The 101,309-nt window shown below is 53.8% G+C and overlaps 2 protein-coding genes across 5 annotated transcripts; one reads left to right on the forward strand and one right to left on the reverse strand.

Annotated features, from left to right (window-relative positions):
- Window positions 1-4,033: 4,033 nt before the first annotated feature.
- On the forward strand, window positions 4,034-78,169 carry kmt2ca (lysine (K)-specific methyltransferase 2Ca). The gene is given in 65 exon segments (XM_039754155.1): window positions 4,034-4,789; window positions 24,328-24,492; window positions 32,144-32,244; window positions 33,526-33,637; window positions 33,985-34,164; window positions 34,649-34,764; window positions 34,895-35,001; window positions 35,145-35,307; window positions 35,438-35,609; window positions 35,898-36,012; window positions 37,877-38,052; window positions 42,142-42,275; window positions 42,410-42,517; window positions 42,638-43,230; window positions 43,853-43,972; window positions 44,186-44,302; window positions 48,161-48,262; window positions 48,345-48,449; window positions 49,844-50,025; window positions 50,112-50,276; window positions 50,508-50,617; window positions 50,840-50,908; window positions 50,989-51,201; window positions 53,803-53,931; window positions 54,100-54,219; window positions 54,302-54,432; window positions 54,890-55,082; window positions 55,162-55,266; window positions 55,423-55,470; window positions 55,629-55,766; window positions 58,857-58,889; window positions 58,983-59,102; window positions 59,228-59,366; window positions 63,814-64,025; window positions 64,144-64,217; window positions 64,381-64,569; window positions 64,655-64,941; window positions 64,943-66,485; window positions 67,031-67,326; window positions 67,439-68,688; window positions 68,914-69,022; window positions 69,343-69,418; window positions 69,493-69,556; window positions 70,186-70,418; window positions 70,501-70,618; window positions 70,621-71,864; window positions 71,914-72,123; window positions 72,371-72,535; window positions 72,616-72,757; window positions 72,849-72,996; window positions 73,075-73,259; window positions 73,357-73,484; window positions 73,602-73,815; window positions 73,897-74,030; window positions 74,116-74,193; window positions 74,279-74,435; window positions 74,438-75,118; window positions 75,121-75,384; window positions 75,463-75,599; window positions 75,681-75,823; window positions 75,917-76,085; window positions 76,169-76,285; window positions 76,366-76,439; window positions 76,516-76,624; window positions 76,726-78,169. Coding segments are annotated over 64 exon segments (13,623 nt in total). The 5' UTR covers window positions 4,034-4,789; window position 24,328; the 3' UTR covers window positions 76,819-78,169.
- On the reverse strand, window positions 78,070-86,697 carry galnt11 (UDP-N-acetyl-alpha-D-galactosamine:polypeptide N-acetylgalactosaminyltransferase 11 (GalNAc-T11)). 4 transcript variants are annotated; one of them, XM_039754068.1, is made up of 12 exons: window positions 86,024-86,697; window positions 82,298-82,594; window positions 80,621-80,744; window positions 80,280-80,446; window positions 80,035-80,160; window positions 79,700-79,949; window positions 79,503-79,620; window positions 79,252-79,404; window positions 78,954-79,172; window positions 78,766-78,870; window positions 78,563-78,700; window positions 78,070-78,474 (listed from the first exon to the last, which is right to left on the reverse strand). In XM_039754068.1, the coding sequence occupies exons 2-12, from the start codon at window positions 82,554-82,556 to the stop codon at window positions 78,346-78,348; spliced, it is 1,788 nt and encodes a 595-aa protein (XP_039610002.1). In that variant the 5' UTR covers window positions 82,557-82,594; window positions 86,024-86,697; the 3' UTR covers window positions 78,070-78,345. The 4 variants fall into 4 exon arrangements, with proteins under 4 accessions (XP_039610002.1, XP_039610000.1, XP_039609999.1 ...); XM_039754066.1 differs by having other exon boundaries at window positions 78,070-78,477; window positions 86,045-86,692; XM_039754065.1 differs by having other exon boundaries at window positions 78,070-78,477; window positions 86,024-86,691.
- Window positions 86,698-101,309: the final 14,612 nt, after the last annotated feature.

Consider the following 101,309-nt stretch of genomic DNA (forward strand, 5'->3'; position numbering starts at 1 on the left):
CTAAAATGCGACACAGACGTCCAGTGCCACTTGGTTTAAAAATCCTTGGAGGGGCCTGCAAGTCACTGGCGACTGCTCAGTGATTTGCCTTCTGCGTCCGTAGGCAGCATTCACAACGTAACAGAGAGGGGGCTCAGAAATACGGGCACAAGTCAAAGAAAAGCCTTTCAGGTCTCCTTCCACCGTCCCCTCGGGTTCAGCTGCCCAGCCAAGTGAGTGGCACCAAGTGGTCCTGCACTCCAGCACCACGAGACACATCACTGTCATGCTGGAGAGACCACCTTAGTCAAGCTGTTCAAGAGGACACTGCCCCCTATTGACAATGCAGCCTCGGCACACTACAGCCCGGCTCCTGCCCTGCCCTGTTGCAGTTCCCACCGGACCCCCTTTTGGGGTCAAGCAGTGGTTCCCAAACTCAGTCCTGCCCACCACACTACTTGGTCGCTTATTCCAAGTGTCTGTCGTTCTTTGTGTAAAGAAAAACTTCCTGATGTTTGTGTGAAATTCAAGTATTTTAGTATTTACAGCCCCCACCGTCTCGACCCACTGGACTAACTCCTCTTCATCATTTTAAACCCTTCAGTCAGGGCTCCTCTTCATCACTGTGAAGGCTCAGCTCTTTTAATCTTCACTCATCCCCTGCAGCCCCCCGTAATCAGCCTCGTCGCTCTCCTCTGGACCTTCTCTAGTGCTGCTATGTCCTTATGGAGACCCAAACTGCCCCCCGTACTCCAGATGAGGCCTCACCAGTGTGTTATAAAGCTGAGCAGACCCTCCTGTGACTTGTACTCCACACGTCAAGGCGCTATATGACCTGACACTCTGCTAGCCTTCTTAATGGCTTGTCTGCCAGTTGAGAGTCCACTACGACCCCTAAATCCTCCTCATAAGGTGGACTCTCAATTTTCAGACCCCCATTGTGTATTCAGACCTCACATTTTTTACTTCCTGTGTGTAATTCTTTACATTTACTGACATTAAACTTCATCTGCCACAAGTCTGTCCAAGTCCTTCTGTGATGATATAACGGATTCCAAATGATCTGCTAATCCACCTACCTTGGTATCATCTGCCAACTTCACCAGCTTGTTCTTTATATTCCTATCTAAAACATTTCTAGATATTAAAAATAGCAGCGGCCCCCTCACTGCCCCCTGCTGGTCACCACTCTTAACATCGGCCAGTTGTCCTCACACCATTGCTCTTCCTGGGTCTGAGCCAATTCTGCACCCATCTACACCCTGAACTGCCACTTCTTTTAGTTTGATGCCCACCTTCTCAGGTGGCACCTCAGCTCATCTGCTCCACTCTGGTCTCCTTTTGTTCCTCCTCATTGAATTCCAGCCTGTTAGTAAAACTCGACCTCCCTCTTCTGACGCCACGCTGACTGTCCTGTCCTGTCCTTGCCAGGTGTCATTCCATCTTCTCCTTAATAATTCCTTCCATTAATGTTCCTCCTTACTGGCCTGTAGTTGCTTGGCTCTGCCCGCTCACCCTTTTTATATAACGGGATGATGTTTGCCATTTCCAGTCCTTCAGAATCTCCTCGGTGCTCAGTGACTTCTTATAAATGTGTGCACTCGCTGACCTCCTTAAGATCTCGGTGGTAAATCTCATCTGGTCCTGGTGATTTCAGCCTATTTAATCTCAGCAGCTCGTCTCGCTCTACAATTTCCAAATCCCTCCTTAGCTCACATGTGAAGACCTCAGAAATATACAAGTTTACAGGGTCTGCTATTCACGCTCTTTATCTTTTAATCCCCCTTTACTATTCCTGAGCACTGCTAGAATACTCGGAGCCATCTTACATGGCATGTGGTCACAGCAGCGGGTCTGACAAACGACTGGCATCTGACTGACAGAACTGGGGAATCCAACAAGTAGAGAGACCCTGAGTTCACATGTTGCTGTGATTACAAGCTTCTTGGTGACAAAGCAGGACTGACACCATGAAACAAATACAAAGGAGAACAATGAAGAAATGATACCAGGGTTCCTCACAACAGAGAAAGGATGACTGTGTTAACGTCCTTGGCATTAACTCCAAGCACGAGGGCAGCTAAATCATGTTTTAGTTAAACCGGAGCAGGGTGGCGTGGAGTGGCACGCTTTGTACAGTCAGCGTTGAGTGACAGGACTTCGCTGCCGTGGCGTGATGAAGTAACATCGGGCCTCTCTCTGTAAAACATCACACATACTGTATTTCTGTGCATTCTGCCACATCCTTCTACGAAGAACACAGCGGCAAACGAGAAGCCGTAAAGGCCGTTTTAGAGCAAACTGAAACCGAAGCTTGGCTTGAACCAAGCGACAGTGATGCCAATGTGAATCGGTCACCAGGCTTGACACGGAAAGAGACCCTGGCGTTTGATACAGCACTGCACGACCAAAGCACCGTGACATGCCAGGTGAATTTGGTCACATGAAGTTTCACTGTGGTGTCAAAAAGGCAAACTAATCGTGATCGGGTTCAAAGACAAGCTAGACGTTCGCCCCCTAAGCAGTGTTCACAGTGCGGCAACTGTCAACATTTGTATTGGGGGGGCGTGGAAGTCATGAAATCTCGCACAGTCGTGCAGGTCAGGCGCTGACATTCTACCCTCTCGTGTGCAAGCAACGGAAAAAAATACAAGTGTGCAAAGAAAGACGCGTGTAACGATGTCAGGCTGTGAGTAGGCGGCCGCCTTACACTTGTCACCCAGATCAGCACCGCAGTGGACACTCGGCAGACACTTCCTCCTGTGGACTTTATCCAGTCTAATCGATTTAGGTGATCTTTGAGTATTTACACGTTTCCGCTACACAGAACAACTTTACATTTTCTGCCTCTTTTATTCCAGGGGTGAACGCTACGGAGGTTAACAAAGGCCTTCCCATTTTAATGCCAGCTTAAAGAGCTGCGGTTTTAGGAGCTCCGCTTTATCTGCCATTTAATTTCTGCAAGCCAAGGGATGTCTGATGAGCAGCAGCTTCGTTAAAATGAAAGCCCCGTGCGAAGCGGCACGTAACTGGGGGATACAGAAAATGAATAACCTAGGAGAGGCCCGCTTTAGGCCTGGTGAGCCAACTGGGATGGGAATAGCTGAGCTTGGCAAGGACGTCGTCAAGGCGCACAACAAACTGGAAGAGGGGGGCAGAGGTGGCACCTTTAGCATCTTAAAAATAGAAAAGGAGGAAACAAATTCAAACCTAAAATTTAGAGAGGCCTCAAACGTGAGCCAAGCCTGACAAAGTCCTACCGTCAGTGACCTGCAGAGATTCTCCAGGTAGCACTTCAGTTCCTGCCATCTTGTTCGCCCTCCTTCCTCTTCAGCATCTCCAAAGATATCCGACGAGCCGCTTCGGGCTTTCACTCGGACCCTGGGAGTGAACCGGAGCTAACGAAACGTGGCATCGTGTACGCAGTCGCTCGGACCGACCCGGTGCTGGACCTTTAATTTCGTATCTGGTGCCACCATCTCACGGGCAAAAGGCTCCATGTTAGCGACTGCTGCGGTATCGTCGCCGTCCTTACACCGACACAGGAATAAGAAATTAAACCGGAAGGACTCTTCCCGAGGCACGTCAACGCTTTCAGGACCAACCGTGTGTAAAACAACAAGAAAGAAACGCGCGCGGGGACACCAAACAGAGCGCCACGCCACTTGTGCGACTCGTGCGCGCTCACAGGTTGTCACTCATAGGGCGGACGGGCAGGCAGGCAGGCAGGCACACGCGCTCAAGCCGAAAGGGCGCATGCGCCAGAGTTGAGCGGCGAATCCGCTCCAGTTCCCGCTCAGCTTTTTTTTCTCTCCACCTCACCATTGGGCCAATGTTAAAAAAAAAGTCCTCTCACCTGGCTACTGCGCCTGCGTATCCCTCCGCCGGGTCAGCAAGTCCCTATCTCTTTAAACTGGTCGAGGGTTAGAGCGCCAGGCGCCACAGCCGCTTCTTTTCTCGAAGCCCTTCAACACCCCGACTTTGAATCTCCGTGTCGTTCCTTGTCGCGGTCTGTGTGGCCCCCGAGGCCAGGGAGAACTACTTTTTCGGCGGCTTGTTGACAAGCAGTGCGTCGGTCTCCCTCAAACATGGCCACCATGATGGAGCGAAGGCGACAACTTTAAAATTTACCTTTTCAAAAAGAAAAAAAGCGTCGCGTCTGCGACAAGGAAAGACGCTCGCAGCCGACACGACGCCGGCGCGTGTTTGTTTGCTTGTTTTCCTCGCCGTGTGAAGTTTCACTTGGGCCGAGAGCTTCGCTTTAAGTTGACGGAGCGCCGAAGAGCGAACGGCGGCGGCCAGAGGATTGCATCCATGTCGTCAGCGCTCCTCGTTTTGTTTGTGCTTTAAGCGTCTTCGTCGTGGAAGTTAACAAACTATCCGGGGAAATGGATCTGTTTAACGAAGTGTTCATCGAAGACTAATCCGTACTCTTGGAATATCTTGTGCTTTTTTTTTCTTTTTCTTCCTTACTTGCTGCCATTTACTCCGAGAGGAAGAAAGAAACGCGATCGGATCCGATTAAAGGGAAGCGGCAGAGTGGCCTCGCGGTTTGGAGCCCGGCTTCGCACTTGGATTGCGGGAATTCCGCCTAAAACGGTGCCTTTGGGAATACAGTTTGCTGTGTTTGCGACGCTTTTCAGAATTCATTTTTGTGGCAGCGATTGGGGAGTCAACACCCAAACCCCCCCTTCCCACCTCGGCTGCCCAGCACTCCTCCATCCCAAATTGCAGATCAAATCGGGTTGTGTTCCGCGGACGACAGTAAAGGTCATGAAGGAAACAATTCCAGGCTTTTAGGGCTGAAAAGGTAAGACGCCACCGCGAAAGGACTTCTTTGATCTGTTGCTTAATTGGCTTTTGTCGATCACTTTCGTTTTGGGTTAAAGTCCTCTGATCTTCCAAAGGAAGGCGTCACGTTCAGTGTGTGTGTGTGTGTGTCACACTGCGTCGGGGGGCTTGTCGTGGAACAAACGGCGAGCCCACTTTACATGGTGGGGCCGCTTACATAACCATGATCCTGCACGGGGAAAGAAAGAAGGAAGGAAGGGAGGGAGGGAGAGACGGACCCCAATGGCCATGTTGAGAACCCAACTTGACTGTCGCTTACGTGCCCTGATGCGTTTGGAATGAACCCCCGTGTCGGCTAAGCTCACAACTTGTCCTTTTTTAGATCCACGCACATTTGTTCCTCCACGGCTGCACTTGACTGCCACTTTGAACGCGGTAGAAGCCCACCCCCCCTTCACTCTTTGACAATCACCTGTAACGGCAGAGCTTGTGTTTAGCAGCCCCCGGGATTGCCGACCGAGTCCGGTGGGGGTTGGGGGGAGATGATGGCGGCTATGATGACACTGGACTTTACACCTCAAAGTTGTGTGATCGAGAGAGTCACCGGAGCCGCCGCCTGTGCTCCAGTGACTCGAAATGATGGTCACTCATCTCTCGATCTCTACAGGTCGGCCGGCCGGTCGGTCGGTCAGACACACAAGACACACGTAGACCTCCAACCGGCGTTCCCTCGACTTCCGCAGGCCGGTTCCACGGACCTCGTTTGGTTTCGAAGAACTAATCGGGCCACACCTATGAAAGTAGACCTGCTTCTGTGCCAGGGCGTCTGTCCTCACGGCCCCGATGTCGCCGTCATTGTCTTAGCGATGAGGCGCTCGCTGTCACGTGCACTTCAAGTTTATCAGCCATGCCTGGCCCCCGGTACCGACACGTAGGCTCGTTCAGCCGAATGCAAGTCTCTCTCTCTCTCTGTGTGTGTGTGTGTGTGTGTGTGTGTGTATATATGTGTGTGTGTGTGCGTGAGCGCGCCCAGCTTCACCCCCACCCCGCGACAAGTCTATTCGGATCACTGGGTTGCTTCTCGCAGCGACTTTCCTCTTTCGTATTCGCACGGGCTGTCCAGCGGGGTGGGGCTGCCAGGTGCGCGCCGCCCGACTTCCAGTTTTTGCAGCTTTTTAGATCCCCTGCAAACGGGGTCTCGTATTGTCGCGTGTGTAAGGCGCTTTTTCTCGTGTTCGTCCCCGAAGCGGGTGGGTGGCTCAGTGGCGGCGGTGCAGTGGTCTGTGAGTAGTGCGCGTGCACGTGCGCGCGTGCACTGCTCTAGCAGGTAGGGAGGGCCGAAGTGTCAAGGCCCGCGAGGCGACGGCGAGTTGCTGGGACAGGGAGAAGGAGCGGGGCGTCACTAGCAGCTGCCAGTTCGACTTGGCTCGTCACACGGAGCTTGTGACGTTGCATCCAAATCGGGAGCGCAAATGTTTTATCAGTAGGAAAAAAAAAAAAGAGTGGACATACATGGCGAACCCTGATACGGCCCGGCCATTCCATTCCCTGTGCCAGGAACGTGTCAGCTGTGCATCAGAAGAGCTGCGTCCAAACTCACGGGATCGCTACGGAGATCGACACCTGCCCAGTGCTGGGGGTGTTGGCATGGGAGGCTTCTGCAAGAGGAAAGGTGGAAAACTTTATAATGTGTCAGCGGCTTTGTCGCTTTTCTGACAGCACAGCCCCGGAAAGGAGGCGACATCAGGAGGGCGAGTGGCAGACACACAGCCTTCACGGGGAGAGGCGGCGGGACGCGAGTGCTTACCGCGGGAGCACCTGCTTTCTTTCAGTAGCGGACGGCGAGTTTGGACTTTCTCTTCTTTTTCCGTCGCATTCTTTCTTGTTTTGTGTGTTTCTGCCTCCCCGCGCGCTCTCCTACTGTGTCCGAGGGCCTCAGCGCAGTCTTTGGTTACTCGGCACGGAGTGAAGCTGCAGCCACGTCTCTTGATGTGTGCGGCTCGGCTCGGCTCGCCTCGGCTGTCGCTGGCCAATGAGCGCTGGGCTCCCCCGCGTCACGCGACCCGGTCGTGAACGCGCTCCGCTGGGCTGGCGTGTGCGGCTCGTGGGGCACAAGCAGTTCATACACTTGAGGTGGTGCCACCCTGATTATTTTTACGTGTCGGCTCCTCCGATGGCGAGTAGTCTGAAATTGAAAAGGACGACCGCACAGCGGAGGAGAGGATGGAGAAGTGAACGCTAACTAATGGCAGCTTTCAAATTCGGCATTGCTGGCACTTTATTCATGTTGTGTGCCACCTGTTACTTTGGTATTGTAGTATCATTTGCACAATTCCCATTGCACTGGCAGCAGCTTGTGATTGCATTATTTGTGCAGTGTGTACGTGAATGTTTGTCTTTAACTTGTTATAATTCAGATCAGTGAAGTAGACAGACAGATAGGAAAGGCACAATATCTCCGTCCATCTATCTGTTATTATATAGTGCCTTTCACATCTTTCTATCTCTCTGCCTATCTGATGTAGGAGGACAGATCATCTAGAAGCAGGTGTATTTCTTTCTTTCTTTCTTTCTTTCTTTCTTAATAAGGCCGTGTTTTATGTGGCCCACTGACGTGTCGGGCGCTTGTGCAGTTTAATCTGTAATTGCAAATCCATTCCTGTTTCAAACGGCATTAACAAAGTCAAGTCCAGAGACGATTACATGAAGCTGTAAATGGCAGGAGTTTTCGGGGTTCTTTGATTTCCTTGTCACACGAGGTTGGACTCTTGCCGTTGTGAGGTGGTTGTTTGCGTCAGCAGACACAGGACACGTTGGCTTCTTAATGACGCTCACAGCAAAGTGACATCTGACAGGAGAGTCCACGTCGTTTCATCCGTAATTGTTTTCCACATCGAGCCTTCATTTATGGAGAAAGTCATCATGGCTTTTCACAAGAAAACTCCGTTGTAGTAATTCTAGATGTAGTTGGGTTCCTGCTGAAACGATCAGATCCGCCAGGTCACTTGCATCCAATAACAGACGGAATTGAAAATGACAAACAGAAAGATAGCGACAGGGTGGGTTAAAACAGACAGAATATTTCACACGACGTTGGCACTGCTAATGGTTACGTGATCCACACGAACATTTCTGGATCTTTTTTGTTATCTCCTTATTAAAAAGGCCCAGTCCTGGATCATAGTGTGGGTTTGTGAAGCGACCGTCGTCCTTGATTTGCTGACGTCGTGTGTCTCTGGCATCAGTTGAGGTGATTGATGCCAGTCTGCCTGATCTGAGGCGCACCTCAGCTGCACGTTTGCTGTTTACCGATGGCAGGCCGGGCACCACGAGGTCCTTGTCCACGCTAAGCAGTTGGACTTCATGGAGGACACACGTGCTCATTGTTATTTAGGGCCTTTCCTACATTTTCTTGTTGCTCGGTCCAGACGTAGACGTAGACGGCGCGGGTGGACTTGCAGTTCTCTGCCTCAGAAAGTCGGATCTCATTTCTTGGGTCTTTCAGCATTCGGAGTAAGTAAGTTGGCACTCCGTTTGGTTTCAATGGATGCCGACGTGCCTACTTGATGATGTCCGGGAGCGGTGCGCGTCGGTCCGTGTTGGTGTGACCGATTGTTATGGACGCCGACCTCGAGGACCAATGCTGTGCTCCTCCTCAAAGGTGTGGCTGTCCAGGCCGGTGACAACAGCCGGTGACCGCTGCCATTTAGGGCTTTGAGACGAAGACGCTTGTGAATTTTGACATCGGTCCAAAGTCTCCAGTGCCGCGATGGTCTTTTGGTAAGTTCACGTTCCGTGGAGGTGGTCAGGCTTGAGAATCCATGCTGTGCCCACCGTAAACTTCTTAGTTACACAGAAATGAATTCTTTTAGGATTTCCTGGGAAAAAAAAAAGCATCGTCTCCATAAGTGACGAAACGCTGGCTGTGGCACAAGTCCAGAGTCATCCCTCGAAACAGACTGACGTGATGCCCCCCTGCCCGTAACTGTGAGTGTCACCTTCTTGTCTTTGTACCCGCGGCCCCTTGGTCACACGAGTAGCCCACTCTGCCCTCCTTCAGTTGCCACTACACTAATATATTTGCTGTTGTTTCATTAGGGGGGCATCTTGTGCCAAGCCATGTGAGAGAGCGCCCCTGATGTTGGAATGAGTATGCAGGAGGGGGCATTCTGTCACCATTGTAGATTGTGGCCTGCGACTGAAGTGAACACGCTGGCCAGGGTCTGTGCGGTGGATGTGTGTGTTTTAAGTGAATGGCAGTTGTATGAAATTGGCACACACACCCCATCATCATCCCCCTTCCGTACAGCAGCCTGGCACTGTAGGCACTGGCGCTGCTCACACTTGGGTTTGCCTAGCAAGTCGGTGCCTTCAGTCATACACACTGGTGACAGGCTGGCTTTTCAGGGACTACATGTGTGAGTGTGCCCAGCGTCACTTGCCATACCCTCGCCCTAGAGACAGTGCTCTGAGCCCCCTGCTGTGACACAGCTGGCAGCAGTCGCAGCACCATAGCTTGGTCACCTGCGATGGTTACAGAGGAGTCACACTGCCCCTCTATGGCTAGTCGTACAGATTTTAAAGTCTGTGCCCGCTGACAGTGCAGCGAGAATCTCGTTTTCGGTGGCCTGCTGACCGAGTTTGAATTGGGGGGGTGCAGTGGAGACTTGTGGGTAATAAATCGAGAGAGGTGGTTGCAGGACGAAAGGCAAAGTCACAAGCAGCCACGTGGTCCGGTGCCCCGGGCTTGGCTTGCCAGTATCTGGGTGGTCTTGCGGCTTCAGGCCATGTAAGTGGTGCAGATGGGCAGGAGCCGATCTCTTGGTGAGGAGCGGCAGGTTTTACTGTCTAAGCCCCCCTGGCTGCCCACATTTCCAGTTTAGTCCACGTGACACTGAGGTGGCAACTGGCCAGAGGTCTACCTTCAGACCCCATCTGCACTAATGCCACTGCAGGGCACTGACAGGTTTACCCGGCTGTGGATGGTCGGGTCACTTACGTTGCCTTGGGCACCATGCCACACACGCTACCTAGTGTGACGTTTGCATGTCTGCTGCAGGTGGTCTGGAGGCCCTGCTTATCAGCCCGAGTTCTTGATGAAGTCCCACCAGCTCTTCACGTGTGGCGCTGCGTGTGACAGCAACGGCCTTAGTGTCTCGAGTCGAGCAGCGCATTTGACGCAGCAGTCGGCGGCCCGGGCAGCTCAGTATAGAGGCCACCGGGTAAGGGGGGGCGTGCAAGTATAGAGACCACCGGGTCGGGGGTCGTGCGAGTATAGAGACCACTGGATCAAGGGGGGGGCATACGAGTATAGAGACCACCGGGTCGGGGGGCGTGCGAGTATAGAGACCACCGGGTCGGGGGGCGTGCGAGTATAGAGACCACCGGATCAAGGGGGTCGTGCGAGTATAGAGACCACCGGGTCGGGGGGGCATGCGAGTATGGAGACCGTTGATCGGTCCACTTGCACGTGGCAGCAGTACCCTTGGCGGACCCCCTCCTGTTCTGATGGTGGACCCTGGTGTGGTTCCTCCTTTCCTGACGTCTCTTCAGGCTGCTGTTGAACACGAGGGTTTCTGTTGGAATGTTTCGCCAGGCGTGGATTTATCGGTGGTCTTGAGCCGTGCTGCCTGCCCTCTTCTTCACTCGCCCTCCATATTAAAAGATGGCACACGAGTGCTGACTTGGGAGGTGAGCTGCCTGTGGTTACCAGCCTGATGGCGTTTCACTCCATTTAGACTTCGTTTTAAAATGAAGCTGAAAAGACCCCTCGTCACGGTGCTCAGAGGCGCGAACCGCAAGTGGGTCAGTTTGTGCCTGTCATCGTCCCTTTGTGAAGCAGCTGGCCAGTGGCTGCACCCCCTGATAGGCCCATTCGGGCAGCCACACGTCTCCTGCAGATTAGGCCACAGCAGATGATAACCTCGCAGTGGCTTGTGCCCAGCTTCCTGCAGTTAACTCTGTGTTGCCAGGCCAAAGGTTGACTGGCATACATGGCCTTGTCTAGGGCATATGAGGCCGTTTTACATGTGGCACCGCAGAATTGGCAAGAGCCTCTTGATGTCTGTGTTGAAAAGCCCCCCTCCCCCCTTGGTTTGAAAGGTGCCATGCAGGATGAACGTCAGTTGGCCAGAATGCTGCTCCTGGCGCTGCCAGCAGAGGCTCGTCTTCAGTTCGCTCCTCTGGTTTGTGGTGTAGCAGTTTGCATTTCACAGAATTCACAACTCGTTTCTGCACCGAGGTCTGCAGCTCTCACAGTTAGCGGGCGGGCAGGCGGGCGGACGGGCGCGTCCCTCTGGTGACGTCTTTGGATGTCTGCTGGTTCACTGGCTGCTCAAACCAGAAAGTCTTCCTGTTTTAACTCTGAGAGTCCTGTGATGGCACATAAACGGTTCAGGTGCTGTACTGACTGCGTTAGAAGTGAGGCGCTGAGCGGCGGGCACTGAGTAGTGGGCACTGAGCGGCGCGTCTTAGGCCAAGTAGAGATCATGGAGTTAAACTTACGACTGACCTGACATACCAACACACACTTCCCATCGATGCCCACTGCCTGCATTGTGCTGGGGTGGACTGGGACTGAAGCTCCCAAATGAAAAGAATTCCGTTGGTGTTTATGGAAGTGCAGGAGACACGGTGGGCTGCTGTTGGGAACGACGGCAAACAAACAGAAAACGACTTCAAAACCTCCGTGATGGGCAGTGTGGCACAGCGGGCAAGGCTTTGGCTTTGGGACCCTGAGGGTTCAGTGTGACCCCCCCGAGCAGGTCACCTGTGCTGCTTGTGTAAAAGACCTGGAAGCGATTGGACCTCCAATGTTGTAAGTCGCTTTGGATAAAAGTCCAGGCTGGTGGTGTTGTGGGGGGGTGAAGCCCAACGCAGCTAGCAGCGGGTGCAAGGCGGGAACACACCCTGGACAAGGACCCGGTCCACCGCATGGCACACACTCACTCACCCAGCATGCATGTCTGTGGGCGAAGGAAGGAAACCCACAGAGACACGGGGAGAACTTCCAGCAGGGCGGTCCAGGGACTCGCATACCCACTGTGCCAGTCCGCCTCCTCGTTGATTGGTCCACGTATCACATACCCAGTGATACCCAGTCGGTCCCCTCTTTAGTGACATCAGTCTGGTGATTGTAACCCAGAATTGTGCAGCGGGTGACTTGGCGCTGTAGGTGGTCCGCTGTGTCTTTTGACTTCACTAAAGTGGTCCTGCACTGCTTTTTCCGTATTGCTTGTGATTTCTCGTTTTTGGTTAACAGACGTGGGGTCTCTGAACTCGTTTGTTTGTCAGAAGTCACTTTGATTCTTCTGAAAAGGTCAAATGTCATTTCGTGCCTTTTGTGTGGGCTCCTAAAAATGACTTCCCAGCCTCTGCTGGCATCATTGGGGGCAAAGCAGGAATTATCTGACAGCATGTCTGGCACTGGGCACCCGCTCGTTTTCCATTGGCCATTTCTGGTGGTCCTCTTCACTGAGGTCCCTCGGCGGCAGCTTCACCTCGACTTGCCGTTCTTGCCCGACGACCGCTAAACCAGGCGGTGGCTCACTCTTTGTGACTTTCTTCCAGTAAGGTTGATTGGCAGTGAAATTGTCCTTTGAGAGCCCACAACGCCAACATTTTTAGACTCGTGAGGAGGAACCTCCTTGCAGATCTGAAGGAAACGGGGCACCCAAACCCATGTCCTGGCACCACCCTTGGGTATTAATGGAGGCCACTATGGTGCAGGATTAGGTCAGGGTTTTCATGCCAGCACTGCTGTTTGTGATCTGCGGGTATCCTCCTGCCATCAAATTGGCGACAGACTGGCAAGGGTCTGTAGCTGACCAGGTGACCCTTCCGCAGTGACCAGGCACTCAGTAGGCGAACCGCATCCTGTAAGCGTAGGCTGACCGTGTGCTGTCCCAAGGCTGAAACCGGACCACCGTGGCAGATGTGAAGCGACATTTTGGAGGTTGATGTTTCACTCGCCGACACACCCGAGTTTGATGAGCTGGCTCGTCGCCCACACCTTGGGCTGGTAGGGCTGTGTGACATCTTAAGCGTTCACGATGAACAGAACCATCGTCTGGGGGGGCACAGATAACGAGCGACTCTGCCTCCGTGCCGCGGGAAACGTCTGCGCGTGGTGTCGCGTTTAAATTCACTGCCAGTCCGTCACACACGTGAGCGCCTTCAGAGCCCACTTGAACTGGCAGACCTGCCAAGTTGCAAAAAAATGGACTTGTGTGACAAGAGTGAGAGAAACCACAGGCCAGTGCCCGCGCTGCTGCCAGTTCGACACTGCAGGACATGCTGATGACACCGCCGTCCCTCGGCCACAGTAGCTCACATGCCGCTGGCTCCAAAATCGAGTGACTGATGGCATCCTAGTGGGCCGAAGAAGAAATGACTGCTCAAGTTTGGTGCTTTGAGGGAGCCAATCGCAGATTTGTATACAGATGACATCATCGACCAGCGTGTCGCCACGTCACCCGGACCCCCACCTAAATGCCTCCTTTATGTGGCATTTTGTCTTGAAATAAATAGAAAAAGCGTTGGACTTGTTGGGCTTTTTATGACATCTGAACTGTAAAATGTGCCGAAGATTAAAAGTACAAAGTGCAGAACGCGTGAAGAAGAAGAAGAAGAGGAGTGAGTGATGCCAACAGGCTGTGTGCCACGCTGATGTGGCTAACGTGAAGCAGCTGATGGGCTTGAGAAGAGCGACTGGTGCGAGTGGCCTGAAGTCACAGTCACTTTGTCGTCACTCACAAGACTCGTGTTTGCACTGATGCATCCATGCAGTTGCCCGAGTGACCCTTGGCACTATCGCTGTTGGCACTTACAGCCCGCGTGATGCTCAGCCGAACGCTAAGGACGTTCAGATCATTTTGAGTTGAGTGTAGGGTAGGGTGCCTTAGCACCCATTTGAAGTTGAGCGTGATGTGCCAGCTCCTGGCGTATTGGACGCTGGCGTTGCTCGACTTTCCATGTGAAGATGGTTTCCTCGCTAAAGTTTCGACGCCTCTGGCTGATAAGTTGAGGACCTTCACCTTGAAACGGCCGCGTCCCCTGTCGTGGTAAGTGAAGATTCAGTTTCTAGTAAACCTGAAAACGAGAACCAAAACATGTGAGATTAGTTGAAATGGAGGGGTGAGGGTACTGGGTGGGCAGGCGGGCATGTTGAAAAGAGGCCTGAAATGTGAAGGTAGCTGAAGATCAGTGCCAGGGGGGCACCTCGCTAGCTGGAGTGGCGTCTGCTCCATAACAGAGGTAAGAAGATGAAGACGTCATTTTGGGTTCACTTTAAAGTGAAAACGTCCAAGCGATGAAGTTGTGCTGCCATCGGAGTGGACGTGGGGACAGCTGGCAGTGGGGCTTCTCCTCTTGTGAGTGGCCCTGGTGGTCCCGGTGCGGCGAGGTGCGATTTGTCAAACTAACGTAACTGAGGGCTTCATGTCTTCCACGGCATCGGACGAAGAGTTGAGTGTAGCGCAACCACGGAATCTCGGGGACGTGACCTGGCAGTGGGTCACAACTGGTGACATCATCTGCCTTTCCTTTTTGTCATTGGTCATTTCTTCTTTGGCCTCTTTGCATGGCAGGGTGACTTGCAGAGCCTTTCATGTTTTCTCGCTTTAATGGCCCCCCGTATGGGTGACGCGGGGCCGCATTGGGAGTTCAGAGCCAGTGGGCATTGCCCGTGGTCTTGTGTCCCTCGCGTTTGTGGACGCTGTGGTGTGCTGCGTTAAAACGACAGGTGGTGGCGTCGTGTGGGGATTTCTGATTGGCTTATGAGAGGCGGCCTTTCGTGATCCTAATAACGCAGGGCACCGTGTGCAGTGATACCCGTCGCCCACCCTGTATCGGAGTGTCTGTAGCCGTGCTGATCGCCCTGGTGGCCGTCCTCACCCTTCTGTTTCTGTTGTCCCAGAATAGTGCCACGCGATTTTCCGCGCAGGTCCTGTTACTCCAGCAAGGGCCCCAATCGGCAGACGACTTGTCCGAACTGCCATTGCACTCTGCCAAGCTGGTGGAGGGTCTGACGGTGCCAGCCGGGTGATTTTGGGGCTCCAGCGTTTCTTCTGGCTCTTTGGGATGCCCGTGGGTTTGGGCAGAGCCCTGCTTATGCTGGCAGGTGACATCCAGGGTGGCTGCTTCTCTTTGTGGTGCCCTGACTGGTGCGTCACCCACAGACAGATGTCACCTGTTTGGGGATTTCTTTGTATGCCGAGTTTGTTCCCTTCCGTCCGGCGTTTCACGTGGCTAATGAATCGGAAGGAGTCGGGAGTTGAAGAGCCGCTAGCGCTGGTCCCGCTGTCGGGACGAATGTTGTCACTCGGGTCTCTGTGGGTGTCGCTTAGCATTCCATTTCTGTATTTAGTTTGTGGTGGTCCGGGACCCCCCATTCAGCCCGACTGAGGAGCGTCGATTGGCGTTGTCTGAGCATACAGGAGCGGATTAGCCCACGCGGGGGTCTTTCACTGCCCAGTGTACGCGGAAATGGTGGGGCTACTAGGGAAGGGACTGGCACCTGCGGGCACTTTGGGATGCGTGAAGATGTTCCTAAAGTAGGAAAGCGGGAGAAATGGACGCCAAGATTGGAGAGAAGCGAGACCCGGAGGCTTCCGTTCTAAGTGATCCGGTTTTGGACACTGGGGTGGACTCCGCACTCCCCCAGGGTTTGTCTCCTCATATGTTGTCACATGCTGAGAGAGGGATGGCCGGACACCTCACAACACAATGGTCTTCTCGTACGTACTTCATAATTAAAGGCCTACAGTGTTTCAAATGGACGCCTTCTCTCTAAAATACTAGAAAGTCAGTGCCAGTCAGTGCCAGTCACACCTCACGTGGTACAATTCATGTGAGAAATTCCAGTCTGGTCAGAGTGCAGAAACGGCACTAAGGTGACATTCTGATGTCCTCTGATGAGGGAACTCCACTGTGATGATGGTGTTGGACTTCACTGGCCGTTGGATTTGACTGCACAGGTAGAGGATGACGTTGGGCTCACCGGTAGTGACTGCGCTCGACTGGTTTAGGTCGGATTTCTCAAGTCGATACAGAAGTGTGCTGACGGGACTCCATCATTACACAGAAGGTGTCCTGCAGGGCTCAGGACTGGGACTGTCACTGTTGTCACTTTCCAGGCGTCCACTGGGGTCTCTCATCACGTTAACATCACTCGTACGCAGATGACGACAGCCAGTTCTGCCTTCTTGTACATCAAATGAAGTTTCTCCGATGTTGTCTTTAAAGGAGTGGGTGGATGAGAACGACATTGAGATGTTGATTATTGGAGGGAGTGACGCTGACCACCACGATATTCTGTCATCGTTTAACTCAGTTGGGGTCCCCATTAATTTCACTCAATCAGCCCACAATCTCAGAGTTCTCTTCGACTCTAGCGGGTCATTTAATGCGCACGTCATGAAGTTGTTGTCCAATTCCGGTTTCTTCCATCTTACAAATGTTGGGAAATGAAGGCGTTTTCTAAATAAGTGGAATTCTGAGAAACAAATTCCTGCCTTTCTCTCTAGTAGGACTGACGACTGCAATGCGGTGTTCACTGGATGTTCAAACTGGTCTTTCTTCAGCCACCAGTTAATCTAAGAATTATTACAAGAAGTAGAAAATACGAACACATCACCGCAGTCCTCACGTCCTCACACTGGCGCCCAGTTAAGTTGAGGGCAGATTTCAAAATCCTCCTGTTAACATATAAAGCCTTAAATGGCGGAGGTCCGGCTTACTGGTCTGAACTTGACTTACAAACCTGAGCGCACATGAAGATCTCAAGATGCCAGTTGGTCTGCTTATGAGGATTAATAAAATAACAGTGGGGGGGTCGAGCTTTTAGTTACAGGACCCCTAAACTGTGTGGTGGTCTGCCTGCCCGCCCCTTCGGTCTCAGCTTTTAAATCTCACGACTTCAGTTCAGCACACCCTGACTAGAGCTGCTGAAGATCCGTGCAGACTGTCATGAGCACTAAAACTGAAGTCACCTGACCGTTCGAATTTGTCACTCACCCTCGCCTGTTCTGCTTCTCTTCTCGGTCCTCACAGGTGCCACTTGGTGCCACGGCCCACCTGCCACGTTGTTTTGCCCGCCTGAGGTAAAGTCGTCCCTGATGGAGGATCACAGGAATCATGGGGTCCTTTCATCGGATTGGCTGTCTCCGCTGTGGAATGGCCAATGGGGGGAGGCAGCTTGATGGCCGAGGTCTCCAGGACTCTAAACAAATCCAAGTCATATTATGGGATATCGTCTGCTGTTCATTTCTACGCCGTACTTGTAATATTTTTATACTGTCTGTTCTGTCCTGTGTATTGTCTTGTGTTGTATTGACCCCCCTTTCTCTTTTTGACGCCCACTGCATGCCCAGCCTACCTGGTAAGGGGTCTCTCTTTGAACTGCCTTTCCGGAGGTTTCTTCCATTTCCTCATATTCTTAAGAGAGTCAAGGCTGGGGGGCTGTCAAGAGGTGGGGCCTACTGTGCCCACTGCGGCATTTCTTGTGAGATTTTGGGCTACACAAAAATAAACGGTATGGTATTGTATATGTGGGCACCGTCCTGCTTGTGCCAATCAGTAGACCCCACAATACCTGATGTCATGGGACTGAATGGACAGGACGCTTAAACCACAGCAAACAACCTAAAAATGTCCATGGAAACCAAACCGGAATGGTCTCGTTAAGTGACCGCTCCATTCAGATCGATAAGCCACACCCACCACATTTCCAGGGATTTCATTGGCAGTTTGTGAACCTGCTCAGGGGGTCCGACCTTCACAAATAATAAAAAGTGAAATCACAAGCAGACCCTCGAAGACAAATTGAAATAAAATGAGACGGGTGGAGAATGTGCCATGCTGGCTGGCTGGCCCCCTAGCCCACCGTCGAGCAGTCAGTTTTGCCAGCCAGTTCACCATAAACAATTAACCCTTTACACCCACAGGTTTGGAGAAGTGGCTGGCATTCAGAGGGTACAAGATCAAAAGAGAAGACCCTTGTCCAGTTGGCAGAGCATTAGATGACCCCATGAGCATGGCATGCTTTGAAGCAGAAACCTTTAAGGAGGGTCTTAGGAGAGAGATGCGGGCAGTGGTCTCTCGTGTGTCTTGGATGGCACAGTCACCTTTCCTGCCTGCCAGCCCGTTGGGTCTTGTGGGTTTGCTGCAGCGCATCCTGGCACTCCATGCCAAGCGTACTTCGGTCAAGGTGGTCCCTTCTTACTTGGATGTGAATTAAAGTTGCCTCAGTCGGCTGATTCTGTAAAGTAGCGCCAAGGCCATCCGCGTGGCGCCCTCGGGGGTCAGTCTGGGCAGCTGCCCTCGTGGCTTTGTTCTGAGGCCGTCCACAGTGTGCCGTTCAGTGCAGTTAATGCACCCCTGATTACGGGGTCCCCAGTTAACATTTTTGACCTGGCAGGTAGCGAGAGGCCACTGTGCCAGTGCATTTGTTCACATTAGTCACTCTTGAACATTTTTCAAAGGATGCCAAGTGAAGCTGTTTCTTCAGTGCCCCCCTTATTCATGATGCCATGGATCTTACCGTGATCCTCTGGGTCCGCTAGTGGCTCTCTACGCCGGGGGGTCTTCTGTCCCATGCCAATTCTCACTGTGGCTATGAACCTCTCTTCTTATGGCAGACATTACAGTTTTGCCAGTGTCACTGTGCCAGTCCTGCCACTTCATTCTTATCCTTGTCACTCGTGCTGGTCTTGCTCAATAAGGCTTGTGTTGATGATTGGTAGCACCAGAGATGCCATGAAACACGGAGGTCCTCCATCAAGATGGCCGTGGCCCTGGTCTGTCTTTGCCAACACCCCACCTCTCCTCTCCTGTGCTGTAATCCTCATTTGTTTGGTGACTTGGCGACTCATTTGTGCTGCCCGCTGGTCGGATTTGATGAGCACACGAAGGTCTTTTGAAGGAGCCGCGCGAAGCTTTACGGTGCTTGTGCCCTTTGACACTCTGGCGCAGGCCTTGGCAGATGTGGTCGGTGGCGCGTTTATCGTTCAAGCGTTCGGTGTGTGGCCAGCATCTCCCCCTCCGTCTTTACGTGTAATCGATGTCACCAACATTTCCCTTTGCCCTTTGATGGTGAGGACCTTTGGCTCTCGCCGCGGGCAGCGACTCTTCACACACCTTCTCCTTGAGTGAGCCCAGGTTTTCTAGTCTGGTGCCGTTGCCAGGGCTGCTGATGACAGTTATGTCACGCGCAGCGTAGCGGACCCTGGTGCAGACTGGCCCCGTCGTTATGGCCATTGACGCTTTTAAAAGTCCATACGTGTGTCACTGCTGGCAAAAGCACATGGCGGGGGGCTCTGTTGGCACAAATCGTCCCGTCTTTTTTAAGTTTACATTTAAAATGGTTGGCTGAGTTGCCCACTCTCTGCCAGCTTGCTGCACCCGCGGATGATGGGCTCCTCTAGCGAACACAATGCCATGAAGTGCCCTGTGCAATGGCCAACAATTCAGACATTGGGGTCTCCGCCGGTGACGTGTAAGCTGAAATGTGCCCTGGTGGCCACGTCTTCAAACACCTGTGACGGGCTGACAGCCGTCCCGAGTGCACATCGTACACAAACGGCGAGACATGCGCCAAGCGGCCACCCCATGGTCCCTACTTGACTGGCACTTTGACTTTGTAAAGCGAGCGAGGAGGCGAGACGTGCCAACCTGACTGGCACATTCGGTGTCGAGAGGTGAAGGTAAAGGGGGAAAAAAAAAAAACAAGAAAAACTTAAGAAATATGGACAAGCGGGTAAGCAGTGGCACGGATTTGATTACTGCGTGGTGATGACGACGATGGTCCGATGGCAGTCGCACGTTTTTTACATCCTGAAGCATTAGACGCGGTGTTCTCGTCGAGGGTCCGCAGAGCATTTTGATCTGGAAAAGAAGACGGAGGTCAAGTCCAGCATCGGGCAGTGCCTGCTGCACTCTGGGACGAGTCGGGATCAGAACGGCCGCTTATGGACCTGTACGCGAAGGGGGCCTGCCATGGTGGCGATGCCTACTCAGGCCAGTTATGAGGGCACACTCGAGGCTCGCCCGCCCGCAGTGTGGCGCGGTCACGAGGCTGCTTGACGTCGAGCCTTCGCTGTCTTGATGTTTTTTGAGCTGGTGAGACCCAAACAGAAGAGAATCTCACCTTGCGGCTGGCCGAGTGCGGACGGGCACGTAGGCGCTTAAGGTGGTCAGCGCGAAGGTCAAGGGTCGCAAGTGCGGCTGTGTTTGTGGTTTTCTGAAGGAGACGTCAGCTGTTGCTGGTTTGTCAGCCTGGCAGAGAGCTCCACGATGGTGGCAGTGCCCGGCTTTCTGTCTGTGGAGTTTGCACATCCTCCCCTGGGCATTGTGTGGGTCTGCCAGGTTCCTCCTCCTTCCTCTCCAAGCCCTGGGCTAAGGGCCTCGTTTGTGTTGTGTGCCAGGGCTGGGTGCTTCCCATATAAACATACAGTACGTGTGTGTGCCAGCGCAGGGCAGGTGTGCGTGGAGACTGGCATTTTGTCACCTGGCCATTTTGTGATTGAGTTGGGTGGCACACCGTATGTTGTCAAAGGCAGTCGTGTACTGTAAGGGTCCGAGTCCCTTTGACTTGTGCCCTTCGTGTTTGTGTCAGGTGACCCGCGCCCTAAACGGCTGTACTGTAGAGCGCGGGGGGGGGCAGCTGGGGGCCGCGGCTCAGCAGATGCCCTGAACTTGCACTTTTATGACATCTTGAGCTGTAAGAGGGGTGCCAAGGAGAGGTTGAGGGGAGTGAGAGGAGGCTGAGGGCAGACAGACAGACAGACAGAGACCCTCGGGAGTCACATGGGTGGTCACGCGGGCCAGCGAGCCTGACGTGTATCAGGAGGAAACGCATCGAGCCATTGTTAAGGAGAAGATCGGGCAGCTCACGCCTGGCACAGGGCATGGCACAGTAACGTCAGACTGAGGGAGGTGGCCATCGGGGGGGCAGTGTGTGTGTGTGTGTGTGTGTGTGTAGTCGAGTACAAAACTGGCGTAAACAAAAGCAAGCAAAGGCTTCCGGGGTGAGGAGCTTCATCAGCATTAGGAGGTGATGTTAAAATGGTGTCCAGCAGGGGTCAGTGCTGTGCAGGAGGCGGGGCTTGAAACCCGAAAAATCGATCAGAAAGTCCGAGCCCGACTTCCTCCGATGTCGGACACGTTGAATTTTGTTGCCAACTTCTTTCACCACTTCGACAACCAGCTTCATATTTTCTTCTGATCGTAGATAACGGGATGCTCTTACGATAAAGACGGACGAGGGTGTGAGACACAAGAAACACAAAGTTGTGCAAACGTCGCTCCGGTATTAAACTCTGTGAGGGCATCTGGGCACAATACATGGAGAACAGAGGCCGTGTGCTTCGTGGCGACTCTCTCTGGGCATCAGCATATCGGAATCTCGTGGACCAGTCGTGCGATTTATACGACCGACATTATAAAATAGCAGCAATGAAACCTTAAAGTCAAGGCCGACTTATCGTCAGGAGAACTTAAACGCGAGTAGATACGGTAATCTGTGAGCCAATCAATCGCCTTCGAGGTTTTAATTCCGTTCAGATTTTACTTCAGCGATGATTCCGGGTTTTTATTTTTTTATTTTTTCACCTTAAAGAGAAACACGGAAACACGAGAGGTTTGGGGAAGCAGCGTGTGGGCTGACGAAGGTTATGAGCTCCGTAGAGCCCTGAATGGGCGCGGGGTCCAGCAGCGGAGACCTTCCTTTAAATGACCTTTGACCCGACGATCCTGCATGACCAGATGTGTAGAAACTTTAGAACTAAACTGCAGGCCGCGGTCTTCATCGTTAGATTAACAAAGTGACCCTAAAAATACTAAAAGGAATAAACGTGTGCACAGGAATATTAATAACCGTAATCCGTAGAAGAAAGTCGTAATGACGAGCTCTCTAGACTTTGTGTACCGTAAATATCGGAAATAAGGCGGATTAGTAAAGGAGTCCATACGCTCGCACACGCTCACCGACGCACTCGCACACACTCAGCGACACGCTCGCACACACTCACCGACGCACTCGCCGCACACACTCGTCGACACGCTCGCTCGCGCTCTCTCAGAATCGGTGATGTCGTGTTGGCCGTCGCGCAGCGCGTGAACCCTGTGCCCGTTGATGGCGCCCTCACTGCTCTTCGTTTTCCCGATTCTCGAGGTGTGACTCTCCATGCAGGTCGCTATTCTTGCACGACGTGTACTCCTAATGATAAACGCCGTACAGATCCTGAGTTGTAAGCCGCAGGTGTGTCCGGTGCTCCCGAGTTCGTAATTCCAGATGGCTCTCCTTCTTTTCTTTTTCCGATTGAAAATCAAGGACAAACGAAAAGGTGCGACTTCACGAACGCAGCGCCGTTTGTCAAAGTGCACGGGGCGACTCCTCCGATTCCTTCTTGTCAGTTTGTTGCTCCACGATATTCCAGTCGTCTGGCTCAGTCATCGGAATTCTTCACGTTAACGCGACTAAATTAAAGCTGAAAGGTCGGACCTCGTACCGGACACGGCTTTTTAGTGAAAATCGGCCGAGTAGATGGTCGGCCGCTCGATGTGAGCGTCTCTAGTTGATGCCAAACCCGGTGGCAGGGCAGATAAGGGAGAGCCGTCCGAATGGTCACAGAGTCACTTGGGCACATTTGTGGCAGTTGTAATGTAAAGTCCGTAACTGTAATGTATTCCGCGCGGGAGGCCGACATGTCGGATTTTTAAACGCCGCGCGAGCGAGGACCAGAGAATCCCTGGCTACACCGACACAGTGGATAAGGAGGATGGCAGGTCATCTGGCACTGGCGATGTGTGGCACACATGTCACGAATGTCGTCTGGCCGTGGTTAGGTGTGCCCGCCATGTTGGCATAAAGAAAGTGCAGAGGAGTGGGAGCTGAGCTGTGAGATGGGGACAGAATGGGTGCCAACGAGGACACGATTTCACACCGATACAATCCAGTTTCTCTTTGTGGGCTTTAAGAGACCCTGCCTTGTGAGATGACTTTACCGGAGGCAGGCAGGTGGGCATTGGCACCAAGTGAGTACCCAGAAGAGGTGAGGGTCAGTCGCAGATTGTGACAACCCTGTTACTTATGTTTCGGTGCCAATGACAGTCTGCACAGTTGATCAGCAGCTCTAGTCAGGGTGTGCTAAACTGAAGTGGTGAGTCTTCAGCTGGCATTTGAAAGCGGAGAGCGAAGGGGCACCTCTGATGGTAGCGGGCCGACCACCCCGCAGTGTTAGGAAGCTCAGCAGGACTGGCGGCTCTCGACTTGGTGGCATTTTAAACCCTGTGGCGCAGTGGAGGAGCCGCTGCCACTCGGTAAGGAGGTCGTGGGTTCACATCCCGTGTCCTCCCTGCAAAGCACTTTGAGTGTGAGCAAGGCGCTATATAAAGATAAAGAATCGCTACTCTAGGAGGTCCCTGCCAGGCAGACTGCGCCCACTCGATGGCCTGTCCTCATCGCAATGTTTCTAGTGTTCCAGGGGCCCTCTAGTGGAGGTTGGCAGTATTGGCATGCCCACATCCTCTGAACCTCAGATCCTCAAAGTAGCAGGTGAGACTCGGTGTGCCATCCTTCGCCGTTACAGCCTTTGAACCTTGGCATGTGTGTAATGGCAGCACTGTCAGCTTTGTGTGCCACCTTCACCTGACATCTCAGCCCCCATACCCCGAGCTCTTTACATGGGATGGGGTGGCACACTTGTGCTCCCGTGTTGTGCCTTGTGAAAGGCGCTATATGCCTTTATACTCCTAAGGCTCAGGATGGCAGGTCAGGGGGTTCTTCTGTCAGTGCCCACCCTCGCAGCCCCCTGTGTGCCACCCTGACCAGAGTTCTCCAGGCATAGTGCCAGATCACCGGGCCAGAAGGGAGACGGAAGTGACCAGAAAGTCGTGACTGTGGCTCTTTAAATTTGTGCCTAGCAAGGCCAGCCAGCCTGAGCACTCTTGTTGCCATGGAGACCAGTAAATGTGCCCTTTATGTTGTAAATGACTGTTTAGTAGGCGCCCAGCTGAGGAGCCGGATGAGCGCCAGCCCAGGGGTGCCCGCTGGGATGCAGGTGCATTCTGGGCTGACATCCCTTGCCGGAGCGGCTCTGCTTCTCCCCTGATGCTTTGTCGGTGCCCGCATGTACGCTGGCAGTAGGGCAGCGCTCACTCCTCGGGTCTCCCGTTGGTGATCTTCAGTGGTCCCTCAAAGCTGCTTACTTCGGAGCCCACCCAAATGCAGTGGAATGGGATGCTCTGGCCATCTCTCGGACTGCAGGTGGGGACGTGAGAATCGAGGGGACATCGAGACCAAGCGAGACTTCAAGTTCAGAGCATATCAGCGGGGGGTCTTTGTGAGGGAGGGAGGGTAGCTGGCTGGCACGGTGTGGCCAAGTATGTCTGTTGTGCTTGTGACCAGATTTAAGGAAGGTGACGGTCCCAAAGAAGGCTGTCTGTGTTGGGCATGTGTGGGCTGGCATCTTTTAGGGTACCCTCACTGGGGGAGCTGTGGAAGGTGGCATGTTTTCTGCTAATAGACTCTCCTGTTTTCTTCACTTTGCCCCCCGACAGAATGTCATCAGAGGACAAGACTCTGGAGCCCTCTGACCACGGACCCTCACCAGCTCCAGGCAGCACAGCGGCCACCCCTGTGGGCAGCCCAGCCAACACAGACAAGCGGCCGAGAGGAAGGCCTCGCAAAGATGGCATCGCTGTACCACAGAAGACCCGAAAGAAGTAAGTTGGCGGGCCGGGCTCTTCTGGCTTTGCTCCAGTCCCGGGCATATCGGGATCTGCGTGCCCCTTGAGTGCGGGAAGGGCAGGTCAGTGTGGTTGTGGCCCCGGTGCCCCTCGTCTCTGTTTCCTCCGACTCCTGGCCTGCTAGCGCCCGGCCTTGGGGGGTCAGCATGGGGATGACCAAGCTAGGTGTCCAGCAGATAACGTGGGGATCACTGGGGGGGGGCTTTTAGTCTTCATTCGGGTGTTTGTGGCGTCTCCTCCATTCTGTGCCAACGAGCGAGCATTTCAAACGGTAAGAGGGTGACGTCCTGAACGTGGGGACGTCACACGCCTGGGCCGTTCGGCAAATGAACCACCTGCCGATTGGCAGATCCTCGTGCCCGCGCTGCCTGTGGCATCCCATGACGCTGACCCTGGCGTGCCGCCTGCTCGCCACTGCTAACGAGTCCTGGTCACTGCTTAGATGCCAGCAGAGCACCGACACTGGCAGGGGCCTCTGATCGTCTGAAGCGCGTCCGCCCCGTGACCTCATTGGCTGAGCAGTTGTGACCTTTCTGGGTGGCCTGTAGTGGCAGGAGGGAGGGCAGTGGCACCCTCTGAGGCTCGCAGCTGCCTCTGGGCCCAGGATCCGGGGCGTGACGCAGGCCGCAGAGAGTGCCAGGCAGAGAGGGGGGAGTTCAGTTCAGATCCGCGCCGCCTTTTGCGAGTCTCCCTCCCTGCTGGATCTACTTTAGGCAGCAGCCTGTCGGCGAGCGGGCAGGCGGGTGGTGGGGGGTGGGGGGGGCAGCAGGAGAAGTTGAGTGTGCGCTTCTTGGGATTTGTTTGATTGTGGAAGAGCAGCAGAAGGCGGCACAACAAAGCCCCATGAATTAAATATCAGCGCTTCACGGGCGGACCCGTCCCATATGGGGGGGGTGGCATCTGCCTGGCCTATGCCAGGGTCCGGGAGGCGAATGTTTATTTGTGACATATGGGAGTGGTGCCCTGAAAGCCACTGCAGACTTGACGGGCTCTTTGGTGTTTCACACGCGCTGGGTGGTGCCCCCCCTGGCCTGGAGGTCCAGAACGTTGTAACCCCTGCTTGGCCGCGCTTGTGTCTCCTTGTGCTGCCATTGTGGTACATAATGTGAGGTGCCCACCCTCGCGCGCCACAGGAGGCGCTCACTTTGAGTTGTGTCTGCGCACAGAGCTGCTGCTGGGCTTGCCACCCTTCTGAAGAGTGCCAGGCAAGCGTCGGACTTACAAAGGATGACGTCACCACGGACCCCCTGACTGCTCTGACGAAGAGCGCACGTCAAGTCTGGGAATGTGTGAGATATTATGGGATGGTCTCATTTCAAACTCTGTTGCGAGATCGATATGATCAGAGAGTCGCGGACCCCCGAGTCCGTCCCAGCTTCACGCAGCCCTCGTGGGTCACTCACTGGGCTTTGTCCCTGCTTAGCCTTGCGCTAACGATTCAGATGGGTCAAACCGCTAACCTCGCCCACCCTGGCTTAGCGTGACACGCCACATGACAGTAACCTCTGTCAGGGGGTCCTAACGCCCGCTCCCCCCCGAACACCGAAATGTTGAGGAGTGGGGGACGCCTGTCACCCCAGCTGTTGACGCCCTTGCCCACCCTTTTAATGCATGGTCTTGAATCGAGGGGCAGTCTGCTGTTGTCGTGTGTTGTAAGCTGGCCTGAGAAGTGGGGGCTGCGCCAGGGGGCCGTCGGGCATTTGGCTGATTGTGTGTTTTAATTGTGAAGGACGACACGGCGCCGCCTGCACACGTGTCACGTTTTGGTGGATTTAATGGCTTGAAGTACCCCATCGTTGCCCACCCTTCGGACTGCGTGTTTCTGTTAGCGCACGTCACAAATGGAGGCTCGCCACAGCAGTTGTTGGCACTGCCAGTCTGCAGTTTCCACCCACGACCGTCCTTTTTGTGGAGTTGTGGATGCTTGTAAGGTTTCAGCTGCGCCCCTGAACTGTACGGGGTGGTCTGAGGATGAACGGACACTCGGGCAGACATCTGTAGACGAGCCCACCACGGTCGGCGAGTGAATGTGACATCTCCGAGCGGGCCACCCACCGTGTTACCAAGCGTTTCATCTCGCTGACGATCTCGTACGACTTTGCCACCCGACTGGCCACATCCTCACCCCGCATACTGGTGCCGGTGACAGAGGCCTGTCCGTGTCTGCCCCGAGCACCGTGCCTGCCAGGCGTGACTTGAGTGGCACTCTGCAGTTGGCCCTCACATTTGACTTTGACTCGTTTCTACCGACACGCCGACAAAGTGTTATTGGGGTTTCAGCGTTGACTTGGTGGCCTCCCTAGCGACAGTAGTTGTGCGGGATGAATGCCACATTTCAGAGTGGCCCTTGGCTGGCATGAGCGCCCCCTACTTTTGGGCACTCGTCTTCAGATGCCAGGCCAGTCTGACTTGCCTGCCCTTCCTGCACCACTTCCTGACCACGGTCAGTTGAAAATTGGTCCCCATTTAAGTTTACCTGACTAAAGCTGGTTCCTGTGCCCGCTGCTTCTGAGGTTAGTGCCAGCTCTTTACAACCTTGCAGTGGAAAACACGGATTCCAAATGCAGAAGATGAATGCGTGAAAGGCCGAGGTCCTCAATAGCTCAGCATTCACTCGGAACAGCGAAGGAGTGCCAGGGTCGAGTGACGGTGTGCCAGTTTGTCTGACCGGTTTCTAATATCTAAATAAGCGACGTGCCAGCTGAATCTCACAGGCACGGCCAACACTACAGTTAAGTGTGCACCCACTAAACAGCAGGCAGTGCATTGGGTGTAGAAGGATTGTGCAGGAGTCCGTGGGCCATTGAAGCCTGGTGTCCCACCTAGATGGACCTTGGCCTGCCTGCCTGCCTGCCCCGCTCTGCCCTGCCAGTCTCCGCCATTTTGGTGCTATTTGTACAGTTGTAGGAAATGATTTAGACAAGTCGACTGGGTAACAAGCGTGTCATTCACACTCCCGCCAGCCGTGATGCCATCTTAGTGGAGTAAATGTCCACTGGGACTTGATCATCAGAACATCTTGGCAATGCTGGTGGGCTCTTTGTGGAGCCCCGTAAGCATTGGTACTGGCCAACTTGTTAGAGGGTCTTGCATAGGCGTTTGGCCGGGGTGCTTTGTGGTCACCTTGGGACTGACGGAGGGTCATCGGGTTGGGATTTGAAGGCGCCAGCTCCAGTGCCCGCTCAGTCACTGGCATCTTTGCTTCTGTCTCTGGAGTTACCTCAGAAGATTTCTGCACTGCGTCAATGAGGAGCTGCCAGCCTCCGCACCAGTCACGTGTCCTCTTCATTTGGGCTCGTGCTGGAAGAACGTTGAGCCTGAAGAGCCCACTCTACCCGGTCGCTGCCACCCAAACTTGCCAACAGAAAGAGCCGTAATGAAATGTCTCCACGTGCGCCGGCAGCTTTATGGAAGACCTGAACCGCTCGCTGCACGCCTCGTCTGTCCACTTGGCCACCCAGTCTGCCCGCGCTCCACTCAGGTTTGGAAGGTGCCGTGTGCTTCAGGAGTCTCAACGCCGTGGCTGGCCAGTCTGTCGTGGCCGAGTGCTTCTGAGGCATCGTGGGAATTTTGGCTCTAAATGCTGCTTCACGTTTCATAGGTTTAGCCTTCTTCTTCTTCGGCACCCTAAAGCTTCATGAGGTCCTGTGGGCTACCAGCTGTCTGCTACACACAGGCCTGGACCCACAGGAGATGGGCATGCCAGTTTGTCGTATCAGACGGGGAAACAGAAGCCGAAGAGGAAGAGAAGCCATATTTGTCTGACTTGTTCATCGTCTTCTACTAACGAGGGCAGGACCCCCAAACGTTTATGAATAAATGCCATCTGGAAGAACATTCGGACCCTCTGGAGATTTGGGGTGGGCACGGCCATTGTCCAAGTGGCTACCTTGGGGATCTGCGAGGTGGCCCTGCCCCGGGCCTGCAGTGGCTCTCATTTCACGGAGAGATTTTCATGTCGTCCTCGTCTTCACGCGAGTGCCGAGCAGCTGCCATTCGGCTCAGATCAGCGGACCCTTCACTCGCTGTTTGTTTTACCTCCCCGAGATCTCACAAACAAACAAACAAACAAACAAAGAAAGAAAGAAAGAAAGAAAGAAGCCGGCCACATCCCACAATCCTCTGCTCTCTGTGTCAGAGCCGTGCTGGTCCTTCTTGTAAGTCCTAAGGTTCAGGTTTTGAAAGTGACGGCCGCTTTTCAACTGGCAACTTGAACTGGCTTACCTTGGTCCATACGTGTGGCACGCCGGGCCCTCTGTCTCGATGGCATGCTGGCGCCAGTCTCATCGTAAACTGCTTGTGTTCTTCTGACTTCCCACAACTCGGGAGCTTCAGGCTGGGAGGCTGCGGAGTCACAACCGTCATGGCAGCCCAACCTCTGGAGGGCACCGGTGGAGCGAGCGAGCGAGTGTGTGTGTGTGAGCTTTCTTTCTTTATTTTTCTTTCTTTCTTTCTTTTTCTTTTTTTTTTTCTTTCTTTTTCTTTCTCTAGCTCTCTCAAGCTGCCCCTGCATGTGTGCAGTGGGGGTCTCCTCCTGATGCCCGCACTCGTCTCTCCCCGCGCTTTGCCTTGTCGACGTCATGTCAAGTGCAGCGTTGGCCAATGAAGGAGCTCCCGGTAGGGAGGCGGGTCTTCATTTGAAATGTGCCCGCTGCATTTCCACTGTGTGACAACATGGCATGTTTGGGCACGTGACTGGGTGACGCCAGCGGCGCGAGGCCTCCCGCTCACTCTTGTCCAGCACCGGTCACCACTCGTCAGTCCCGTCGTGTTGATGACATGAGGCTGATGGCTTTTCTTGGCCTTCACCACAAACTTCTCAGGCTCAGCAACTCAGCCGTTTGTCTTGTGCCCGGTGGCACCTTTGTGATTCCGTGTGTTTTTTTTCTCCTCCTCTTCCTCATTCATGAGTTTGGCCTGCTTTACCCGCACTCTTTGCCTCGGCCCGTGTACCTGATTGATCTTCGTCTCCTCTTTAGGCCGGCGCGTGTGGTCATGTGACCTCTGACGTGGTGCGCTGACCTCGGCCACGTGGTCTTCATCAGCTGTCTCCTCATTCCCTTTGCTCATCTCCATGTGTTGTCCAGTGTGGCGCTCGTCCGCCGGTTGTCGGCTCCCCGTTCATTTTTTCGTTTATTACGGGAGTTTCTTCATTTCCACCCCGCCAGGGCTTTACAGACTCCAGAGGAGAGCCACACTTGTCATTCTGTGGGCCACAAGTGACTCGATGTGACGTGGTCCTCGCTCAGAAGGTCACCACACTGTCGAATTCAACTGGAATCTTCAAGTCCAACCCTGACATTTTTTAGTTCAAAGCCCTGAAACTCTGAGGTTTAGTTTTTGTAAATCGGGAGGAGGAGGAGGAAGGGGGCGCTGCTGCCGTGGCGAGTCCTGAGCCCCCCTAAGCTGTGGTTGGGACCACCCACCATCCTGGTCAACTCTGACGGGGTTGGCTGCAGCCTGTGCTTGGACTTTCCACCCGCCATATCTTCCTTCTGTTTCTACCCAGATGCCCAATTCCTGCCCATCATTTCTACCCAGATGCCCAGTTCCTGCCCGTCGTTGCTCATGCGGCTTCTCTTGCTGCATCATTGGAAGTGTGGCTTTTCTTGATCTGTGGCTCGTGTCACATTTGTCCCCATCACTCATCTATCTAAGCTTTGGCCACAAACTCTCATCTGACCACAAGCGCAGGAGTGGCCATGTGTGCCAACTGCAGACTTGCTTTCTTTATGGGCAGTGGGTTCTTGTTAGTGGCACATTTAATTAAAGGACAGTGCCAGTCCGAGCTGAACTGCTGCTGCCACCGATAACCGATGAGGACGCACAGCAAGGGGTAGGTGCAGTAGTGCCCACGCTCAGATTTCAGATCTAAAGAAAAGTACAAACCGCGCAGTGAAAGAAAGAAAGAAAGAAAGAGAGAGATGGCGTAAAGTGGAGATCAAAGACAAACAAACGGTCCATTAAAACGTGAGACTGTCCTTAAAAATCAATCAATCAATCAATCAAGCGAGTCCCTTTCAAAATGGACGGCTTACCCAGCTTGAGTCTTACAGCGCAGAGAGACGTCAAACCCACGGGTGCAGCCGACCACCTTCTATGGTCCCACAGCTCCCAGCGTGGCTCCCCAGTCTGTACCCGGGCTCGGGTCTCTGCTGCCCATCTGAGCCTCGCCAACTCCCGCCGCCATGGCTGCCTCCTTCACCTCCGTCGTCGTTCTTCTTCCTTTCGTTTGTCCCCTTTCTCCCCCGTGAATGCCTCAGACGCGCGCCCTCACGTGTGGGTGTGTCTCGCCCCCTGCCCCGCCCCGCCCCGTTACCTCACGGCGATGGAGCCTCACGTGTTCTCCTTGTTGATGCAGACGGTGGTCCGAGCCGGGCGGGGTCCTCCATCGTGAGGATTGAGTGCAGGAGACCCTCTTTGTGTAAGCCTGGCGCGTCACAGGTCAGTGGAGAGTTGGGGGACTTTCTGGATTTCAAAGTCCACGGAGGTCACGGTGGGCCAGAGCTGCAGCATTTTGAAGAGCCAGTTACGATGACCATATTGGAAAGCCGCAGCGAGCCTAGAATGCGATGGCGCGGGCGGACGGATGGACATGCGCAGTCCGTGTGGTCGAAAACCGACGCCAGACGAGCTTGTGGTGCCTGCGGTGGCTTTGAGGGACGACCGCATGTCAAGATGGCCACGGCCGACGGTCGGAGTGAGCGCTCGGATCCGAATGAACCCCAGTGCCTTACAGGTCGTTGCCCCCGAAATCGCGCGCGAATAGACCCCTCCAGCGCTCCCGTCCTTGACGCCTGTATGGCGCACAGAGAGGCTTTGATTGGCAGCCCCCGCCGTGGTGCCAAGCGGGGCACACGGCCACACCTTTCATTTTTTGTCAGTTGTGTAATTGGCCTGTCATTGTCACTTACCAAGACTTGGGCAAAGATCCAGAAAATTGTAAAGGCGTACAAAGTTTTAGTATTTAAAAGTCAGATGCGCGAGTTTGGTGATTCCAACTGGCACGGTGTTGCCGTGGCATACCTGGTTGGACAAAGGAGCAGTGCTGGCTTGTTTTTAAGACAAAGCTCCTGCCCGGTGGTTTTAAGTGGCAGCCTGTCACGTGTCACCAGCAGGCGGGTGCTGAGCTGAAATGGAGCCGCTTTGTGCCTCCTCCGATGAGTCTCGTTTACAGACTGGCGGAGAGTTGTGAGGCCCTGGCATGCCGTCGTCGTCGCCATGCTGGTGCCAGTCTGAGGCCATTCCCCAGTTTCCGTTTCCTGTCGGTACCCCGAGTGATGTTTGTCTGTCTGTCCAATGAGACTTGAGGTGTGGCTCGTGGCATTGCCATCAGCCTCGTGGTTGCCATGGTTTCAGGCGGTGGTGTACAGTCTGCCCGGAGCTGCTGGCTCGCTATTGGCTGATGTCGGGGATTACGGGTGGGCCCCATAAAAGTTGGCTGAGCGTCCCACCTTGTGCTGACCTGAAGCAGGTGCCCTCGCTCCTCCATTGAGAGGGCAGCCGTGCCAGTGTGTAGCGCGTTTCTTCAGAGTCGGGTCCGCCATGCCGGAGTCACAACGATGGAGGTTTGAGGCGACGTGACACTCGCAGTAACCTCGATTTTCGCTTTTCCCTTTGGTCACAGGTGTCGCAGTCGAGGCAAGGCGGCTCTGGACGATGAAGACAGCATGGACAGCGTGGGACCAGCAGAAGCGGACCCCGTGCTGGAGCCGGCAGGCAAGTCAGGTGATTCTGTCCATTCGCAGCCCTCCGCAGTGGGCTTTGGCATCTTCCCGAGTTTGTTGTGTCGAGGTGCTGGCCGCTGCACACGTGGTACAAGCTTGCCACCTGCGACCAGGCGTGTGTGTGGGAGCGAGCGAGTGAGTGCTGCCCATCGGCTCCGTTGTCGGTGACAATTATTTAGTTGGGCGAGAGATTAAAGAGCGGTTGCTGCACGTTAAAAATCCCGAGGAGTCGCCATCTCCTCCTGGCGTCCCTGCCACGTTCCCTGTGTGTTTTAGGGTGCCCGTCTTCCTGAGGCATCCCTTTGTTTTGTGAAGGCTCATGGCACACAGACCTGGCTGCACGTGTAGTTAGGAGGCGGATATGCCAGCCAAGCTTCAGTGGGGTCACAGCCCACCACCTCGTGTCTGGTGGTCACCTCCTCAAGGGCCGTGTGCCACCTGTCCTTGTCATGTTCTGCTCTGTGCCTGCTGCTGGTGTCTGCGCTCCACACCTGTAAGCCGCCACCAGCACCAGCAGCGTCCCAGCATTCTCGGCGTCTTATTCGACGTTGTCAGGCCGCTGTCCTCTGCCTCGATTTGTGTCGATGACCGTGAAATGACAGGTGACTGTGCCATCCATCTTGGCTGTTCCACTTGACCCCGCTTGTCTGTGTCGGTGAATAGGATGGTGAAAGCCAAAGGACGCTGGCCGGGGCTGGCATCTCTAGACCTCCTGTTGTGCCCTCCCACGCACCCGCACAGCGCCTACCACTGTGTGCGCGCTGTCTGACGAGACGCCATTGGCAGAAGAGATGGCAGAGAGCCCACTGAGAGGTCCGAGTGCCGCACTGGACTTGCCCCGTAGCCACCTGGTCAGATCTGTTGACCGTTTTGCAGTCTTAAGCCTGCCATCTGCCGTGAAGGTCGGTGCTCCTCTGAACCCATGAGCCCTTTCAGTCATCGCCAACCTTGTACCAAAATACAGTTGCCTTGGCCTGAAGAGCGGTGGTGCCCGCCTGTGTGCCATCTTTTTCAGGTTGTGCTTATTGTCTTTCCTCCCTCACCTGCCCCACGCAGTTACATGTTTGTGTGAATGAGCACATGGTGGAGTACCCGTTCGTGTGGCAGACGCTAATGGCGTGCGTATCTGGGTTCTGTGCCCACTCTTGCCCACTCGTCCTCATGATTGACTGCCTGGATGCTGGTGGGCTCCTTTCTTCTGGCACATTTTGTATCAAGAGGAGATGGAGTGCAGTGCAGTGCCCGGCCCGGCCGCTAATCCCCTTCCTTCTTCCTCCCACAGACACACAAGCGCAGCCTGTGGACAGAATGCCCATCCCATGTGCCGAGAGGACCGAGGAGGAGCCTGTGCCGCCTCTGCCACTTGAGCCTGCCGGCGGAGAAATGGGAAGCAGGTAGGAGAGCCGAGGCTTGTGCTGAGTCAGAGTCGGCAAGGGGGAGGGTGGGGTGGGGTGGGGTGGCGGGGGGATGTGAATGACGGAGCAAAGCATGCTGGGAAACAGACAGCAGGATAAATGAGTCCTGCCAGGCCTCGCAGCCCCCTGGCAGCTTGCAGCGGGGAGGTGTCATTAATTTGGAACGTGGGGGAGGGGAGGTCGCAGACTGACTCCAGTCTGCCTCCTGAGGGGCTTCGAGAGGGGGCTCACTAGACTGGCATGGAATGAGGGTGGCGGGGTCCAGTAATATCTGTGTGGTGGCACTCGTCGTGCCTTTTTAATCTGTATGCCTCAACTGTTGGCAGCGAGCCGCTGTGTGCCTTCTGCTACTGTGGTGAGCGGAGTCTTCTGGGTCAGGGGGAACTGAAACGCTTCGGCCCCACTCCTGGTTACGCAGAGGGCACCCGGCCCAGGAGGGGGACAGCGCCGCAGAAGGAGGAAGATGGCGGCGGCAGCCTCGGGTGCAGAGCGAAGGAGCAGAGCAAGTAAGTGCGGGCAAGAGAGCAGGTGAGGAAGAGCCTCTTTTGGTTGGCCACTTTGTGTTGTGCCTGCCTGTGAGTAAAACTTGGGCACCTTCACGGCTGGCCAATCAGGCGTGTGAGCCGATGGCCACTTTAGGTCATTCAGGGTGCAGCCAAGCTGGCGCGGTGCCATGCTGGTGACATTTATGCCTCGTGGTGAGTGAGTGAGTGAGTGTACCCCCCACCATGGGGATTTGATGATGTCATGTGCGCCAAGTGCTCTCTTGGCCGGCGTCCAGGCAGCCGTGCATTGTTCACGCCGGCGCTCTGTGATTGGCTGCTGCTGCTGCCGGCTCTGCTTTGTGAGTCAGGGGAGCCCGCAGGGTGGGACTTGTTAAGGATGCTGGAGTGCGCTGGGGCTTCTGGGAGTTGAGTGGAGTCTTCTCTCTGTCCCCGTGTACGGTAGGCGTGTGTCCGATCGTAACGTTGTGCCCCTTGCTGCCCACAGCACTGTGCCGAGCACCGAGACACCTTTTGACGAGCAGACGGGCCTTTTTTTAGAAGAGTTCGGCCAGGTCGGCCTCCCAGATGACATTGACCTCTCGCACTTGTTCGAGCCCTCGGGTAAGGAGAGCCTTGGCGGTTTGTTGTCCCGCGAGTGGCACGGTGGCCCACTGGCCCCGCCACCGCCTTCCCTTTTTGTTCCTGTCTGTGTAGAGTTTTGGCATCCTTGTCCTTCTTCCTTTGTGCACAGGACACTGCTGGGCCCACCAGTCTTGTGCCGTCTGGTCACATGGAGTCTGCCAGCAGCAGGACCTTTTGCGTAATGTGGACAGAGCAGTCGACTCAGGGAGCACAAAGGTAAGAGCTGCCACGGGGAAAAGGCAAAGCGTCAAGCAGAGCTCCACTGCCGCCGCCGCCACCCGACTTCATCTGCCGTGCTCTCCATTTCTTAATGTTGAAGTGACGTTAGGCACTCTGTGCTCTCTGCTGTCCCCTCGCAGCACTGTACATACTGCAAGCGCCTTGGAGCCACCATCAGATGCTGTGAAGAGCTCTGCCATCGCTGGTACCACTACCCGTGTGCGGCCGCGGCAGGAACCTTTCAGGACATTCAGAGCCACTGTCTTCTCTGCCCGGAGCACATCGAGCAGGCTGTCGAAAAAGGCGAGTCCCGCTTGGCTCGGGCCTTGGTGGCCCAACTCGCCGGGTGCCTCGTGGTTTGGTTTTTTTTTTTTAGCAGTGCCACTTGGCCGTCGTAACGCTTGTGTTTTCTTTCCCGTCCTTCCTTCAACAGCACACGAGGGAGCCAACTGTGCTGTCTGTGACAGTGCAGGTGACCTACTGGACCAGCTCTTCTGCACCAGCTGTGGGCAGCATTACCATGGGTTATGTTTGGACATTGCAGTGACCCCTTTGAAGCGGGCAGGATGGCAGTGCCCCGACTGTAAGATCTGCCAGACGTGCAGGTAAGTTGAGGTGTAGCGTGAGGAGGAAGGATGTCTTTGGCACCAAAGGGTCGTGCGTTAGTGGCTCGTGATCTGTGCCTTGGCGTCGAGGGCGTTGGGTGATGGCAGGGCTGCAACTGAGTTAGGCAGGTGGCACCCTAGGACTGACTTACCCCCTTGTGGCAGCAGCTTGACAGGCCAAGGTGAATGTGCCTGCCGGCCGCTGCCGCAGCTGCTTGTCCTCTTCCAGACTGCGTGAGGGAGATCTGCTTGGGCGGCTCACGTGTTCCTTTGTTGCTTTTGTTTCAGAAACCCAGGAGAAGACAGCAAGATGCTAGTGTGTGACACGTGTGACAAGGGCTATCACACCTTCTGCTTGCAGCCTGTGATGGAGTCCATACCCACCAATGGTTGGAGATGTAAAGTGAGTCGCCCGCTGCGCTATAGCGGCTTCCAATAAAAAAGGCCCGCTTTGAAATCCGTATAGCCGTGGTTGGGGCGAGTGGCACCTGCACGTGTGGCTGCGCTCGTTCTCGATTACCTCAATGGCTTCCTGTGGCGCTGCGCGGATATGGGGATGGATATGGATACACAGTACAGGCCAAAGGTTTGGACCCACCTCCTCATTCAGTGTGGTTTCTTTCTTTTCATGACCATTTCCTGCACTCCATCACTCTCCTTCTTGGTCAGATAGCCCTTACACAGCCTGGAGGTGTCCTGTTGAAACATAAATGGCCGTCCAACTAACCGGACTTCTGCACAACACAACTGCTGGTCCCAACCCCAGTGATAAGGCAAGCAGTTCCACTAAATAACCTGATAAGGCGCACCTGTGAAGTGACAACCATCTCAGGTGACCGCCTGTTGAAGCTCATCGAGAGAATGCCAAGAGTGTGCAAAGGGGGGTGGCTCTTGTGAAGAAACTCGAATATAAAACGCGTTGTTTCAGTTATTTCACCTTTTTTTGTGAAGCACGAACTCCACGTGTGTTCATTCAGAGTGTTGATGCCTTCAGTCCTGAAAAGAAAGAAAACACATTGAATGAGGAGTTGGGTCCAAACGCGCGCAAGTGTATGTGTGTGTGTGTGCGCGAGAGTGTATGTGTGTGTGTGTGTGCGCGTATACGGGTCGACACCAGAGAAAAGGGGAAGACATGGAAGGATGGGGAGATAGTCGGAGGTGAAGAAAAAAGGAGCGTGTGGCGGTGGCACTCGAGGGGCAAGTCTGCCCCATGAATGTTCGGGGTGAGCCAGGCAGGTGCCCTCCCGAGGGATCTGAGGAGCGACTACGGGGGGAGAGCCGATCTCGACGTCTGCCAGTGACGTCCGTAGGGAAGGAAGCCAAGGCGGAGGCGGCTGGAGGAACGCGTTGCTGTTGGAGTTGTGGGTTCTATGGGTGAGCCGGGGAGGAAGATGATGTGCTAGGATCGTCAACAGTGAGACGCCATTGCAACCTCTGATTTTAATGGATGTATTTAACGGGATTGATTGATTGATTGATTGAAACTGATGCCCTGCACTTTTTGGCTGGACGCTGTTTTTGATTATTTAATAAAAGCACTTATGCACTTTTTTTTCGGAAATGTCCCCTGGCTTCATGTGAGATTTGTCCTCCCTTGTCGGCTCATCTCGGTGACATTACCCGACGGCATTGGGTGACAGATGGCACACTCGGCGATCGCTCTCCTGCTGTGTGGACGTGCGTGGCAGGCGGTCCATTCGTGGCTTGTGGATTCCTGCCAGAGGTGTGGTCGGGGCACCCGATCCCCCCGTTTGTGAAGTCCGGTCTGCTCCAAGAGTCGACACCCAGCAGCAGATTACGTGATGAGAACTGAAAACCTGGAATGGAACTGGTGGGCTTCCGTTCAAGGCAAAAAGGCCGAAAGGGGGGCCCCACGTCATTGGGGTCTTGGTGCGAGTCGCCGAGGGCCGGACGGGAATCGGAATCGGGTGCTCGGTAATGACGGCCATGTTGGCTGACCGATGGGTGCCCGAGAGCGACGGTGCATGTGGATCGCGCGGGTGGGCTGCCCACGATGCGGAGCGAGACCCTGCCCTTGAATTGGCGTCTCTGAGCCTCGTCTTTAGCAGCTAATCGGAAATTCACGCTTGGCTTAGAACTCCAGCGAAAACGAGTGGCAAATCTTAATGAGCCGCCTCTTTGTCTCGTAAGAAAGAATGAAGTCAGAAGTGTGGGGGCTGGGGGGTGCAGGGTGGCAGAACAGAGGGCTTAGTGTTCGAGGAGGGCTACTGTCTAACAGCGTGCCACTTTGTTTTCATTTCCCACAGAAGTGCAGAGTGTGCGAGCAATGTGGCACGCGGAGCAGCCCCCAGTGGCACCACAACTCCTTACTGTGTGACAACTGCTACCAGCAGACCGATGACAGCCTGGCCTGCCTTCTGTGTCGGAGGCCCGTCCACGTCGCCCTGCAGAAGGACATGATGTGCTGTCAGATGTGTAAAAGGTTGGTATGCCAGTCCGGGAAGCTCGGCAGGTTTCACAGTTTAGAGCCCTTGAGAGAGCAGCGCGCGGGTGGTTTGGGGCGTCTGCAGATGTGCCAGGGTAAGCACTCGGTCCCCTTGCACGTACGTCTGCCGAGTGTGATGGGGCGGCACCTTCGGCTCTGTTATCTGGACATGCCCAGTTTCATTGACTCCTCTCCTCTTTCTTGCTCTCTGTTGGTGGGCGCTGGGCACGTGCCACCTTTCACAAAACAATTAGTGGTGATCAGGCCATTCAGTTGCGTGTCGTCTTTTTCTGAAGGTTAAAGTGGCGACGGTGCCCCTGCCTAACGGCACCATGCCCTCCGTCTGTTTGCTGTGCCTTCTGTATTCCTGTCACGGCCCTCCTGCACTATGGAAGCTTAACCCTTAAACTGCCACATACTTTTTTTTTTGCCGCACTTTTTAAGGAAATGTCCCAGTTGACGTTTTAATAGAACACTTTGCGATGCTCTTTGCGTGAAATAATTACTGCAACTCGGATCAGTTTACTACTGGAGTAACATGTAGAAGGTGCGAGGGACGCCAGTGATGACATTCAGGAAATCACCGACTGCGCCAACTGCACGCGAGCACACACAGGCCAACGCTGAGGCTGGCTGGCTGGCAGGCAGGCAGGTCTGGTGCTGCCAGGGGGCGCCAGTGGTCACGAGCTGGCTGCTCAACGAACATACGGCACGGGCTGATCAGCTCCGGCGGTTTAAGGGTTAAGATGTCCCAAGCATGGCGTGTGTCAACGTGGGACGGGACAGGTTAAGCGCTCCGCTGACTTGTTGAGCATTTAGATGAGCTCGCCAGTCCTTCGAGTGGAGTTGTGAAGGTCCCTAAAGTCCTGCTCTCCACGGGTCTCTGCGTGAAGTTCACCCTTCACAGACACCCCGTGTTGTCGATGGCCTCATTTTAACGTCACCGTCTCGATCCGCTGCACTAATCAATTCCCTTCAGTCAGGTCTCGGCTCTTCTAATCTTTCCTTGTAACTCGTCCCCTGTAGCTCTGTAGCCCTGTAACTGCACCCAGGACTCCAGATGAGGCCTCACCAGTGCAGACTTGTACTCCACGCGTCAAGGCGCCATATAACCTGACACACTGGCTGGCAGTCGAGAGTCCACCACAACTCCCAAGTCCTTCTCGTAAGGCGTCCCCTCGGTCTCACAGCTCCTGCTGTGTAGTCACACGTCACGTTTCCACTTTACGTTTACTGACATTGAGCTTCACCATCCGCCAATGTGCCCGAGCTGGCATGCTGGAGACAGAGACTGCTTTCCGGTGTGACGCCTCTGACTTGAGTTTCTGTCACATGACAGTTGCCTTCCCCAAACCTGCCCAAAGCTAAAACGCAGAGCAGCCGCGCATCTGTAGCAGTAACCAGTCGACCAACGCTAAGCGTACTGGAGGCGGTTGTGCAGCGCAATGCCAGGCCTCGGCGTGTCCACAGATTGGCACCGGTGTGGCTAATCCACTAAAACGTGTCCAGACAAAGCGAGACGTTTCAGATGTCATTAATAAAGTTGGCTCCTGGTGCTTTGTGTCCGCCCCCATACCCCCCGCTTGCCTGTCCTGATCCCGATTGCTCTGCGCTTTCCAGGGGGGTATCAATCCATTGACTCGGAGGACTTCTCACGTATTATGGGCTGTCCGAGGCTGAGCCCCTGCTGCACGTGAGGGCCCCCCATTCCCTCAGTGGTACATTTTTAATGATGTCCCATGTTTGTAGCTCCAGGTGAGACTTTGGAGGTGGGCATGTGCCACACGCATACCCCAGCGGGCAGCTGTTTGTAGGTCTGAATGGGCAGCCTGTGCGAGGGGTTCACAAAGAGCTCAACTCTGAATGTTGCCGCCTGTGTATCTGTTTCTTGTGCCCTTCCTGCTGACTAACGGGCACGACGTTCTGCAAGACCCCCTGGGCGACGACGTCTCTTTAAGGTAAAAGTTGCAGTGGCCCAGCACCCTGAACCCTCGTCTCTGGAGCTTCTCCCAGTTTGAAGATTTCTAAAAGGTGAAGCTGTGCCAGTGCTGACCCCAGCTCTCCCCTGTTGTGACTGCTTGGCCATTTTCTTCCTTGTACCGCTGAAGGAGCCTCTCCTGGTCGTCTTTTGCTTTCTTGACCTCATTTTTTACAAGAGAGTTTTTGTCTGATTTGAGTTTCTTTTCCGTCGTCTCAGCCGAGTGCCCATCTTCGCAGTATTCTTACTCCTCCTCACTTTCGTTCACATTTTAGGTTGAACTTCTCAGCCGTGCCCACATTGAAAGTTTGTCCCGGTTTGGTTGAAATGAAATATTTTTGGCTTGTCCGTGTAATTGCTGTCCATTCTAAGTTTTGTAGTCCAGGTCATCCCAAGTACAGGGTGGTCCCAGCTTGTCTGGGGTCCCGTTGTGAGTCGTGGGTTTTAGTCACCAGACAGAAGCTGCTTGTTTTGAATCCTTTCTAGTGACGTTTGATCGTCTGAAGAGATCGGCGAAGGCGTCTCCGGCTAATCGCCTTGAACCTCTGAAAGGGCCCACGGGAGTGTCGTCTGCCGCTCTCGCGATACACGCCAAAGTCACTGCTGGGGTCGTCTGAGAAACGGCTGGCAGGACTGTCCAGAGTGACACGGTGTGCGGAGGGCCACCTTCGAGTAAACGTGGCACTTGACTCCAACTGCAGCAGGGAGGTCCGATACGGAGGAGGCCGTCAGAGCCGAGCCCACAAGTGGGTGAACGCTTGGAGTTTAGCGCAGACAAAGGAAGACTAATTGTACGCGCATGGTGGGTGTCCCGGGGTTTACATCGACGTAACATTCTCAGTCGGAAATCCAGGGATGTTAGGGTCCTACTGTTTGGTGCCAGTCCAAAACAACATGGCAGCAGGTGGAGAAGTGAAGGAGCTGCCCTGCTCTGGCGACCTCAAACGTCCCAGCAGTTCATCATCTGTCAGTTGGTGGGGCTCACGAGGTGCACCACGCCAGGCCTTGAGGGGTATCTGGTCAGCATTGACCTTATTGGCCTTATAGACAGATGACAAGAGGACCATTAAGATCAGGCCGTGATGGTCAAGAAGAAGTAGCAGAAAAACGAGAGAGACGTTCAAATGTCCAAGGTGGCCATTCTGCCCAAGGTCGGTCATTTCCAACCCGCTGTATCCTAACACAGGGTCACAGGGGGTCCTGCTGGAGCCAATCCCAGCCAGCGAAGGGCGCAAGGCAGGGTGCCAGCCCACCGCAGATTGTCTAAGGTGAATGTTCTTAATTCGTTTCTCTTAACTTCCAGGCCTGACACGATCGTACCTGACGATGTTGGTCTTGTGGACGGCCGAGACCCCCGCCTTCATTTTTGTCATCTCAGGGGGCTGCATGGCGCCTTGATCGGGGGGTAGTGGTGCAGAACGTCAAGCGCCGAGAATTGTGGGATTAGTAGAAGAATCTGATAATTCGGTACCCGTATAGCTTATTAGGAATCCAACTACGATTTTCAAACTGGCGCGGGGCCCCCGATTTTAGGTGGGTAGCAGCAGAAGGCCGCCTTTGTAAGCAGATGTGCGGAGTATTTATAAAGCGGACGACACTAAAACTGGTGATGTGCGCTCAGCTTCCCTCTGTCTGCCTGTCTGTCTGTCTTCGGTAGTCCTGTTAGGTGTGCGTGACGTCAACCCGGTCGACTAAAATCGGCGTCTTGTAAAGTCCTAAAAGTCAAACCTTTGCTGTATTCCTTGTCATTTGTCTCATATCGTATGCGACTACCCTGCAGTTGTTCACCCGCGTCTTGAGTTTGTTTCTAACGCCCTCGCCATATCCATCTTTGTCATTTATTTATTTATTTAATTTGAGAAATCAGAAGGTCTGCCAGACGCTGGATGATCAGAGGGGGCATCGGGCGGAGGTGGCTCACCTTGTGCTCCTTGATGGCAGCTTGTAGCTTGAAAAGGCGGCTGTGGCCCGGGGTCTCCAAAGTACACTCGGCACGACATTTATTTGTCAGGCATCCTCGCCGACGTGTTGTGAGCTCGACACGCTGATACGCCGATCTTTGAGCAGAGACGCTCCAAAAACGCCTTTTCTGTCCGACTTCTTCTCAGGTGGATCCATCTGGAATGTGAGAAGCCTGCCGAGGACGAGACGTTGGAGAGGGCGAGAGAGCATTACGTGTGTCCCCACTGTAAGGTGGCACCGCTGGAAGGCAGTAGTGAGCTGCAGGTGGCTGCACGAGTGGGTAAGTGGGCACTCATGCCAGTCTGCGCCCAGTCATCTGCCACTCCTAAGCTGTAGGTGGTCCGTGGAGCCCCCTAGAGCTCGGTGCTGTGCACTCTTCTCCTCAGAAACTCATCTTGTGTTTTGTTCCTTTAGACCAGAAAGAAAGTGAAAGTGCAAGTGAAGCCATTAAAGAGACGACAAGAGAAGCCACGAGCAGCGAGGAGGTGAAGGCCCAGTCGCCAGGAGGGTTGGCAGCGTCCCGTAAGTTTAGCATCTTGAGGCCCCGCCGTTGCTCTCCCGTCTTTCTTCCTTACTAGTCGGTTGGAAACATTTTATTTATTTATTTATTTATTTAATGTCATTTATATTTTTTACTCAAAGCCACTGATGTTGCACAAGACGAGGCGGCCATCCCTGAACGGACCTCACATGCCGCACTTCTGTCTGCAGAGCTTTGTGATCCCAAGGGGCAGGGGCAGGAAAGCGACAATCTGGCTGAGGCCCCCAGCCGCCAGTCACTGCAGCAGCAGGAGGAGGACGAGGAGGAGGAAGCGAGCGGTTTGCCTGAGGAAGGCCTGGCTGAAGGTAGCGGCGCTGCAGATGCAGCTGGTCCACTGCCCATGGATTTGTGTCCCCCCACGGAATTGAAGCCTCCCGACGCGGCTGTTGTGGAGGGGGGAGCTGAAGAAGAAGAAGAAGACGAGGAGGAGGAGGAGGAGGATGAGGAGGACGAGGAAGATGAGGATGATGAAGAGGTCTCTGAAATGGACAGTACCCCAGCGAGTGAGAGAAGCTTTTCAGAACTGAGCTCTCCAGCAGAGAAACCTTCTCCCAACAGCAAGTTGGTGGCACCTCCGGCAACACTTGGGCCCATTGTCCCACCTCCCTTCATCCCAGTCCCTCCTAAGATTGGTATGGGGAAACCAGCCATCACCAAGAGGAAGTTCTCTCCTGGCAGGCCAAGGATCAGACAGGTAGCCCACCACCCCTTTCATTCTGCCCTCCCCGTTACCATAGCAAGGCATTGGTAGCCCGAGTGTAGATGGGCGACGGCGCCAGGCCGGAAGATAACATCAGTTGGAGCGCAGCCTTTGTCCTCCCAGCCATCCTAACCTGACCTGACCCTGTTCCCACTGGGGACTGGTGCACAGTTCCTGTTTATGTAGTGCCAGTGCCCATCCCGACCCTCGGTCCCATGCCAGGAAGTGGTGGGCACAGACATTGTGAAAGCAGGCGAGTGAGTGGCCTGCCCACCCCAGTGCCCGCCTCCAGTTCTGCTGCATTTACTCACGAGCTTGTTTCCCATTTTCTGTTGCCTGTAGTTCTCGACACGCATGCCTACCCAGCATGCTCCATTCTGTGCCCCCGCCATCTTCAGCGCTCGCTCGCTCGCTTGTCCAGTGCCGATGCTCTGGTCATCTTGAGTTCTCCTTATGGTGGCCCCCTTGTTCCTTTGCACGGACTCGAGGGGCACTCCGGACCCCGCTGTCAGACGGCCGCTCCATGCTGCCTTTGTTGCTTTTGTTTTGCACGTACTTTTCATTTGCTGCCTTTTATCCATGTTTACTTTTATTTTTAAAACCCGCCATGTCACAGGGAGCTTGGAATACCCATAACCTTGTGAGTTCGCCTTTGTGGGCACCGGAGCGATGCGAGGGGTGGGACACCCCCAGGTCACGGCAGCCTTCGGCCAGCAACATGTGGAGCATCAAAGTGGTAAATGACTTGCATTACGTTGTGTGAATTGTGTTCCACATGTGGGCCGGGCAGCGAGCCAAACGGGTGGCTACTGCCCTGCCATCTTGCAGACCTTGCCGCAGGACTGGCTCTCATCTGCCGTGTCGGAGGGGCCGTGCATGCTGGCCTTACGCCCCGCAGCGGTGACCGTCCTATCCAGCCTTCTGAATTGACGTTGCACTTTCTTCACAGGGACGAGGCTCGGGGTTTCCTGGAAAGCGCAGGCCCAGGGGGGCTAACCTGTCTGGAAGAGGGGGACGAGGCCGGGCAAAGTTAAAGAACGGAATCGGCGCCATCCTGGCACCAGGGGTAATGTCTTGTTTCACATTTGTGTGTCTAACTACCTGGGTACGCCCGTGGCCAGGGGTCTTTTATCAGTGGCGACCTACGAAGAACAAAGCATTGTGGGTGTCGGCCCTCATTGTTTCTGCTCTAGCGTCCGACTTTAGAGTGGAGTAGCATGGCGTCCAAGTGCCGACATAAGTGCCACTGCCCCCTTAGGCACGTCCAGGGGCTAACCGTGTGCATCGCCAAGGAAATGAGGCGGCCTGAAGGGGCCATTTCAGATGAGACTTGACTAACCCTAAACTGGAGCTGCTGTTGGGTCGTCTTCACGCTCGGTCAGAGGGGAGCCGTGATTGGTGGGACTGTGACGTGCTGGCGTCCATTTTGTTGGCCGTTTCCTCCTTCTAGAAATGAGACTCGTCATTAGCCACTGACTTCGTCTGTGGATTTCAGTGAGGCCCCTCTGTGACACTTTTCACCCAACGTCAAGGAAAACGGGTGACGTGAGACTCTGGGAGATGCAGCTGATAGTTTGGAAGTTGGAGCGATGAAGGACTTGAAATTCAGTCAACATTAGAGAATTTCCGCCATCCCAGCCTCGTGTGGCCTGCTGCTGGCACCTTTGCAGTGACATGCCACCCGTGTCATCGGCGGAGCTGACGTCACACGCATACGTTCAGTTTCGATGTTGGCTGGTGATGTCACTTCTCAACGTGGGTAGACTTGGAGTGCTGATGTGCGCCCTCCTTCTGGGCGTTTATTTCAACATCTGCGCTGATGGGTGGTCTTCAGCTGGCGCTGCCAGCGTGAGGACCGTCTGGCTCATGGCGGACTGCGGTGTGTTGCCCGTCTAGCCATCGAATGGCCGACGTCCTCCCAGATTCTAACGCCTCTGGATGCGGAGCTTTCTTCTTCTTTCTTTTCCTGTTTGTTTCTTAATCTCACTTGGATCGTTACACTTCACTTTGCCTTCTCTTTCTCTCGGGCACCCCTGACCTTTGAACCTTAAGCTGTCGACCGAGACCACGATTAAGTCGTGACACGTCCGGCTCATGGTGGCCCTCAAATTGTCCTTCTTCACACAGGAGTTGCACACAAACAGAACGAAGGTGCAGGCAGGCAGCGTAGATACGGCATGGCGGGCATGGCGGGCATGGACTGAACCCCAGCAGCTTGTCCTCAAGCACGAAGCCAAGCGGTACGCTAAGTCACAGTGAGGCATGTTCTGCACACACACCCCTCAACTGAGGGACACTTAATACACACACGTGGGGGGACAAACGCTGGCACACCGCTCGCCAACCACAGTCACACGTGTCATGTGGCCAAGAAAAGCGAGCACCTCGGCCAAAACGCAGCAGCACTCTTACTAAACCCTGACAACCCCTCCATCGCCCCCAAATCATGACCCCCAGAGTCTCCGTGTGAGCGCCATGTCGGCACCTTCTCTCGAGTGCGTCATTGGTTGCTTTTCCCCGCTTTGTTGCCAGTCGCTTGGCACCGTCGTCCTACACCTGCTCGGCTTCTCGCCCCACGCTTGGCGGTAACTCTGGTTGTTCACGACACCGCTGTCCGCCTGCATGTCGCCATTGAGCATCGACAGCCAGCATTAGCCGCATTTTGAGTTAAGCGAATACAGAAAGTGCGGACGCGGTTTAAATTCAAATGATGTCGTGATGTCGAGCCATGGTAGGACAGGGTGCGCCCCGAGTTCTTTTCTAGAATGCGACTGAAACAATCCAACAGAAGACGCAGGTGGGCGCCGGACGTGTTTGATAAGCCGCTTAATATGCCCATCTTTGCCATGCCCTGGACTCTCTGTTGATATTCCCCCAGGACAAGGGGCCTACACATCCAAAAAAGTTTGAGTCGCCATTCATTTCAGGACCCCTTTGAATACCTGTGATGTTCTATAAATAGTGTGACCCACCGGGGTGCCTACAGCGGGCGCAGACTGGCTGAGACACAAGTTTGCCACACGGCACGTCCCTTCTCTTTGCCAGTCCTTTCATTCTACCCCAGGGAGTGCTCCGGGTGCCTCCTTACTGTTACCTGGAGTCCCTGCCAGGTGTGGTGGAAGTCCATTATGGGCTCTGCAGCTCCCCCTGGTGGCCCCCACAGAACCCAACCGAACTCCAACTCCCAGTGTGCCCCGCAGGAGTCTGTGGTTTCGCCCTCTAGCGTCCCAGGGGAGGTAATGCCTCGCAGACGCGCTCTCTCGCTCTCTCCCTCTCTCTCTCTCCCGTTCCTTCCATCCAGGTGGCATCCCGGCCGGGTAGAGGCCGAGGCCGCCCGTCACAAAGGTGCTAACATTGTGATGATACACGAGGTCAGGTTTGATTCTGGAGTTTGCTGCTTGTCCCCACTGTGTATACATAATGTCAGATGTTGTTTTATAGCTGGATGTCACAACTGTGTCATTAATGTCATTCCTGTTGCCAGAGGAGCTCCTCAAGTGTGTGCCAAGCTGCCTGATACTCAGCTTTGGACAAAAATGGCATGCTTGTAGCTCTTCAAACTGACATCTCCGATTCTGTTATTTGTGTCACAAACGCCTGCCAAGTGGGGACTTTAACAGAATTTAAAAACGGCCAAAGTCAGAATCCCCGATAAAAAAGAAAAGAAGCTTTCAGAGTTTGAGTGGGCAGGTGGCAAAAATGTGTGTGGTGGGCTTACTGGTCACAAACTAAGACCAGGATTTATTACAATAAAACAACGTAGTGCAGGTTGAAGTAACAAATGACACCCGCGGGCACGTGACCTCTGATTGTGCATTTTTGGATGACACCGGAAGTGTCGCAATATCAGGAGAACATGGAGTCGTCGCATTGTGTGGCCAGACGGGCCCAGCAAGATGGACACCACAAGGACTTCGGTGTCTTCACACTTACAAAGCTCTGAAATGTCACCGAAATACTAAAAGTACACACGACACGGCGAGAGTTCCGGCAGGAAGTCACCTGGCCGCCAACGCTGGGCGCGCTCCCACATTCCGTCGGCTTTTACTTTAAGACACGATGGCAAGCAGCAGCTCAGGGCTTGTTTTTGGACAGCGGGCATTCCAACGTCTCTGTGAAGCACTTTAGAGTGTGGATTAGGTTGGTTAGGGTTAGGGTCCTGCCCCTTTCCTTTGTCAGGTTGGTTATCTCTGTTGAAACAGTTTTTCATTTCGCCGACAGCTCTAACGTGTTGGCTGTGATGATAAGCGGGTACGGTTTCTTTCACTATCTTTATGTTGCCCATCAGGGTTGAGTTGAGGGACACCACCCCCCCAGGTCTGTGCGGTCCCCGGCTGTCTGTTTGTGGTGCTCTTTGGTTCGCTTTGCTGGGTTGTGACTTGAGGCCGGCCAGGTGGATGGGCATTGCCCTTTAGGTCCATCCTTTTTGACCCTTTTTCTTTGTGTTATTTTTGTTAATAAAATCCTCCTCTTTATTAATTAAGGGGGCCACCGAGACCCCCCTTCTTGTGAGAGATAATTTGAGATTTTTGCATTTGAAACTTCGTCTCCATTTCCATGTCTCCCAGTTTGGCAGGGTCAGGCCCCCTGGGGTGAGACCTGTTTTGTGGCAGGCCACTTAGGATTCTGGTGCGTATTTTGTGGGCCTTTTGGCCGCCGGTGTGCGTCTGCAGTCTTAAGAAAATGAAAGCACGTGGCCTGTCTTGATCAGCTGCCCTCCGTAGTAGATGGCACACAGTTGTCATTTGTGTTCCAGCATTAATGTCACCCCTGGCATCACTTTGGAGGCATCAGGCGAGACCTCCTTGCTTCACTTGAGATTTCAGGGGGCCAAGAATACGTGTGTTCTGCCAGCCTCCAGCTGGTCACAGTCATCGCGGTCCCCTCGACCCTCCTTCTTGAAGTCACTTGTCTCTTTTTGTAGGTGGGCCTGCTGGACTTGTCGTCGGTCAAGGACGAAGAAGAAAACTCGATGCACAACACAGTGGTGCTTTTCTCGAACAGCGACCGATTCACTCTGAAACAGGTGCGTGGGCAGAGCGCACTCCTGTGCCTGGCGGTACCAGCTGGCAGCGTCAAATGACAGGCGTCTCTCGTTCTGATTTTAGGACATGTGCGTGGTTTGTGGAAGTTTTGGCCGAGGTGTAGAGGGCCGCTTGCTGGCGTGTTCACAGTGTGGCCAGTGTTACCACCCGTACTGCGTCAGTATTAAGGTAAGTCCGACAGTCCCAGCTGCCCATTTGGTTTTGTAATGTATTTTATGGCGGGTAAGGCCTGCCAGTTATTGGTGTGGCATCACCGAGGTGTCTGTCATGTGACAGTTGGGCCAAGCTGAGCGTGCCTTGCTTCACCTGCAATGACAAATGGCACGCTTCTGTGTCTGTCTCATATCGGTGCCCTTTAAGAGAGGAGGTGTCTTGGCTAAGTTGCCAGTTCCAGGACCACCAGGAGCGTTTAGTTGAACAAACTAAGGTGGATTCCTCATCACACTGGAGCTTCTTCGCTCATCGCTCCTTCCACACCCCTGCTGCGTGTGTAGCGTACGCTCAGAGAGTGGCTTCTCCGCGTGCCCCCTTTCCACGCTACCCTCCGCGTGCAGGCGGCAGAAAGCTGAGGCCAGGAATGCCCTTCTGCCGAGTAACGTCTACACTTTTGTTTGTCTTTTGGCCCCCAGAGGCGCTGCTGGTGTCTTCGTTTTCGGGAGGAGTTGGCGTGGAGTTTAGACAGTGGTTAGCGGGAGGCAGACAGCCAGCCGACAGTGGCGCAGGTAGGAAGAGGAGTGGCGAGGCCAAGCTCAGTGTAGTGCAGGTACAGCTGGCAGCCTTCACTGGCTGTGGCCAGCAGCATTGGCAGACATTTCGGAGGACAAGGTTCAGGTGAGTGTGCCCATTCCTGCTGCCCCGGTGCGAGGCATCTGACACCGTGCACAAGTGGTAAACGACACACTGATGTATGCCGTGCCCCTGTAACTCACATGTCACCCTCCTGCAGAGACCACTCTTCACCGGTGGTCAACTGCTGGACTGACCGCTCTCACTGCGTAACCCATAAATGGAGAGCTGACTTGTGTGTGGCACCCTGCTTGTTCATGCCAGCAGCTCCGCTTTAGCACCGAAGGTGGAAACAGATGTGATATGAGGTGTAGAAACTGGAGAAATGGGCGACTTCTACCTGGGAAGAGCTGTCCCTACTCACCGCCTGGTGTCACCGCCTGGTGTCACCGTGAACCCGAGGTCCAAAATGGCTGTACAGACCAAAGGGCACTAACAAGAGTTTTGCGCTCACTTGAGTTGCTGCCAGTTTGTGCCGAGTATCCTCCCCCGACACAGAGGTATGGCTGGCACAGGCAGGTCATGGTTGTCACGCGTGTCTACTACGCCTACCGTGGCCTCGCAGCATAGCCTTTCTGTTTGCCCGATTTCATTGGCACGTGACAAGGCCTCTGAAGGTGACTTCAGGAGTGCTCAGGCCTTGACAGAGAGCCCACAGAAAGGGGCAACACGTGCCCACCTCATGAACTGAAAATGGTCGGGCCGAGCATGAGGGTGAAGTGTCATTGCTGGTGGCGATGGGCCCTCATGAGTCTGTCTGTCTGTCTGTCTCTCAGATCACCAAGGTAGTGCTGAGTAAAGGTTGGCGCTGCCTAGAATGCACGGTGTGCGAGGCTTGTGGCAAAGCCACAGACCCGGGGCGACTCCTGCTCTGCGATGACTGCGACATCAGCTACCACACTTACTGCCTGGAGCCTCCCCTGCAGACGGTGCCCAAGGGCGGCTGGAAGTGCAAATGGTGAGATGGCTGGGTGGTGGCGCTGGGCCGGGTGGTGCACCGCTGTCTGGCGGAAGGTTTGATTGTTAACCCTCTGGTCTTCACAGGTGCGTCTGCTGCACACACTGTGGTGCCACAACTCCGGGGCCAAGGTGCGAGTGGCAGAACAACTACACGCAATGTGCACCCTGTGCCAGCTTGGCCACCTGCCCCGTCTGTTGCCGCAATTATCGGGAGGATGAACTGATTGTGCAGTGCCAGCAGTGTAACAGGTGGGTAGTGTCTTGTGGCCGTGAGCGCCCAGCTCAGTTGCTCTCAAGCATTTTTGCCACCGGTCTGGGCTGGTGAACTGCGAATGCTGGCATTGCCTTTGTACCCCTGCCCAGAGCGACTCTCTCTAATGTGGAGCTGCACAGGCCATGCAGATGGACTTTCCAAATGTGACGACTCCTGCCCTGGGCAGAGCACCTTGGCTGACAGGCCTGTTTGTCTCGTTTCTTCAGATGGATTCATGCCTGCTGCGAGAACCTCAACAGTGAAGAAGAGCTGGAGGCTGTTGCTGACGTCAGCTTTGACTGCACTATGTGCCGAAATTTCAGTGTCCAGGCTCACGGTAAATGTTAAAGGTCATCTGTGTAACGGACATCACACCCTGGCAGCAGAAAGAGCAGGACGGTGTGGTGTTAACACCATGCAAAGCCAAGTGGGTCCTCTCATTCAGTATTCTTTGGCCCTGGCACTTCATCTCTTACAGCCTGTGGTGGCAAAGGGGTAGAGTAGATTGCCCTCTGACGTCACAGAAAGTGTGACGTGCTCTCTGGTCTTTGATCTACAGGGCCCATCCAAGAGATGATGGAGTCCTCGCTGACTGCCCAGATGGTTGCCAAACTGAAAGAACAGCAAGGTAAGTTGGAACATTGACGACATTTCATCCGGCCTGGTCACCGGTCACTGGTCTCTACTCAAAGACGTCCTCCTCTGTAGAGCTGTCTCGGACCTACACTCAGGATGGCGTGTGTTTGACCGAGTCGGGACTGACGCAGCTCCAGAGTCTGACGGCGGCGATGCCACGACGGAAACGGCCAAAGCCCAAGCTCAAGCTGAAGATCATAAACCAGAACAGCGTGGCGGTGTTGCAGACTCCTCCAGAGCTTCAGTCTGAGCACTCGAGAGATGGAGACGTGGACGATACCCGAGGTAGGCCTGGGGTTCTTCCTGGATTTTCCTAGTTTTGTGACGCTCGGCAAGTTGTGTGGGCAGCGGTGTGCCATCAGGTTTGCACAGGACGGATCGTGCCTTGTCCCTTTTGGTGTGTTGTCTTACACGTTGGTCCGTGACACACACACACATCGTTCTGTTGAGGGCCGAGGGCATCTGTTCTCCATTTAGGAGAAGACACGGGACTTCAAGCAATACGACCAGTGAATATGCAATGAAAGAGAAACCTGAAGCGCAGGGAATACACGCGCGTAGAAATAACAAGTCGGAATATGACGAGCGAGGCCAGGGTTAGGGTGGCTGGCACAGTGTGCTGCGTTGAGGGAGCCTGTGCAGCGACTGGGACTGCTGGCGCCACTGGATTTGAATCGGACAACCAGTCTGAGTGGGTGGACATTGAGGGCCGAGTGGAGAGACACACACACACACACCGCAGACATCAAGTGCATGAAAGTCTGATGACGCGATGAAAACGGTCACGGGGGGCAGGAGAAAAGCGATCTAGAAATGAAAAGGCTAACGCCAGGGCAGTGCGGCCTTTCCTCAAGACCTGACATGGCAGTGGGGGTCACTTGCGTCATCTCTCGCTTCATAAACTTCTCGGCCTTCCCAAGCGGTTACTTAACTTAACTTGGATGGGCTAGGTTAGGCCTTGGTGCAGTTTGAGGGTCTGGGTGGTCCAAGAGCAGACGTGTGACTTGGCGGGCCCCACTTGATCATCCCAGTGAAACCCGCTAAGTCACTGGAGTCCAGTTAGGAAGCTTTGGTGCAAATGAAAGTGACAAGAGGTGACCTGGAGAGGACACAGCAAGTCACCCCAAAAAGAGAATGGGGGGCACAGACAGTTGCTCTCTCCTTCTCCTACTTGACAGATTGTTCGCTTTTGTCCTTGTCACTACTGGCAGCTTGAGGTGGTACCTGCAGCCAGTTCAGGTTGCACGGGTGGTCCACTTCCTCCAGGATGGCACATCTACGCCTGCCGTCACAAGGGGGTCTCGGGAGCATGGAGGAGATGCCCGGAGACGGGCCGTTGCACACGGGATCGTTACTTTGACGCAGGTTTGTGCCCATTGCTACGTTCTGGTGCTTCTGGTGCCGTTGTGTTCTTTGGAAAGTAAAGATTAGCCGTGAGCGTCAGTGGGCCGAGTCCCTTGAAGTATTCGATCCGCCGCTCTGATGCTGATCCTTGAGATCCTAAAGTAGGCCATTAGGATGGCAGCTGACGAGAAGAATTCATGATGAATTACAGAATTCGGGTATTTTTTGGGTTCCTCTACATCGGGCTTAACTTTCAAGTTTGGGATTCTTCCGTCCGGCCGTTTTTAGCTCTCGGCCGACCTCGAGAAGCTGTGGCGCACGGACACACCCTCACCGTCGAGTTACCGATGCCTTCATTATCAACGTTGAGATCTGGAGCAGGAAGTTTCGACGAATGTGAAGCGGTCGACAGACGATGGGTTCTGGTGGAGGAGGATGCCAAGGCAGAATGATGACATTTGAAATTCCGTAGGAGCCTTCATGTTGGCCAGCAGATGGCAAGCATTGTCTGGTTAAATGGAAAATGAACGAGATTGGCGAGTTAACGTACCACAGGTGATCAGGTGGGAACGGCTTAAAGAAACCAAACTGAAAAAGTGATGCCCTCTTGATTGACTTTAACAGAGCGAAGCGTCAGGTGGCATTTACCTTGAAAATGAGCAAACTGTTCATGCCAATCACATGGCATGGTGACCGAGTGTACAGATGTGCAGCAGTGGTGGCCGAGGTGCACGTCAGCTGCTGTTGGATTGTCACTTTCCACAGTGTCGTCATGTCACAAGCATGACTTTGGATGACAAACTGAAGCTGAAGAGCCAAACTGGCAGCATTCTGAGGAGAGTGGTACTGCTCTTCCTGTGCCCTCGCCTTCGTTGGCAGCTCTGAACATGGCAGTCTCTCCTGGTAATTGGGTTTGTCTCAGAGTCTAAGTGGCTACCTCTGCAAAACAAACACACACGTTGCTTGCTCTTTGTGCCCATGTCAGTGCATCGTAGGTGACAACGCGTGTGACACTTTGTGGCGATTTTCTTTTTGTTCACACAAATGCTAACTCACGAAATTCCTGGTCTTGAATGGCAAAATTCTGGAGTCGGCGTTCCTGGAGTTCTTCACTCGTCTTTGTTCTTGCACGTCCTCAACCCGGTGTGTGTTCGGGAGGGTGGTGGTCGCTCCGACATTGTGTGCCATTTGCTAGCTTGCTGGGTTGTGCCAGTCACGGGACGTATCGGTCGTACCCATTCACGTTCAGATTGGTGTCGAGGGACGGTCCCTCCGACTCGGGTCGCACACAGCGCTCTGCCAGTCTTGTGGCTGGCAGTCCTTATTGTCCGTCTGTTTATACTGCGCCAGTCTGTACTCGTTTTTCCCCCCGTCTGTGCACCCGACTGAAAGCTTAGACATAAAGTCACCAGTCTGACCGCAGAGATGGCACTCATTTTCTCCAAACTACCTGCATGGGCCTAGAGAACACCCTCAGGCCAGGGCGCCATCATTGTTACCGCTTCCTGTTGCTGCTGCTTACTTTGTCCTCTCTGTAAACAGAAGGAGAGCTCGTGGACTGTGACGGAAAATCCGAGTCGAGCCCCGACAGAGAGCCTGCTGATGATGACGCTAAGGGCACAGAGGATGTTGATGGGGTCAAGAAGAGAAAGAGGAAGCCATACCGACCCGGTAGGGATGCTGATGAAGAGTAACGGGTCAGGTGGCAGTAGGCCGTGAAACGGAGCACTCGAGTGTAAAATGAGGACGAAGCCTCTGCCCGTTCCTCACCTACTGGTTCACTTTCCCAGTTATCCCCCATTCGTTTCGTTTAGCTCACCCCTCCTCTTGTGTCCTCAGGCATTGGGGGGTTTATGGTTCGCCAGAGGAGTCGCACTGGCCAGGGGAAGGCAAAGCGGCCGCTCTTCAGGAAGGACTCGTCTGGCTCGGTGTCTGAACAGCTAGTGGGGAAAGAAGAAGGTAGGGGACCAGTGAGTGACAAGTGGGCAGGTCGTACCCTGCAAACCGCCGCCTGACCCGCTGCACTTGTGTATCCTTCCAGCCTGGACCGAGACGCTGCCCAATATGCCTGGTGATGAACTGCTGCCCGGCTCAGAATGCCTAGAGAAGACAAAAAAGCGGTACCGTAAAAAGAAGAACAAACTGGAGGAGACATTCCCGGCCTATCTGCAGGTAGTTGGGCTGGTGGAGGCTTGGGTGGGCACACCTTTTCATCTCTGTTCTTTTGTGTCCGATTTCTGTTTCGTATCCCAGGACCCCCTGTCGTTGTTCTAGCGATGCGTTGGGTTTTGTTTCTGCTCCTCCTCCAAAGCCCTCCTGGCCTTTTCTTTCTCCTGTCGTCCTGATGGTTCCATAACCCTTTTGGCTCAGTTCAGCTCATCGTGATTGGCCTACCCTTGATCATCTTCCGTCTCTAACTCTCCCCTTCTTTCCTAACCCTAACCCTTCTCTTGAACCTCGGCCATCCCAGCTTTGGTTCTTTGCCCGTTCACCTTTGCCACCCCATCCCTTCTTTCTCTCGGTCCTGGATTTTGAATGCTTCAGGTCATGGACCTTATTAAAAAAAACACAATGAGATTCAACTGTGAAGCCATAGCTTCACGTTGGTGCCTCCTCTTCTTCACTGCAGGAAGCTTTCTTTGGTAAAGACTTGTTGGACACAAGTCGTCAAATCCGGTTGAGTCTGGATGCCTTGTCAGATGAGGATCCAACTCACATGGACAAGAAGATGGCAGGGGTCAATCCCAACTTCCTTGACCCCTCTTCAGACCCTCTACTGAGTTCTGCCACTACATCCGTTTCGGCAAGGCCGGTGTCCCAAGGTAAGTTCCCGTGGCTGTGCATGACTGCCTGGACATCGGTGACGGTACACGTGGATGTGACCTTGTGGTTTGTCTGCAGTGAATTCTGAGGAGCCCCTCGTTGACCTGTCCGAAGTGCTCACGACAGACGACGACCTCCTGGGAATCCTATCTGACGAGCTGTGCAAGCCCTCTGCGGATTCAGGTATGTGTACCGTCGCTGGCAGACCCTGCTTACCCATCTGGCATTCGGCTGTCCGCCCCTCGTGGACTGCTGTCCTGTTGCCCGCTTTGCTTCATTTGTTCTTTCTTTCTTTGCGTGCATTGTATTCATCCTTTTTATCTGGTTTGGGTCCCGTAGGTCTTGATTTATGCCCTTTCCAGGTTGGCAACTCGCCCTCCCCATTTGGTAAGACGGCATTCCAGGGTTTCGGCGTGTCTAGAGCTAGAGTGTCTAGAGTTGTTGCCCCCCGCTGCATGTCTCCAGTCTCATTTGCTGTCTGTCACCTGTGCCGCTGCCTCTCCAGCTCCTTTCCATGTCTCACTGCGCCTTTCCTCTCTCTTAAGCTGCTTTGGATATGGGCAGCGTCCCAGAAGAGCCCCAGCCTACAGCACAGCAGAGTGCCCAACGTGCCGTGCGGCCCCTGACTGACGAGCCTCTGGACGGTATTCTCAGCCCGGAGCTGGACAAGATGGTGACCGATGGTGAGTTGCGTCTTTGACATCACCACATGCCAGTGTCTTCTGTGGCCTGGCCTTCCGTGACTGTCACTTTCACTGCCCCAGTGTTTGTCCTAGATGCCACTCTGCTCCGCTTTGTGTGTTCTTTTATCCAGTCGTGTGACAAGCTGACGCTAACAGGTGATCAATTGTCACGACTTTAACTTGATGTTGCGCTCCTCCTTACTGGTGAAGGGGCAGACCTTTCAGAGCCGGAGGAGCGCAAGGCCGTTTATGTTGTCACTGCCGCGTCACCGTAACCGTCGGTGATTCCAGTTGACAACATGAACGGAGCTCCAAATCCACGGGTGTTTAGGGTGTAAAGTGAAGACATCAGCCGAGAATAAGCCCTGATTTCACTGTTGGTCCCACGTTTGAGGTCGAAGCAGCATTTTAGAGGGCACCCCGTCGCCAGAAAACCAAGCAAGTGCAAGTGGGCAGAGCAGCACAAGTTGGCCGACACGGGCGGTATTTTTTCTTTTTTTCCTGTTCTGTTGGCCAGCAGTCTCTTCACAGCGAGTCCCACTGGGCTCCTCGAGTCCAAACGTGCGTCAAGTGCAAAGAGCAACTGTCTGAGCGGAGCCAAAGGAGACGTCTGCCAGCTCCCGTACCCGACTGAACTTGTGACTGTGACGTGAGCTCGTGGCGACGCGGCGCGCGTCGGAGTTTCAGGGCTGCGTCTTCAGACAATTGGGAAATCCCACCAACGTAGCGTGGGTAATGCATGTCCGACTCGTCCTTGGGGGGGCACCAGGGGGCTCCGCACAGCACAAATTAGGGTTAGGGTTCAGGTAAACTCCATGCATCCAGCCTGCTTGGCCTGTGAACCATTTCTGTAAATCTGATCGGAGGTGGAGGAGTGCCAGGCTGGTGATCAGATGTGATCTGCGGCCATTTTCTTGAATTCTGCGGCCCCTCCACAGGTTACTGAGGCTCAGTAGGCCGTGTGGTAAGCGCAGGCATATAAAATCCAACGTCTGTCTGTCTGTCTCTGTCTGTCTGTCTGTCCGCTTTACATCGGGTATTCTTCTAGAATTTGCCTGAACATTCCAGTTGATGTGCGACTTCTCTCATCGCCCTAAGTATCGGGGTTTGCTTGCAGGATTGGGATATTCGCGCTAATCCGGGACACAGGCGGTTGGGCAGGACCCTCCTCGCTGTCCTGTTTCACCACTACGTGGGTATACGATAAAAGGAAGACGACCACCGCAGGCAGAATGTACCAGTAACTGCATGCCAAGCCAGTCAGCAGTGCGCCGAACCAGAAGGCTTCTGTCCGAGGGGTGCACATGGAGGCCGATCGAAACCATAAGCGTTGCAGTTACTGGGCATGTGATTGGTCAGTTCTTGTATGTTGGAAGTGCCCCTCGGTGGTTTTCTTTGGTCCTCTGTGTCCATTCAGTGATTCACCCCATTTGGCTGATGTTTTAAAGGCCACATTCCCTAAATTGACACGCGTGTCACTCGTAACTAAAGTGGTGACAGAGTGAGCAGGCGACGAGCCCCTCTTCAGGTCTCCCTGTGCCGCTTCAGTTTGTATTGCTTGGGAAATGCCAATGGCAGTTGGAGGATTTGGTGTCGGCTTTCACACGACCCAACTGACCGCCCTAGTGCTGGGACTCTGTGCCTTTTATTAATCGTGAAGACCAGCAGCTTGGCACCATGTGCTGGGGGCACTCAGGATGAAGCCAGGCTGTCTGGTCTGTGGGTGACCTATGACTGGAAGGTGGTGTTAAGAAGAGAAGTCATCTGGTCGGACTTCTAGGTCTAGCAGCGATCCCTGCAGCAGCACCGCCGCCATGAGTAATGTGACAAGTCTCCCAGAAGCCACTGCAGTTGGGTTTTGGACCTTGTGACAGTTGTGTCCGGAGCAGGACCTTCAGCCCAACAAGCTTGTCCATCCACTGCGACTGTCTACCTGCTCAAAGTCAATGCCCTGATTGCCCAGCGTAGCTTAGAGAGTGTTGTGCTGTGTGTGTGTGTGTCAAATGGCCAAGTTGGCCTCCAGAGTTAAAAGGTGACAGGACGTGACAGGACATGACAGGACGGGGCACCCGTCTGCAGCATCCCTCCCAATGAGTAACGTAAAGACAAGCAGTTGTCACACTGATTAAGGTGAAGCTTCATCGAGTGTGGAGGAAGACGATCTGTTTTCTAACGACATCTCCCCGTGGCACCGTGTAAAGTGAAAACGGAGACCTTCTGAGGGACACAACATCATCTGATACCACATCACAAACTGGTGTGCTCAGTAAAGCGGCATTTTCACGGAATGGCGTCATCAGAATTCTGACACTTGAGCATCGCCCATGGCTGGCATCGGCACGATGGCATGAAGAGGTGAGGCCCACTGCTCCTTCACGCACTTTAGAAGGTCAGACAGCCAGGCGGTCAGCAGGTTTGGCTTTAGAAGTGGACGTTAAGATGAAGGACTCTGGTCAGCACTCTTGATGTCTGCTGTGGGTCTGAGCGTTGTGATGCTGTGCTGTACGTCCGTGGCGTGCCAACCTCGTCTTCTCATCAGTCTGCACGTGCTGAACTCTCTGAATGGGACAGGCCTGTCAATCGGACGTGACCTTCAGGCGATGACGTCGGCCCACATTCCTCAGCCATGTATTGAAATGCTTGTTGGGCCCTTTTGGCGAGTGTGAGCGCCTCTCCTGTCGTTTGTTATCCGACCCGCTATATCCTAACTACAGGATCACTTGGTCTGCTGGAGCCAATCCCAGCCAGCACAGGGCGCAAGGCAGGAAACAAACCCCGGGCAGGACATGAAATACTCGCTTGGTCTCCGCTCAGGTTTGCTGTTCCGGTGGCTCAACTCGGTCTCTGCTTCGCTTCAGTTCTCAGCTCTCATTTTGAAACGCGTTCCTCACGTCGTCCGGGCGAATCCCGATCTGCTGAGAGCTCTCTCGACACGTCCCCTCATTTCCTGTTTCTGTGGTCTGCCAGCTCGTCGGGTTTCAGTCTGGCCACAGAGCAGTGACGTTGTCATCCGACCGTCACAAATGTGGGCACAGTGGTGGGCAGTACGTGTCTTTCGTTTCTTGACTTGCTGTGTCTCCTCCTTTTCAGGTGCAATTTTGAGCAAGCTCTACAAAATCCCAGGTACGTACCGGTGGCCTGTCCCTGTGCCGTGGGCATCGGAGCAGCGCCAAGGCCAGTGAGTCACGGGGGGCGGGGGCTTTGTGTCTCCAACAGAGCTTGAAGGCAAGGATGTTGAGGAGCTGTTCACTGCGGTGCTGAGCCCGACTGCCAGTCTGCACGCCCAGCCACCTCCTTCCACCCCACTGGCTCCTCCGCTGCCATTGCATGGCCAAGGTATGTCTGCGCTTGTTGTGGTCTTGGGGCGCTGCTCTGTGCCACCTCCTGGGTAACGCTGGGGGCCAGAGAGCGGAAGGAATGGCCAAGACGCAAGGCATCTGTCTCGTGCTTTTTCTTTTCAGGAGATGCTTTGTTCCCCAGAGCGCCTGACATGAACGGTCTGATTCCTCATTTCCCGGTGGCACCCATCAACCCGCCAGGGGCCTGCATTCCCAATAACTTTGCTCACATGCATCGGCTTCCTTACCCCGATTCTGGCAGGTAAGACGGGAATTGATAAGGGCGTCGTAAGACACGAGCCCCGTTGTGAAAGGGAGGCTGGTTTCCTTGTAACACGCCATGTTTCTACCACCCGTGGTGCCCACACATGTGAGAGGGGCTCTGTTTAGTAATGCGTCCTTCACGTAGAACTTTAAGAAAGTGCAGGTTTGAATCGCTGCCCAGGCACTGCCACTGTCGGCACAGGTCTCCTAAAGATGTGCAGGTCACTTTGGTTGTGTGCGTGTGCGCGCCCATAAGTGTGCCCTGTTACTGGCTCGGCCCTCTGCTTCCTCCTTTGTGTTTAGTGCTGCCGGATAGCCATTGGGTGCCCGGGACCTTGAGTGAGCGGATTAAAACGAGACAAAAGGATGGGCCGGGGGGAGAGGCCCTTGTTGATGTGGTGCCAGTTTTGACTTGTGGCTGTGAATGGAGGGCACCTTCCACTCCACGATGCATAACGGCGTGCGTAGAACTCGCACTCTAACGTGGCGTGCCGACAAAAGCGGAAATGTGCGTACGCACAAAAAAAAAAAAAATCCAGATGCATAAATCTGTGCGAACGCCAACTTTCACGTTCTTCCACTCTGTGAATCCCGGTCAGCGTGAAAAGTAACGCACGTGCACACGCCTGCTGCCCCGCCTCAACTCCTCCCAGAATTACACCTCTTTGAATATGCAAATCAACATAAATAGCCCTTAAGCTCCGCCTTCTGTGAAAAGGCGAAGACAAAAGTATGAGGGGCGAAAAAATAGAAGAATTTCAACAAATACCAAGTGAAGGCAAAAAAAAACGGAAACCAGAAAAGGAAGTTGATGGAGTGACACAGCGTGACGGAGAAACTGGAAAGCTCAAGTGATCAAAGTCGCCGTGAAAAGGGGAGTCGTTGCCCAGCGTCTGAGTGTCACATGACAGCTTATTAGGGTACAGAAAAGAAAATAGGGACACGGTGGGAAAAAGCACGAAATGTCAGCTTTAATCTCGAAGTCTCCACTTTATCACGTAGTTTATTTTGTCATTGAAGTAGAACCTCATAAACTTCATCTTAAAATCGTTTAATTAACCAGTTTCTCAAACCCCATCGTAACTAAAGTCGCACGTTAAATGCTTTGTTTTGTATTCGATCTTCTTTGTGCTCTGTGTGTGTCGATCACTACGTGCTTCCTAAACCGGCTCTCTTCCTCCGACAGGACTCAGAATCCACGCCATTGTGACATTCCAGCTCTCTGAATAACTAAATACTGAGATGTACACGTGATATCATTTCCATGATGATAGGAGTTATTAAACATGGGCACACGGTGGCGCCGTGATCGGTCACGTCTCACACAAGATGATTGCTGCGCCGTGCGCGACCTTCGATGAAATGCTTTACTGCAGCAGTCCTGGCTCTCTCAAGACGTACTCGCCTCCAATTCCTGTCCTTCCTTTTCTTTCTCCAAATGCCCAATCAGCTCTGTAATGGACGTTAAGCCGTCTGTAAGCTTAGAACGGATATTCTTCATAACGTTTCAGGAACATTGAAATATCTTCGTAGTGCGTGTTTAATGATTCTCTCCTTCCAGTGTTGCGCCAGTCCCAGTAGGCATACAGCGGAGTGCCAGCGGCTCACTAGCACTGTGGCACCGTGTAGTTCAAGTTTGTTCCTCTCTATAATGTAATAAACATATTTTGCTGCATTTCATCTTCAAATGACCTCGTCATCATCGGTGACTGCGCTCTTTATAAAGTGGCTCAGGGTGTGTCATATTAGAGCTGTAGTGCCAGTTTCCAGTCAGCTGATTGCATTAATAAGTACCAGCAGGTCTACCAGGAGCACCTGGTGGCTGACGGCGTGCGTTTTGAGCTCTTGAGATGAAACTGTTTGTGGCTCTGACGTGTTTGTCGTATGGCAGCAGTTCAAATAGACTGTGTGAATGGCGGTGCGCTCGATGCTGTATCCTGACGATCCGATCAGCTGCTGTGATTCCCGCTCGGATACAGTGACATTAATACTCGGAGTGGTGCAGTGATGGTATTTAGAATAGTTTGGCCATTCTGTGCCCATTATATTGTTACTGGTTAACTACAAGCAGATCATTAAACTAATCAGCAATATACAGTTCATGTGAGCGGATTTATAAAGCCGCGTCAGGGATGTGCATCTAAAAAAGAGAGAGAAACCGCACCGGGACAGCAGCACGGCTTTGACGCTGGGTGCCGCCAGTCTGCCAAACCGAGCGCAGAACTTGCGTACGCCAGGGTATGAGCTACTGTGGAAATGGGCACGGCTTTACGCCAAGTTTAGGTTTTGTACGTCACGATTTGAACGTGGAAACGGGCTTAGCCTACCATTTCTGTGCGTAGGCACCGCTTATACACGAGGCCCCTGCTCTCCCATCACGTGGTTGTTGTTTAAAGTGCCATGCGCGGTGGCGGTGGTGCGGAAGGACCGGCCGCGTTGTGCATCACGGCTACCTCGCCTTGCCCAGGTTGGTCACCACAAGTGTTTATGCATTCCAGTGCCAGTGGGCACACTGGAGTCCAGTTGACATCTGTACACTTGAGTCTGAGTGCTTGTAGCAGGTTAGGCACCCGGAGCACTTTGGCAACGTTTTAACAATCCCCCATTAAAAATCGTGGTGGGGTATCGAGCCGTTCCTGTCCTCTCTTCTCTTTTGACTCCCTGTGACGGCGCACCGTTCTGTCCCTCCCAACCCTCTGCCATCTTAACCTGCTTCTCCAGGGCGGGTTCGTGGGCAGCTGCCGCCTATCCCAGCGATCAGAAGGCACGAGGCACACTGCTTAGCTCCACTTAGCTTCCCCCGACATGACTGCCATTTCTTTCAGCCTTACATCGACTGTGGCAGTGTTGTCATCGTAACTGAGGGTGACAGACGGCACATACAGCGTTCACATTTCCCACAAGCCCGGTGATGTCTTTGAATGGCAAATGTAGAAGCTGGCATTGTAAGGAGCTGCGTTTTCCGTTGAACACACGCCGGCGTACGTTTAACACAAGTCCGCTTAGGGGAGTTTTCAGCCGTAGCAGATTCGAATGCCTGGCTTGCCGTCTGTTGGACGATGTTACTGTTTAAATCCCCGTGTGACGATGTGGGTTCTGGCTCCACACTCCCATTGCTATTTGGAAGCCTTAACGCCAACACCGTCGATAATGAAACCGAGTAAGCGTCCATCCACTGGCCAGCAAAACAAAACAGTGTTCATAAATAGTGCAGTAGTTTCAAAATTCAATAAAGAAATAATCCAATAAAAGGTGGAGGTTAAAACCAACAGAAAAAGACAATCCTTAAAAACGAGAGGTTAAAATCTTCTTTAGGGAGCAGTTCTTAAAACAACAAGTCCGCTGCTGCTTTTGTGGTAGCGTCTCACCTGCTTATCCCGTTTGGGCTTAGCAGCAGGCAAGACGTCCTCTGCAGCTGCCCTCCTCTTACACGCACACACACACACACACACACACACACACGCCAGACTGGAGACCTCCCGATCCCTGGCTTCGGTCTGGCACTCATCCCAGTCCCCGAGACTTAGTTTCCACCAATGGCCAGGACGCACACATTGGGGACCCCTCTGCGGCTCGTCGCTTTCCTCTGGGCACTCCCGCTACATGGTGGCTCAGCGGGAGCGACACCAACTCAAACGCCCGGGTGACGGCCTAACACCCAGCTTCCTCACAGCTGCCCTCGATCGCACGCTCACCACACGCACGCATCGCGTGTCTGTCTCTCCTGCACCGCCTGCTTCCTCGCTCCCTGTAACCTCCGTCCTCTCTTTTCCTTTCTTTTTTCCTCATCTCGTTCTTTTTTCCTCCTCTCCACAACCGACTCGCGCTTCTTTTTAAATGACGAGGGCCACAGCAGCTGCAGCATTGGCCACGGGACAATCACGAATGCGGGCAGTTCCTCACCTGTGCATTAGGTGAGAAACGCCCACCCTACGGATCGCCCCGCGGCCCACTATGGCCCAACGTCCCCTCGCTAAGCCGCGAGCGCGGCGATCATTTATTTAAATAGAATGGCCTTTGCTCAATGAGCTGTGGACCCGCCCCTATTCTGAGCTCCGCCTTGATGAGCGCCCTTCAAATTGTGCCCCCACTTTGCTGATGGCAGGTGCCCTTTGAGCTCGGCCTCGGGCCTGTGGGTCACTTTGGGTAACTTGTCAGGCCGGAGAGCTTGCCAGTCTAGACTGGCAGAATGAATGCCAGGCTGGTTCACAAGTGTCCTTCTTGTGAGTAACGCCAGAATTCAAGATCTTTAGAGCAGTAGGGGAGATGTGCTTGGGTGCTTTGTTGCCCGCAGCTTCCCAACGCAGGAGTACAAGTCTTCGGCCAGCTGGTCTGTTGGTGGGCACAGGTACCCGGCTGCCCTAAGTTCTTGGTTTTGTGAAAGTGAAGTTCGTCAGCTTGATTTGAATATTCCGTAATGCTGCTTTCTCTGCTTTGTGTCTCAGGGACAAAAAGCCTCCATTTAATCAGCTGGTCAGCGAGCCCATGAGCACTTGGACAACCCCTGCTGTGGCCGACGGAGAGACGGACAACATGTCCAATGCCCAGAGGAGCACGCTGAAATGGGAGAAGGAAGAGACGCTGGGCGACATGGCCACTGTGGCGCCAGTTCTGTACACCAACATCAACTACCCAAACCTTAAAGAGGAATTCCCAGGTAAGCCCACAGACCACAGCTCGCTGCCTGGCAGTGCCCTGCTGCCTAGTCTCGGAAGTCTGGCGCCATTTGTTACTTCACCTAAACTGTGTCTCTGCACCTCTCTGTTGCCGCTCAGAGTGGTCCACTCGAGTCAAGCAGATCGCCAAGCTCTGGAGAAAAGCCAGCTCCCAAGATAGAGCCCCTTACGTGGTGAGTGTGCTGTGCCAAGCAGGGGTATGTATGCATGTGCAGGTCTTGGAGGGCAGAATTTGGGGTTGCCTAGAAGCTGTGCCCCTGTGTGAAGTGTACGATTTGTTCAGCGCTGGGCACCATGCCGTTGCTCTTGACATTTCGTCTTTTATATCGCTGGCAGCAAAAGGCCAGAGACAACCGGGCAGCACTGCGCATCAACAAGGTCCAGCTGTCCAATGACTCCCTGAAGAGGCAGCACCAGCACCAGGAGCTCATCGATCCTGGCATGCACCTGGACTCGGAACTGCTCATTAAAGACCCCCAGAAGCACAAAGAATCGGAGCACGAGCAGGAGTGGAAGTTCAGACAGGTGGGTGAGCGGGTCGAGGGGCGACAATGTTCGTCTGTGGCGGGGCCGCCCCGTGCTGACTCTGCTGCTCTTTATGCTTCAACAGCAAATGAGGCAGAAGAGCAAACAGCAGGCGAAGATCGAAGCCACCCAGAAGCTGGAGCAGGTGAAGAGCGAGCAGCAGCAGCAACTTCAGCAGCAGCAGCAACAGCAGCAGCTGCCCACGGTGGGCAGCGAGACCCCCAGCGGTGGCCACCAGAGCCCTCTCACTCCGCAGCCAAACAACGGGAGCCTGTCGCCAGCCAAAGATGGCTTTGCCCACCCTCAGCTCTGCACCCCCCCCACGCCTGCCCCGCCCCCCGACGATGTTTTCCTGCGGCCCCAGGCTCCTCCCCACGCCCACCCGGGTGCCAGCCCAGGACTCCTTTTCTCGGCCCCCGTCGCCCCACATGTTTTCACCCGGCAACTCCTCCAGTTCGAGGCCCGCATCACCTTGGGATCCCTACGCCAAGATGGTGGGAACCCCGAGACCACCTGCTGCTGGGCCCGCCCCCCCAAGGCGGAGCTCTGTGGACTGCTGCACACCTCCGTCGGCTGCCGAAAGAGGCCGACCGTCCCCGGCCCACGACTCCTTTGGGTCGCCGACACCTTTAGGTGGCGACATGTACGCCAAGCCCCCCGACACCCCCAGACCAGCCGGGGCACCGATGAGGGGAGGTATTGGCGTCGAGATTGCCGGCGATGCGTCGAGCAGGAAATCGATGTACAACCGCATGCCTCAGCCCAGGATGATCCTGTCGGACCCCTACAGCCGCCCGCTGCTGGCCTCAATGCCGGGAAGCAACGAGTCTGGAAGCGACGCTCTGTTTAAAGCTCCTCGGCCCCCACTGGTGTCCCAGGACCCTTTGGGCCCCAGAAGTGACCTGTGTGGACCTCGGCCCTCGGTGGGGGAACAGTTTCCTCAGGCCCCCCGAGTCCTACGCCAGCCCCCGGGAGAGCCCTTTTCTCAGCCTCGAGCAGCACATGATCCTTATGCCCGCCCCCCTGGCACTCCGCGCCCCATTTCTGATTTGTATTCCCAGTCTCCGTCTGCTTCTAGGCCATCTTCCTTTGACCCATATGCTCAGATGCCACCCACATCCAGAGCACCCAGCATGCTTGCTGCTGACCCTTACTCGCAGCCACCCGGGACCCCCCGGCCAGTACAAAATGACCCTTACTCGCAGCCACCCGGGACCCCCCGACCAGTGCACAGTGACCCTTACTCGCAGCCACCCGGGACCCCCCGGCCAGTACAAAATGACCCTTACTCGCACCCACCCAGGACCCCCCGACCAGTGCACAGTGACCCTTACTCGCAGCTGCCTGGCACACCTCAGCCTCACCCGCCTCAAAGACCAGTGTTAGGGGACAGATTTAGCGAGTCTTCGGCCGGAGCCAGGAGCTTGGACCCTTACTCGCAGCCCCCTGGAACGCCCAGACCGGTGGCAGGCGAGCCCTACTCTCAACCTCCCCGAGCACCCCGTTCCTTGCCAAGTGACCCTTATGCCCAGCCCCCTGGGACCCCACGACCTGGTGCATGTGAGGCCTTCGCCAGGCCAGCAGCCACACGACCTGGGCTGGTACCAAATCATGATTCCTTCTTGGCAGCGGCCCAAAGCAGAGGGGTGGGCTCTCAAGACGGGTTCCCGCTGGCTCCAGACGCCTGTCCGCCAGCACTCAAAGTGCCCGGCAAGTGTGACGAGCCATTCTCAAACCACGACCCCTATGAGCAGCAGCCGATGACCCCTCGACCCCCTCCTCCTGGGCGCTTGCCCACAGACGCTGAACTGCCAGCTGCCAGCCAGGAGGGAAGTTTTGTTGCACCCTCCGCACAGAAGATGCCCCAGACGTCGAGTGAGACCCCGCCAGCCGAAAACGAAGAGAGGCTACGCCAGGTAGGCATGGCTCCGTGTAGTGTATAGGTGGCAAGGGTTGGGCAGCTTTAGTTTGTTGTGTTTGTGCGTGAGTGAGTGTGTGTGTTAATTGGTAGACATGCCGAGTGTGAGTGTGTGTGTATTGGTAGACATGCTGTGTGTGTGTGTGAGAGAGTGTGTGTGTATTGTGTGACATGTGTGTGTGTGTGAGAGAGAGAGTGTGTGTGTAGTGAGTGTGTGTGTGTGAGTGTGTGTGTGTGTAGACATGCCGTGTGTGAGTGCGTGTGTGTGTATTGGTAGACATGCCGAGTGTGAGTGCGTGTGTGAGTGGCGTGTGCGTGCGCGAAAGTGTGAGTGTGTGTATTGGTAGACATGCCGAGTGTGTGTGTGATAGAGAGAGTGTGTGTGTGAGTGTGTGTGTGTGTGAGTGTGTGTGTATTGTTAGACATGGCGTGTGTGTGTGTGTGTGAGAAAGTGAGTGTGTGTGCGAGTGGATTGGTAGACATGCCGGTTGTGTCTTTTTTTTTTTGGAGTCCATTCCCGATTCTCGCTCCGTTCCTTTCCAGCGACTCCGGGAGCTCATCCTCCGGCAGCAGCAGCACAAGATCGCCGTCCGCCAAGAGAAAGGACTTCCAGATGCAGCGATGCCCCTGGCACCCGGGACCCCTCACCACTGGCCACAAGACGACTCCAGTTGTCAGGAGGACCTCTTCAGCCGCCCTCCGCCCCCGTACCCTGGGACGATGAGAGGCCCCCCCCGGTTTCCGGGGTCATTCGCCGGCGATCAGAACGGCTCGTTTCCCGCAGAGGGTCACTTTGGTAGGCCCCCATATCCGGGAGACGTGAGGCCCCATGGAGCGAGGTGAGTCCCCCCCCGGCCTAACAACACGACCGACCGACCGGCTCGCTTGGTAAGGTGAGGTGGTGTCACTGTGACCATGTGGCTTACTCTGCCATCTTGTTCTCATTTGCAGGTTTGGGTACCCACCCGGACCGATGGCTGGACAGGAGCGATTCCTCGGCCCCCCTCTCCCCGTTCCCGGCCAGATGCTTGGCCTTCCGCAGCAGCTCAGGAGGTCCGTCTCCATGGATGCTTCTAGGCACACACTCCCGAAGCACTTCCCTCCTCAGGCCATTCAGATGGCACAGCACAACATCATGGGGCAGCCCTTCATAGAGCTGCGCCACCGGCCACCGGAGAGCAGGTTCCGCCTTCCCTTCGGGCCTCCCGTCATGGAACCTCCTCCGCGAGGCGGCTGTGCGCCGGAACAGCAGGTGGGCTTCCCGGGAAATGCGGCGATCGCTGGCCAGATGCCCCCAGCAGCCTCCCAGGTCCCGCCGGTGCGCTCTGCAAGTAATCCCGCTGGCGGCGAGCGACTCCGAGTGCCCATCCACCCTGGAGAGGACCTTCCCGTGGCCGCCCGCCATGTCGTCCCCGAAGAGAAACTGGAGGCAGACGATTCGGCCGTTAAAGACCTGGAAGATGTGGAAGTGAAAGACCTGGACGACGCCGACCTCGAAACTCTCAACCTGGAGGACGGCAAGGGGGACGATTTGGACCTGGAAGCCAATGATCTGCACCTGGACGATTTGCTGCAGTCCGGCAAGTTCGACATCATCGCTTACACGGACCCGGAGCTCAACTCGGAGGACAAGAAGGACATGTTTAACGAGGAGCTGGAGCTCAGCGACCACACGGAGGAGCGCACCGAGTCTGCGGGCGAGGGGCCCGGCGGGCCGTCCGACGTGAAGTCGGAATGCGTCGAGGAGCTCTGCTCTGAAGTGGCGCCCACCGATGACGGTGCGGGTTTGGTGGCCGCCGACTGCCGGGATGGCTCTGCAGAGCCCTCCGAAGACCTCCCCGATCTGCTGACGAAAGAGCCGGAGGACGGCACGGCCGGCGACGCCGCCTTGGGGCCATTGACGTCCCCACCTGTCCAAGTGGCCGATACGCCCGCCAGTCGCGGCACCACGGAGCAGGTGGCCGGCCACGAGGTGCAGCCCCAGTTCGTGTCGGCTCACGTGTTCGTGGAGCCCGGCCTGACGGGTCAGCCGCCGGCCGCCTTTCCTCCGCCGCCGAGCAAGGAGCGCCCCCTGCTGCTGGATGAGCAGCCATTGCTGCTGCAGGACCTGCTGGACCAGGAACGGCAGGAGCAGCAGCAGCAGCGGCAGATGCAGGCCATGATACGGCAGAGGTCGAGCGACTCCTTCTTCCCAAACATCGGTAAGTGCGCCGAAATGTGTGCATCTCTCGGGTAATGCCAGGCCAGGCCGGGGGCTGTGGGAGGGCACTGCACTTGAGGTGGCCCTGCTTATTCACGCAGTGTGGCACCACCTGTTGGTAAAACGTTGTCATTTCCAGCAGCTGTTCTGGCACAAATGTCATCAGCACAGTAGTGCAGTGGCACCTGGACCCCCAATCTAGAGGTGTAACTTTGATCTGTTTTAGATTTTGACGCTATTACGGACCCCATAATGAAGGCGAAGATGGTGGCCCTGAACGGAATCAATAAAGTTATGGTGCAGACCAACATGGTCATGCCGTCGATGATAAACAGGTGAGCCTCACGTTGGGTGGTTTGGGGGGGTCCCTCTTGACAGCCCTTCTGTTTCCTTCCTGCCATCTTACTACGTGCCGCTTAGTCCTGATGCCAGCTCGCACTGTCTCTGTATTTCCTGATCTTCTTGATGCCCGCGTCAATCAAAAGATAAAACATCGGGCATCACCTTTGTGAACGGCTCACTACTGGCACGAGCTGCCCATGTTTGCGCCCTTGCTGGGGGGCACCGGGTTAGCAGGCTGACTATCCGTGACATCACCCGTACTATGCCAGGTGTTTCATCAGCTACTCGTTTTTTGTTTTTTTTTTTCTTTGAGGTTCCCATTTGTGGGACAGCAGCCTGGAGGACATGGGGGCGACAGAGCTGTGATCCCCCCACAAGCTGTTGGACCGGTAAGTGTGTAACTGGCAAAGGTGCCACGTGTTCCAGTCTTTTGTAGTGAGATTTTTTTCATTTTGTCTTGCAGGATGGCAAGTTGGCACCACAGATGGCAAGACCCAATCCTCCAAGTTTTGGCCCCGGCTTTGTGGGTAAGCAGCACCACCGCCATATTGCATGCCACACTGTCCTGTATCAATCAATCAATCAATCAATCAATCAATCAATCAATCAACATTTATTTATATAGGACATATTCATACAATTAAAAATGTAGCTCAAAGTGCTTTACAAAATGAAGAATAGAAAAATAGAAGACACAATAAAAGATAAACATAAGTTAACATTAATTAACATAGAATAAGAGTCGGGTCCGATGGCCAGGGGGGACAGAAAAAACAAAAAAAAAACTCCATAGGCACATGGCACGTGTACAAATGGGTTTCCCGTCTTGCGGCCAGTGCCAGCCCCGCTTCAAATAGAGAGGAGATGCGACTGGACAGGCGGGCACTGTGGGGCGGCGTGGCAGCCTCTTCTCCTGGTACGCCTGGCCACTCCTTTGCCTCCCACTACTTGCTGGGTGTTGCCTGTGGGCACAGCGAGCTTGGCTTTGCCTTTTTATTAGGATTGCCGTCCCGACTTCTCCAGGTCATGTGGCGGTCCGCTGAGAGCTGGCGCCCTTTGACCTGCGGTCGCCGCTTTGCTCATAAGGGGACGTGGCATGACGCCCGCCGTCTGCTCCTTGAGTGTCCACTTGTAAGGCCTGTCGCTTGTCTTGCAGACGATGCCCAGAAGCACAAGTATGAAGAATGGCTGCAGGACACTCAGCAGCTGCTCCAGATGCAGCAGAAGTTTCTGGAAGAGCAGATTGGCGCGCACAGGAAGTCCAAAAAGGCCTTGTCGGCCAAACAGCGCACCGCCAGGAAAGCGGGCCGGGAATTCCCCGAGGAGGACGCCGAGCAGCTGAAGCACGTCACCGAGCAGCAGAGCCTGGTGCAGAAGCAGCTCGAACAGGTGAGTCCTGGGCACTGCCCGGGGGGGTGATGGTTGGAACATCGGAGGCCTTTCTCTTGACGAGCCTCGTTTTCCGCCACAGATCCGGAAGCAGCAGAAGGAGCACGGCGAGCTGATCGAGGAGTATCGGATCAAGCAGCAGCAGCACTGTGGCATGACGCCGTCGATGATGGGACCCCCGGGGCCGTCGATCAGCAGGCCGCCTTTCCCTTCCAGCCGCAGCAGCACGCCCCCCCTCCCAGAATGCCGGGATGGCCGCCGGTCAGGATGCAGTCTCAGATGCCTCAGCCGGTCCCAGCCACCGGTGCTCTGCCCGTGCCCGCCAATGGCGCCCCCCACGTCAAGTTCGACGACAACAACCCCTTCAGCGAAGGCTTCCAGGAGCGAGAGCGCAAAGAGCGGCTGCGGGAGCAGCAGGAGAGGCAGCGGGTCCAGCTTATGCAAGAGGTGGAGCGCCAGAGGGTCCTGCAGCAGCAGCTCGAGCTCGGGGGGCCGCAGATGACCAACCGGGCCTCCCTGTCCCACGTGCCCTTCTTCACGTCAGAGCTGCCCCAGGACTTCCTGCAACCCCAGAGGCCGCCGCCCGTGGGTCAGGTGTTTCCTCCGCAGCACGGCTTCATTGGCGCGCCACGCTTCATGCAGGTGGGCGAACGGCGGCCGTTTGCTCAAGAGGCGCACCCCACTGGGCCCACTTTTCATCCCATGAGCCACGCACTCCAGTGCCCTCCGAGGCCCCCGGCATTCGGGCCGGCCGCAGAGCCCGCCACGCTCCTCCCGCCAAACTATCCCGGATCCGGCCAGTCCCTCATCCAGCTCTACTCCAACATCATCCCCGAAGAGAAAGGGAAAAAGAAGAAGAAGAGGAGCCGCAAGAAGAAAAAGGAGGAGGAGGAAGAGGACGACGACGCCGAGTCCGTCCAGACCCCCTCCACCCCTCACTCGGACCCGGCATCCACGCCCACCCGCACCCTGTTGCCTCACGGCCAGGGCGAACGGGAGCCGCAGCCGGCCACCACTGGTCAGCCTCCGTCTGAGCTCGAGCGCCAGCTGTCCAGCAGCGGAGCGCCCACCTCCCTACCCCTGCCAGGTGCTCGCCAGGCCGCGGTGACCTTGGAAACGGACGAGCCGTCTAAGGTGCTGCGCAGAGTCAAGCTGGAGAAGGTGGAGTGCCAGGTGTCCGAGGAGCCGATGGATGAGCCCCCCGTGGGCCCGGTGAAGATGGAAGAAGCCAAAGACGGAGGGTCTTCACTGGAAAAGCCGGGTCTGGCGCTTGGTGCTGCCGCCGCCGCGGGGGCAAAGGTGGAGTCGGGGAACGAGCTGTTGAAGCACCTGCTGAAGAGCAAGAGCCTGGGCCAGCATCAGCGGTCCGAGGAGAGCGGCCACTCGGGACGGCGCCGTGGTGAGTACTTCATGTGCCGTTTCTGTGCACACCCGACACCCCCTAATGTGGGCAGCAGGGCCCGTCAATGCCTTTGTCATTTTGTTTGTGTTACAGCAAGCTGGGGAAGAGGCGATCGCGGGCACATTTGGGGTGGACGCCCCTCGGCCGCCACCCACCGAGCAGGACAAGAAGAAGCCGCGCAGCAAGCGAGTGCCCCGGACGGGTGACAAGTGCGTGTCGCGCTCAAAGAAGAGGAAGAAGGACGAGGAGGAGCGCCAGGCACTGTGCCCCAGCACGGATGCACTGATGAGCCAGCTGAAGCAGGTAAGGGGTGGGTGGGGGGTTTCGGCCACTTGACTGGTGACCTGTATGCCTGCTGCGTTCCCCCCTCCCTTTTGATGCCACCGTAACATCTGAAGCTTTCTGTTTGTTGTGTGGTGCTGAGGTGTCACCCACCCGTTACACGGCTGCACTCGGGTCCTAATCTGGGATCCTCGGGGGGGGTGTGGTAATGCGCTGTAAGCCCCCCCCCAATCTCTCTCTGTCTCCCCCAAAACCCCCCCCTGTTTAGCAACTTTCTCTGCTGCCACTAATGGAGCCCATCATCAGCGTCAACTTGGCCCACTTCTCTCCCTACGGCAGCGGGCGGCTGAATGGCGAGAGCCGCCTGACTGGCACCTTCGGCAGCGCGTCGCTGGACGGGGTCTCCGACTACTACTCTCAGCTGATTTACAAGGTAGGCTTGGCGCTGGGTGGCCGGCCCCTTGGCATCTCGCCGATCGGCTTCTGTTTGACATCTGCCTCCTCCTCTGACAGCAGAACAACCTGAGCAACCCCCCGACGCCTCCCGCCTCGCTGCCCCCCACACCACCTCCAGGGGTCCGGCAGAAACTGGTCAATGGCTTTGCCTCCACTGAAGAACTGGACAGTAAAGTGACCGTGATGTCTGGACGTGATGGTAAGGCCCTGGGAGCAGTAAACGCGGGCGGGGGTTGGCACCGTGCCGGGTCATCGCGAGGTACCCACTTGTGGACCCCTTTGTTTTTCAGTCAGCAGATGCCTGGGAGCCAAACCACTTCAGATGCCATTTCGGCCCGATGAGGACTTGCTGGCAAGAGCGATGGCTCACGGCCCAAAGATGGTGGACGTGCCCGCTTCTCTTCCAACTCCGCCCCACAATAACCAGGAGGAGCTCAGGTGGGTACTCGTGTGGCGCCTTTACGCTAGATGGCGCCCTCTTGTGGTAGAGTATTGTGGCATCCGTTTGCCTTCCAGATGCCATGAGGAGAAGGACTGCGAGGAGCCGGACCCCGTCGACAGCTTTGTGCCATCCTCGTCGCCCGAGAGTGTGGTGGGGATGGAAGTCAGCAGGTACCCCGACTTGTCTTTGGTGAAAGAAGAACCTCCGGACCCCGCAGCCTCCCCGGTTATCCCAATGCTGCCGAGCTCCTGTGGCAAAGGTAGGCACTGACTGGCCTGAAGGGTGGGGGAGGGGGTCGGGTAGAGAAAGCTGCCCAGCTGAGCGCGGTGCCACTTTGTCTTGTCTGATATCGACAGGCTCTGAGGTCCGAAATTGTGCTGTGAAGATGGAGCCCCTTTATGGCAGCCCCTTCACCTCCACACAGAGCTCCTCCAGGGACAGCTTGGTCTCCATCGCCATCACCCTGAACTCGGCGGCGGCAGAGGTAAGCACCCCATGATGCCCCCTCGGGTGACCCTGCAGGACTTTGTGCTTGCAACCGAGCTGGCAGGTAGCCACGTGAAGTGCCATCGGCGCCGCTTAAAATTTTTTTGTCTCGCAGAACATCAGTGGCGTCGTGGCAGCGGTGGCCGATTTCCTTCGAGTGAGCATCCCTAACAGCTACGAAGTGAGCTGTGCCCCCGAGCGGGCAGACGGGCCGGCATTGGGCAGCCTCAAGATGCAGCAGCAGCACCACCAGGCCTACGGCGCCAGAGCCCCCTGTGCCGCGGGGCCCAACAAGTTTGCGTCGCGAGCCTGCGGCTTTCATGTGCCAGGTGGGCTTTGCTCGAGACGAGGGGAGCCCCCCGCCCCTCCTCCGGCTCACACTTCTTTGCCACCTTTCGTCCCTTTTCCAGGCTCGCTTCTGAACACGCGCCACTCCGTGAGAGGGCATGGCGGCCCCAAGCCTCAGTGGTGCTGTCACTGCAAGGTGGTGGTCCTCGGGAATGGGGTGCGCAAGGCCATCAGGGACCTTCCCGGAAAACGAGAGGTAAGGGCAGCAGGCCATTTGCAGTCCCAGCAGTGATGCGGACCCCACTCCCACCCCCCCGGCTCACCTCGCCCCTCTTTTTCAGGAGAATTCGGAGGGCAGCCTGGTGTTCTGCAGCCACAACTGCATGGTGCTGTTCTCGCGAGGGAGCCCCGACTTGAAGGTACGTACGTACGATTTGGGAGGGGGGGGTTTGTGTGGACCCTCCGTGATGCCCTCGCGCTCACCCTCATCTTTGTCTGTCTCAGGATGCCACGCAGGTGTCCCCCGTTTGTTCTTTCAGGGAGCCCCTGGGCAAGGCGCCACACCCCTACAGCAACCACACCTCGGCTCTGGACGTCCACTGCCTGCCGCAGCTTCAGACCAAGGAGTCTCCGCCTCCGACTCCGCCCATCGCCTTCCCGCCGCCGCGTCCGAGGCCAAAGCCGACGAGCTGAAGGTGACGGTGAAGCTGAAGCCGCGACCGAGGACGGTGCCCCCGGGGCCGGACGAGGCCCGGCCCCTCGGCAAGAAGTGGAAGGGCGCGCGCTGGCGGAAGTGGAGTGTGCAGGTGGTCATCCCCAAAGGCCACTTCAAGCTGCCCGGCGAGAGCGACGTCGACGAGCTGCTCAAGAGGCTGTGCACCCCGCTGCGGCCCGAGCCCCTGCCCCGGGACCACCGCAAATGCTGCTTCTGCCACGAGGAGGGCGACGGCACCACCGACGGGCCCGCCCGGCTGCTCAACCTCGACCTGGACGTCTGGGTGCACCTCAACTGCGCCCTGTGGTCCACGGAGGTGTACGAGACGCAGGCGGGCGCGCTGATGAACGTGGAGCTGGCCCTGCGGCGTGGCCTGGCTGTCAAGTGCGTCTTCTGTCACAAGACGGGCGCCACGGGCGGCTGCCACCGCCTGCGCTGCACCAACATTTACCACTTCACGTGTGCCCTCAAGGCCCAGTGCATGTTCTTCAAGGACAAGACCATGCTGTGCCACATGCACAAGCCGCGGGGGCTGCACGAGCAGGAGCTGCGCTACTTCGCCGTCTTCCGCCGGGTCTACGTGCAGCGCGACGAGGTGCGCCAGATTGCCAGCATCGTGCAGCGGGGCGAGCGGACCACACCTTCCGCGTGGGCAGCCTCATCTTCCACTCGGTCGGCCAGCTGCTCCCCCAGCAGCTGCGGGCCTTCCACAGCGCCTGTGCCATCTTCCCGGTGGGCTACGAGGCCAGCCGCATCTACTGGAGCACCCGGCACAGCAATCGCCGCTGCCGCTACCTCTGCTCCATCGACGAGAAGGAGGGTCTGCCCGAGTTCAGCCTGCGGGTGGTGGAGCAGGGCTACGAGGACCTGCTGCTGACGGACACGACGCCCAAGGGTACGATGGGGAGGGGGTCCTCGGAGTGGGGGTGGGGCCGCTTGGCGCTTTTGCTGAGTTCTCCTCTCGTGCTTGCAGGCGTTTGGGACCAGGTCCTGCAGCGGGTGGCCGAGCTCCGGAGCCAGGTGGGCACGCTCAAGCTCTTCCCCGTCTACTTGAAAGGAGAGGACCTGTTTGGCCTGAGCGTGTCGGTGGTGACGAGGATCATTGAGTCGGTGAGTGAGGAGGAGGAGGAGCAGGGTGGGACTTGGGGGGTTGACCTTCTCACACAAACCTTTTGCCTTGATGTCTTTCAGCTGCCAGGGGTGGAGGCCTGTGACAAGTACACGTTCCGCTACGGGCGCAACCCTCTGATGGAGCTGCCCCTGGCCATCAACCCCACGGGCTGCGCGCGCTCTGAGTCCCGGGCCCCGTCCCATGTCAAGAGGTTCGTGTTAAGGTATTTTGTTTGATTTGCCCTTCCTCGACGGTGCCCCCCTGACCTGCTGCCGCCACCGGCTCAGCCTCCTCCCTCGCTTTGTGCCCCCCGTAGGCCTCACACGCTCAACAGCAGCGGCACCTCCAAGTCCTTTCAGAGCACCGTGACGGGCGAGCTCAACGCGCCGTACAGCAAGCAGTTCGTCCACTCCAAGTCCTCGCAGTACCGCAAGATGAAGGCCGAGTGGAAGTCCAACGTCTATCTGGCGCGCTCCCGCATCCAGGTTGGTGCCCGGGGGGGGTCTCTTGCTCAAAGCCCATCGTGCCCGCCACTTACCCCCTTAGCACGTCTTTGTATTGCCAACAGGGCCTGGGCCTGTACGCGGCGCGCGACATTGAGAAGCACACCATGGTCATCGAGTACATCGGGACCGTCATTCGGAACGAGGTGGCCAACCGCAAGGAGAAGCTCTACGAGTCTCAGGTAGGCTGGGGGTCCCGCCGGGTGGGCCCGAGCGACCCGCTGCTGGCGTCTCACGAGTGCCCCTTGTGTTTTCTCCACAGAATCGCGGGGTCTACATGTTCCGCATCGACAACGCCCACGTCATCGACGCCACGCTGACCGGAGGGCCGGCTAGGTGAGTCCTGGGGTGGGGGGAGCGAGTGGCCGCGTGTCTTTTTGTCGGCAGACTTCATCTTGGCGTCTCTCTCCAGGTACATCAACCACTCGTGTGCCCCCAACTGCGTGGCTGAAGGGGTGACCTTTGAAAAAGGCCAAAAAATTATCATCAGCTCCAACCGGCGGATTCAGAAAGGAGAGGAGGTGGGCATTGGCATAGTGCTGCGCGCACTTTTGTGTGACTCGCCAAGGTGGCACTCGGGGTGACGCCAGTCTCTTGTGACGTGTGTGTGTCTCTCTTTCAGCTTTGTTACGACTACAAGTTTGACTTTGAAGATGACCAGCACAAGATCCCGTGTCACTGTGGAGCGGTCAACTGCCGCAAGTGGATGAACTAGGGGGGCTCGCTCGTCGCCCCCTCCCGGTCCCGGGGCCCCACATCCTAAGAGCACTTTTTGGTTTTTTTGTCGTTTTTTGGGTGTTTTTGTTTTGGTTTTTTTTTTGGGTGGCACTACAGGGGAGGAGACGGGATGGCGTCGGGCGCTAATTGAATGTAGGAGAGAAATCACCAGCGAACCGGGCAGACGGGGAGTGCTGGACACACAGCCTTACTCACGCGATAAAGGGGCGGGCCCTCTTGAATCAAAACTCAGAAGCGTAGACACCACTGAACGAGGAATGTACCGTACGCACGCACGAACGCACGCACGAACGCACGACTTCCTTAGGAGTACAGCTAAGGGAACGCAACTTGCACTAAACTCTTTGAAATACTTGATTCCATGAGTCAGTCCAATGTAGAGTTTTCATTTCTGTATATTAAGAGAGAAATTTTTGTATTTATTATCGGAGAGGTGAATGAAGCTATTTTTAAAATGAAACCAGAAAGCCAAGCTGCTGCTGTGGCGGGCACATTTAGCGAAGCAAGCGTCTTGTTACATTTACGTGTACAAAGTGTAAATAGCAGAGAAGCCGATCGATCAATCGATTGATCGATCAATCGATTGATCGATCAATCGATTGATTGATATCCTTGACCAAATGCTACCTTACTTACCTGGCCGGCCGCTTTGTGGCTCTTCTCTCGTTGCTTTCTTTCCTTTTCCTTTTCCTTTGTGAAGCGCGGATTTTTGGGAGGTTTGCTGTGCCGAGTGGGACGGGCGGACGGAGAGACAACACGCTTGTAGTATTTGGTAGACTGGGGCTTGTGACGCGCGTGTCACCTGCTCACTTGGACTTGGAGCGACTCTGGCGGCCGCCGCCGCCTCACTTTTCCTTCTTTGTTTTCTTCTTCTTCCCGTACGATGAATTACTGTGAAGCGACTTTCAGGCCGTGTGGACGGCGGCTCACACGTGTGCTTGGACTCTTGATGTTTACACTTGCACTCGGCGGGCAGGCGGCCCCCCCGCTCTGGACAAGTCAGTCGTGTAAATAAAGATTTATTGCTGCACACGTCCACACAAAACTCTTTCTTGGGTATTTTTTTTTTTTTTTGGTCTCCTCTCGTATGAAATTCCAAACTCCTGCCAGTATTTGTCCTACAGGGTTTCCGTTTTTCTCTTTCTTTCTTTCTTTCTTTCTTTCTGTCTGTCGTGTACAATAGTCTCTGATCTAATGTTGACAACAAATGAAGCCTTTTTTTGTTTTGTTTTTTTGTTTTTTCCTGAAGTATCCAGAGTGTTATGAATTTTGGAATTTGTGGAAACAGATTTAGGAGCATTTACAAAAATAAAATATTTTACAAGTAACTGACCTTGTGGCTTTGACTTTTGCGTCACTTGTTTGTGACAGTGCCGCCTGCTGGCAGCTGGCATGAAGAATGCCAGACATTGGAAATCAACGGAGGTAGCCAGTAGTGATAAAAGCTTCATTTTTATTGATTGTTAAAATTGCTAACCGTCCGCCCCCGCCCGCCCTCCTCTGGTCACTCCACCAGCTGCCACTGCTGGGACAGAGAGCCGTCGCAGATCGCCATGGTGACGTAGCCTTTGCGGCTGCCCGGGTCAACGAGGGTCAAGCACTGCCCGACAGACACTTGGTAGAGGCGCCGGTTCTTCTGAAACAGACAAATGTCGACAGTCAGGGGGAGGCCGCCCACCGGGTGGGCCTGGCGCCGACGTGAGCCAAAACGGCCCCCTTACCCCAAAGGTCCACTGCTGCGAGCCCCCAGAACCGTGGCACTTCATCAGACGCGGCGGATCAGATGATCGAGTCTCCGACACGTCCAGACAGAGCAGGCCGGCCAAGACCAGCTGCTGCTCCTCGTCGTACGTCCACACCTGCAAGGCGACAGCATGGCAGTAAACCCGCGTCATGCCAACTAACCCCCCCCAGCCGCACCCACCTGATCGGCGTCCTCCGGGCCGCATTCTCTGGCCACCACCATCCCTCCCTTCTGAGTCGGACGGCCCTGTGCCACAAGGCATTTGTCGGCCAGCAGATTCTGGAGCTGAAACGCACCAAGTGTGGCTTATTAAAGGGGCACAGACGTCTAAAGGGGTGCCCGCCCCCAACCCAATCCGTCCACCTTACCCTTCCTTTCTGGAGGACCCTCGGCCTGCGGAGCCCCTTGTTAACAAACATGGGCTGCTGGGCTTTGCCATTGGGGGGCGCAGCCTGCATCTCGGGGTAGATGTGCTCCAGGTACCACTTGAAAGACTTGCAGTTGAGCCGTTTCCGCACAGCCAGACGTTCGCCGATGTCGCCGAAGCTCCGGTTCCTCAGCTCGGGACGCAAGGCGAAGTACTGCTCCTGTAGCGACAGATGCGCACTTCTACGTCACGGCTCCTCCGCTTGGTCACTCTGACCGTACGGAAAACGAGACGCCTACCTTGTACTCGTCCATCCAGACGTGAGCCAGCCGCAGGGAGTTGTGCGCCATGGTGTCCTGACCGCCCGGCGACCCGTAGGGACGTCGCTTACGAAAAATGTGCCCGACCCTGGAGCAGGGAAGGATGAGCAGTCTACCGCCACACATCCAAATCTGGAAGAGTGGCACAGGTGGATTGGGAGAGTGAACAAGCCAAGCAAACCCCCCGCGGCGTGCCCAGAGCTCTAAAGGCCATCTTTAAGGCCACTCACCCTGAAGGAGATTTCCAAGTTCTCTCCACCCCAGATGTCCATACCACCGTCGTACTGGCCCAGCTCGATGAAATACTTCCTGTTCATGGCAAACAGGCCGCCGGCCATCGTTGGAGATCTGCAAAAACCAGTGGCAGGTGTGAGACGGGAGGGGGTGAGGCTCGCCTCTAGAGGCGGTCCCCGCCACTCCACCGTACCTTATCGGTGCCACAGGCCCACCTGGGCCATTCAGCTCTGACAGGGGGACCGGATCCCACTTAAAGTGCAGGCCCCAGTTGAAGCCCCCCCTCACGATGGGCGAGGAGCTGTAGAGAAGCGTGTCGGCGCTGATGATGTCTATCACGGGACACACCACCGTCCGTCGGTCCTCCTGAATCGGAGCGAGCAGAGGCTGCAACCACATGTCATTGACCTCGCAGTGACTGTCCAGGAACACCAGCACGTCACCTTGGAATGACAGAGAAAGCCGAGCGTTAGCCACCCAGTCGTCATCCGCCAACGACCACCGGCACTGGCCAACGCCGAGTCCTACCGGTAGCATGCGACGCTCCGATCATCCTGCCCCTGATGAGTCCTTCTCGCTGCCCATTACGCACCAGCTTGACGTTTCTGGGCAGGCGCTTTGCCACGTAGGCGTCCAGCTCTGCTTTCAGGTCCTCTGTAGAGAAACGGAGGTCAGCGAGAGGCACCCTGGCATTGACTCCACAACACTTGGCCGGGCACTCACGACTTCAGTACTTCCCACGCATCCCCACAGGCCGCCAACCCCACACTTACCCAGGTCACTGCTGTCATCCACCAAAATGATCTCATGCAGCAGGTGGGCAGGAGTTCGGTCCAAGACGCTGTGCACGGTCCGCAGCAGGGCCGAGAAGGCCTCATTGTAGAAGCAGACGACGACGCTGGCCGAGGGCAGCCCCCCCGTGTACTTCATGTCCTTACACCTGCAACGAGGCGAGAAGAGCCGAGTGAGCACAGGGCCGCTCCTGCGCCCACCTGATGGGTGCCACCCGAGTAGGCAGCAGTCACAAGGTGGGTGAGGCAGACGGGAGGCGCCAATGGGACACTTTGAGTTTAGGAATGGAGAAAATGGCACGAGGCCTCTGGCAGGCACCTACTTGGGGTCCCGGGTGTCTGGCAGCTCCCGGTGGTAACCCAGGCGGTTGCTGATGAGCACGTTGAAGGCATGCTTGTGGTACCCCGTGTCTCTCACTTCCTGGTCCTGCTCATTAAATATCATACCTGTAAAGAACCAAGCCGCTGTCAGTGGGAGACCCTGTGCCCACCTGAACAGCAGTCCCTTCACTCCATCGCCAGGCCTCCGAGGCTTCAGTGCACACATTAACAACTTCAACATCCCGAAACCGCTAAAGGGGCACCAGTCCATTACATGGCACATTCTCACAGGCTCAATTCAGATCTGAGCTGTGCCCGTGGCACCAAGCATGGCCGCTGTCTTATATGCTTCATAGTGAACATGGGCTCACTGTGAAAAGCTGGAAGGGTTTTAGTTGGCACGTGCTGCCCTCTTCTGGGTGTCTATGGATCTGCATTGTCCAGCCAGAATGTGCCAGGAAGACTGGCAGGCCCTGGCCAGAAGGTCCTTCTAGCCTCCATTACCTATTGGAGCGTCTCCAGTGCCCACCTAGGCCTGACGCCAGGCTGCAGTAAGATATCGCGTATGACAGAAGGCTACCACTGGGTAACAAACCAGAGTGCGTGAACTCCCTCACGTCAAGTCACCTCCTGTGCCACACCCGACAGCGGAGACCAACGTGGATGAAGTCAAACAGGCCGGACTTTCTCTTTAGATGAGAACCAATTGGCATTCAGCTGGCGTGTTTTAAATTTCCACACACAAGGGGGTCTGATGGCTCGTGTGCTAAAACAGAAACTGAACGCACCTCAGCCATTAACCCGTCACTCAATGGCGGGCGGGCGGTTGGTAATGGGCAGCACAAACGAGAGGAGACCATTCAGTCCATCGAGCCCATTTGCTTAGCCGAGAGCTAAGCTGTCCCAAGATCTCATCCCGATTTCTCTTAAAGGTTGGCGAGGCTTCTGCCTTGGTAGTCTGTGGAGTTCCCAGACAGAAGGGAAGCCCACGTCTTGTGTTTAGAAAAGAGAAACTCTGGGCAGAGACTGCTGGTGAACCCGCTGCTGCGGCTCTGTCACAAAAACGGGCAAACTCGACTGTGCTGCAAGACCGGCCAGTGCTCGGCTGGTAAATGTGACACGGGCAGCGATTGCAATGTTTTCCACAACAAAAAGCTGTGTAATGCGACATCAGCTGAACGTCCAGCCTCGTCGGTGGGCTGGCAGGGCACTCGGAGTTTCCTCCACACTTACAGTGTGCGTTGCTCACAATGTGCCATCACCTGTAATGCTGTTAAAACGGCAGCTCCGGGGTCTGTCATTTGACTCGCTGCTCTCTGCCGTTAGATTTAATCTTAAAAACTGGACGTCCTTCACAAAGCCCAAGTGACGCTACTGGGACAGTAGAAAAAGAGGACTGCCCTGCCATCTTTCACTTTTGTTATCCATTTCTTTGCTTCTAAGTCTGTAATGCCGCTGACCATAGGCCTCGACTTCCCTTCCCAGAGGGCTGTGTTACTGCCACTGTTGTTTTCTGTGTGCCACCCTTCCCTTGCCAATCTCCTCGTGTCACTGAAATGGGATTATGAGCAGTGGTCGTGTCTGGCCAGATGTTTACCACGGGGCAGTGGTGGGCACTCTGCCACCCACAGGTCTGGGTGGGACAGACAGACAGACGGACAGACAGCAAGCACACCTACCCAGCTCCGGAGACAGCGCCCCCTTCTTCAGCCCGGCCTCGGGGTTGCGCACCGCGTCCTTGTTGGACTTGTGCCCTCGGCCAGCCAAGTGAGTGAAACGGGGCTGGAACTTCCTGGGAAAGTGGAGCGAAGAGCCGCCCCCCTGGAGGGGCACATGGCTGTCTTGGCTAACGTTGAAGTAAATGAACAGAAGCAGCGTCCAGGTCACCGACGTGAAGAGACACCCATAGCAGAAATAGCGCAGTGTAACGCTGCCCATGGTAGTCCTAGCATCGTCGGAGCTCCAGTCCCAGGTTCCTGGAGGCAAAGAAACAAGAAACCATTTTAGGCTTTCCAAACCAGCTCACCCTCCAAGAACGTCGGCTCTTACGGGCACGCCGCTCAGGCCCACTTCCTTCCAGACCCTCTCAATCACACGCTCTCTTGCGCGACGACGCTCATTCACGACGTTCTTGTTCACTTGTTACAAGCACAACTACGCCTTCGACTGCAAATGTTCTTTCAAATTCACTTCTCGGTTATCACGGAGAAAAGACACCAAAGCTGCGTCTGCCCGATGACGACGGTGACAGAAAGTGGCACCCTCATCACGCACAGCAAGAGGCACATTTGACAGCAGGAGCCCTGCGGCGTACACAGAAGGGGGCACAGGTGCCAAGTGCAATCTGCTCCTCGGTGGCACTTTTGCTCTTCTGCAGTTCAGCAGCAGCAGCAGTTTAAAAAGCCAACACCAAAATCTGCCCATGCAAAGCCCCTCTGACTCGTACCTCCAGCAGACCACCGCAGCACAACCAAAGAAGACAAGCGGCACCGAGAGGCCAAAGGAGGTAGCGGGCAACAACACGTGCGATCGCGACAGACAATCAGGCCGGAGCCCAGGTCTGTGTCCCCTCTCCTTGGGCCGTGCACAGAAGGCTGAAGAAGCCGCAGCGGAGTTGTCTCTTCAGAGGACGTCGTCTTCAGCTGTGAACGGGCCGGGCGCTCATTGCGCAGCCAAAGCCATTGCACTCTCTCTTCTTAAGGCTCGTCACGCTCTCTGCATGTTACTCATTTACTGAGCACGCCAGCAGATTTCAGGCAAAGGTTAACAGCCCAGATGGAAGATTAACTGTGCAGCGAGGGTGACATCGGGGCGGCACTGCAGTCAGCACGGGCGAGGGTCCGGGTCCCTCGTGGATTCTGCTGCCGCTCGCACAATCGCAGTACCGATGACTTCAAAGGTGCTCCTCGTCACGTGTCCTGCATTTGTGGAAAGACGGCTGCTTGTGCCCCCGTACCCTCACTGACCTCTATGCTTTCTGGCCACGAAGATGGCGTAAAGTTTCCACGGTAGCCCTTTGCTCGCCACTCAGGGAGACGTCAAAAGCAATACCCGCTCCTCTTGTTACCATCTGGTGGTGTGGTAGTAGGCTGAACTCGGGCCGTTACTGTTCTCCTACCTCAGATGGTGGGCCAGTCAAGAGTACTACTGCATTCTTGAAGTGACCCCAACTCTCCGTGGTCTTAGTCTTGGGGTCACCACCGCCTGTCGAGACATGACGTTTGGCTATGAAGAAGCCTCTGGGAGGTCCACGTTCAGGTACAACAGACAAGGACAGCCATGGTGAGAGTGCAAGAGACCACCCACCACCTCCTCCTGGGCAATCTACAGTAAGAGGCCGTCTAACACGACAACGCGACGTTGCCATCCATCGACTGCACTTCCATCTTCCAGGTTTACTTTAACATGCGGCGGCTCTGGTTTGTGTTGTGCTTTTCTTCAGTTTTTGCTGCCATTGGGCTGAAAACTGACCAAAGCAGTGATGGCCAGTGCAGGGGTCACTTTATGTGTACCAGTCAACCAGATCCACAACCGGACCGGCTGGCAGACTTCACGTGTGCCGTCACGCTCAACTGAAGTGAGGCTTCAGTCAGACACCGCGGTTACGGGAATCCTCCACCCAAAGTGGTGCCTACCTTCTGATATGCCACTTACCCCCATGTGTGTTTAATGATGACAAAGAAAAAAAAATTCTCTCACATTTTCATGGAGAATAAAGCAAAAAAAAAAAACAACAGCGGCTAATGCTGTACAATGACAAACAATACAAAAAGCACACATGGACAAAAAGAAATATAAATCTCATCCAAAACACATGGAAAAACTTGTTAAACACATCACTTCTGGAAAAATCAGCACACATTCACAAAGGAGTCTTCAGTTTTTAGAGTGAACACGTGCGCAAACCCCTTACTGGTCAGGAGTCTAGTCCTCAATTCAAAACAGTAAATCAAGTATTGACGTAGCGCTATCTTAATTAACAATGCGTGTGATGTACATGCTGTGAACAAGCGACATGTGGATTATGCGACACAAGTAATGGCAGATTTTTCCTTGGATGTTTTTCGATCATTAAAGCACCGGTTAAAAAAGGCATCTGATATACGCGAGTCTCATCCTGCCACACAGAAACAAGGTGACTAACTGGAGAGAAACCAGACTACCTACTGGCCATGGGATTAGAATCAGCAAACTGTGCGGTAAGGATGTCCGCCTGCCCGGCTGAAACCGAGGCTGCCAGCCTATCGCCATCCCAGGGTCAGTCGGGCACGCCTTCTGGACGACAGTGAGACTGCAGGGGCTTGAGGAGAGGCACCACATCCCATCAGGTTTGTTACAGTCTGGCAGCTGACACTCATCCAAACGGGCTGCAGGTGGCACGGCCGGGCACACTTTAACTCTCAGACTGCAAGGCCATGTCACGTGGTAGTCACTTATATGCCAGCTGAGCGGGTGTTTCACAGCCCATGAGTTCTGCCAGGCCGATTCGAGAACACACACTTGGACCACACAAGCTCTCCTCTGGCTTACACCAGCTTTTTACGGTCTGTGTGGAGGGCAGCTCAAGACATCAGTAGGAGACACAGTTAAAAACACACACACACACCCCTATAAACGGCCCAGCTGGAGCAGCGCTCGGCACAATCCAACACGACTCGTTTGTCTGGTCGCGTTAAGAGTTTTCGGTGGCGGGTGACACCAATGCCACCAACAGCGGCTAAAGGAGGTGGGATCTGCCGTGACGCCAGGCGGCGGCTACTCGTCCGCATAAGCCGACAAATGAGCTGCAAAGAGGTAGCAGAAGATTCATTTCTAAGCAGCCACATCTGAAGCAAGACATCCCAGCACTGATAATAAATAACTCGAGGGGACTCTCTGCCAATTTTCACACTCTGTTCTCAGGGCCGGATTCAGACTTGATAAGACCCTAAGCTATGTGAGACGTGCGGCATTGGGACAAATAATGCTGTAGTATATATGACAATTGCTCACTCGGACAATTTGTTTTGGCGGGGGCCCTAAGCTATAGCTTGTGTAGCTTATACGTAAATCCTGCACTGTCTGCTGTCTGTTCTATACACCGAAAGGCCTTCAGGGGGCGGTCGCCTCCAGCCTGTTCACTCAGCCCCCCCATGGCGCTTAAAGGGCATGCGCGTACAGCGTGACATGCACTCGGCGCCCCGCACTGGCACTACCCCTGGAGCCGAGGCAAAGGCCCGCGTATAGACATCTGCCAAGGTGCCGGCGCCTTGACAGTCATAAAAGTTGCTGTTTACCGTGCCTCTCCCGTCAAGCGACAAGCACAGGTCTCCGCGCTGCGAAAGCCACGAACGCCGTCCGAGAAGCGCGTCGTACGTTACGTATCGGCGTCAACACTCCATGCCCGACCCAAGCGCAGGACTTACACGCTGCTCCCCATTGCACACCTTACGCTCAGATAGCCGACAGACGCCGGACACAGGCGAGTCTTCGAAACGGCACTGCCGCCAACTGCGGACAGGAAGGTAAAGGGGCTGCGGAAAGATTGGCCAATCAGCGCGGTCATCGCACACGCGCTGTCCAATGATTGTGCAGAGGCGGGTCTCGGTGCTTCCGGTGTCGTGAGCCTGGCGTCTGCTTGTAAACAAGACGCGCGTTACGCCACCTAGAAAAGAAATAAAGAGAGAGCGCGTTATAAGCGAAGGTGGGGCGGGGAGAACACGACGTCTGCGTTGTTTCCGCCGAAAGCGCGAAGGGAAAGCTCCCGTGAATCGTCACGACTCAGGCCCACGAGGCGACCATCGGCGCGTGATGTCGCAAGGCCGAGTCTGCAGACACCGCCACTTCATTAATGGCCGACCCGGGCCCACAAGTGCGTAGTTCCGTGTCCGAGGTCGTCGGGTGCGACTCGTACATTTCGGTATCGTACAGCTCCGTTGAAAGTGCAGGTGTTACCGACCCCATCTTCCAGCCAGCACGCTAATATTCAGCTGTGCCCGCTACGTCTATACAGTCTGCCCCCGTTGCAACTCGTTTCTGCTCGGTGGTCCCTCTGAGAGCCGCCTGTGTGTTTCGGTAACTCGCGTGCTTGTTTCACCGACCGTCAAAAGCTGGCCCGTGGATAGGAACAAGAAAGAGAATATCGAGGAGCGGACCTGGCGATCGGCAGATACCTCGGCTACGGCACAAGGGCTCATAAAAATGGCTACAATTAAATACTAGTTGACGTAATTGCGAGGAAAGAAAAACCACCGTAAAATATACGAAATATAAATGAGGGATGTTACAGGAGGCACTTGATGTATAAATAATGTGGAAGTTACCAGAGTGTCTCACGACTAACTGCTGTGTAACGTGCTGCCTCAGGTTTTAGTTACAGCCAAACCCTTTTGTGTCCTGGAGGTTATCGTTCTGTTCCAAAAAATCGGCACATGATTTAAAAAAAAAAAAAAGTCTTGATCCACGGTGCTGATTGCGGGCTCGTCTTACGCTGCCTGTGCCACTCCTGAAGCAGGTGTACAGGGTACAGCAGGGGTGGCCAACTCTGACACCGGGGGTCCGCGGACGGTGGCTGCAGGATTTCCTTCCGGTTGCCTCCCTCATCAGTGACCAGTTTCTGCTGTCCACTGCCTTTGTTATTTCATTTCAAAGTCATTTTTTCCCTTAAGTGGCAGCCAAATAAAAACTTGAACTCAAACTCCAGTCTTGTTAATTTAGCTCACTCTATCATTCCATGGCTTGTTGCAGCTCTCGTTATGCCACAGCAGAAAGCACCATCAAAATGTCTTGTGGACCTGAGCAGATCAACGTTGCCGAGACCTTCACCTTTCTTTCTTTTCACAAACCCAGGTTAGCCGGTCATGTGTTGACTTGTTTTGTATCTCACTTGTAGCTGCTGAAATAACGCGTGTCTAAAGAAATCTCAGAGTCCAAAAGTTTATTTTGAAAATAGTTTGTGAAATTTAAAAGCAAATAATTCACACAAGATTGAAAGAAAAAATAGTTACACACGTAGAATAAAAGGCAAAAAAAAGAGAAAAATGTATCTTGTCTTAAACTTGGCTTTTCTTCAGAAACTTATTTATGTACTTAAAAGTTCTTTACTTTTTCTTCTCTACTTACAGATTCTTAGCTTCTTCTTCTGTATGCTTTAAGCGTATGGCGCAGCACGTGAATTAAGTGCTATTTATTTTCTTACATATTTACTTCACACACTCAAAAGGCCCGTAAGCCGATTGGCACATCGATATGTGCCCAGGCACGGTTTAAAACCAAATGCCTTCCATTCCTTACTCAAGGCAAAGCTGTCACTAACTGAAGATGACTGTTTTAGTCAAAACTGTTAGAAATGGCAGGACAATACCAACACAATTCTATTCCTGGGGGTTACAGGAACCTCCCATATTTTATGCATTATCATCTAGTAAAACATTCATGAATTTCATAGAACTACATCACTATTGTTTGACTTGTAATTAAGGAAGAAAGAAAAAAAATGGAGGCGTTTAAATCTTAAATAGCAAGTCAACTAAAATAAAGGGAGAAATAATTCATTAGTAGCAAAAACAGAATGTAAAATAAGAGAAAGATTAGAATGAAAACCTGCAGCCACTGCGGCCCTCCATGATTAGAGCTGGACGCCCCTGCTGTATGGCGTCTAGAATTGTCAGTGTCCGTCCGTCCAGCCAGCCATTTTGTGATCCGGAGGTTTGTGTCGAGCATTGCTGTGTTCGTCTCAATAAGTAGATTGTTGGGGCCAGCGCTGGACTGGAGGCCAGTTCATCCCTCACACTGGCTCACTTTGAAATCGCTAGTTTACGCTTCCTGGGGATGTGGGATTTGAATCCGGCTGGCAGTAAAATCATGAATGCGTTAAATACAATTCAGTGCATCTTCTCGGTTTGAAAAGAAGATGCAGAAATGTTCCAGTCACTAGGACAGGTGGTCCCACTTTGGATTGTTATCCGAGAGTCTGATTTTTAAGGGTTACCCTGACTTTGAAACCCAAGCTGTCACCTTTCCATTTAAAGGATACGTTTTGGTATTTGTCTACTCCGTTATTTCTCCATATTTATGGTGTATGTTGTCACATAAAATTGTGTTCTAAAGTTTTAGTACTGTGGTGTTGCACCGTGTCAGCCATTATGAATGAAGTGACAAGTCAAGTAAAAAAGTAAAACTAAAAAGATGACAGTATGCAGGCTATGGAGGCAACTCAGGCCTCGTGTTCAGGCGAGATGTTCGGGCCTGAGTTGCCTCCATAGCTCATTTTACTTGACTTTTCAGTAAAAGTTTTAAAAATACTTTGCCTGTTCTTGTAGCTTACAATGGAGCTCAAAGACACGCCGACGTCCAAATGTGATAGGAAAAGCCTTCCAAGTTGCCAGACACGTCCACTTTGGCAAAGCTTTCAGTTCGAAAACGGTTTTCCGCGTTGATGAGAGGAGGAAAGCGGAAGTGGCCATTTTATTAGCACAGGTCCTGTTTTCTTGAGCTGACTGATGATACGTTTCTTGCTTGTTTGTGTGCTTTCAGCGGCCACCGAGTGATGACATGACATTTATGTTGTGTTATTTTACAAAGGCCGTAAAGCGAGATGCACACAACAATAAACCTGAGCTGAGCTGAGCTGATGGCACTGCATTGTATCCTCTTTAATAAAACCCCTGTGTGCGTCCAGGTGTCCATGTGTGTGTGTCTTCTGGTGAAGTGCGCGGGCCACACGGCACGTGTTCAGTCTCTTCCTGTGCATTCCCTGTGTGTGCAGAGAGAGAGAGAGAGAGACACACAGGTGACAGACAGACAGACACACACACGAGAGAGACACACACACGCAGGCCCGCGAGAGAGACACACAGACAAAGAGGCGTGCGCTTAAGAGACACACAGGTGACAGACAGACACACGAGGTGACAGACAGACACACGCAGGCCCGCGAGAGAGACACACACAGGCACACGCGTGCATTGTTACAACAACCACATTTCTTTCTATAGCACATTTTCATACACACAGTAGCTCAAAGTGCTTCTTACTTTTCTGTGTTGTTTATTAAATTTCAGATTTTTCAAATGTTCTTTTTTTTTTCCCTGTATTTAAAACTCATTAAAAGGTGTTTTTAGCGAGCGGGTCGTAAGGCTATAGCGCGAACTCTTGCAGTGTTAGTTTTCTGTGTTGTTCAAGGTTTTTACATTTTGTTTACTATTACGCTGTGCATTCAATAGTTTAATTAACTATATTTGTGCTTAAAATCTTAAAAGAATCTATATTTACATACAGTTCATACGGTCTGGGACGGATTAATTGTATTTACATACAATCCTATGGGGGAAATGACTTTGGTTCCACTGTATTACTGTCCGCCAGAATTGCAGGCATTTTACGGAAATCCAAAGCAGTATTACTGAGAGAGGAAATGAAAGGCAGCACTCAATGCAGTGACGCATATTACAGCCACACTCGAGGTCCGTTGCCATTTAATATCGACTGTTCCTACTAATGTTTATGCACTACTGTTCTAGCGGCCGTTATTGTAACGGCCTTAATGTCTAGTTTTTAATAAAAGCCAAGTCATGTGACCTCCTAAAAGGCGGAGTTGTACGGTGGAAGGACTGGCGCGCTCCAAACCCATTATCGGTTTGCTTTTTTAATGCACAGTGAATTGCTGTTGCTAATGATCTGCTAATTAAAGATTCACTGACCCTGATGCCAGTCAGTTTGTAAGTCCATGCAGAGGCTGGCACAGTGAAGCCTTACAGCACGGGCCCAGAGCTTAGGAAACTCGCGCCTGACCCAGGAGCCCCAGTAGGTGTGTGTCCACCCTGACAGTTTCTGTTTTTTATGTACAATTATAATTCAAGCTGTTATAGCGAACGGGCACCGAGGGAGTCTGCTGCTCCGTCTACTTTTAGGCAGCTGCCATTTGTTGAGAATTATTTGGGTGCAATTAAGAGAGCAGAGTCTCCGGTCCACCGCTGTGTGTGTTGTGCTTGCAGTGCTCCCTCTGTGTGTGCGTGCGTCCCCGATTCTGGGATGCCATCCCAAACACGTGCAGGTCCCGTTACTTGGCGCAGTGTGTGCGAGTGAGTGTGCCCAGTTAAGCGGGTTCGGGGATGGCAAATGTGGCAATTTCAAATCAAGACAGTCTGTGAGATTAGAGCAGCACAAGGCCATCCGCTGCTGCCCGACTCTAAATGGGACCGTGGAGTGTGCCCTGGAGTGGCAGATCTTCACTTTCGGAGCTGCAGACTGTTCATTCTAAATTGAAATTATTTTGCTGCTCGCACAAATCGGGACGATCTGAATTTACAGGACTTTAATCACAGGCATTGCAAGCATCCCTCTGTAGTGCACCACTAACTTGTGCATCGGTGCCAGTCTGGAAATGGTAAAGAAGCAGAGACGCCAGCACAGAATCTGTTTGAATTCACTTCTGACCTGCACAAGGATGGACGCTGTAGGACTAGGAGTTTCGGCCTGAGAAAGGAAGGAGTGCGGAGGAACTTAAAAGACGAAACACGCCAATCAGAGTCGCTCACTGTCAGGACAGGATAGGCCATCAAATGTGCGTAGTGTCACGTGTGTGTTTTCGTATAAATACGGCTCGGCCGAGGGACCAAAGGTGGCACCAACAGTGGGGCGTCACAGACCGAGCGTAACGTAAGAATAACGCTGACCGCCAAACCACAACCTCCATCCCCTGGCACTTCTGATTCTCAGTAAGTTTTTTCAGACTTGCTTGACTTTCTGTTATATTTTCTTCTATTCTGTATTGTTCTATGTTAACAAGTGCCACGTTGCTTTTGTATTTTCTATCATCGAGGGTAACTGAAGTAGTAAAAGGGCACCAAGAATGGCTTAGATGGCTACGCTTTCAGCCACAGGGTTTATGAAGGCTATGGAGGTCGCTTCTCAATAAGTAGGCATCGTCTGGTTTGTAAGTGGCATAAAACCAAAGGAGCTGCACTTTAATGTGTGTTGTGTGGGCATCGGCATGTCTGGTAGTGCAGGTGACAGCAAGAGGGACTGGTAATTGGCACTACCTGAGACTTTGTCTGCATTTGTGTGTTAATCTCGATGAACGTTCCTGGTGAGTCTCACAAACTTCACGATGATACAAAGTGGCAACAGGGCACCTGAGGTACCTGAAAATCTTTGATATTTGCACACGCCAGCCTTACACCGTCGTTTGCTAGCCAGTATGGCGACTGGCACAGAGTCGCCTTGAGGCCCTGACGTCTGTGGAGGCCTGTCGTTACTTGTATATATTCTGGTCCGTGTCTCATGTTGTCTCACCATTACTGAATGTGGAGGTTGTGCCCACTTATTGCCATGTCTCTCAGTCTCACACCCCTGGCCTCTGTTCCTCCTGCTCGTGAGCTTTTGCCCCGACCTTCCCCCTGACTGTGGCCAATCAAACAGTTGGCAGTGTGTCTACAGACCTTTGGTCCAGAGTGCTTTCCGGTGGGCACAGAGACCACTGCACCCCCCCAGCCTTTTGTAGCAGGCCTTTCCAACCCTTCTTAGCTTTGCTTTGTGTGACCACTGATGTTGAGCATCCCTGGCATCTTTTGGGGCTGTTGCTAGCCGAGATACTTAGTGGCACTGTCAGCGTCTTTTCATTCTCGCATTGGCATCATGCCACAACCACTGCTGATGTCCACTTTCTCAATCACGGTGCCTTGCTGGGTCCTGCTTTTCTTCTGTGCCACCACCATTTGTAGCGGGCAGAAATGGGGATTCTGTGCAGCGTAAATCAAAGCGGAGAAAAAAGTCACACGTTGAGTACAAAAATAATAATAACAATTCATTCCATTTATATAGCGCTTTTCTCGATACTCAAAGCGCTGCCCACACAGGGAGGAACTGGGAAGCGAACCCACAATCTTCCACAGTCTCCTTACAGCAAAGCAGCAGCAGCAGCAGCACTACCACTGCGCCACCTGTGAGGACAAAAATCATCTGCTTTAACAGCAGGTACAGCAAGAACACAAATATCAGACCCTCCCGTCCGTCACGATGGGTGCCCCTTCTGAAATGAGGTTGCCAGCCTTCTTTTGGTCCCTGGGGGCAGTGTAAAACTGGCAGGGCATTGGCGGGGCGAGAGAGCAGCCTGTCCGAGGTGGAGACGAGTGTCTTGACTGCACCGGGATGCTCGTTGCTGACAGGTGCCATGCTAGAGGTGCACACTCCATGCCTACACGCCGAAACGTGAAACCCAGCTGGACAGCAATGGCAGCCTAGGCTGCAGGGCGCTTTATTTACCAATCTCTGCCAGGGCACAGCTCCTGCACGGGTTCAAGGACAGAAGTGGCGCTGCATGCGTCTCTGCAGTGACAGAAACGTTGCGCTCGGTGTTTTTTAAATCTGTCTGTGGTTTTGCTCAAACACGAACGTTCGCCCAAACGACCGTGCAGCCTGCAGACGTTACGATTCCCATTGAATTGGGAACCCCAGTAAGTCGGTAAATGAGCTCACCAGCAGTTTGGCCTCATTTGTTGCAGACATTTCTGCCGGTCAAACACAGCAGTTAAAGTTCAGAACGTTCTGTACAGCACGGCTGAGCAAACACTGCAGACTGAGTGCCAGGCAGCATTTGGTGATAACTGGTGCCAGGCTGCCAAGGCAGTAGACTTGTCTTACTGGCAGTTTGCCCACTCACTTTGATGCCATTGCCATCTCCATCAATCCTGTTGTGTAACTGACACAGTGAGTTGACCAAAGCCTTGAGGGACTGTGTCAGAATGCAGGCCTGGCAGTGCCCGCTCATTACCAGACAACTTCCCACCTTTTTGCATAAATGTCTCGATGCCAGCCTGCTGAAGATTCTAAGGAATAAAAAAAACAAAAAACAGCAGACCCCTAAAGCTGAGGAGTGCCGTGCTTGCTGGCAGAGGGGGTGCCCCAGTGGTCTCCGCTGCTGGCGAGCCGTGCGTATGGCACCTCAGTGCGTCAGTCACTTGTATGGAACTAAAAGTACTTGACGTGAATCGTAAGCCGCTACCAACCCTGCTGTATTCTGTTTGTCTTCTCGGTGCCACTGCTCTGCTGCCAGGCTGCTGAGGTACTGGGAGCTCTGGAGTCCATGGATGGCCCAGCACAGACCTTACCGTAGCAGGACCACAGGTGGTCTCACTGACCCCGGACCTCCAGGGATTGCAGCTGCTTGAGTTTCTGTGTTCCTCTCCTCCGTTGTCAGCAGTTTTGATTTCCCAATCTGTGTCGTCATCTTGTCTGCCCCTGCTGCACTGCGAGTGGCGCGTCTAACGGTTGTTGTAACCTGACGTCTTGTCCCAGCGGTGAACTCGGCGACACCAACATAAAGGGAGTTCAAGTGACCCGAAGTGCAGATGGAGGCCAGCTTAAGAAACTGGGCGCCTCTGTCATTTCTGAGCAGAAAAGCACCTCAAACTCGAGTGTGTGTCCATGCCACTTACAAGGTGGCATCACAATGAGCTTCTCTAAGGCCCCAGCACTGCACTTGAGAATGAAGGAGTGAAACGCAGCCTGCTGATGCGTCTTACGAATATCGCCGTTGAGTTTGATGCCAGCGAAACGTCCGCGATGACTCAATGGGTGAAAGTGAACGAATCTGTGATCAGCCCGCTCCTGTGTCCCGGGTGGCACGTTGGGCTGATGCCCATTTCATTAACGATATTTGTAAGCCTAAAGACAAAGAAGCCAAAGACTCGGGGTTAAAATGAGAATGTGACGTCCAACATAATCCCCGACATTGTGAACTCGTTGTCTTCGCTTGTCCCAGGTCTTCCTGCACGTCATCACCAAGAGGCCCTGGTCAGTGACAGACAACAGCACGTGACGTCTGTCTGTGTGCCACACCTTCATGTGGCTGACTATTCGGCCTAATGTCCCCAGCAGGTGGCACTAGTGAGAGGCAGAAGTGACACAATGTCAACTTATATACATATACTCACATTTAAAACAACATAGGAATGCTGTGGCCAAAGTGCTGTACAACAATAGAATTAACATGAATAACAGAAATAGAAAGAAATAGAAGTAATGTTACATAATCACGTATTACCGAAGGTCACGGAATGCAAGTGAATAGAAAGGAGTCTTTAATCTCGTTTGGAATTGTCGACGACTCCTTTATGTGACGAGGTAAACACAAGTCCTGTGTGTCCCCCTTAGTGTGACACTCGGTGTGAGGGACAACCAGAGACAACTGACCAGAAGATCTAAGCACTCTGGATGGCTGGTGTAAAACACACAATTCAGATAAATAGGCAGGAGCGAGCCGACGTAAAGATTTAAAAACTAGCAACAAGATTTGAAAACTGACAGGCAGCAGTCCGTGTAAAGAAGCTAAGATGGAGAAGCAGAATCGGACTTTCTTACCCGACCAGAAAGCGAGTGGCAGCATTCTGGACCAACTGTAACCTGCGTATCAGAGATTTGCTAATCCCAGAATACAGCGAGTTGCAGTAATCGAGGCGAGAGAAGATAAAAGCACGAGTAGCTTTCTCAAGATCCCTAGAAGATAAAAAAGGCTCAATCTTACCTAAAAGACGAAGCTGGGAAAAGCGACTCTTGACTACAGAATTAATTAACTTGTTTCTCAAAAGAGAGGTTACGGTCAAAGGTAACACCAAGATTGCGGATTTGAGGTTTGTAAAAGACAGAGAAAGAACCGAGAAGTCCAAGACTAATGTGGGCTTTAGCTGGTGGACCCACGATAAGCACCTCCGTTTTATTTTGATTCGGATCAAGAAAATTATCAGCCATCCAGTATGGCGTTATTTCAATGCCACTATTCTGAGCGCACGTAAAAAAAGATTGCAAGTGCAAGTGTTGCATTTTGAAGAGAAATTTATTTTGAGCGTACAAAAGCTGAATTTGAGTGAACAAAATTCATTGCTGCGTGCAAAAAATGTATTTCAGTGTTTGCGCTTATCCATATACACACACACAATAGCACCCCCTCTCGCTCAGTTTTTTCATTTGCGCTTGCTCGCAATGTGTTGCTTGCGCTCACAACATTCTCTGCTGCGAGCGCTCAACTCTCTGTACACCGTTATAAGTGTGCCACAAAACCAACCAATCACAGACTTGGTTTCAAAAATTCTGATTGGCTCTTACGGTCTCCAATCAGCTCGCTAGCTGCTGCATTCCGGAAACAGTCCGAAATGTAGCTAAATCCAGCTAAACTCAATTAAACCCCAATTTGCGGATAATATCTTTAATTATTTTATTTTAAAATATATTATTTGTTAAGACTATCGTTGATGTAGTATAATGTAGTTGCATTATACAACCATGCCAACTGACTCTCCAAATTATATTTGAGTAGCTCTCTTTTATGTCGTCGAATACTGAACAGTATTATTGGAGCCATTATTTGATTCTGCCATCTCTTCTTTGGCTGCAGAGTAAATCAAAACTCCCTCTATCTGCAAGAAGCGAGGCTGAGTGGACAGTGTTTCCGGTGTCCGGAATGCAGCAGCTAGCGAGCTGATTGGAGACCGTAAGAGCCAATCAGAATTTTTGAAACCAAGTCTGTGATTGGTTGGTTTTGTGGCACACTTATAACGGTGTACAGAGAGTTGAGCGCTCGCAGCAGAGAATGTTGTGAGCGCAAGCAACACATTGCGAGCCAGCGCAAATGAAAAAACTGAGCGAGAGGGGGTGCTATTGTGTGTGTGTATATGGATAAGCGCAAACACTGAAATACATTTTTTGCACGCAGCAATGAATTTTGTTCACTCAAATTCAGCTTTTGTACGCTCAAAATAAATTTCTCTTCAAAATGCAACACTTGCACTTGCAATCTTTTTTTACGTGCGCTCAATATTTTTTTTACGTGTGCTCAGAATAGTGGCACTGAAATAACGCCATAATCCAGGATCTTAGTTCAGACAGACAGTCGTGCAGTTGATTCATTGCAGAGTCACAGATGGGAATATAAACCTGAGTATCCTCAGCATAGCAGTGAAAAGAAATGTTAAATGTCCTAAAAAGAGCTCCAATAAGGTGAAGGTATAGAGAGAATAAGAGAGGACCCAAAATGGATCCCTGAGGAACACCACATTTAAGAGGAGCAGTAGACGAATAAGAGGAATTTAAAGTCACTGAGAGTGTCTACCAGTTAGAAACGACCTGAGCCAGTGAAGAGCGGCCGGCCCCATCAACCCCAATGAGATGGTCGAGCCGCATCAGTAATATCTGACGGTCAATAGTGTCAAAGGCAGCGGACAGGTCAAGGAGGACAAGGACTGCAGTGCCACCTGAGTCAGTAATAAGAGAGATGTCACTGAACACTTTCAGGAGGGCCATCTCAACACCATGATAACGCCTAAAGCCAGATGAGTAGATCTCAAATACATTATTGGAGTTTAGGTGATCAACCAATTGATTCGAAATAATTCTTTCTAGTATTTTACCGAGAAATGGCAATTGGGAAATCGGCCAAAAATTGGCTAAAACTCCAGGATCTAATTCTTGCCTTTTTTAGACGGGTCGCATCGCAGCACGTTTAAAAAAATTAAAGGGCACGACCCCCTCACTAATAGAATCATTGATAATAGCCAGTAAAGATGGGCCCAAAACATCAAAGGCTTCCACTCCGAGGCGAGGTGGTACAACATCAAGAGGACAGACAGCTGCTTTAAGGGGGTCAGTTAGCTTTTTAGCTGTGAAAGTGAGACAAGATCAAAAGATTCAAATACAATGCCACGATTGACCGTAGAAAGTTCACAGTCAGTTCGTTCGTCGATGTAGCTTGCCGTGGCCACACTAAACCACCAGGCCCTAAACGTATTCTGTTCAGACCGACCCCATCTCGTATCAAACAAAGACCTCCAAAAACGAAATGACTTCAGTACCACCTTCACACCTGGGCTGAAAAGAAACCACTGCAGAGACTTCAGTAAATGTGCAGTTCAGGGGCACGTGGCAGGAACCAACTCGGGATGGCAGGGCCCACCCAGATACAAACCTGCACGCCCTACACAGATACGTGACATAGCAAAGACTGGGCGCAGGGTTTGAACCCGGAGCTTTCGGAGCTGGCAGGCAGCAGCGCCACTCACTTTCCAAACGCCTTCGCCGCTGGCGCTGATTTACACAAGTCCGAGTCCAAGCTGTGCGACACGGACGAATGGCGCCACATGCCCGAGGCTGCGTCCTTGGGCCCCTGCTGTTGTTCTCCTTCTCCTTGGCCGTATCTTTCAGAGCTTAGGAGTTGCTTTTCAGTTTTCTGCACAGGCCTGTTAGATTTCCCATGTTTGTCAGATGGAGCCCAGCTTTTTAAAAATGGCGCCTCTACCTTGATTGTATTAAGGCCTACTTGAAAAAGTCCGCCGCAGCTTCCTGGGAATCACATATTCTGGAGCCCTAGGGTTTCACACACGTGGCCGCTGTGCCTTACGACCCTGTGTCCGAAGTTCTGGAGCCCATCAGATACCACAGTCTGTATACCGCGTCCCGACTGCCCCTCAAACGAGACAGAGACGCACAGAGTGAAGGTGGCTTCCTCTATGCTTCGTTTGTTACTGTTAAGGGCACAGGCCGCTATTCATTTTCCTTTAATTTTGTGCTGTTTAAACGGAGTCACCACGGTGCTTCCCCAAATCCTGACCTGGTGTCGGTCCTCACCCTTATTAGACCGAGACGGTTTGTGACCTCATGATGAATCGGCTTCCTTGGTTTTCCTCATCTTCTTGAGCCTTTCTGTGTGTTTTGTTGTTCTGGGCTCTTCTGTGGTTGTGTCCCCAACGTGCAGGCTGTAAGCTAAGAAAAAGACGCGTCGGAGGAGGCGATCCTACAGAGACGAGGGGCGATGGCCGCAGAGCGAGTGGAGTAGTCGTGTGTCTGCAGTGGACGGCCGAGAGGGCAGGTAAGTGAGAGCGTTCAGAGCCTGTGCTTGGCTTCATTAGTCGTGGGGCAAGCAGAGGCCTGAAACATTCACTTCCTCAATGCCATGATATTTTAACATTTTCTGACCACAAGATGGACGTTTGCTAAGCCTGCTGATGAGGCCATTTAAAAAGTAGGACCGCCCTGCTAGGAGGTCTTAGGGCTGCAGTGGTGGTCCCTTTGCACAGCCCTCCTGTGTCTCCATGACCAGAACAACAAGAGTCCGAGGGCTCTGCTGAAACGGGCATCGAGTTAGAGAATCTCACGATGTATCGCGTTCGGATGCCCCGTCGTGATCAGTTTGCTTTTCATGGTCAGCCCAGACATCCCTAATCTTTGCAGTCCCTGCTGAACTCTGTAGATGCCCACAGCCTCATCTTTCCATTTGTTCTGCAGACCAGCGGCCTCGTTTATAAAACTTTGTGTGACTTTGGATCTGAAAAATATGCCCAAAAAAAAATGAGATTTATAAAAGCTAGAGTACTACGCAAGTCACAATCACCCATCAAACGTGCATACGTGAAGAGCACCCTGAGACTTCCATCTATGGAGCGTGCTAACCAACTTCAGAGATGTGCAGTCACGACGCTGCTGAACTTCACTGGCTGGTGGAGCTGCCCCTCCTGACCTGGCGAGACCCCGAGAGCTCAAGATCACACACGGCTTTATTAGCACCGTGCCCTGGTGGTCCGGGATGGGCGTTAGGCCCAGCATGATACCTGGCGTATGTAAGGAATTGAATAGTGTAGGCCACAGGCAAGTAAGTACCTTATCGATATGCCAGCCGTCACAACTGCCTTACAAATACATGAATCACCGGCTGGCTCAGGCCATGGAGGCTTGTCTTGTGTGTGTTAATAAAAGCAGCTTCACCCTCGCTTGGTGCCCTTTTTGCAGGGTAACGTTGGGAAAGCCAGACATGGCTGCAAATCGTCTTTTATGTTGATAAAGAGGTGTTAGGATTTATGTACCTTACGAAAAGCCAGCCTTACGGGTCATCGAGGGGCCATTCGAGCACAGCAGGCTTGACTGACATGTCAGCCAGCTCCCTGAGAAGTGACAAGAGGAGGCCGATATGAAGTGACGAAAAGCCAACAGAGTTCAAATGCACAGCAGTGACCTTCTTTAAAGGGATCTCAGATAAGAATCAGGAAGAAGAAGAAGAAGAACTTTCTTTATACAGTAGAACTCCTTATCATGCATTTATTTACATGCAACTCCACAGATTAATCGACATAAACAAGAATATACCACGGGTCCAGTACTTGGATCATGAATTAATACTGTGCTCATTTCTATTAAATGTCAGTATACTAAATACAAACTCAGCCAGGTGTTGATCAGCAACATTTAACCACTAAAATGCAAAAAAAAACCAAAACTCACTCTTATCAGAAAGAAGGGTTTCTAATTCAGATATTTGTGCAGATTAATATATATAAATCAATTTAAACAATACATTTTACTTAGGCACATGTACATGGCGAGCCACTGAGTCGAAACAGTTTGATGTTATTAAAGTTAATGAAAAGACACAAAAGTAAATAAATAATTTCAGTTGATTTGGACGTTCTTGACTCGTGAATGTGACTGTTTGAGGAAAAGAAAAAACTAGAAAATGAAACCCCCGGAGAGCCGCAGTCGGCAGACAGACACGAGCAAATCAAACGGCGTCACGCAGTTCAGAGTGGCCATCCGCAGGGCACCGTCGACACAGTTACCAATAATAAGGTTTCCAAGTCCTCCTCCAGTGCCCCAGGTGACTGCAGAATGGCGCACTCTGAGAAGGGGTGGGTGGCACCACCACACAGGATGGGAGACACAAAAACATGAAAAGGCAAGTAGTTGATCCTGGGTACTTAATAATGCATGCAGGTCACTATAATGGGGCACAACTACTGGACAGCCAGATTCATAGAAGGGGTTTTTTGGAAATGTTCCACATATGTAGCCTGTCGTACTTCTGGTGGTAAAATGATTCCAAATTCTCGTTGCACAAGAACAGAAAGCTGCCACACCAGTTCTTTTATGCTTAGATCTTGGAATAACGAGCAAGCCGGCATCGGCAGATTTAAGATTGCAATTTGGCACACAAAGAAACAGGCATTCTGAGATGTGGGTAGGGGCAGTAGGGGCAGGATGGTTTAAAGCCGCATATACAAGTAGAAGGGGACATCATCCGTGTTACTTTTGAGGTGCCACATGTTTGTTATGTCAACACTCATTCTAGTAAGAGGTTTGTGATATGAATTATTACGCGCGTGACATGCCATTCAGTTGGTTTGGCTGCATTTGCCTACTTGATCGTCATTTCCCAGTTTCTCTGAAATGTTCCTTATGCAGGGGTCACAGTTAAGAGTAACACAGCAAGCTTCCTGTCAGTTTTTATTTTCTAAATTCTGACCTTTGGGCCTCTTTTTGTGGGCATGCAAGCTTTTTAAATGAGGCTCCAGGCCGTAAGGAGGTAACAAGTCTTAAATCTTAGCCACAAAAGGGTCAAAACCAGAAAGTTCAAGAGAAGTCCAAAATGTCTGTAAAGCAAAAATCAAATTAAGAAAAACAAACTAAAAAACACAAAAAGAATTTCTGACTAATGGGGAGACTTTAGAAACCTTGACAGCAATTTGAAATTGTATCCACAAAACAGGACGCAGTGCACCACCATTGTATACAGTTGAGGAGCCATGACACAAAATGTCACATGACCAGCTAAGAGTACCGAAAGCACAGAGATACACAAAATGATGGTGACCCCGATTCAAACCACAAAATGATGGCACGACGTTGTCATAAACGTGATGGTAAAATACTTTCAAAATCATAAAATGGCCAATT

This window comes from Polypterus senegalus, chromosome 5 (genome assembly GCF_016835505.1).
Source record: "Polypterus senegalus isolate Bchr_013 chromosome 5, ASM1683550v1, whole genome shotgun sequence".
NCBI lineage: Eukaryota > Metazoa > Chordata > Cladistia > Polypteriformes > Polypteridae > Polypterus > Polypterus senegalus.

Coding starts and splice junctions, on each gene's coding strand:
- galnt11 (XM_039754066.1), bottom strand. CDS start 82,556: ATGGGCAGCGTTACACTGCGCTATTTCTGCTATGGGTGTCTCTTCACG. Junction 79,173..79,251: donor TCTGGATGGACGAGTACAAG/GTAGGCGTCTCG, acceptor CTGTCGCTACAG/GAGCAGTACTTCGCCTTGCG. Junction 78,478..78,562: donor CGCAGCAGTGGACCTTTGGG/GTAAGGGGGCCG, acceptor TGTCTGTTTCAG/AAGAACCGGCGCCTCTACCA.